At 43.0% G+C, this 144179-nt stretch overlaps 2 protein-coding genes across 2 annotated transcripts; one reads left to right on the top strand and one right to left on the bottom strand.

Moving 5' to 3' along the window:
• Positions 1-18245: 18245 nt before the first annotated feature.
• LOC106573352 (inactive serine protease PAMR1) lies at positions 18246-87647 on the bottom strand. Its single transcript, XM_014148328.3, has 14 exons — positions 87360-87647; positions 64658-64834; positions 60584-60709; positions 56911-57025; positions 29191-29408; positions 28424-28531; positions 25268-25438; positions 24326-24517; positions 23056-24063; positions 22697-22873; positions 22414-22480; positions 21449-21681; positions 20768-21144; positions 18246-20011 (listed from the first exon to the last, which is right to left on the bottom strand). Exons 1-14 carry the CDS (start codon positions 87493-87495, stop codon positions 19442-19444), a joined length of 3675 nt encoding a protein of 1224 aa, XP_014003803.1. The 5' UTR covers positions 87496-87647; the 3' UTR covers positions 18246-19441.
• A 38033-nt stretch (positions 87648-125680) lies between these two features.
• On the top strand, positions 125681-130136 carry LOC106573353 (four-jointed box protein 1-like). Its single transcript, XM_014148329.3, has one exon. It carries the CDS (start codon positions 126122-126124, stop codon positions 127403-127405), a length of 1284 nt encoding a protein of 427 aa, XP_014003804.1. The 5' UTR covers positions 125681-126121; the 3' UTR covers positions 127406-130136.
• Positions 130137-144179: the final 14043 nt, after the last annotated feature.

Below are 144179 nucleotides of genomic sequence, written 5' to 3' on the forward strand. Positions count from 1 at the left end.
CAGAAGTATATGAGTTTCCTAAAACCCTGTGTAAATCCCATTGTTGGCATACAATAAATTGGTATACCTTATTAGGCAATAAGGCGGTGTACATTATTATAATATGTATTTGGGGGTGTCAGGTAGCTTGGTGGTTGAAATCTGCCCTTCTTCCCTTTAGCAAGGCAGTTAACCCCCAACAACAACTGTTCCCTGGGCGCAGATGACATTGATTAAGGCAGCCTGCACAACTATCTGATTCAGAGGGGTTGAGTTAAAGGCTGAATACACATTTCGGTTGAATGCATTCAGTTGGGCAACTGACTAGGTAATCTTAATATTATAGAAGAATGTGTAATAAAAAAACGCAGAATGTAAACTTAACATGATGAACAGGGATTACATTTACTCTCACTGGTGGCCAATAAGATCTAGCTGAAAGCCATGCCCCTTACAAGCCACGCCTCCTGAAAATAACCTAAGGATTACATTCAAAAAGACCCAGCTGCTAGGTTAACCCAGCATGAGAGTAAAAAATACCCATGTTTGGGTAATCCCAACCACACAACATTTTGGGTTATTCACACAACCCAACTAGCTGGGTCAAAATATACGAAGGTGTGTTCTGCCTAATGTTTACTCAGCGCTGGGTTACCAAATAAACCAAATGTAGTTGTTTTTAACCCAGCATTTTTTTAGAATGTGTTTGGTCAACCACGCTCATGTAATGAGTAACCTTGCCTGAGACCTGAAAACTCCCCAAGCAAATGTCTAGGCTTTAACTCTGCAGTCTAATTCGACTGAGCGTTCAAATTCAGCTGGTCACCAATTTCAGTCGGTCACATTGGTGCCTTTATCGGGACTCGGTCAGTTAATGTATTAGCTGCTGCGGTCGTTGTGGAGCGATGGAGAAGGTCAAAGGTGACTGCCGTGTAGCAGAGGTGGTTGGGTGAACCACATGCGATGTGTAACCTTGCCTTAAACCTGATGACTCATGCTAGCTCACCTTGTTACTGGCTGAAAGCTTTAGCTCAGTGGATTTACTGTGTCACACTTGTCATTATCATAGCCATATAGTATGGCCAGTAACCGAAAGGTTGCAAGATTGAATCCCCGAGCTGACAAGGTAAAAATCTGTCGTTCTGCCCCTGAACAAGGCAGTTAACCCACTGTTCCTAGGCCGTCATTGAAAATAAGAATTTGTTTTCGTAACGGATAAAATAAATAAATAAATAGTATGACACTTTGGACTAGAAAGCTTTGGCTATTTGGTGGGTCCTCACACAGACATACAGTGCTGATTCCTGGCAGGTGGATTTCATTGGTACTTTACCACGTGGATTCAATTACAGTAGTAGCACAACAACGTCCACATGGTCTACTACGACACTGTTCTGGCACATCCTCCGTCTCTGACCCATGACCATAGAGGACAACATATGCGCAGGAACCACAACATATTTACCAGACACCCACAATGTGACCTCATGTAGATTATGTAATAACTCAAAGGTGCTACAAGGATTCTGGGGAGACAGTGATGTTTGGTGGTAATGAATATGGACAGAAAGAAGGAAAGGGATGATGACAGTGTGATAGGAACAGACATGTGCAGAAGGGAACTTTCTCAAAGTTGTTTTAGCTATGTGGAGTATGATGAAGGAAACATGATAAATTGATGGGAGAGTGAGTGCTAGGGCCCCAATAGGGTGTTTGGTCGCCCCTAGGTTATAGGTTGGCAAGTAGCCTAGAGGTTAGAGCGTTGGGCCAGTAACAGAAAGGTTGCTAGTTGGAATCCCTGAAAAATCTGTCAATGTGCCCTTGAGCAAGGCTGTTAACCCTAATTGCTCCAGGGTTGCGGTTGATAATGGCAGATCCTTTCTGTGACCCCATTCTCCAAGGGTTTCTCAGGGAGAGTGGGATATGCAAAAATCTCATGTCCAATTAAATACACACCTAATTATGATAACTGTCTTTTCATGCTAGGCAAGGATAATATATTGTAATTGTATTTCCAGGTGCACCATTGAAGCCATGTGTAGACTGTTAGACCATATGACTTCTTATAGCACAAGGGTTCTAACATGTGTTTATGGTACGCTGTAGTATGCAATTTTGGCTGCTGTCCAGGTGTATTTAGCACATGTCCTTTAGTCCATAGGCACCTGTGCAATGGGGCAAATGGAGCAGCTGCACCCCCACTTTCAAAATAGATCTTTCAAAATAGATCATGATCCATTCGGTCATTTGTCATTTTCAATGACTAGTAATGTTTTGAGCTAGTCTGTATTAAAATATATATGTCCATTTTATAGATGATATAATAATTAACAGATTGCATTTTGCACCCCCGTCGCCTCAAGATGAATGGTTTTTGCTTTGCTCCTGCGCGCTGCTGTTATTGTTCCTTGCAGTTAGAAAGCACTAGTTGTACCACTGGTGTTTAAAATGAAAAGGCACCTGCAAAAGAAAATTGTTAATCTATTTTGTTGTGCTGTAGTTATATTTGTATCGTCGTTTCATGTTCGATTGTGTTGGTCCAATGGTGTTGTTACACGTAAGTTGAGCTGCATGCACCACGAGCAAATGAGTTGTATCATTTCACTTTGTCTTTAAGAACCATGATTTCCCTTTGCTCTAGTGCAGACTCTGACTCTGAGTAGCCTACCAAAGGATGCACCTTAGCAGAAAACTGCATGTTCCGTAGCTGGCAGGCTGTCAATGAGTAGCTCACAAGTAGATAGTGAGAAATAATCAGTAGGCCACAGGAGGCTGCTGGGGGAGGATGGCTCGTAATAATGCTGGAATGGCGCGAATGGAATGGCATCAAGCATGCAGTACCAGTCAAAAGTTTGGACACACCTACTTATTCAAGGGTTTTTCTTTATTTTTACTATTTTCTACATTGTATAAAAGTAGTGAAGACATCAAAACTATGAAATAACACGTATGGAATCATGTATTAACCAAACTGTTAAACAAATCAAAATATAATTGAGATTCTGCCTTGATGACAGCTCAAATTCAAATCCTTATTGGGTAAAACTATATTATTTTTGCCATTATTGATTTTTGTGAGAGTCACAGAGATGGAAGGGTTTCAGACCTGTCAATCGATGACAATGGGTGGGATTTTCAGGGAATGCGGCGGTATGTTTGTGAATTTTTCTAAATAGAAAAACAGAAGTACCTTATCTACATTAGTATGCATAACCTTTGCTATGAGACTCAAAATTGAGTTCAGGTGCATCCCGTTTCCATTGATCATCCTTGAGATGTTTCTACAACTTGATTGGAGTCCACCTGTGGTAAATTCAATTGATTGGACATGATTTGGAAAGGCACACACCTGTCTATATATTGTCCCGGAGTTGACAGTACATGTCAGAGCAACAACGAAGCCATGAGGTCGAAGGAATTGTCCGTAGAGCTCAGAGACAGGATTGTGTCGAGGTACACATCTGGGGAAGGGTACCAAAACATTTCTGGAGCATTAAAGGACCAAACACAGTGGCCTCCATTCTTAAATGGAAGAAGTTTGGAACCACCAAGACTCTTCCTAGAAATGGCCACCAGGCCAAACTGAACAATCAGGGGAAAAGGGCCTTGATCAGGCAGGTGACCAAGAACCCAATGGACACTGACAGAGTTCCACTGTGGAGATGGGAGAACCTTCCAGAAGGACAACCATCTCTCCAGCACTCCACCAACCAGGCCTTTATGGTAGAGTGACCAGACGGAAGCCACTCGTCAGTAAAAGGTACATGACAGCTCACTTGGAGTTTGCCAAAATGAACCTCAAGACTCTCAGACCATGAGAAACAAGATTCTCATGTCTAATGAAACTAAGATTGAACTCTTTGGCATGAATGCCAAGCGTCATGTCTGGATGAAACCTGGCACCATCCCTACGGTGAAGCATGGTGATGGCAGCATTAAGCTCTGGGGATGTTATCCAGCGGCAGGGACTGGGAGACTAGTCAACACTCAGCCAATACAACGCAGGAGTGGCTTCAGGACAAGTCTCTGAATATCCTTGAGTGGCCCAGCCAGAGCCCGGACTTAACCCGATCGAACATCTCTGGAGAGACCTGAAAATTACTCTGCAGCGACGTTCCCCATCCAACCTGACAGAGCTTGAGAGGATCTGGAAAGAAGAATGGGAGAAACTCCCCAAATACAGGTGTGCCAAGCTTGTAGCGTCATACCCAAGACTCGAGGCTGAAATCGCTGCCAAAGATGCTTCAACAAGTACTGAGTAAAGGGTCACATGTAAATGTGATATTTCAGTTACATTTTGTATGTACAGGTACATTTGCAAAAATGTAAAAAAAAATAAACAAATAAAAAAACATTTTTGCTTTGTCATTATGGGGTATTGTGTGTAGATTGATGAAAAAAACGATTTAATCAATGTTAGAATAAGGCTGTAACATAACCAAATGTGAAAAAAGTCAAGGGGTCTGAATACTTTCTAAAATCACTGTATTTGCAGTAAAATCACTGTATTTGCAACATAATTCAAACAGCCCTTGCACATCTGAACTTACTTTGTTGCAGGTGCATTGTATCTCTGTTCTTCATTAAGCTTTATGTATCGGCCTCAAGGACGTTGTCAGAGCTTTTGTGAGTATTTTTAATTTGCACCCTTATGAAGACATTGCTCCACCCACATCAAGGAAAAATAAACATGTGTTACCAAATATAACAATGTGCATTTCATAAATATTCTAATAAAGTGTGTACATGAAACGTATCAAACACATTTGTAAAACCACAATGAGGACATCACCCTATCAAATAATTTGGTATAGAGCTGGCTGAAATGATTAATGACAAGACATTAGTTCATGTTCACATTTAGAACATTACATGCATGGGTATCATCATTAAGACCTTTTGGGAATAATGCCTGGAGGGTGAAAAACCCAAAATAATCTCTATTCCTATGTGCTATTTATATCACCTCCCCTGTCTGATATCTTAACTTTCTCTATGCCACAAAATCTAAAGGTAGAAATGTCATGTTTTAGGTCATTAAAATGTACTGCGACAGGACAATCCCTGTCATTTCTCCTAATTTAACTTTTATGTTCACTAATTCTCTGTTTGAGAGAACGAGAGGTTTTTCCTTTATAACACAGCCCACATGGACATTTAATCATGTAGATAACATGGTTGGAGGAGCACGTAATACTGTCATTAATTTGGAACCGTTTTCCTGTATGTGTGTGGCAGAAATATTCCCACTTCATGTTGTTGCACTGTGCCCTCTGCATTTCTAGCTACCGTGCGGAAGAGGGCGTAAAAGAGCCTGGCTCGTGTTCTTTTGTGGCTGGCGGTTAGCTTGGGCCAACGACGCGTAAATTGCGACCTCTCCTATATACTGTAAATTGTAGGTTCTTAAATTCAGCTGGCAAAGCTGCATCAGATGATAAAACACACCAGTGATTCTTGACAGCATCTCCCTCCCACTTTGCTCAAGTTCAAAATATATGTGGTGTTGAACATTACTGAGTGTTCTTTAGCTCTAGTGGGTATTTTTTGCATCAGTTCATCTCGTAATTTCCCTAGTGCCATATTAAGAGCTTCATCTACGCATTTTGTACGGTAGCCTCTTGTTAGAAACCTATTGCGCATCTCCACTGCTTTTTCTAGATAGTCCTCTGTGGAGTGGCATAAACGGCGCAGCCTGAAAAACTGGCTTCTTTGAAGTCATCTTTTTAATGGCTCTGGGTGAAAGCTGTCCCCCTGTAATATAGTATTTCTGTCTGTTTCTTTTCGGTACAGAGTTAGGGTTCCATTTGATTTCTCAATCCACATAGCGAGGTATTGAACACGGTTAGTGTCACATTAAGTAGTGAATTTGAGATTAGAGTAATGTAATAAAGTCTGACAGCTCTTCTACCATTCTTCCCCATATGGAAACAATGTGGTCAATATCGATACCACTTCAGGATTTTATTCAAGAATGGATTTCCATTTTTATTGTTAACCAAACGTTCTTCAAATAGACCCACATAAAGGTTAGCATAGCTTGGACCGAATGGAGCCCATCACTGTTCCATTAGTTTGGATGTAGTATTCATCATCAAACCTGAAATAGTTCAAAGTGAAAACATATTCAGCCAGCTCTAGAGTAAAGCTTGTTGGTGGATATTCGTTGGTATTTCGGTCTCTCAGCTAGTTGAGCTACGGCTAGTACATATTTTGTCCCAAGCCATTGTATTTATCAGGAGTCGACTGTTTCACTCTTTCATGCGCAAGTGCTTTATGGGTGAGGTTGGTGCTGTTCCTTGTGCTGGTTTTATTAATGTATAATAATTGTTGAATATCCTATATGTTTAATGTACTGTATGTCTAAGGGGAGGGGTGTTAAAGGCTACAAAGCTATATACACTGAGTATACCAAACATTAGGAACATCTTCCTGATATTGAGTTGATCTTGCCAATTCACCCTCTGAATGGCACACACACACAATCCATGTCTCAATTGACTGAATGCTTAAAAATCCTTTAACCTGTCTCCTCCCCTTCATCTACACTGATTGAAGTGGATTTGACGTCAATAAGAAATCATATCTTTCACCTGGTCAGTCTGTGTCATAGAAAGAGCTCTTTATGTATTGTATACTCAGTGTAGATGACTCTGTAATGAAAGGAACATTAACCCTAGCCATAATGGGCTTGCACCCCCATGGCCTGTGGCCTCCGAGGGGCAATCACGGAAGTGCGTTAGAGAGTAATAAAGCCATCGTTTCCTGGGGAATGCCTCTGGTAGTGGTTAGGGAGGGAAGATATAGATATTGTGTTGTATGGTGGGAGGTGGGTGTAGCTCAAGACTGAACCATAAGCTTAAGCCTCATCTTTGAATGGGTGATTTAAAACCAATAACAACATCAGGAGTACAGAGTGTATTACTGTTAACCAGTAGAGGGGTAGGCTCTAGGCTACCTCTGGTTTGTTGCTGTGTTTATATTCAAGGTATCCAGGGTCACTCTCGCTCTCTCTCTCTATCCCTCTCTGTGAGCAGCAGTTACCTGCTCCAGAATTCTATACATGGTTTCTGCTGTGGTGGAAGCCAAATAAACTAAGGTATCTATTCAATCTGTAAAGCTGAAGCATTACAGATTCTGCAATAGAAATATGAAGGTCATTTCCGATTGAGCCGACATATGCAGCATTTACCGTGAGTGCAGCCTCTGCTGAAGCGGAAACACTGCCTTTAAATTTCTATCACGATTTAAAGGTGACCTTCTGCGATTTGACTTGAATAGAGCCCTAAGTTACATTGTTGCCTCTGCCTGGGAACCTTCATCAGAGGCCTGCATATGGATGACTGATGGTGAAATCACATCCTGGGCTTAAAACGCACAACAAAACGTGTGTGTGCATGTGTGTGCAGTAATATGTGAATATACGTGTGCTTGTGTGTGCAAATCTATTTGTCTGTGCATGTACAGTATTTGACTGAATAATATACAGCGTACAGTGTTCTGTTTGGTGCCTAAAGTCCCTCACTGCCAAGCAGAGGGTGAAGGTGGAGAAGGAGATGGAGAGGGAGGGGTAGCAGGCAGGGTGAGTAGATCCGGAGCTAGGGTGGTGGTGGTTGAGTGTGGGTGTGTGTGTGTGTGTGTCGTGTGGTAGATATAGCGAGGGGAGGTAAACACATCACAGAACACCTGAGAAGAGATTAAATGTAAATGCATGGTCTCCATGGACACGGCAAAACCCTGAGGACATCACAAGACTACTGCCACAGCTCTCCCGTGTTGGCAGGAAAGAGAGCCATCTCTTTGTTGTGTAATTCCCTGTCCCTGGAGCGCCAATGACTGTGTTGCATGTTTGTATGTGTTGTGTGTGTGTGTTGCGTGTACGCGTACACTTAAAAATAAAGGTGCAAGTTGGAACCAAATAAGGTTCTTGATAGCAATGCCGTAGGGGAACCATTTTAGGGTCTCTGAAGAACCATAAATGGGATGGTTCTTTGAAGAACCATACAGAAATCCCAAACTAGATATTTTTTGGCCCTCCAGGACCGGAATTGAATAGCCATGCTGTATTTGCATATTTCCCAGTGCCTTTTGAGCTAGACTTAGATTTACCAGTACCATCCATGACTGTGTTCACTGGTAACTGTCATGCCCTGATCTGATTCACCTGTCCTTGTGCTTGTCTCACCCGCCCCCCCCCCCCCCCCCCCCTCCAGGTGTCGCCCATCTTCCCCATTATCACCTGTGTACTTATAAATGTGTTTTCTGTTTGTCCGTTGTCAGTTCGTCTTGTTTGTCAAGCTAACCAGTGTTCATCTTGTCTGCTCCTGTCTTTTCCCTGCCTCTCTTTTACTCGTCCTCCTGGTTTTTGACCCTTACCTGCCCTGACCTTGTACCCGCCTGCCTGACCACTCTGCCTGCCCCTGGGCCTGCCTGCCATCCTGTATCTTTGTCCCACCTCTGGATTATTGACCTCTGCCTACCCTGACCCTGAGCCTGCCGTCCTGTACCTCTGTCCCACCTCTGGATTATTGACCTCTGCCTACCCTGACCCTGAGCCTGCCGTCCTGTACCTCTGTCCCACCTCTGGATTATTGACCTCTGCCTACCCTGACCCTGAGCCTGCCTGCCGTCCGGTACCTTTGCTCCACCTCTGGATTACTGAACTCTGCCTGTCCCTGACCCTGAGCCTGCCTGCCTTGACCTGTCATTTGCCTGCCCCTGGTGTTATAATAAAAATGGTTACTTCACACGGTCTGCACTTGAGTCTTACCTTGTATCCTGATAGTACGACCTGGCCATGACTGACCCAGCAGATTCGAGCCAGCTGCGCGACGTCATCTCCTCCCAAGGAGCCGCCATCAGGAGGCACGAGGAATTGCTTCGTGGCCTTATAGAGGTGGTCCAAACGTTGGCTGAATGCCATGACTGGGCATTGAACAGTTTGCTGGAGCAATTCCGCGGGTTGTCTGGGAGGCAGCTTACCACGGTGGTAACCCTGCAGCTCCTCAGCGCCTCAGCTGCTGTCAGCACCGTCTCATCGGCCACTCCACTTTCTTGGGAGACCAGTTTACACCCCCCCCCCCCACCCCCCGGAATTCTTCAATGGAGAGTGGAGCACCTGTTGGGCATTTCTAGCTCAGTGTGCCCTCATTTTCGAGCATCAGCCCTCTTCCTTCCCCTCGGATCGCTCCAAGGTAGCCTATCTCACCACGTTGATGTCTGGGAGGGCTCTCACCTGGGCTACTGTTGTATGGGAACAGCAGCCTGCCATATGCGTTAGTCTGGAGGGGTTCGTGGAAGAGGTGAATGTTTTTTTCCGCCCCATTCTCTGGGAGAGAAGATGCCCGGGAGCTAATCCAGCTTCGGCAGGACTCCTGCAGCGTGGCTGACTACGCGGTGGATTTCCGCACGTTGGCAGTGGAGAGTGCTTGGAACCAGGATGCACTGTTCGATGTGTTCCCGCACGATGTCTCGGAGGAGGTCAAGGATGAGCTTGTTGCTCGTGAGTTACCTACGGATCTCAATTTCCTCATCGCTTTGACCATCCGTATCGATGGGCAACTACGGGAACGACGGAGGGAGAGGAAATTCGACTTTGCTCACACGTCCAGGGATTCCACCGTGCCTCCGAGTCATCCCGGAGGTCCCCGACGATCCCATTGCCGAGAGAACCCGAGGTCTCCCGACCTGCCCCGAGAATCGGCTGAGTCGCCGCTTCCCGAGCCTATGCAAATAGGTAGAGCTGGGCTATCGGCAGTGGAACAGCAATACAGGATCAACACAGTTGTCTGTATTGCGGGACTCTTGTTAATTTTGTGTCCCCTTGTCCTTTAAAGAGATCAGGCTCACTGGTAGGAGCGAGTACTCTGGTGGGTCATATGGAGAACTTTCCTGCTTCCCTTGCTCGCACCCATGTTCCTGCCATTCTGCTGTGGGGTAGCCAGTCTAAATCTCTCTGGGTCCTCATCGACTCTGGGGCCAATAAGAGTTTTTTGGACGCTACCCTGGCTTCTGAGCTAAACATCCCCACTCAGCCCCTCTCCACTCCCATGGAGGTTAGAGCGCTGGGAGGGTACGCTATAGGCCGGGTCACTCATATTGCCACTCCCATCAAGCTACGGGTGTCAGGGAATCTCAGCGAGACTATTCAATTCCTGCTCATCAAGTCTCCTCAGATTCCCGTGGTATTGGGATTCTCCTGGCTCCAGCAACACAATCCCCTCGTTAACTGGTCTACTGGTGTCATCGTGGGCTGGAGCCCATCCTGCCACACTCATTGCCTGAAGCCAGGTCTGCCTGCTCCGGGACCTTTTCCGGGAGGCTTGGAAATTGCCCCGGACCTCTCTGCCAGCCCCGCAGAGTACCAGGACCTCTGGGAAAGGTTCAATAAGGCCCGGGCCACTTCGCTTCCGCTGCACTTACCGGTGTCCAAGAAGGTCAAGCCTGAGGCTCTGGCATGCCGCTATAGTGCCGTGGCTACACCCCCGGAAGCCGAGACCTTCCCCCCTCCGCCCCCCGCTCCAAGATCATTAGCCCCTCTGCGGTTCGTCCTCTGTTGCCCCGTACCCTCCGTATTTTTCCTACCGTTTCTGTCTATAGAGTTAAAACCATGTCTGACTACCCCTTGTCTCCTGTTTCCAAATGAGTGCCTATTGAGTTAGACTTAGATTTACCAGTACCATCCATGACTGTGTTCACTGGTGACTGTCATGCCCTGATCTGTTTCTCCTGTTTTTGTGCTTGTCTCCACCCCCTCCAGGTGTCACCCATCTTCATCATTATCCCTGTGTCCTTATATCTGTGTTTTCTGTTTGTCTGTTGCCAGTTCGTCTTGTTTGTCAAGCTTACCAGCGTTCGTCCTGTCTGCTCCTGTCTTTTCCCTGCCTCTCTTTTTCTCATCCTCCTGCTTTTTGACGCTTGCCTGTCCTTTTGGAATTTTTATTCACCTGCAACTTGCATTCAGAAAGACCGCCGGGGTTGGGAAAACTAACAAATGAGACTACATTAAACATCTAAACTACCACCATTTCAGTAATGGTTGCGATAAGTCCAAGTAACAGATTGGAATAGATTAGAAAAATGTATGCTATTTATAATTGAATAGCATAAGATTAATTAAGCAATCAATGCAAAACATACAGTTGAAGTCAGAAGTTTATATACACTTAGATTGGAGTCATTAAAACTAGTTTTTCAAGCACTCCACAAATTTCTTGTTAACAAACTATAGTTTTGACAAGTTGGTTAGGACATCTACTTTGTGTATAACACAAGTAATTTTTCCAACAATTGTTTACAGACAGATTATTTCACTTATAATTCACTGTATCACAATTCCAGTGGGTCAGACATTTACATACACTAAGTTGACTGTGCCTTTAAACAGCTTGGAATATTCCAGAAAATGTTGTCATAGCTTTAGAAGCTTTTGATAGGCTAATTGACATCCTTTGAGTCAATTGGAGGTGTACCTGTGGATGTATTTCAAGACCTACCTTCAAACTCAGTGCCTCTTTGCTTGACATCATGGGAAAATCAAAAGAAATCCGCCAAGACCTAAAAAAAAATTGTAGACATCCACAAGTGCAGTTAATCCTTGGGAGCAATTTCCAAACGCCTGAAGGTACCACATTCATCTGTACAAACAATAGTGGGACCACGTACTTTGGTGCAAAAAGTGAAAATCAATCCCAGAACAACAGCAAAGGACCCTGTGAAGATGTTGGAGGAAACAGGTACAAAGGTATCTATATCCACAGTAAAACAAGTACTATATCGACATAACCTGAAAGGCCGCTCAGCAAGGAAGAAGCCACTGCTCCAAAACCGCCATAAAAAGCCAGATTTATGTTTACAACTGCACATGGGGACATTTTGGAGAAATGTCTGGTCTGATGAAACAAAAATAGAACTATTTGGCCATAATGACCATCGTTATGTTTGGAAGAAAAAGGGGGAGGCTTGCAAGCCGAAGAACACCATCCCAACCATGAAGCACGGGGGTGGCAGCATCATGTTGTGGGGGTGCTTTGCTGCAGGAGGGACTGGTGCACCTTACAAAATAGATGGCATCATGAGGGAGAAAAATTATGTGGATATATTGAAGCAACATCCCAAGACATCAGTCAGGAAGTTGAAGCTTGGTTGCAAATGGGTCTTCCAAATGGACAATGACCTCAAACATACTTCCAAAGTTGTGGCAAAATGGCTTAAGGACAACAAAGTCAAGGTATTGGAGTGGCCATCATAAAGCACTGACCTCAATCCTATAGAAAATGTTTGCGCAGAACTGAAAAAACATGTGTAAGCAAGGATGCCTACAAACCTGACTCAGTTACACTAGTTCTGTCAGGAGGAATGGGCCAAAATTCACCCAACTTATTGTGGGAACCTTGTGGAAGGCTACCCGAAATGTTTGACCCAAGTTAAACAATTTAAAGGCAATGCTACCAAATACTAATTGAGTGTATGTGAATAAAAGAAATAAAAGCTGAAATAAATCATTCTCTCTATTATTACATTTCACATTCTCTACTATTACATTTCACATTCTTAAAATAAAGTGGTGATCCTAACTGACCTAAGACAGGGAATTTTTGCTAGGATTAAATGTCAGAAATTGTGAAAAACTGAGTTTAAATGTATTTGGCTAAGGTGTATGTAAACTTCTGACTTCAACTGCAGATATTAAAAATGTAAATTCTACCTGCAGCATGCTGGGAAATATGATAGTGATGGGCGTGGTTTCGGTTCAACTCTGGTCATTAACGCCAACATTGGGGTTCTTTAACGCCACTGAGTGTTAATTGTTAACTGAAAAATCAACAATTTGCTGTGTGCTATGAAATTGACACATCTGCAGGAATCTTCCATACATTTAAAGAACATTTTAGAATTTTTAAGAACCTTAACAGCTGAGGAAGAACCATTTAATAACCTTTATTTTATTTTTTGTGTAGCATAGGAGGCTGGTGGGAGGAGCTACAGCATAAGAAGACAGGCTCATTGTAATGGCTGGAATGGAATCAATGGAATGGTACCAAACACATGAATACAATGTGTTTGACTCCGTTCCGTTGATCCCATTTTAGCCATTACAATGAGCCCATAGTCATATAGCTCACATCCTCTGGTGTGTAGAGCCATCAGCGCCGAGCTCTAAAGAACATGCAATGCTAGCGGGATCCACACTACAGCTGGGATTGACTGTGAAACTGGACTGTGAATGGGCATTTAGTGTATGTCAGGTGTCAAGCGCCTTGCCCCTCCGCCTCTTAAGTGCAAACACACTATAGAGCCTTCATTGCATCCCTTTTGTCAGCATCCCTTTTGTCAAGTGCTTTCCACTGGTCTCAGGGTCATTCTCTAGTTCCCAGCAGATGAGTCAGGTTATGGTGAAGTGTTGGCCCACTCTACTGAGGATGGCCAGTGAGTTAACAGGGGCCTGAGAACGTGTCTGCTTCCAGCCTGGGTAGAATAGATCTCTCCTCAGGGGAATTTGAGGCCTAAACGAGGCCCTTGTCCATTTCCAGTAAACAGCCAGAGAAAAGAGACAAAAAAGCTTTCATAAATCTTGTTCCTGTGTACAAGAGAGTAAACTGTCTCTAGGTTGCCGTCCATCCAAAGGTTTTATTGAACTTCGATCTCCCTCCAAGTATTCTTTGTACAGGCTGTTCCTGCCAGGGCAGTGAGGGTCCAAGGGAAGGCTATGGCCAGAATGTCATTGTTGCCAACATTAGGTTTTCTACAATATGATGCAGAGGAGGCAGGTCGCAGGAGATATAGGAGGACAGGGTCATTGTAATGGCTGGAATGGAATAAATGGAATGGAGGCGAACATGTGGTTTCGATATGTTTGATGTGTATGAGAACTTTCCATTTATTCTATTCCAGCCATTACAATGAGCCCTTCCTCCTATGGCTCCTCCCATCAGCCTTCTCTGATGTGCCGTCTCTCAGCATGCATATGCAATATTGCAGGTGTTGTCGAAGCACCTCCAAAGATCCTTCCGTCATATTCCTGTGCAATCAAAGATCTCACTGACATTTCCATTTCACATTGTCATGAGGCCACAATTGTTTTTTAAATCTGAAACAGTATACGCTACTGGTCAAAAGTTTTAGAACACCGACTCATTCAAGGGTTTTTCTTTATTTTTACTACTTTCTACATTGTAGAATAATAGTGAAGACATCAAAACTATGAAATAACATAAATGGAATCATTTAGTAACCAAATAAGTGTAAAACAAATCAAAATATATTTTATATTTGAGATTCTTGAAATAGCCACCCTTTGCCTTGACAACAGCTTTGCAAACTCTTGGCATTCTCTGAACCAGCTTCACCTGGAATGCTTTTCAAACAGTCTTGAAGGAGTTCCCACATATGCTGAGCACTTGTTGGATGCTTTTCCTTCACTCTGTGGTCCGACTCATCCCAAATCATCTCAATTTGGTTAAGGTCGGGTCATCTGATGCAGCACTCCATCACTCTCCTTCTTAGTAAAATAGCCCTTACTTGGAGGTGTGTTGGGTCATTGTCCTGTTGAAAAACAAATCTTAGTCCCACTAAGCGCAAACCAGATGGGATTGCGTATCGTTGCAGAATGCTGTGGTAGCTATGCTGGTTAAGTGTCACCAGCAAAGCACCCCACCCCCTAACACCTCCTCCTCCATGCTTTACGGTGGAGAAAACACATGCAGAGATCATCTGTTCACCCACACTGCGTCTCACAAAGACACGGCGGTTGGAACCAAAAATCTCCAATCTGGACTCCAGACCTAAGGACAAATTTCCACCGGTCTAATGTCCATTGCTCGTGTTTCTTGGCCCAAGCAAGTCTCTTCTTGTTAGTGTCCTTTAGTAGTGGTTTCTTTGCAGCAATTTGAACATGAAGGCCTGATTCACACAGTCTCCTGTGAACAGTTGATGTTGAGATGTGTCTGTTACTCGAACTCTGTGAATGTCACGCCCTGACCATAGAGCGCCTTTTATTCTCTATGTTGGTTAGGTTGGGGTGTGACTAGGGTGCGTAATCTAGGTTGTTTTATTTCTATGTTGGCCTGGTATGGTTCCCAATCAGAGACAGCCGTTTATCGTTGTCTCTGATTGGGGATCATATTTAGGCAGCCATTTCCCCACTGTGTTTTGTGGGATCTTGTTTTGTTTTTGTGTAGTTGCCTGTGAGCACTCCAGAATGCCACGTTTCGTTTGTTCTTTATTGGGTTTTTTTGTACGGTTCACTTCAAATAAAATGTCAAACCGATTTCACGCTGCACTTTGGTCTGAATGTTCTTACGACGATCGTGACAGAAGATCCCATCATAACAGGACCGAGCAGCGTGCCCAGGAGGAGTGAGTATCCTGGACTTGGGAAGAGATTTTGGATGGGAAGGGATCCTGGACTTGGGAGGAAATCCTGGAAGGACAGGATCGCCTTCCTTGGCGGCAGACGCAAGGAGAGAAGGGAGGACAGTGATGACGCCGGGGTTCGCGGCCACAAGGAAAGCCCCCACCCCAAAATTGGGGGGCACACGGGGTGGTCGGTGGAGCCGAGGAGCGAACCAGAGCCAATCTGGGAGAAGAGGGAGAAATTGGAGGAGAGTGAACGGAGAGAGTCAGAGACCGTCAGTGAGTTGATGGAGAAATTGGAGGAGGGGAAATAAGAGAGTTGTTGTGTTGGTGTATGATGCACGACATTCGCCCTAAGGAGCATGTTATCTGTTTGATGCCACCTGAGTCAGCTCTCCGTACTCGTCCTGAGGAGTGTGCTAGCAGTCTGGTAAAAACTGTGTCGGCTCCACGCACCAGATCTCCAGTACGCCACCACAGCCCTGTTGGTCCTGTGACAGCTCTCCGCACTCACCTTGAGGAGCGTATCATTTGTCCGGTACCATGTGTGCCGGCTCGACGCACCAGGTCTCCACTGCGCCTCCACAGCCCAGTACGTCCTGTGCCAGCTCACTGCACTCGCTATGCGAAGTGTGTCATCATTCCGGTACGATTTATGCCGGCCCTATGCACCAGGTCTCCAGTGTGCCTCCACAGCCCAGTACGTCCTGTGCCAGCTCCTCGCACTCGCCCTGAAGAGCATGTCACCAGTCCAGTGCAACCTGTGCCGGTCCCACGCATCAGGCCTCCATTGTGCCTCCCCAGTCCGGCATGTCCTGGCCTGCTCCTCGCACTCGCCCTGAAGAGCGTGTCACCAGTCCGGTGCAATCTGTGCCGGTCCCACGCATCAGGCCTCCAGTGCGCCTCCTCAGTCCGGCATGTCCTGGCCTGCTCCTCGCACTCGCCCTGAAGAGCGTGTCACCAGTCCGACGCAATCTGTGCTGGTCCCACGCATCAGGCCTCCAGTGCGCCTCCCCAGTCCGGCATGTCCTGTGCCTGCTCCCCGCACTCGCCCTGAAGTGCGTGTCACCAGTCCGGTGCCACCTGTACTGGCTCCAGGCACTAGGCCTCCAGTGCGCATCAACAGTCCAGAGCTTCCGGCAACGGTCCCCAGTCCAGAGCTTCCGGCAACGGTCCCCAGTCCAGAGCTTCTGGCGACAGTCCCCAGTCCAGAGCTTCCGGCGACGGTCCCCAGTCCAGAGCTTCCGGCGACGGTTATTGTGTAGTTGCCTGTGCGCACTCCAGAACGTCACGTTTCGTTTGTTCTTTATTGGGTTTTTTGTACGGTTCACTTCAAATAAAATGTCAAACCGATTTCACGCTGCACTTTGGTCTGAATGTTCTTACGACGATCGTGACAGTGAAGCATTTATTTGGGCTGGTTATTTCTGAACCTGGTAACTCTAATGAACTTATCTTCTGCAGCAGAGGTAACTCTGGTCTTCCATTCCTGTGACGGTCCTCATGAGAGTCAGTTTCATCATATTCTTGATGGTTTTTTTGCGACTGCACTTGAAGAAACTTTCAAAGTTCTTCAAATTTTCCGCATTGACTGACCTTCATGTCTTAAAGTAACGATGGACTGTCGTTTCTCTTTGCTTATTTGAGCTGTTCTTGGACTTGGTCTTTTACCAAGTCCAAGAACAGACACACACAAACACATACCTTGTCACAACACAACTGATTGGCTCAAATGCATTAAGAAGGAAATAAATTCCACAAATTAACTTCTTAAAAGTTATTTCCTTCTTAATTGAAATGCATTCCAGGTGACTACCTCATGAAGCTGGATGAGAGAATTTCAACAGTTTGCAAAGCTGTCATCAAGGCAAAAGGTTGATATTTTAAGAATCTCAAATATAAAATATATTTTGATTTGTTTAACACTTTGTTGGTTACTACATGATTCCATATGTGTTATTTCATAGTTTTGAGGTCTTCACTATTTTTCTACATTGTAGAAAATAGTAAATAAGAAAGACAAACCCTAAATAAGAAAGACAAAACTGCAGCGATGGATTGTGTACTTTTCCTAAGCTTTGAAGGGCTATGATAATGATGGCATCCCAGCCTAAGTATCACTAGTAACACTAGCTTATTATCATTCCCAGAATCCTCATGACTCATAACACAAGTACCTATCAGTCAACCACAGACACAGCAGCTCCCCCAACATGATAGAAGTACATCTTCAGACTGTGTGTGTGTGTGTGTGTGTGTGTGTGTGTGTGTGTGTGTGTGTGTGTGTGTGTGTGTGTGTGTGTGTGTCGTGTGTGTGTGTGTGTCTGTGTGTGTGTGTGTGTGTGTGTGTGTGTGTGTGTGTGTGTGTGTGTGTGTGTGTGCGCGTGCGTGCGTGTGTATTTGTGCAAGAGAGAGAGAGAGAGTGTGTGAGAAGAAAGGGCAGGGTCGGGTAAGGTATATGTATTACAGAGAACAATGGACACACACATTATTTCCCCTTGGTGTGTCCTTTGATCTCTGTGTGCATCTTTCCAGACAGGCTTGATCGCTCCGCCCACCTTAGGAGGCTGTGGACTCGGTCTGATGTGGCTATGGCTGGTCCTCCTATAGACGACTAGACTGAGGAGTCACTCACTCTACCATTACATCTCATGGTTCATCAGTTATTACAGTGCGACAGCTCCTTTGTTTTCAGGAGGAGTAAAGCTATCCATATGTGCATACCAAATGGCACTCAATTCCTAGAGTGTACTACTTTTGACCAGGGCACAAGGGGATCTGCTCAAAAGTTGTGTACTATGTAGGGAATAGGGTGACATTTTGGATGTAAGTTGGAACATATATTTTCTGGTTTCTATAGTGATATGTGTGGTTAGTCGTGATTGGGTAAATGTCCGTTTTAATGATCCAGGAGATTTCTATATCAATGTGTTTATTGTGTCCCATTATATGAAAATATATATTACAGAATCAGTCATGAACATAGTCATGATAGATGATCATACAACATGTGCTGGGCTTGTGAGCTTGTTCTGTAGTTGTTTTTGTACATGTGGTGGACATCTATTGTAAGTACACGGGTAATAGAGGAAGTGAAGTGAGCATAACTTTGGTATGTGTGGATCCTCAGTCACTCTGGCCGTGGTTTTTGGCTGAGCCTGTCTCAGAGCATCCCTCCATAGAAATGGATGTTTTGATACATCCACCCTGTGGCTAAATGTTTCTCCGTCAATGACTTCCCTCATTTTCTCTTTAGATACTAGCAGAGGGGTCAACACTTAAGTGATTAACTTCATTATACATACTTTATTAACTGGGTAGGCATGTAAGAGGGAGCTGTTCTAAAAAATATCAGGTTGCTGTTGTTCAATTGAAGCCTTTCATTGTGTATATTTGACCTGGATTAATTCATAGGCTTTCGCTGGAGAATTGGCCCTGGCTGAACGGCTGGCTGATTTACATAGCAAGCGCCAGGTTCTCTCTTTCATCTCTACTTATTACAATCACATGAGTCTCCCTTGAATTTATACTAGATTAAAGCTCACAGAACCACTCTGTGATCAACTCCAATCAGACCACTGTGTCTTCACACACACCCACATATCATTAATTAAAAACATGGCTTTGCTGTCCTTCTATACAATATGTACATCACTTGAGCCATGTGCAGGGCCATAATAATAATACATTACAATATATATACATATCAAAGAATACAATGAAACCAGGTTTTCCCAGAGGCCAGGGGGAACTGATTTTCAAGTCGTTTTCAAGTCTGTAGCACCAGGTTGAAGGTAAAGCCTGAACACTGAAGTACTGTGCTGAGTGGAGGTTATACCTGATCAGGCTGTGTTAGGGCACCCTAACATCAGTGCACCGCACTGTGCAGTCCAGTGTTACTCTGCTCTTTACTAATCACACTCCCTGCCTGTGTATGACAAGAAGAGGGATGGTGGGAGAAGAAAGGAGGGAAAGGGAGAATGGAGAAGACGTTGGCAAATAAAAGAAACAGGGGGAATAATAATGAAGAGAGATATTGGCAAAAAAAAGCGGGTGAAGTTGGTTGGAGGGAGGAAAAGAGAGATACAGGGTGGGTCACATCCTGATGATCTCACTTCATATGGCTCTCTATCCAGTCTTTGAAGTTAGCCACATGTGTGTACACAGTAAACAGGTCCGGGTCACATTCTCCCTGGTCATACCCAAAACTCACCAAACCCAGCAGCCGCCACTCCCCTTTGGACATGTTCTGCCCCCCTGGAGAGGCAAGAGAGGGGTCCTGGGTGGAGCCTGTCTGGGCGGGAAGGATCAGGATACCCCCTGTGTCCGCAGGACAGATGTTAGATGGGCCATAGTCGGGTCGCTGGCGGCCGCAGAGCATGTTGTCTGTAACGCTCACAGGCACGCCATTACGGGCATACTGCTGCTCACAGGGCACCACGTCGGCCAGGTGCTGCACACCCACCCTGGCCCTCTCCTCTTCCCCAATCCGGGGGTCCGGCAGGGGGGCCCAGCCCATCACTAGCCCCTCTCTGGAGGTCACCTCTTCCCCCTGGGTGTCAGGCAGGCAGAGGGGCAGGACCTTCTCGCCGATACGAGCCTTGTCCAGCAGCTTGATCACAGCCAAGTCTGAGTCCAAGACCAGGGGGTCGTAGTTGTGGTGGACAGAGATGGAGGCCACCTGGAGGAGAAAATGCGGGATGGTTAGAGAGACATAAAATAAATGATCACAAGGTAGACAGATAACATAAACTGGTCAGAGTAAGAAACAAGAAAGGAGGTATGGTCACTGAGACAAGGGATGGTCAGAATGAAGAGGGAATGATCAGAGAGAGGGAGGGATGTTTCGAGAAAGAATAGAGAGAGAAAGGGGGTGTGACAAAAAGAAAAGCTGTAGAAAGAAGAGAGAGACTGCCAAACGTAACAGCAGGGTGACAGCTTGGCTCTCTGTGGGACGATGTTAGCTGTGCCTGTTACCTGGCAACTCACACTCCTCACTCATATGCTCATACATTAATTGACTGTCCTTTATAACGTGCAGTATGTACCATAAATCGACTAGCCATGTAGCACAACCAGATTGGAGTTTACTTACAGTCAAAGTAGCTTTCTGCGACCTATTCAATGACTGAACATAAACAGACATGGGGCTGTATGGCTAGATGTGGTATACATGTAAAATGATGCATTATAATTGGACACAGGTTTAAAACCCCTGCCACCCAGCCACTGGTATTATATAGATCCCATAAGACTGGTAAATGTACCTATATAGTGTAGAACCTCATGTGTGATGAACTGTACACCATAGTTGTATTTCAGTGTAATTAGTGCAGTGTGTGGCTAACTGAGTACAGGTGGTCTCCCTAGCCTATATAGTATAAACCCCTTTCATTCCTTACTTACATTCCTCAGCCCTATCCAACCCCTCTCTTACCCTAAGATGCTGCAGGCCCTTGGTCTCCCGGAGGTCACTACGGTAGTGTTTTCCCATCACCACCTTGACCTTGGCTGCATCAAGAGGGTACATCTTCCCCAGCTCAGTCACACAGTGGGCTGCCACCACCACACTCCTCTGGTTCACTAGGGCCCCACTACACACCAGCTGCCAGCCTGAGGCCTCGTCCTGCCCCTGGGACCCAGCCTCTGCTCCTAGTCCAGCTCCAGGCCCCATATTTAGTGACTCATCCAGGCTGGCCTTCTTGTCTAGCTTGGTCCCTGCTCCGTTGGTGGAGCGTCGGTAGATGGCGGCTAGCCAGGGCCAGTGGGACTCTGCTGGGCTCTGAGGGTCAAAGGTGGGGTGCTTCCCACATACTGGGAAAAGAGAAGGATGGGGAGACAAGGGTGGAGAAGAGGAAAGTGTGGCCAGGGAGGAGAAGAGAAAAGAAAGAGAAGGAAGATATTAAACATCATACTTGCCAGAGAGATACAACAACACTTGATATTGTAATGTATGAAAAAATAATTCCATATCATACCCATCCTGGAATATTACTTTTTCAGCCCAATTTCCTTGATTGTTTAGTGTCTGGGTGTGGTTTGAAAGTGCCGTTCTAGCATGCCTAAGTGGCAAGAAGAACCTTTTTTATATCAAGTAATGTGGCTCTGCTGTCCTCACCTGGCGAGCAGGAGACATGACGCCCGCTCCACTTGCCAGTCTTGAGGCAGGTGCGGCGTGCACTGCCTGAGTGGTGATAGAAGGGAGAGGCACACTCGTACGCTACGTGAGTGTAGAGGTGGTGGAAGCCCTGGGGCAGCTGGGATAGCACTGGAGGACCTTTGGTGGGGCCGGCGGACTGGAAGAGCCTCCTGAACCCAGAGGAGGAGTAGAGCTTATGCACAGGGGTCTTCCTGAGAGGGAGAGAGGAGAGGGGTCAGTGGAGATGCCCTTACAGAAACAACTAGTGTATAATTAAGCAATAAGGCCCAAGGAGGTGTGATATATGGCCAATTTACCATGGCTAAGAGCTGTTCTTATGCACGATGCAATGCGGTGCCTGGATACAGCCCTTAGCCGTGGTATATTGGCCTACCTGGTTAAATAAAGGTGAAATAAAAAAATATATACCACAAACCCCCGAGGTGCCTTATTGCTAGTGCCTTAAACTAGTTACAAAGGTATATTAGAATAGTACAAACAAATGTTTTGTCATACCCGTGGTATGATATCCCACGGCCTTCAGCCTATCAGCATTCAGGGCTCGAACTACCCAGTTTATAATGTTCTTTAAGAGGCTAGCAGTGTGTATAAGTAGAGTCCTTTTAGGTTTTTAAATGTCAAACGTTGATGTGGGCTTCACATGGTAAAGTGCCTCTGTCATTAAAAGATAGAGTCACGTCTTCTACTATCCTGTGTGCATTAATGAGCATCATACATAATATTCATGGTCTCTTGTGGTGTGCGTATGATGTTGATATATGATTATGCACATGTTTGTGGTTTTTAGATATGATGATCGCTAAGGTAATGCCGATATCTGTAGTGTTGGAGAATGCTTTTGTCTGTCGTATTTATGTAGACTATATCATGTGCATATTTTTGTCTGCTATGTAACATATGTTAATGTAAATCGTTAGACATACCTGAATGGAACCTGTGGAGGCAGAACTCTCTGTCTGACCAGCTCGGAGACCTTGGGCTCTCTGCAGGCTGCAGAAAAACACACACAGGGTTCCCATTAAAACCTACTGTCAGGCAGGGAGCTGCTCTCATTCTCAATGTTGGGTTGATTAGAGGCTGCTAAAAGTAGCGGCAAACTTGCAGGGGCAACAGCATATTCCTAGATGATAGTCACAAAGTAGAGGCACACGCATGCACACACGCTTGCACGCAATCACACACAAACACACACATTCCAGTACCTACCTCTCACACAAAGAGGTTGAGCGCCCCCCCAGGAGCTGTCAGGCTGGCAGGAGCGTCGGGTGTCACCACTCAGAGCGTACGAGTGGTTACAGAAGAACTCCACCGTCTCTGGCACCATCCCTGGCACCACCTGCTGGTACCCATGGTAGAGCTGTGGGAGAGGAGGACAGCTCTTCTCTGGAAGGAGGGAGTAAGGGAAGATAGAGTGGAAAGAGGGCAGGTGGTGAGAGCAGAAGGTGGAAAGGAGTGAGAAAGATGGAAAGGGAGTGAGAGAGTGTGAAATGAAGATGCTGAGAGTCATTATAATATCTGTTTTAATGGTGCAGTGTATTTTACAACATGCACTTAAGATGTCTTACCATTGATGATTTGGTTCTCTCTCTTCTCATCCTCAGACTCTTCTTTAGTTGGCTTTTCTGAATCTTTTCCTGCATTTTCCTCTTCAGGTTTGCCTGTACTTGACGCTGTGTCTTTGGCTCCTCTTGAATCTTTAGTTGATCCCATGTCTTTAGTCGATCCTATGTCTTTAGTCGATCCTATCTCTTCACGTGGTTTTCCCACAGGCCTTTCGGTTTCCTGACCTCCTGATGAATATGGGGTGAACTGTGTGTTGTTGCTTCTAGTTGGAATAATACTCTTCACAACGTCTTTAGACACTGTTGTATTCATACCCTGCTCTATGTCATTGGTGCCAAACACATCCGTAACAGTATAATCTATGGCAAATGTGTCTCCCCGTGGTTTTATCTCAGTGTAATCTATGGCAAATGTGTCTCCCCTAGGTTTTAAGTCGTTACGATCAACTATGTTTGGATCACTGCTTGTATCTACTGGTTGCTCTTTCTTCTCCTCTTTCTCCTGTCCTTTATCTTCCACCACCACCACTATCTCAGGAATCTCTGTTGTCTTGCCTATCTCCTGTAGCACATCTGTGTCTCCCCCCGTATCTGGACTGCCATCTGTGTCCTCTGTGGTTTTCCCCAAGTCATTTTCTCTGTCTCCCTCCACTGTGTTTAACATGTCATCCGTTTCTTTACTGTCCACTTTATCCTTGCTACCTCCAGTAGGTTTCTCTAGCCCCGTTTCTTTTTCTTTGTCACTCGTTTTATCCTTGCTTCCTCCTGGGATATTCACCAGAGTAATATCTATGTTTTTATCTTTACCATCAGTAATGTCCACTGTCGTGTTCCTCAGGCCTGTGTCTGGATCTTTACCAGCCACGTCCTCCTTGATACCTGTAGTATTGTCTATCTCTTTGTCTTTGGGTTTTTCAATGTCTTTATGTGTGGCTGTGTCAATGTCTTTGTCTGCATCCTTTTCTTTGTTCTTTTCTGTATCTTTGCCTGATTCAGCAAGTGTGTTATTCACTGTAAGAACAAGAATAGAGAAAAAAAAAGTGATTTACTGGATTTAAATTGTTGTAAATAAGTGTTGTTATACAGTTGACTGACGATTCTGAATGGTTGTACACATTTTACTAGTGAAATATTATCAATTTCTTGCAGGCTTGGTCATGAAATACATAGTCATTAATTTACAATAATAACAGGTCAACTATTGATGTCTGTCAAAACCTGTTCCCACTGTCTCCAAACTCTGAATCCTGCCATGCCATGCTCTGACCCTAACCTTTGCCACAGGTGGGAGGTGTTCCGCTCCAGGTGTTGTTGGGAAGACAGGTTCTCTGGTGTGTTCCGCTCAGCTTGTAGGGCTGGTAGCACAGATACTGCAGGGCAAGGATGACGTCATTGGGCCCGTACACCTTGAAGTGGTCTCCATGGACGGGCTTGGCTGGGATGGCACAGAACTTCACCATGGGCACTGCATAGGAACAGAGAGGTCATGTAGGCTCAGTGAGATGGGATTGAGGTAGTCAGACACTATTGCTGTTGTGTTAATAGGTCTCAAATGTTATTGTATAAAACAAACCTACAGCGTTAATGTCACTAAGGTCAATCAGGTTTGATTTTTCACAAAGCACCCAAATATACACTGAGTGTACCAAACATTAGGAACACCTTCCTATATTGAGTTGAACCCCTTCTTCCCTCAGAACAGCCTCAGATCGGCGGGTCATCGACTCTACAAGGTATCAAAAGCGTTCCACAGGGATTCTGGCTCATGTTGACTCCAATTCTTAACATAGTTGTGTCAAGTTAGCTGGATGTCCTTTGGGTGGTGGACCATTCTTGATACACACGGGAAACTGTTGAGTGTGAAAAAGCCAGCAGCATTGCAATTTCTTGACACACTCAATTCGTTGCGCCTGGCACCTACTACCATACACCATTCAAAGGCACTAAATATTTTGTCTAGCTCATTCACACTCTGAATGGCACACATACACGATACAAGTCTCAATTGTCTCAATGCTTAAAAATCCTTCTTGAACCTGTCTCTTTCCCTTCATCTACACTGATTGAAGTGGATTTAACAAGTGACATCAAAAAGGGATCATAGCTTTCACCTGGATTCACCTGGCCAGTGTCATGGAAAGAGCAGGTATTCCTAATGTTTTTTACACTCAGTATACATTGTGCTTTGCCTCACTCTCTCTGATGGGCCTCTTACCACACTGGGGGGCAGGGGCGCTCCAGGTGCCATCCCGGAGGCATACGGCTGTGCGGATCCCCCTCCGCTCGAACCCAGGGTCACAGCTGAATATGACTTGTGCCCCTGAGTGATGGAATACCCCCTCTGTGGTGCCATGGACAGGTACTGGGGGCCTCCGACAACCTACAACTAGAGGGATACACACAAACCCATACACACACATACACAATTACACACAACCCTTCTCATGCTTTCTGAGCGAATTGTGTTTTGTCTTCTGTCCACCAATCTTCTGTCAGCCATAAACACCACTTCAGTGTGTCCACTGCTGTGTGATACAGTATTAGCATTGTGTTGTCTGGTATAACCACAACTCTTTCTGAATAGCCACCTACAGCCTAAGGGCTCTCAGAACCCAGTTCATTATTTACAAACCATTTCTTCCTCCTCAGTATTACCTCTTTGACTAGCTAGAAGTTTATAAATATAGCCTCCACATTGTACTGCCTTATTAATAGGTCACTTCAGCAGGCCTGGAAAAAGTCTGAACAGCTCACAAGGCGACGTACAGAGGAATAAATAGAACAGTCCTAGTAAAAAGAAGCTTTAGTTTCCACAGCAGTAAAGTGTTTTTATGATGTGGGTTGGTAGCGTAGGGCTTGGGTTGGTTGTGTGGAATGGAATTGTGGGTGTAATTGTTTAGACAATTGTGGCTCCTTTGCGTTATTATTGCTGTCTCTACCTTCTTACCCTTTCTGCTGTTGTCTGCGCCCAATAATGTCTGTACCCCGTTTTGTGCTGCTGCCATGTTGTGCTGCTGCCATGTTGTGTTGCCACCATGTTGTTGTCATGTTGTGTTGCTACCATGCTGTGTTGTCATGTGTTGCTGCCATGCGATGTTGTCGTCATAGGTCTCTCTTTATGTAGTGTTGTGTTGTCTCTCTCTTGTCGTGATGTGTGTTTTGTCCTATATTTTTATTTCATTTATTTGTATTTTTAATCCCAGCCCCCGTCCCAGCAGGAGCCCTTTTGCCTTTTTAATAGGCTGTCATTGTAAATAGGAATTTGCTCTTAACTGACTTGCCTAGTTAAATAAAGGTTAAAAAAATAAAAAATAAAGACAATGTCGACTTTGAAACAGAGAACTTGACTGACACAAATAGCACACGTCAACTTATAATTCACTATCGGTTCCCCTCTCTCTGGCCCGGAACAAAGCAAAATACCAAGCACACACATATCTGCACAAACACATGTACACACCTACAACCCTCCCCCCATACACACACGTGAACAAGGGATGTGTATGTGTAGGGCTGTTATTATGTGCATCATATCAGTCTGTAATGGCAAGCATTTCACTACACCTGCAATAACATCTACTAAATATGTGTATGAGACCAATACAATTTGATTTGATTTTTATTTGTTATCCCCTCTTGGGACCATACTGTGTCATAGGACCAGCCCCATGTCTCTCTCCCCCTCTCTGGCTGTGGTCTGACAGCGGTGTGATCCAAAACCATCAGAGGAACCCTCCCTATTATCACTATCTCCCTGACTACCAACATTTCCACCCTCTAGTCGAGCTGCACGTGGGACGGGACAGGGAGCTTTCACTTGGCTTTCCGCATGTGGAAAAGGAAAAGGTGCACCACCCTGTTAAGTCATTTTCTTTCTTAGAAAAACAGATAAAAGGTGTGTGTGGGGGGGGGGGGTTAAAATGAGAGTCTATCATATCCTCTGTGTTTGCCCACACCCCTGTCCTCCCATCACAGTGTCTGTCTGTCTACCCCAGTATAGTCAATCTTCTACTGGGCTGTCTCTACTGGGATGAGTCATATCCATTATTAAGGAATGCTAACAGAGGATGTTATGATTAATGAAGCCTCATTAATCCACCACTAACTCCTGTCAACGCCTCAGAAACTATGTTTCAATAATCATCTAAAATATAGACTGTTGCTTCATCGGAAATATACAGACAGTCAAGAAAGAATCGTGTCTTGAAAGCATGTTATCCTGAAGAAGGTTGTTTGGAATATTATTTAATGATAGGTAAATTATTGCAGACCCGAAGTGCAGCTGCTGCCAAATCCACCATTTCAGTTTTTTTGTCTAACTAACTGGCTCTGGGATAAACTGGGAGTAATGTACACGTGTTTCCACAACATATACCACATTAGTGTTATCCTAAATCTACCTCACAAATGAGCAGGCCAGCTCTCCTCATGGGAATACCAGCTGAACGAACAACGTGTACGGAATTCCATCCCTCCAATTCTCCCGTGCGTTTTATGAGCGCCTCTCATCCAACGGAAAAGCTGGCTTAGATTATAGAGGCAGGTTTGTTTCACCATTAGTTTTATAGACTCAACTGTAGCCCTGAAAATGAAACCACCTGAAAAAATGGATAGGGTTCTTGGCCAACCTGTTTTCTCTGGGTCCGGGGGGAGGAAAGGGGAGTGGTGTGGTGGCGGGTATGGAAACCCAGGCCTGCGTCCAGACACCCATAAAGAAGCAGGGTTGTGGTGGAGATGTGGACAGAAGGAGCTCCAGAAATATAGGGCCCTGTTGGACCTCTATTAGGATGAGGTAGGGGGCTGTCTGGCATTGTGTGGGTGACAGCCCCAGATACAGATGGCCATAGGGAAGCCTAGCTTAGTTTAGCCTTGCTTACTCATTCTCTGTCTGCCAATATCTATCATTATCTGTCTCTCTTCCTCACTGTCTCTCCCTCTCTCTCGTCATTCTCTCTCAGTCAGTCTTTCTCTCCAAGACGTTTATTATCCATATATAAACTCAGATGGTGAGCTGTAGTTTCATGAAGTTTTAATTCCGTCAAGTGGTTATAACGGTTTATGGTCCATCTGTCGACACGTGACAGTTTTTACAAGCAGCTGATTGGCCTGGGCCAGAGAGCGAGATAACCAGTAGGGAAGGCAGCTGGTCTGGAAGCTCTCCACACCACAGAGCCCTTGTGATGGTGACTCACTCGCTGTTGTTAGCACTTATGGGACTCTGAGGATATGGTCAGGGGAGAAGTCCAACATAGATACTCTGCATGCTTGTTGTCTGTGGTCTTTGTTTTAACTATACTACATCTGACGTACATCAGTAACATAAGTCACATCACCTTTGTGAATAGGCTAACCCAATGTTTTGTGTACTCACCATTCTCACACCTCTGTCCAGTGTAGCCAGCCAGACAGCCACAGTGGTAGGAGTAGGACATGTCCAGGATACAGGTTCCATCATGGAGACAGGGGGAGGAGCTGCATGCTGAAAACACACAGGAGCAGGAAGGATGCTTAGACACATAAAATGGACTACATAACAGCAGTAAAAAAAAAAATATATATATATATATATATATAAATAATTGCAGGCTTTCCCTAAAATATTAAGGAGACCAGGAGAGGAACCATTGCTGTGTCCTTAGTATTGCTTTGAACTGGCGCGAAAGTTTGTAGTGGATAGCTTATGTTGGGGATATGGCAAAACATTTAAAGATGGTATAAAAGTGTAAGAATTCATGCCCACTCTCCAACACCCATCCCTAAAAATGTACAGTAGCCTACTACAGTATGTATTTTTGGCATGAGTACAGCTGGCTTGCAGTACTGTGTTACAGTGTGTGTTCATAGTGATTGGGTTTGAATGAGGAACTGAGTGACAGGTTAGGTTGGTAATTATTAAGGGGTTTCTCTGTTAGGCTGCCAAGCAGGGACCCCCAGGCAGGAGTTTGATAAGGGTGTGCCCTGCTTAGTTATCATAACAGTTAACATTCAGGTAGCTTTTTTCAACTTTCTAAACTCATTTCCATCCAAACCACAATTATAATAATATTGAATTAGCATACTTTTGCTACAAAATCCACAGTGATCTACTTAGTTACCATGAGAGTCATAGGTTTCCTTTCAGACATGTACTGTTCCTACCTGAGCTCTCCTGGAAGGTGGCAAAGAAGCCGTCAAAGTTCTTATAGCCATCGGACACAAACAGGACATGTAGGGAGTTGCCGGAGCTCTGGATTGGAGCAGGCCTGTCGTTCCCACAGAACCGACCAATCACACGAGAGTTGATGCTGTCACCATCACGCACCTCTACATAGTCGTAGCGACAGGAGTGGTCGAACTCAAGGCTCAGCATCATGAACCTGTGGGTGGAGATGGAGGGAGGTGGTTAGAAGGGTCTAGGGAGACTGCTCTAAATTATTGTACTGCACCTGTAGCAGAGGTCAGCTGAGTTTATTTAGTGGTATTGACAGTTTACCTCAATGTGAAGTACTAATGGGAGTATGGGGTTTGGGGGCTTGGTTTGCTACACAAATTCACATCAAATAAAATGTTTATTGGTCACATAGCGAAATGCTTGTACTTCAAGCTCCGACAGTGCAGTAATATCTAACAAGTAATATCAAACAAAGTATTCAACATATACCCAATACACACAAATCTAAGTAGGAATGAATTAAGACTATATACATATGGGCGAGCAATGTCAGAGCGGAACGACTAAGATACAGTAGAATAGTATATCTTGTTATGGATAGGGGGCAGTATTTTCACGGCCGGATAAAAAACGTACCCGATTTAATCTGATTATTACTCCTGCCCAGAAACTAGAATATGCATATAATTACTAGCTTTGGATAGAAAACACTCCAAAGTTTCTAAAACTGTTTGAATGGTGTCTGTGAGTATAACAGAACTCATTTGGCAGGCCAAAACCTGAGAAGATTCCTTACAGGAAGTGCCCTCTCTGACCATTTCTTGGCCTTCTACACTCTCTTTATTGAAAACTGAGGATCTCTGCTGTAACGTGACACTTCCTATGGCTCCCATAGGCTCTCAGAAGGCGGCAGAACATTGAATGATGACTTTGCAGGCCATGGCTGAAAAACAGTAGCGCATTTGGATAGTGGTCAATCTGAGAACAATGAGACTGGGGGCGCGTGCACGAGAAGACTCTTTGAACGAAAACAACAAATCCCGGTCGGAATATTTTCGCATTTTTACGAGAAAAATCCCATAAAAATAGATTTTAAACAGCGTTTGACATGCTTTGAAGTACGGTAATGGAATATTTTGAAATGTTTTGTCACGAAACGCGCCGGGCGCGTCACCCTTCGGATAGTGTCTTGAACGCACAACAAAACGCCGCTAATTGGATATAACTATGAATTATTTGGAACCAAACCAACATTTGTTATTGAAGTAGAAGTCCTGGGAGTGCATTCTGACGAAGAACAGCAAAGGTAATCCAATTTTTCTTATAGTAAATCTGAGTTTGGTGAGGGCCAAACTTGGTGGGTGTCAAAATAGCCCGTGATGGCGAGCTATCTACTCAGAATATTGCAAAATGTGCTTTCACCGAAAAGCTATTTTAAAATCGGACATAGCGATTGAATAAAGGAGTTCTGTATCTATAATTCTTAAAATAATTGTTATGTTTTTTGTGAACGTTTATCGTGAGTAATTTAGTAAATTCACCAGAAGTTTCGGTGGGTATGCTAGTTCTGAACGTCACATGCTAATGTAAAAAGCTGTTTTTTGATATAAATATGAACTTGATTGAACAAAACATGCATGTATTGTATAACATAATGTCCTAGGAGTGTCATCTGATGAAGATAATCAAAGGTTAGTGCTGCATTTAGCTGTGGTTTTGTTTTTTGTGACATTATATGCTAGCTTGAAAAATGGGTGTCTGATTATTTCTGGCTGGGAACTCTGCTGACATAATCTAATGTTTTGCATTCGCTGTAAAGCCTTTTTGAAATCGGACAGTGTGGTTAGATAAAGGAGAGTCTTGTCTTTAAAATGGTGTAAAATAGTCATATGTTTGAAAAATTGAAGTTTTCGGATTTTCGAGGACTTTGTATTTCGCGCCACGCCCATCATTGGATATTGGAGCAGGTGTTCCGCGAGCGGAACATCTAGATGTAAGAGGATATACAGTATATACATATGAGATGAGTAATGCAAGATATGTAAACATTATTAAGAGAATGAGATACCGTAGAATAGTATAGAATACAGTATATACATATGAGATGAGTAATGCCAGATATGTAAACATTAAAGTGACTAGTGCTCCATTGCTTAAAGTTTCCAGTGAATTCTCGTCTATGCCTATAGGCAGCAGCCCCTAATGTGCTCGTGATGGCTGTTTAAAACTTCTTGATGACAGGGGGCAGTATTCAGAAATTCAGATGAATACGTGCCCAAATTAAACTGCCTACTTCTCGGGCCCAGAAGGTAGGATATGCATATTAATAGTAGATTTGGATAGAAAACACTATGAAGTTTCTAAAACTGTTTGAATGATGTCTGTGAGTATAACAGAACTCATATGGCAGGCAAAAACCTGAGAAAAAATCCAACCAGGAAGTGACTTGTAGTTCTTCTATCTAATCCCTGTTCAAACTACAGTGTCTGTGGGGTCATTTTGCACTTCCTAAGGCTTCCATTGGCTGTCAACAGCCTTTAGAAACTTGTTTCATCCGTCTACTGTTACTGGGCAGAGAATAGGAGCTCAGTCAATCAGTGGACTGCCTGGTACCAGTGAGTTGTTTACTGCGCCAGCACGTTGGCGCGCCTCTCCTTCTTTTTCCTCTGTAATGAATACGCTATTGTCTGGTTGGAATATTATCGACGTTTTATTTTAAAAAAGACCCTAAGGATTGATTGTAAACATCGTTTGACATGTTTCTATGAACGGTAATGGAACTATTTGACTTTTCGTCTCTCGTTCTGCGCTCTCGTGTTATGGCTTTGGATTAGTGACCTGAACGCACGAACAAAAGGAGGTATTTGGACATTAATATGGAGTATTTCGAACAAAACGAACATTTCTTGTGGAAGTGGGAGTCCTGGGAGTGCATTCTGACGAAGATCAGCAAAGGTAACGGAAGATTTATAATACTAATTCTGAGTTTAGTTGACTCCAGAACTTGGCGGGTAACTGTATAGCTTGCTTTGATGGCTGAGCTCTGTACTCAGAATATTGAAAAATGTGCTTTCGCCGTAAAGCTATTTTAAAATCTGACACAGCGGTTACATTAAGGAGTAGTATATCTATAATTCTTTCAATAACTGTTGTAAAGTTTATCAACGTTTATGATGAGTATTTTTGTAAATTGATGTGCTTATTCATCGGAAGTTTTGGTGGGAATACATTTTCTGAACATCACGCGCCAATGTAAAATGGGGTTTATGGATATAAATATGAACTTTATCGAACAAAACATACATGTATTTTGTAACATTGACTCCTGGGAGTGTCATCTGATGAAGATCATCAAAGGTTAGTGATTCATTTTAGCTGTATTTCTGGTTTTTGTGACGCCTCTCCTTGCTTGGAAAATGGCTGTGTGGTTTTTCTTGTCAAGGTGATGTCCTAACATAATCTAATGTTTTGCTTTCACCGTAAAGCCTTTTTGAAATCGGACACTGTGGTTAGATTAAGGAGAATCGTATCTTTAAAATGGTGTATAATACCTGTATGTTTGAGAAATTTGAATCATGAGATTTTTGTTGTTTTGAATTTGCCCTGCTATTTCACTGGCTGTACCGCGGGTGGGACGCTAGCGTCCCACATGGCCCATACTAGTTAACAGTCTGATGGCCTTGAGATAGAAGCTGTTTTTCAGTCCCTCGGTCCCAGCTTTGATGCACCTGTACTGACCTCGCCTTCTGGATGATAACAGGCTGAATAGGCAGTGGCTCGGGTGGTTGATGTCCTTGATGATCTTTATGGCCTTCCTGTGACATTGGGTGCTGTAGGTGTCCTGGAGGGAGAGTAGTTTGCCACCGGTAATGCGTTGTGCAGACCGCACCACCATCTGGAGAGCCTTGCAGTTGCCGTACCAGGCGGTGATACAGCCCGACAGGATGCTTTCAATTGTGCATCTGTAAAAGTTTGTGAGGGTTTTAGGTGACAAGCCAAATTTCTTTAGCCACCTAAGGTTGAAGAGGCTCTGTTGCGCCTTCTTCACCACACTGTCTGTGTATGTGGTCCATTTCAGTTTGACAGTGATATGTACGCCAAGGAACTTGAAGCTTTCCACCTTCTCCACTGTGGTCCCTTCGATGTAGACAGGGGGTGCACCCTCTGCTGTTTCCTGAAGTCCACGATTATCTCCTTTGTTTTGTTGACGTTGAGTGAGAGTTTTTTCCAGGCACCACACTCCCAAGCCCTCACCTCCTCCGTGTAGGCTGTTTCATCATCGTTGGTAATCAAGACTACTACTGTTGTGTCGTTTGCAAACTTGATGATTGAGTTGGAGGAGTGCTTGGCCATGCAGTCATGGGTGAACAGGGAGTACAGGAGGGGGCTGAGCACACACTCTTGTGGAGCCCCAGTGTTCAGCGGAGTGCAGGATCAGTTGAGTGCAGGTGATGTTTCCTACCTTCACCACCTGGGGCCGGCCCATCAGGAAGTCCAGGACCCAATTGCACAGGGTGGGGTTCAGACCCAGGGCCTCGAGCTTAATGATGAGCTTGTAGGGTACTATGGTGTTGAATGCTGAGCTATAGTCAATAAACAGCATTCTTACATAGGTATTCCTCTTGTCCAGATGGGATAGGGCAGTGTGCAGAGTGATGGCGATTGCATTGTCTGTGGCTCTATTGGGGCAGTAAGCAAATTGAAGTGGGTCTAGGGTGTCAGGTAAGGTAGCGATATGATTCTTGACTAGTCTCTCAAAGCACTTCATGATGACAGAGGTCAGTGCTACGGAGCGATAGTCATTAACCTGTTGGGGCTCGGGGGCAGTATTGAGAAATTTTGAAAAAAATATGTGCCCATTTTTAACTGCCTCCTACACCAACTCAGAAGCTAGGATATGCATATTATTAACACATTCGGATAGAAAACACTCTGAATTTTCTAAAACAGTTTGAATGGTGTCTGTAAGTATAACAAAACTCATATTGCAGGCAAAAACCTGTGAAAAATAGATCAAAAAAATTTTTGAATTTTGTGACTGTACTATTTAGTGTCATTGTTTTATAGATACCATAGTGAGAAAGGATTCATTTCGCAACTCCTACGGCTTCCACTAGATGTCAACGATCTTTATAAAGTTGTTTGAAGCGTCTATGATGAACAGAGACCGGATGGCAAGGAAGAGAAGTTGACCTCCCTGGGATGTCGTCACTTCATTATTGGCTGCACCTGCGCAATCATGTGATGCGATACATTTTTCAAAGACGTTTTTCAAGACACAGGAGAGGTCGGGTTGAAACATTACTGATGTTTCACGTTAAAAATGGCTCTAAAGATTGATGCTAAACAACGTTTGACATGTTTGAACAATGTAAATAGATTATTTTTTTTTACTTTTCGCCGTGACTCCCCCCCCCCCCCGCTACTTTTTAGTAGCCTACCGAAGCGCTAACAACATGGAACAACTTGGAGTTATTTGGACATCAATTATGAACTTTGTTGAAAGAAACCACATTTGCAGTGGACCTGGGATGCGTGGAATTTCCAATGGATGAAGAGAATCAAAGGTAAGGGAATATTGACAATAGTAATTTTGATTTTACATGGTTACAAGATGGTGCTAACCTGTATAGCCTAGCCTATTGTTCTTAGCACAGCACCCGGTTTATTGCAAATTGTGATTTCCCAGTAAAGTTATTTTGAAATCTGGCATTGCAGTAGCATTTACGAAATGTTAAACTATGAATATTTGAATGACAATAATATAATTTACCAATGTTATCGAATAGTAATTTTGTGATTTGTAACGTTGTTCACCGGAAGCATTTGAGAGAAAAAAAAAAACTGATTTTCACCGCTTCGGTAAAATGCTGTTTTTGGATATAAATATGAACTTGATGGAACAAAAAATGCATGTATTGTGTAACATAATGTCTTAGGAGTGTCATCTGAGGAAGATTGTCAAAGGTTGGTGCATAATTCTAGCTGGTTATCCGCTTATGGTGACGCCTGTCTTTGAATTGACAAAACATTACACACAGCTATTTTCAATGTACTCTCCTAACATAACCTAACTTTATGCTTTCGCCGTAAAGCCTCTTTGAAATCGGACAATGTGGTTGGATTTAGGAGATGTTTATCTTTCAAATTGTGAGAAATAGTTGATTGTTTGAGAAATTGAAATTATTAGATTCTTGCAGTTTTTGAATTTCCCGCCATGGTCTCTTGACAATGAATCCCGATATCGGGATAAGATCCCCAACAGGTTTTAATGCAATATTTGTTTTAGCAGTATCCACAGCTTTTTCAAAGTTAGCGTGGAAGAGGACAGAGTAAGTTTCCTGGGGTTTGGAAGGTGTGGTGTGCGTGATGGCTTCTCAGCCTAGCGTGGAGGAGATGCTGTTGATACGACATGGATTCAGGTGTGTTCCTGAGAATGGAGTTAAGGTGGAGGAGGTTCTGCTCGCGGTCGGTGAACAGGTAGGAGCTGAATTTATACATTCTGCTTCTAGAATGAACAAAGCTGTGGTTGTGTTCATGAAAAGAGCAAATTTGGTTGGTAGGCTAATTGCTAGCGGAATATTTGTAAGGGATGTGTTGGTGACAGTTTCACCTCTCTCTACCCCTTCGACAAGAGTGGTTGTTGCAAATTTGCCTCAGTTTATTACGGATGATCAAATCAGGAAAGAGCTGAGTCATTTTGATAAGTTTGCTAGCGGTTCTCGTGTACTGTTGGCAGGTTTTCAGGCAGATGCCGTTAAGCACGTTGTTTCGTTCCAGAGGCAAGTGTTTACAGTGGGGGAAAAAAGTATTTGATCCCCTGCTGATTTTGTATGTTTGCCCACTGACAAAGAAAGGATCAGTCTATAATTTTAATGTTAGGTTTATTTGAACAGTGAGAGACAGAATAACAACAAACATATCCAGAAAAACGCATGTCAACAATGTTATAAGTTGATTTGCATTTTAATGAGGGAAATAAGTATTTGACCCCCTCTCAATCAGAAAGATTTCTGGCTCCCAGGTGTCTTTTATACAGGAACGAGCTGAGATTAGGAGCACACTCTTTAAGGGAGTGCTCCTAACCGCAGCTTGTTACCTGTAAAAAAGACGCCTGTCCACAGAAGCAATCAATCAATCTGATTCCAAACTCTCCACCATGGCCAAGACCAAAGAGCTCTCCAAGGATGTCAGGGACAAGATTGTAGACCTACACAAGGCTGGAATGGGCTACAAGACCATCGCCAAGCAGCTTGGTGAGAAGGTGACAACATTAGGTGCGATTATTCGCAAATGGAAGGAACACAAAAGAACTGTCAATATCCCTCGGCCTGGGGCTCCATGCAAGATCTCACCTCGTGGAGTTGCGATGATCATGAGAACGGTGAGGAATCAGCCCAGAACTACACGGGAGGATCTTGTCAATGATCTCAAGGCAGCTGGGACCATACACCAAGAAAACAATTGGTAACACACTACGCCGTGAAGGACTGAAATCCTGCAGCGCCCGCAAGGTCCCCCTGCTCAAGAATACATATACATGCCCGTCTGAAGTTTGCCAATGAACATCTGAATGACTCAGAGGACAACTGGTGAAAGTGTTGTGGTCAGATGAGACCAAAATGGATCTCTTTGACATCAACTCAACTCGTCGTGTTTGGAGGAGGAGGAATGCTGCCTATGACCCCAAGAACACCATCTCTACCGTCAAACATGGAGGTGGAAACATTATGCTTTGGGGGTGTTTTTCTGCTAAGGGGACAGGACAACTTCACCGCATCAAAGGGACGATGGGTCGTGGATGGGAATTCCAGCATGACAATGACCCAAAACACACGGCCAAGGCTACAAAGGAGTGGCTCAAGAAGAAGCACATTAACCTGTTAGGGCTAGGGGGCAGTATTTGCACGGCTGGATAAAAAAATGTACCCGATTTAATCTGGTTACTAATCCTACCCAGTAACTAGAATATGCATATACTTATTATATATGGATAGAAAACACTCTAAAGTTTCTAAAACTGTTTGAATGGTGTCTGTGAGTATAACAGAACTCATTTGGCAGGCAAAACCCTGAGACATTTTCTGACAGGAAGTGGATACCTGATGTGTTGTATTACCTTTAAACCTATGCCATTGAAAAACACAGGGGCTGAGGAATATTTTGGCACTTCCTATTGCTTCCACTAGATGTCACCAGCCTTTACAAAGTGTTTTGAGTCTTCTGGAGGGAGATCTGACCGAACAAGAGCCATGGAACGATGATGGCCCATTAGACACCTGGCGCGCGAGTTCATGTTGGGTACCCTCGTTCCAATACGTTATAAAAGAGAATGCATTCGTCCACCTTGAATATTATTCATGTTCTGGTTAAAAAAGGCCATAATGATTTATGCTATACAACGTTTGACATGTTTGAACGAACGGAAATATATTTTTTCCCCTCGTTCATGAAGTGAAGTCCGGCGGGCTTAGATCATGTGCTAACAAGACGGAGATTTTTGGACATAAATGATGAGCTTTTTTGAACAAAACTACATTCGTTATGGACCTGTGATACCTGGAAGTGACATCTGATGAAGAGAATCAAAGGTAATGGATTATTTACATAGTATTTTCGATTTTAGATCTCCCCAACATGACGGCTTGTCTGTATCGCAACGCGTATTTTTCTGGGCGCAGTGCTCAGATTATTGCAAAGTGTGATTTCCCAGTAAGGTTATTTTTAAATCTGGCAAGTTGATTGCGTTCAAGAGATGTAAATCTATAATTCTTTAAAAGTCTTTGTCTTCTTGGGTACAGGAACAATGGTGGCCATGTTGAAGCATGTGGGGATAGCAGACTGGGATAGGGAGAGATTGAATATGCCCGTAAACACACCAGCCAGCTGGTCTGCACATGCTCTGAGGACGCGGCTAGGGATGCTGTCTGGGCCGGCAGCCATGCAAAGCTTAACATGTTTAAATGTTTTACTCACGTCGGCCACGGAGAAGGAGAGCCAACAGACTATGGTAGCGGGCCATGTCGGTGGCACTGTGTTATCCTCAAAGCATGCAAAGAATGTCTTTAGCCTGTCCAGAAGCAAGACATCGGTCTCGGCGATGTGGCTGGTTTTCCTTTTGTAGTCCGTGATTGTCTATAGTCCCTGCCACATAAGTCTTGTGTCTGAGACGTTGAATTGCGACTCCCCTTTATCTCTATACTGACGTTTAGCTTGTTTGATTGCCTTGCGGAGTGAATAACTACACTTTTTATATTCTGCCATATTACCAGTCACCTTGACATGGTTAAATGCAGTGGTTCGCGCTTTCAGTTTCACGCGAATGCTACCATCTATCCACGGTTTCTGGTTAGGGTAGGTTTTAATAGTCACAGTGGGTAGTACATCTCCTATACACTTCCTTGTAAATTCAGTCACCGTATCAGTGTATGTGTCTAGATTATTTTCGCAAGCTACCTGGAACATATCCCAGTCCTTTGATATCAAAACAATCCTGAAGTGTGGATTCCGATTGGTCAGACCAGCGTTGAATAGTTCAAAGCATGGGTCCTTCCTGTTTGAGTTTCTGCCTATAGGACGGGAGGTGCAAGATGGAATTGTGGTCAGATTTGCCAAAAGGGTGGGGGAGGGCCTGGTAAGCATTCTGGAAGATTAAATGGCAATGGTCGAGAGTCTTATCAGCGCACGTAGTATAGTCGATATGTTGATAGAACTTCGGCAGCCTAGTCCTCAGATTTGCTTTGTTGAAATCCCCAGCTACAATAAATGCAGCCTCAGGATATGTGGTTTCTAGTTTGCATAAATTCCAGTGAAGTTCTTTGAGGGCCGTCGATGTAACGGCTTGAGGTGGGATGTAAACGGCCGTGGCGATGATGGAGGATAATTCTCTTGGGAGATAATATGGTTGGCATTTAATTGTGAGGTATTCTAGGTCGGGTGAACAAAAGGACTTGAGTTCCTGTAGGTTTCTATAATTACACCATAAGTTGTTAATCATGAAACAAACCCCTTCGCCCTTCTGCTTCCCGGAGAGATATTTATTCCTGTCTGCGCCATGTACTGAGAATCCTGCTGGCTTTACCGACTCCGACAGAGTATCCAAAGAGAGCCATGATTCTGTTAAGTAAAGTACGTTACAGGCCCCGATGTCTCTCTGGAAAGAAATCCTTGCTCTAAGCTCATCGGAAAAAAAAAAATGTATGAAATGTATGCATTCACTACTGTAAGTCGCTCTGGATAAGAGCGTCTGCTTAATGACAAAAATGTAAAAATTTAATGTAAATGTTATCTTCTTTGGGAACGGGGGGCAATATTGAGTAGCTTGAATGAATAAGGTGCCCAGAGTAAACTGCCTGCTATTCAGGTCCAGAAGCTAGAATATACATATATTAGTATTAGAAGATGTGGATAGAAAACACTCTAATGATTCCAACACTGTTAAAATAATGTCTGTGAGTAAAACAGAACTCATATGGCAGACAAAAACCTGAGACAAATCCAACCAGGAAGTGTGAAATCTGAGGTTTGTAGTTTTTTTAAGTGATTGCCTATCCAATATACTGTGTCTATGGATAGGCACTTCCTAAGGCCTCCACTAGATGTCAACAGTCTTTAGAACGTTGTTTCAGGCTTCTACTGTGAAAGGGGAGCGAATAAGAGCTGTTTGAACCAGGGGTCTGGCTGAAAGCCTTGAGTTGTTTATCGCGCGTGGCCGTGAGCGCGAGCTCCGTTCCCTTTCCTTTCTAAAGACAAAGGAATTGTCCGGTTGGAATATTATTGAAGATTTATGATAAAAACATCCTAAAGATTGATGATATACATCGTTTGACATGTTTCTACGAACTATAATGGAACTTATTTGACTTTTCGTCTGGACTTTGTGAGTGCGCCTTGTGCATTTGGATTACTGGACTAAACACGCGAACAAAAAGGAGGTATTTGGACATAAAGATTACATTTATCGAACAAAACAAACATTTATTGTCTAACATGGAGACCTGGGAGTGCCATCAGATGAAGATCATCAAAGGTAAGTGATTCATTTTAATGCTATTTCTGACTTTTGTGACACCTCTGGTTGGAAAATGGCTGTATGGTTTTCTGTGGCTAGGTGCTGACCTAACATAATCGCATGGTGTGCTTTTGCCGTAAAGCCTTTTTGAAATCTGACACAGCGGTTGCATTAAGGAGAAGTTTATCTTTAATCGTATGTTAAACACTTGTATCTTTTATCAATGTTTATGATGAGTATTTCTGTAATTTGATGTGGCTCTCTGCACTTTCACCGGATGTTTGTTTGTGAAAATACCTTTCTGAACATAACGCGCCAATTTCAAATGAGGTTTTTGGACATAAAGATGAACTTTATCGAACAAAACACACATTTATGGTCTAACATGGAGGCCTGGGAGTGCCATCCGGTGAAGATCATCAAAGGTTAGTGATTAATTTTAACGCTATTTCTATCTTTTGTGACACCTCTCCTTCTTTGGAAAATGGCTGTATGGTTTTCTGTGGCTAGGCGCTGACCTAACATAATCGCATGGTGTGCTTTTGCTGTAAAGCCTTTTTGAAATCAGACACTGTGGCTGGATTAACAAGAAGTTTATCTTTAAAATGGTGTGTAATACTTGTATGTTTGAGGAATTTTAATTATGAGATTTCTATTGTTTGAATTTGGCGCCCTGCAATTTCACTGCCTGTTGGCGATATCCCAGAGATGTTAACCAAAGACTGAACATTAGCGAGTAATATACTCGGAAGCGAAGGGTGGCGTGCGAGCCTACTTAGTCGAACCAGCAGGTCGCCTCGAGTGCCTCTCCTTGTTTTGGGGCGCACTCTAGAAGAGTGAACAAAGTATCTGCTCCAGGGAAGTCGTAGTCCTGGTCATAATGCTGGTAGTTCTTGTGAGTTACCACAACTCTAATATCCAATTGTTCTTCCTGGCTGTATGTAATGACACAAAACATTTCCTGAGCTAATAGTGTAAAAAATAGTGCATAAAAAAAAGCCATCTTTCTAAATCCACCTCAGACTGGGGCCAAGTTTCACCTTCCAGCAGGACAACGACCCGAAGCACACAGCCAAGACAAGGCAGGAATGGCTTCAGGACAAGTCTCTGAATGTCCTTGAGTGGACCAGCCTGGGAGTGGACTTGAACCCGATCTAACATCTCTTGAGAGACCTGAAAATAGCTGTTTCACAACGCTCCCCATCCAACCTGACAGAGCTTGATAGGATCTGCAGAGAAGAATGGGAGAAACTCCCCAAATACAGGTGTGCCAAGCTTGTAGCGTCATACCCAAGAAGACTCTAGGCTGGAATCGCTGGCTACAAAGTACTGAGTAAAGGGTCTGAATACTTATGTAATTGTTATGTTTTTTTAATACATTTACAAACATTTCTACTAACCTGTTCTTGCTTTGTTAAGTGTGTGTAGATTGATGAGGGAAAATCTATTTAATACATTTTAGAATAAGGCTGTAACATAACAAAATGTGGGAAAAAGTCAAGGGGTCTGAATACTTTCTGAATGCACTGTATATTCTGTCGAACTCCACACCTTGAATAAACTTGGAAACAGATATTTGTCTACAGCCAAAGTATTGCTAGTGAAAAAATGTCTGTTGACAAAGTATCTGTTCACTTGCAATGCCATTAAAAAGGTGGATATCTTCAGAAGCCAATTTTCACGGTTTGTTTTAGCTAGTCACTTAAACCATTCAGTCATCCAGTTATTCTTCTGTTTAGTCCAGCCAGAGTTTTCATTGCAGTAGCCAGGCCTGGATTTTCCATATCAAACTAGTCAACAGGTTTCTCACTTGGCTCCACTCAAAAGTAATGGGACGTAAACATCATGTAAATTGCTCATTACTGCACCACCCCACTTTACTCTGAGTTTTCCTGCTAGAGCCTTTGTTTTCCTGGAGCAGCCGTGAGAGGGAGTGCCTGCCTGGCTTTCCTGGCTCTGCCACCCTGGCTGGCATCATCTCACACCCCTGACTCTTTTACTACAGCCAGCAGGCGAGCAATGAACAGCAATCAGAGCCGTTGAGGATGTTAACGGCGCCAACGTGTGATTCCCTCACTTTGCACGACTCACTTCCTTTTAATGAAGGTGAGAATGGAATGTTTAGTTCCCTCTGGTTGCGGTGGAGGTCAAATCTGTTATGTCTTTTCACCAAGGCAACAGTGATCAGCGCTTTTTCATACTGTCATCTTTTTTCTGCTTCCTCGCCTGCGAACGAGATCAATGAAAAAAAGTAGACTCAGAGTCATTATAAAAAATGTATCTGCAATGCTTTCAGCTGAGATCATAGCTGAGTCTAATGATGTCCAATTTGAGGCAACAACGCAACAATTGTTACTGCATGGAACTAATGGGACATTTGCAGGAGCTAAGAGGAAAAATGGAAGATATAATGCCACAAGTGTTAGTAACACAGGCTACAAAAACAGAACATATTTTAGCCTTCAATTTCAACAAGGACAGATGTTTGAGTTAACATATGTCGAGCTATAGAAAAACAGATATATTAATAGTCAAGGTTTAGCACTATTAGAAATATTTTAAGGATATCTGTTCACCCCAACTTTAAGAGTCAATTTGCACTTAACACTCTCCCATTGCTTTCCATGAAGCAGATATCCAAACAGTTTAAGTACCTCGTATATTTTGAACCCAGCGAGAAGTATATGGTACCATACAATACAATTTATACATCTATGTTGTGATGCCCGTAAACATCTCATCTCATTCTTTATAATCAGTGATCATCTGCAAACTTCCATGTGTGACTGACTGTATTAACACTGGTCTGATTGAAAGTCATTGACTGTAACTTGTTGATGTGTCGTTGATGTATGATTACTTATTAACTCAAACAGTCACATTGCCAAGCTAAATAGTATGATTGGTGAATATACTACTGTCAACTCCTAGCGTTCCTTGTGAATTCTCAGTGAATTTACACTATAAGGTCGTCCAGAAACCAGAGGTCTGTGTGGCTTCAGGGCCTCTTTTAAGGAGAGTTAAAGTGAATAGCATAATTGGTGAGAGACACATTGGTATACAGTGCCTTCGGAAAGTATTCACACCCCTTGACCTTTTCCACATTTTGTTAGGTTACAGCCTTATTCTAAAATTGATCAACTAATTTTTTCCCCCTACACACAAAACCCCACAAGGTTTTTAGAAAAGTGTGCTAATTTATAAAAAATAATACTTTACTCAGTGCTTTGTTGATGCACCTTTGACAGCGATTACAGTCTTGAGTCTTCTTGGGTATGATGCTACATACTTGGCACACCTGTATTTGGGTAGTTTTTCCCATTCTTCTCTGCAGATCCTCTCAAGCTCTGTCAGGTTGGATGGGGAATATCGCTGCACAGCTTTTTTCAGGACTCTTCAGAGATGTTCAATCAGGTTTAAGTCTGTGCCACTCAAGGACATTCAGAGACTTGTCCCGAAGCCGCTCATGCATTGTCTTGGCTGTGTGCTTAGGGTTGTTGTACTGTTGGAAGGTGAACCTTCGCCACCAGTCTGAGGTCCTGAGAGCTCTGGAGCAGGTTTTAATCAAGGATCTCTCCCTACTTTGCTCAGTTCATCTTTGCCTCAATCCTTATTAGTCTCCCAGTCTCTGCCGCTGAAAAGAGATGGTGCCAGGTTTCCTCCAGACGTGACGCTTGGCATTCAGGCCAAAGAGTTCAATCTTGGTTTCATCAGACCAGACTATCTTGTTTCTCATGGTCTGAGAGACTTTACGTGCCTTTTGGAAAACTCGAAGCGAGCTGTCATGTGTCATTTACTGAGGAATGTCTTCTGATGGCCACTCTACCATAAAGGCCTTATTTGTGGAGTGCTGCAGAGATTGTTGTTCTTCTGGAAGGTTCTCCCATCTCCACAGAGGAACTCTAGAGCGCTGTCAGAGTGACCATCGGGTTCTTGGTCACCTTCCTGACCAAGGTCCTTCTCCCCCAATTGCTCAGATCTAGGAAGAGTCTTGGTGGTTCCAAACTTCCTCAAGAATGATGGAGGCCACTGTGTTCTTGGGGACCTTCAATGCTGCAGAAATGTTTTGGTACCTTTTCCCAGATCTGTGCCTCGACACAATCATGTCTTGGAGCTCTACGGACAATTCCTTCGACCTCATGGCTTCATTTTAGCTCTGACATGCACTGTCAACTGTGGGACCTTACAGTATATAGACAGGTGTGTGCCTTTCCAATAATGTCCAATCACTTTAGTTTACCACAGGTGAACTCCAATCAAGTTGTAGAAACAGCTCAAGGATGATCAATGAAAACATGATGCACCTGGGCTCTATTTCGAGTCTCATAGCAAAGGGTCTGAATACTTATGTAAATAAGATATTTCTGTTTTTATTTATTTTTAATTTGCAAACATTTCTGAAAACCTGTCGTTGTGGGGTATTGTGTGTAGATTGTTGAAGAATTTGTTTTAATTCATTTTAAAATAAGGCTGTAATGTCACAAAATGTGGGAAAAGTCAAGGAGTCTGAATATTTTCCAAAGGCACTGTATATATCCCTTTAATGAATGAGCTGCTTGGTTTAATGGTATGACAGCACTGTGACTGACTCCAGCTGGAACCTGGACAGGGAATTACAGAAAACAAGGGTTTGGATGGAGGAGTGTAAGTTAACATTCAGCTCTAACAGAATAAGATGAAAAAGTATCTCTTGGCTCTTCTCTATATTGGTAGATTTAACCCTTATACTACCAACATATTTCATACAGATGGATTACCATTGAGGTAATTTTGACCCTAAGAAGAAACTATTGGAAAAAGCAACAATCAAAATATCAACTTGATTCTCATCAAAACATCATTAGACATGTTGTGTTATCAAAAATATATAAAAAAGACCAAAACAGACATATTCTTAACATTCCTTCAATAATGTGCAGTTTTTTCCTAAAGTACATTCCACATAAGTACTAAAAAGCTGATTTAAAATCATACTAATTGTCATATTTTATGTGATAAAAATGTCTGCCATTTAAAGGGGCAGTACACCAACATATGAAATATACTTCATTTTAGTGACAAAAAGTGATTAATCCATTTAGCCTGGGAGGCAATGGAGAAAAATATGGCTTAGTTGTATTTATTTTCTTACCCCACAACCAGCAGTAGCATCGCTGCTAATGAAACAATGGGAATGGTAGGGCTTGTATGGCAGGATGTGTAAGGCTCTGCTTTTCTTTTCTTAGTCAACCTTGTGTTCTTTTTCTTTGTGTTCTTGAACGTAGCCCTGTTTCTTTGTGTTCTTGAACGTAGCCCTGTTTCTTTGTGTTCTGGAACGTAGCCCTGTCTTTCATTTTTGTTCATTGATTTCACCTGTGGTCGTTTCTCACCTGGTCTCATCAGCTCCCTATTTAGTTCAGTTCTTTCTGTTTGTATAGTTGTGAGGTATTGTTTTGTTTTTGACTGCCTACCTGTGTTTGACCATTGCCTGCGACCACAATTCCTGCCTTCTGCAAAGGCGTAATAAACATCTGCCGCGCTCTGCGCAAGAATCTACATCTTTTTCTCCCTGAGTATTCATTACAGAATACCGCACCTAAAAACAGAATGGATTCAGCGGAGCTACAGCAGTGCCTAACCCAGCAAGAGGAGCTTATGGAGGAAATGTTCCATCTTCTCCACCAGCCTATCCCTACTCCTCCGATGCCAGGTATCGTAACCCATAGCACTCCTTCGTTCACACCCATACCTGGGAAATGCCAGGGATTTCTGATGCAATGCAGCAAATACATTGAGCACAACCCCACTAACTTCGCCACCGACAACAGCAGGGTGGATTTTGTGTCTCTACTCACAGGCAAAGCCCTGGATTGGGCCACTGCCATATGGACTGCCAACAGCACAGAACTCGGATCCGAGACCCATTTTTACACCCTCTTCAAAGATGTATTCGATCACTCTCCCTCCGGTCGTCCTATAGGAGACCTCATAGAACTTCAACAAGGTTGCAATTCAGCTGCTGAGTATGCCCTCGAGTTCTGCACCACGGCTGCAGGGAGTTGATGGAATGAGGCTGCTTTACTTACCGTCTACCGAAGAGGGCTCAACCGGGAACTTCAGGCGGAGCTGGCCTGTAGAGGTCACCTTCAGGATTTAAATCAATACATTCATATCTCCATCGACCACCTCATCGCCGACTGCCGAAGAACTCTGCCACCCAGGAACCCGAAACCTTCTCTTTCCATGATTACGTCATCCTGTCTGAGTCTTCCAGAGCCCATGCAGTTGGGCCATGCTCCTCTCCCGTGTATCGAATGTCAAAACCGGATACAAGAAGGGCTCTGCCTATACTGTGGCGGGAAAGATCATCTACTCAGCCATTACCCTGTTCGCCCCCCACAGAGAGATAAGGGTCCCTCCACTGCCATGCAGGTAGGCGTGTCCTTATTTCTAAATATCTCCCAGAAGCAATTCTCCATCACAGTACATCACAGAGTATTGATAACCTTGAAGGGGGTTACCAAGGACATAGAAGGCTGACAGATTCAGGAGCAGCAAGTAATTTTATCGATCACCAGCTAGTAAAAGAGCTTGACATCGATCTAACACCTGTGACCCCTCCCTTAAGGATTAACACCCTGGACAGGCAGCCATTGGGCATGCACCTGACACAGAGCGTCACCCTCCAGATTGGAATCTTCCACACGGAAACCATTCAACTCTCATCCTTGGACACCCTCATTGTCGTCACGACCCTGCAATGTCTTAAAACCTGTTAGGGCTAGGGGGCAGTATTTGCACGGCTGGATAAAAAAATGTACCCGATTTAATCTGGTTACTAATCCTACCCAGTAACTAGAATATGCATATACTTATTATATATGGATAGAAAACACTCTAAAGTTTCTAAAACTGTTTGAATGGTGTCTGTGAGTATAACAGAACTCATTTGGCAGGCAAAACCCTGAGACATTTTCTGACAGGAAGTGGATACCTGATGTGTTGTATTACCTTTAAACCTATGCCATTGAAAAACACAGGGGCTGAGGAATATTTTGGCACTTCCTATTGCTTCCACTAGATGTCACCAGCCTTTACAAAGTGTTTTGAGTCTTCTGGAGGGAGATCTGACCGAACATGAGCCATGGAACGATGATGGCCCATTAGACACCTGGCGCGCGAGTTCATGTTGGGTACCCTCGTTCCAATACGTTATAAAAGAGTATGCATTCGTCCACCTTGAATATTATTCATGTTCTGGTTAAAAAAGGCCCTAATGATTTATGCTATACAACGTTTGACATGTTTGAACGAACGTAAATATATTTTTTCCCCTCGTTCATGAAGTGAAGTCCGGCGGGCTTAGATCATGTGCTAACAAGACGGAGATTTTTGGACATAAATGATGAGCTTTTTTGAACAAAACTACATTCGTTATGGACCTGTGATACCTGGAAGTGACATCTGATGAAGAGAATCAAAGGTAATGGATTATTTACATAGTATTTTCGATTTTAGATCTCCCCAACATGACGACTAGTCTGTATCGCAACGCGTATTTTTCTGGGCGCAGTGCTCAGATTATTGCAAAGTGTGATTTCCCAGTAAGGTTATTTTTAAATCTGGCAAGTTGATTGCGTTCAAGAGATGTAAATCTATAATTCTTTAAATGACAATATAATATTTTACCAATGTTTTCTAATTTTAATTATTTAATTTGTGATGCTGACTTGACTGCCTGTTATTGGAGGGAAACGATTTCCTCAACATCAATGCCATAGTAAAATGCTGTTTTTGGATATAAATATGAACTTGATAGAACTAAAAATGCGTGCATTGTCTAACATAATGTCCTAGGAGTGTCATCTGATGGAGATTGTAAAAGGTTAGTGCATCATTTTAGCTGGTTTTATGGTTTTGGTGACCCTGTCTTTGAATTGACAAAACATTACACACAACTCTTGTAAATGTACTGTCCTAACATACTCTAAATTTATGCTTTCGCCGTAAAACCTTTTTGACATCGTAAAACGTGGTTAGATTAAGGAGATGTTTATCTTTCAAAGGGTGTAAGATAGTTGTATGTTTGAAAAATTTGAATTTTGACATTTATTTGGATTCAAATTTGCCGCTCTTGAAATGCACCTGCTGTTGATGGAGTGCACCACGGGTGGGACGCCTGCGTCCCACCTAGCCCATAGAGGGTAACCTGTTTAGGATAGGGGGCAGTATTGACACGGCTGGATAAAAAACGTACCCGATTTTAATCTGGTTACCACTCCTACCCAGTAACTAGAATATGCATATACTTATTACATATGGATAGAAAACACCCTAAAGTTTCTAAAACTGTTTAAATGGTGTCTGTGAGTATAACAGAACTCATTTGGCAGGCAAAAACCTGACAAGGTTTCAGGCAGGAAGTGGCCTGTCTGACAAGGTGTCGTTCTTCTTGTCTCTGTTTATTGAAGAGTGAGGATCTTAGCTGTCCCGTGACACTTCCTACGGCTGCCATAGGGTCTCAGAAGGCGGCAAAAAGCTGAATCGTGGCTTTGCAGGCTCTGGCTGAAACGCAATGCCCTGATTTACCATTTCAGATAGTGTCTGGGACGCACAAACAAAACGCCGCTATTCGGATATAACGATGGATTATTTTGGACCAAACCAACATTTGTTATTGAAGTAGCAGTCCTGGGAGTGCATTCTGACGAAGACAACAAAAGGTAATCAAACTTTTATAATAGTAAATATGATTATGGTGAGTGCTAAACTTGCCGGGTGTCTAAATAGCTAGCCCGTGATGCCTGGGCTATGTACTTAGAATATTGCAAAATGTGCTTTCACCAAAAAGCTATTTTAAAATCGGACATATCGAGTGCATAGAGGAGGTCTGTATCTATAATTCTTAAAATAATTGTTATGCTTTTTGTGAACGTTTTATCGTGAGTAATTTAGTAAAATGTTAGCGAATTCCTCCGGAAGTTTGCGGGGGGTATGCTAGTTCTGAACGTCACATGCTAATGTAAAAAGCTGGTTTTTGATATAAATATGAACTTGATTGAACAAAACATGCATGTATTGTATAACATAATGTCCTAGGGTTGTCATCTGATGAAGATCATCAAAGGTTAGTACTGCATTTAGCTGTCTTCTGGGTTTATGTGACATTATATGCTAGCTTGAAAAATGGGTGTCTAATTATTTCTGGCTTGGTACTCTGCTGACATAATCTAATGTTTTGGTTTCGTTGTAAAGCCTTTTTTAAATCGGACAGTGTGGTTAGATTAACGAGAGTCTTGTCTTTAAATAGCTGTAAAATAGTCATATGTTTGAGAAATTGAAGTAATAGGATTTTTAAGGTTTTGAAAATCGCGCCACAGGCTTCAAGTGGCTGTTACGTAGGTGGGACGAATTCGTCCCGCCTAGCCCATAGAGGTTAAGCAAAACCAAGGCCCCCACTCTTCTACCACATCGCCCAGGAGACTGTGCTATTGACTTACTCCCTGGAGTGTCCCCACCGATGGGCCGTGTTTACCCCCATCTATCCCGGAAAATGAGGCAATGGAGAACTACATTGATGTTTCATTCGTCCTTCTTCCCCGGCTGCGTCCAGCTTCTTTTTTTGGAAAAAAGGACTGGTCTCCGTCCATGTATTGAATGACGTCATGGCCAAGAACCGTTTCCCTCTTCCTCTGATCCCAGTGTCCCTTGAACAAGTGGGCCGCGCCAACATCTATACTAAACTCGACCTGTGGATATAACCTTGTCCGTATATGTGGAGGCGACGAATGGAAGACAGCCTTCATCACCGCTCAAGGGCACCACGAATACCTGGTCATGCCTTACGAACGCTCCCACCGTCTTCTAATCCTTTCTGAATTAGGTTTTATAGGATATGATCAACTGCTTTCTCATCATCTAGATTGATGACATCCTGATTTACTCCTACTCCCTGAAGGAGCACACACAGCATGTGTAAAATGTTCTTCAACGGCTCCTTGATCATAACCTTTTATGTGAAGACTGAAAAGAGCACCTTCCATGTAACCTCGGTAAACTTCCTCGGCCTCGAACTGACACCTGGAGGGGTCAGCATGGATGAGAACAAAGTCACCGCTGTCAGTAATTGGCCCAAACCCACCACCATTAACCTCACGAGGGCAATTTCACCTGGCCAACATCCAGTGAAATTGCAGAGCGCCAAATTCAAAAACAGAAATACTCATTATAAAAATTCATGAAACATACAAGTGTTATACATGGGTTTAAAGATTAACTTCTTGTTAATCCAACCACGGTGTCAGATTTCAAAAAGGCTTTACGGCGAAAGCATACCATGCGATTATCTGAGAAAAGCGCCCAGCAGACAAATCATTACAAACAGTTAGCAGCCAAAGAGAGGAGTAACAAAAGTCAGAAAGAGCGATAGAATGTATCACTTACCTTTGATGATCTTCATATGTTTGCACTCACAAGACTCCCATTTACTCAATAAATGTTCGTTTTGTTTGATCAAGTCCCTCTTTATATAAAAAAAACTCAGTTTTGTTAGCGCGTTTTGTTCTGTAAAACACTCTCAAACAGCCGGTGAAATTGCAGAGCGTGAAACTCAACAAAACAGAAATTCTCATAATAAACATACATAAAAGACAAATGTTATACACCAGCTTTAAGATAAACTAATTGTTAATCCAGACTTCAAAAAGGCTTTACGGCAAAAGCAAACCATGCGATTATGTTAGGACAGCACCTAGCCACAAAACACCATACAGACATTTTCCAGCCACGGAGAGGACTCACAAAAGTCAGAAATAGCGATTTAAATTAATCACTTACCTTTGATCTTCATCTGGTGGCACTCCCAGGACTCCATGTTAGACAATAAATGTTCGTTTAGATCGATAATGTCCCTCTTTATGTCCAAAAACCTCAATTTTGTTGGTGCGTTTAGTTCAGTAATCCAAAGGCACAAAGCGTGCTCTCAACATCCAAAGTCAAAAAAGTACAATAAAAGTTTGTAGAAACATATCAAACGATGTTTAAAATCAATCCTCAGATTGTTTTTGTCATAAATAATCAATATTTCAACTGGACCAAAGCTTCGTCAATAGAAAAGGAGAAACAAGAAAGGCGCACTCCCGATTGCGCACTGGACTCATGTCTGGAAATTTTCAATCACTCAATTTTCAATCACTCATTGAAAGTGCTGTATCGCCCTCATTTTTCAGAGTAAAAGCCTGAAACAATGCCTAAAGACTGGTCACATGTAGAAGAAGCCATAGAGATCGTGAACTGGGTCCTAAGTCTTTGTATGGTGGATAGGCTTTCAATGGAAAAACAGCCTTTCAAAATAATAGTACTTCCTGGATGGACTTTCCTCAGGTTTTCGCCTGCCATATCAGTTCTGTTACACTCACAGACATTATTTTAACAGTTTTGGAAACTGTAGTGTTTTCTATCCAAATCAACCAATTATATGCATATCCCAGCTTCTGGGCCTGAGTAGTAGGCAGTTTAATTTGGGCATGCTTTTTCATCCAAAATTCTGAATGCTGCCCCCTACCCTAGTGAAGTTAAGGAACTCCAACGTTTAACCTGTTAGGGCTAGGGGGCAGCATTGACACGGCTGGATAAAAAACATACCCGATTTAATCTGGTTACCACTCCTACTCAGTAACTAGAATATGCATATACTTATTACATATGGATAGAAAACACCCTAAATTTTCTAAAACTGTTTGAATGGTGTCTGTGAGTATAACAGAACTCAAATGGCAGGTCAAAACCTGAGAGATTCCTTTACAGGAAGTGGCCTGTCTGACCATTTCTGGAACTTCTTTGCCATCTCTATCATTTACTAAGGATCTCTGCTCTAACGTGACACTTCCCACGTCGTCCATAGGCTCTCAGAGCCCGGGAAAAAAGAGAATGTCGTCATTCCAGCCCCAGGCTGAAACACATTATCGCCTTTCTCAAGTGGCCCATCAAGAGACACTAGCTTATGCGCGTGACCCCGACCGCCCCCGCCTTTGGGATTTTTTCCTCTGTTTGCCGAAAAGGAGATTCCCTGTCGGAATATTATCGCTTTTCTACGAGAAAAATGACGTAAAAATTGATTTTAAACAGCGGTTGACATGCTTCGACGTACGGCAATGGAATACTTTGAATTTTATTGTCAGGAATTGCGCCAAGCGCGCGACACTTCTTTACTATTTCGGATAGTGTCTGGAACGCACGAACAAAACGCCGCTATTCGGATATAACGATGGATTATTTTGGACCAAACCAACATTTGTTATTGAAGTAGACGTCCTGGGTGTGCATTCTGACGAAGACAACAAAAGGTAATGACATTTTTATAATAGTAAATATGATTATGGTGAGTGCTAAACTTGCCGGGTGTCTAAATAGCGAGCCCGTGATGCCTGGGCTATGTACTTAGAATATTGCAAAATGTGCTTTCACCAAAAAGCTATTTTAAAATCGGACATATCGAGTGCATAGAGGAGGTCTGTATCTATAATTCTTAAAATAATTGTTATGCTTTTTGTGAACGTTTATCGTGAGTAATTTAGTAAAATGTTAGCGAATTCCCCGTAAGTTTGCGGGGGGTATGCTAGTTCTGAACGTCACATGCTAATGTAAAAAGCTGGTTTTTGATATAAATATGAACTTGATTGAACAAAACATGCATGTATTGTATAACATAATGTCCTAGGGTTGTCATCTGATGAAGATCATCAAAGGTGAGTGCTGCATTTAGCTGTCTTCTGGGTTTTGGTGACATTATATGCTGGCTTGAAAAATGGGTGTCTGATTATTTCTGGCTTGGTACTCTGCTGACATAATCTAATGTTTTGCTTTCGTTGTAAAGCCTTTTTGAAATCGGACAGTGTGGTTAGATTAACGAGAGTCTTATCTTTAAATGGCTGTAAAATAGTCATATGTTTGAGAAATTGAAGTAATAGGATTTTGAAGATTTTGAAAATCGCGCCACAGGCTGGCAGTGGCTGTTACGTAGGTGGGACGAATTCGTCCCGCCGGTCCCATAGAGGTTAATTGGGTTCTCCAACTTCTATTGCCGGTTCATTCGGAACTTCAGTTCTATGGCTGCTCCCCTCACTGCCCTTACCAGCCAAAAGACCCGGACCCTTCAATGGACTGGTACCACCTTGACTGCATTCAACAACTTGAAACACCTCTTCACCTCAGCTCCTGTCCTTTGCCAACCTGATCCGAGGTGGATGCCTCCAAAGTAGGAGCCATACTCTCTCAGCGGGTGGGAACACCTCCCAAATCACATCCCTGTACCTTCTTTTCCAGGAAGTTATCCCCCGCTGAGAGGAATTATGATGTGGGGAACAGAGAATTCCTCACCATCAAGCTGGCCCTCGAGGAGTGGCGCCACTGGTTGGAGAGCGCACAACATCCCTTTCTCGTCCTAGCAGATCATCGTAATCTGGACTATATCAGAGAGGCCAAGAGGTTAAACTCCAAACAAGCCCGCTGGGCTCTCTTCACACGCTTCCATTTTCATGTTACTTACATCCCTGGAAAGAAAAACGTAAAAGCTGATGCACTCTCCTGCCAGTTTGACCTTCCGACCAATAACTCAGACCCTACACCCATTCTTCTTTCCTCTTGCATTACGGGACCGGTACAGTAGGAGGTTCCCTCTGCCATACAAGAAGCCATAACCTCAGACCCGGCTCCTCCTGAGACACCAGCTGGGAAGAGTTACATATCAGCAACTGTTAGATCCCAACTGATGCAATGGTGTCACATGTCCTTGGGATCAGGACATCCGGGCATTACACGAAGCACCGAACTTCTAGCCCTGAAGTTCTGGTGGTCTTCACTGGCATCCGACGTAAGGAATTATGCACTCTCCTGTCCAGTCTGCGCCCAAATCAAAATCCCTCGTCATCTCCCTTCCGGGAAGCTTCAACCTTTGCCAATCCCTCACAGACCCTGGTCCCACATAGCTGTTGACTTGTTCACAGACCTTCCTGAATCCTCTAACACCACCATCCTTGACATAGTAGACCATTTTTCAAAAATGTGTTGTCTGGTTCCTCATCTACCTAATGCCACGGAATTGGCGGAGTGTATGTTCCAGCAGGTGTTCCGTCTGTATGGATTCCGGAGGACATCGTCTCTGACCGCGGGCCCCAGTTTGTCTCCCGGGTGTGGCGAGCCTTCTGTGACTGACTGGGGGTCACCCTCAGCCTCTCCTCCGTGTACCAACCCCAGACAAATGGGCAGACGGAACACCTGAACCAAGAAATGGGGAAGTACCTCCGCCAACAATGTTCTGGCTCTCATTTTACATTTAGTCATTTAGCAGACACTCTTATCCAGAGCAACTTACAGTAGTGAATACATACATTTCATGCATTAATCGAACCCACAACCCTGGCGTTGCACACACCATGCTGGCGTTGCAAACACCATGCTCTACCAACTGAGCCACAGGGAAGGCCTAGGCCGAATATGCTCAGAACTCACTCATGCACGCATCCCTCCGCCTTACTCCGTTTCAGTGTGTCCTTGGTTACCAACCCCCCATGTTTCCCTGGGAGGCGGAGCCTGGTACTGTCCCAGCTGTCGACGACTGGTTTCGGCGTGGTGAGCGGGTATGACCGCTCACCGGCATCTGCAGGAAGCCTCTAATACTCAAACACTTTGCCGACAGACGTCGACAACTACGCCACTCTTTCACCCTGGACAGCGTGTTTTTTTGTGTGTTTTTTTAACCTTTATTTAACTAGGCAAGTCAGTGAAGAACAAATTCTTATTTACAATGACGGCCTAGGAGCAGTGGGTTAACTGCATTGTTCAGGGGCAGAATGACAGATTTGTACCTTGTCAGCTCGGGGATCCAGAGAAATCTACATTCAAATTAAATTCCTATCTATCAAATTACTATAGAAGAAATTAGGTGTTTTTGCCTGGGGTGAAAATGACCCCAAAGGACTTGGATTTTAAAGTCCATATTGATACAGCAACACTAAACAATGATTTAGATGTATTAAGAAACAGTTGATTGACAAAGTCATGAACATTTTGAATAATTTAATAAACAGAGCCAGACTATTGCATGTTGCAGTTTTAAAGCTAATTTCCTACAATTCTACACTTTTTTTCCATGGGGCAAAGATTTTTTTGTTGTTGCTGATCTCATGCTTTTGTTCACAATTTGCCATGAGGTTGCGAGATTGCTGTAGTTTTTAAAGCACATTTTCAGCTATACTACACATTTTGTCATGAAGCTGAGAGAAAATGTTGCAGTTTTCAAGTTACTTTCCTGAAATTCTACATCATGTGCTATCTGGGGGCCCCCTGACGGGCACTGCATGCCCGGTCGGTAATCTGGCCCTGTGAATAAACCACCTTTGGGTTATTATCCAAAATATGCCTCCGGGGTCAAAATGACCCCAGTCGGGAGATGAGGGTTAAGATATTTGACTCGACATACAAAGGAGAACAGTGGAATGACGTCATATTTTACATCAGACTTTTTCACAATAGCAAGTTCCCCCATTGTTGTTAAAGTCTCTTATGGGCCGAACATCTCAGGGCTCTAAAGGTATAGCTGTGCAGCGTGTGTTGCTGTGTAACTCGATTGGTGTATTGTCCATGAGGAGTGTGAAGTGAGAGTCAACATTACTGGTATAAATTATAAGGATGTAGCCAAGAGTAGTGAATAATACATGCAAAATGGCTCTGCCAGTAAGGTTTCGCTGGCTGATGCCAAAGCGTATAACTTCATTAGTCCAACTATGAGCGCAGCAACATGAAACAGAGAGGACCACTATTTATTGATGGTCTCTGTGGCTTGTATGTCATAATGGACACAAACAGCAGTATAAGGCCCTATTTCTTCATTTTAGGAGATGATTTATGAATCTCTATCTGTCGATAAACCATATTGCGCAACTGTTTTTTATGCTATGCTTGCAGATCCATTTGTCATCAGATCATGGATTTGGCCTAGCTGTCTGAGCTTGTCACGGTTGTGTAGTTTAACATGGAGCTTTATGTGTAAGGGAAAAATATTATCAATCTTAGAAAAAAGGGTTCTAAAATGGTTCTTCATCTGTCCCCAACCCACAAAGGTAGAACCCTTTTGGGTTCCATGTAGAACCGTTTGTGAAAAGGAAAAGAGTTCTACCTGGAACCAAAAAGGGTTCTCCAAAGGATTCTCCTATGGGGACCCTTATGGGTTCTAGATAGCACCTTTTTTTTCTAAGAGTGTATTGATCTGTTTATTTCAACACACAAAGCTATTAATTGTATGTACTACGTATTGTGCCAACAGACTGAATGCAGCTCAATGTTCAATGCGGCTTTTTTTTATCGTAAAAGCCTTCAAATAAAAGCTGGAGAAAATACAAAGTTATCACATGAGTGAAATGCAATTACTTGTATTCAAGAATAGGAGTGGTTTCCAACCTGTGGTCTAGACTCACATTGGTGCATGACCTACCTCTCAAAGAATTGTGAAAACTGAAATGAAATGGGTCAGGAATTAATAACTATTACAGATGGTCACCAGAGAGGCCAAAGTACAGCCCTTTCATGTCAAGTGAAAATATGACAAAGTGAACATTATAACTAGCTGTCATTCAGTTACACCAGGCTTTGGCTCAGTGGACTAACTCTGTCTTGAGGTTAAGAGACAACTCAGGTCAGATACACCGTTGGTCACACCCACCTGAAGTCGATGGTGAATCGTGGGTCCACCTGAACTGTCCATTCACAACGAGCGTTGGTGGGGTAACTTTCCAGGACTATGTGGCCCTGACGTTTACGGATCACTCCTCCACACTCTATAAACAGGAACAAAACCATTTAGAGCTCACATTTTACATGATTATGCAATGCAATCAGCTTTTTATTTATTTGTGTAATTATATGTTTCATTATAATTAAATCATTGTGTTGTTGTGTAGCTCATACTTTAGTAAATATTGTGTATGTGCACAGCCCTTCAAACTAGTGGATTCAGCTACTTCAGCCACATCCGTTACGGACAAGTGTATAAAATCTAGCACACATCCATGCAATCTCCATAGACAAACATTGGCAGTAGAATTGCCTAAAGGAAGAGCTCAGTGACTTTCAACGTGACACCGTCACAAGTCAGTTCATAAAATGTCTGCCCTGCTGGAGCTTCCCTGGTCAACTGAAAGTGCTGTTATTGTGAAATGAATATGTTTAGGAGCAACAATGGCTCAGCTGCCAAGTGGTAGGCCACACAAGCTCACAGAACGGGACCGCTGAGTGCTGAAGCGCGGAGCGTGTAAAAACCATCTGTCCTCGGTTGCTACACTTACTACCGAGTTCCAAACTGCCTCTGGAAGCAACATCAGCCCAATAACTGTTTGTCAAGAGCTTCATGATATGGGTTTCCATGGCCAAGCAGTTGCACACAAGCCTAAGATTACCGTGCGCAATGCAGGCGTTGGCTGGAGTGTTGTAAAGCTCGCTGCCATTGGACTCTGGAGCAGAGAAACACGTTTTCTGGAGTGATGAATCACGCTTCACCATCTAGAAGTCCGACGGACGAATCTGGGTTTGGTGGATGCCAGGAGAACGCTACTTGCCCCAATGCATAGTGACAACTGTAAAGTTTGATGGAGGAGAAATAATGGTCTGGGGCTGTTTTCCATGGTGCGTGCTAGGCCAATTAGTTCCAGTGAATGGAAACCTTAACGCTACAGCATATAATGACATTCTAGACGATTCTGTGCTTCCAGCTTTGTGGCAAGAGTTTGGGGAAGGCCTTTCCTGTTTCATCATCACAATGCCCCCGTGCACAAAGTGAGGTCCATACAGAATCTTTTTCTTTTGTTGAGATCGGTGTGGAAGAACTTGACTAGCCTTCACAGAGACCTGACCTCAACCCCATTCAACACCTTTGAGATGAATTGGAACGCCGACTGTGAGCCAGGCCTAATCGCCCAACATCAGTGCCCGACCTCACTAATGCTCTTGTGGCTGAATGGAAGCAAGTCCCCGCAGCAATGTTCCAACATCTAGTGGAAAGCCTTCCCAGAAGAGTGGAGGCTGTTATAGCAGCAAATGGGGGACCAACTCCATATTAATGCCCAAGATTTTGGAATGAGATGTTCGATGAGCAGGTGTCCACTCTCCACATACTTGTGGTCATGTCATGGCCAAAAGTTTTGAGAATGACATATATTAATTTTCACAAAGTGTGCTGCTTCAGTGTCTTTAGATATTTTTGTCAGATGTTACTATGGAATACTGAAGTATAATTACAAGCATTTCATAAGTGTCAAAGGCTTTTATTGACAATTACATGAAGTTGATTCAAAGAGTCAATATTTGCAGTGTTGACCCTTCTTTTTCAAGACCTCTGAAATCCACCCTGGCATGCTGTTAATTACCTTCTGGGCCACATCCTGACTGATGGCAGCCCATTCTTGCATAATCGTTACTTGGAGTTTGTCAGAAGTTGTGGGTTTTCGTTTGTCTACCCTCCTCTTGAGGATTGACCACAAGTTCTCAATGGGATTAAGATCTGAGGAGTTTCCTGGCCATGGACCCAGAATATCGATGTTTTGTTCCCCAAGCCACTTAGTTATCACTTTTGCCTTATGGCAAGGGGCTCTATCAAGCTGGAAAAGGCATTGTTCGTCACCAAACTGTTCCTGGATGGTTGGGAGAAGTTGCTCTCGGAGGATGTGTTGGTACCATTCTTTATTCATGGCTGTGTTCTTAGGCAAAAGTGTGAGTGAGCCCACTCCCTTGGCTGAGAAGCAACCCCACACATGAATGGCCTCAGGATGCTTTACTGTTGGCATGACACAGGACTGATGGTAGCACTCACCTTGTCTTCTCCGGACAAGCTTTTTTACGGATGCCCCAAACAATCGCAAAGGGGATTCATCAGAGAAAATTACTTTACCCCAGTCCTCAGCAGTCCAATCCCTGTACCTTTTGCAGAATATCAGTCTGTCCCTGATGTTTTTCCTGGAGAGAAGTGGCTTCTTTGCTGCCTTTCTTGACACCAGGCCATCCTCCAAAAGTCTTCGCCTCACTGTGTGTGTAGATGCACTCACACCTGCCTGCTGTCATTCCTGAGCAAGCACTGTACTGGTGGTGCCCCGATCCCGCAGCTGAATAAACTTTAGGAGACGGTCCTGGTGCTTGCTGGACTTTCATGGGCACCCTGAAGCCTTCTTCACAACAATTGAACCACTCTCCTTGAAGTTCTTGATGATCCGATAAATGGTTGATTTAGGTATAATCTTACTGGCAGCAATATCCCTGCCTGTGAAGCTCTTTTTGTGCAAAGCAATGATGACGGCACGTGTTTCCTTGCAGGTGACCATGTTTGACAGAGGAAGAACAATGATTCCAAGCACCACCCTCCTTTTGAAGCTTCCAGTCTGTTATTCGAACTCAATCAGCATGACAGAGTGATCTCCAGCCTTGTCCTCGTCAACACTCACACCTGTGTTAATGAGAGAATCACTGACATCATGTCAGCTGGTCCTTTTGTGGCAGGGCTGAAATGCAGTGGATATGTTTTTTGGGGATTCAGTTCATTTGCATGGCAAAGAGGTACTTTGCAATTAAATGGAATTAATCTGATCACTCTTCATAACATTCTGGAGTATATCCAAATTGCCATCATACAAACTGAGGCAGCAGACTGTGAAAATTAATATTTGTGTCATTCTCAAAACTTTTGGCCGCAACTGTATATGTAATTGCCATCTAAAGTTGAGTAATAGCATGATAGTAACCAGTTACAGAGTAACAACATGGCATACATTAGGAAAAATACACTTCAAACGGGAGACAAATGAAGAATGCAGGCTGGTAAAAGTAAACAAAATGCACATTAACCACAGGCCTGCAGCCAAGCGCCACAAATACATGGCAAGTTTCTGCTGTTGATGAAAATACATTTTTTTCTGTGCCTGATAGCTTGTTATGCTATTTGCTTATTGTGAAAACTATGCTTTCTCTAGAAATTATATTGTGAGATTCCAGGATGTTGACTAACACTATTTTGACTTTTCAGCTCCTTGAATGGAAAATCTATGAGACAATTAGCTCTCATCCACGCAAAATACTGTTGTGCCAGAATTGTCTCCTATAGTAATTGGTATATACTGCACTGTAGGTACAGTATGATATATGCCTATATAGAGGCATGGAAAGGAAGCGAGTTGAAGTTACTTATAACCCTGATACAAGGTCAGATATTCTTTCATCCCCTTAATGGTTTTGGTTGGAACTGGGGGAATAAAGTAATCTGATCCTAGATCTGTGGTCAAGGGCACATTTTACCCGTAGCGATGGTAGGAGGTTATGTGGGTAGAGGAATATGTGAGAATGAGTGTACTCACTCAAGCAGTCACCGCCTGACCAGCCGGGTCGACACTCAGCACAGTACTTCCCCTTGACATAGAAATCATCTCTGGGGCCCCAAGTCCCGTTGTTACACCGCTTACAGTTCTCAAATATGCTGCATCCTAAGTGAGAGAGAAGAAGAGAGGGGAGTAGAGAGACAAAGACTGAGAGGTTAGATAGAAAGAAAGATGGAGCCGGCACAGCATCAAGTAGAAAGTGCTGACTGAAAACTGAAACGTCTGAAACCTCTTCACCATACAGTACCTTCAGAAGGTATTCATACCCTTGACTTATTCCACATTTTGTTGTTTTACAGCCTGAATGTAAAATATATTAAATATATATATTTCTCACCCATCTACACCCACTATCCCATAATGACAAAATGAAAACGTGTTTTTAGAAACATTTGCTAATTTATTGAAAATTAAATACAGACATATCTCATTTGCATAGGTATTCACACCCCTTTGCTGTGACACTCCAAATTGAGCTCAGGTGCATCCAATTTCCTTTGATCATCCTTGAGACGTTACTACGACTTGGAGTACACCTGTGTCAAATTCAATTGTTTGGACATGATTTAGAAAGAAACACACCTGTCTATATAAAGTCTCATATGTCAGAGCATAAACTATACCAGAGGAATTGTCCTTAGATCTCTGAGATAGAATTGGTGATGAGACATACTACATATGGGGAAGGGTATTAAACACTATCTAGAGTGTTGAAAGGTCCAAGAGTAAAGTGGTGTCCATCATTGGGAAATTGAAAAAATATGGAATTACCCAGACTACCTAGTGCTGGCTGTCCGACCAAACTGAGGAACCGGGCAAGGAGGACCTTGGTCAGGTAGGTGACCAAAAACCCAATGAACACTCTGATAGACCTACAGAGTTCCTTGGCTGAGATGGGATAAACCTGCCAGAAGGACAACAGTTTCTACAGCACTTCATCAATCTGGGATTCATGGGAGTGGCCAGACGGAAGCCATTCCTGAGAAAAAAGGCACATGACAGCACGCCTGGAGTTTGCAAAAAGGCACGTGAAAAACTGTGAGAGTATGTAACGGAAAATGTTATGTTTGTGCTTTTCTAATGACCAATTTCTGTGTTCATGGAAGTGACTGATTGAACTAATCCTTCCTGTCAGTATCTGCAATTTGGCAGTACGCCCAGACCCTTGTTTTGAGAATGAAAGATATCTCAGTTTCAAGGTCTCAGCTTAGAGAGAAGAAGCCTAGTGAGATATTGATCTGTCACATGCTTGAACCAGTATTGGTCGGTCACATAAAGGAAACAAACATTAATGATGAATTAATTATGAATGATGAATAAGCTAAATCATGCAAATATAACTTGTCTGCAGTATACAAGAGAACTTAAGGGACTGCCCTGGTAGAGCTCCTGACAGATGTGTACAATGGTGCAAAAATAGAAAAAAATTGAATAAAACTAATGAAACTAAACATAAAAAGAGAGGTTACCACAAGTCTTAAATCAAGTAATAGCACAAAGTGAATGTGATTGTGAGTTGCATGAGTGTAGTGAATGTGGATGTGAGAGTTGTGTGAGTGTGTAAATTATTAAGATTATTAAAATTGGGATAATAACAGGGTTGACATTTGGCTATTAAGCTGATTGAAATTTGGATCCATCAGTCCTCGTGTGGGTGTGCAAGTTCTATATATATTTTTGTTTTTTCTATTGTTACTTCATCAGATCTCTAGTAACCCATTATACTCTTCTTTACCAATTCCTCCTTCAGACATGTGTTCTATTCATACAGGGGTTTAGATATTTACGCTACTTGTTCTATTTAACAGCATATTCAGGAATAGTACTGTCTCCTTTCATATCTCTCACATACACAGATTCCCTATATAATGTTACAGATCATAAATGCCTACAGACATCCACACCACTCATGTGCAAAGACATCACCATATCTATCTTCAACTGTTCTTTTTCTGCTACTTCCTATACATATAAAATAACACCACATGCTATTGGTAGTGGCTGCAGACACACATAGACACTTCTTAGTTATACGATTATGTGGTCTGAGCACTATGTCGGAAGAAAACAAGGCACAGCTCATCACCCGTCTAACACAGCTCATCACCCGTCAGCGGCAGGGACTGGGAGACTGGTAAGGATAGAGGAAACAATGAATGGAGCCAAATACAGGCAAATCCCCAATGAGAAAGTGCTTCAGAGTGCAAACGACCTTAGACTGGGGGGGCGAAGATTTATGTTCCAACAGGACAATGACCTCAAGCATACAGCCAATGTAACACTCTAATAGTTTCAGAACAAGAATGTGAAAGTCATTGAGTGGCCCAGCCAAAGCCCAGACTTGAATCCCATTGAAAATATGTGGAAAGACTCAAAGATTGCTGTTCACTGCCACTCCCCATCTAACTCAACAGAGCTTGAGATTCTGCAAGGAAGAATGGGAAAGAATCCCCAAATCCAGATGTGCAATGCTGATACTGGTAATCGCCGCCAAAGGTGTTTCTACAAAGTATTGACTCAGGGTTGTGAAATCATGCAAATTAGATATTTCTGTAATTAGTTTTCAATAAATGTGGGTTATGAATACTTTCTGAAGGTACTGTAAGTGTGATGTTTTCAGTCACAGTCTTGGTTTACCCGTTCCCAATTACTATGGACAGTTTCAATCGGCCCCATACACCTATTGCATTCCCCTCAGTGCCTGTTAGCTCTTTACATCAGACCTGCTATACTCATCAGGCTCCTCTTCCACTGTAACAGGGTAACAGAACAGAAAAAACAGCTTCCTGAAATAGAAATGTCCAGAAAACCCCCAGAAGGACTGAGTTTCAGATAGGATATATTTTTACATTGGAGGTTCTATGGTGCTCTGTATTGCAGACATCCTGAGGACAGGCAGGGCGTCAGGGAGACGGACATCAGAGACACAGCAGCAGGACATATAAACACCAACAGGTATCAGTGTAAACATCAAATGACTTTACCATGTCTCCTCCACCGTCTACATGCAGTACACTCAGGATAGAGAGGGATGGAAAAGGGTTTACTGTATGGGATTTACAGGAAAAGTCCTTTATAAGTGCATACTTCAGCCTTTTATTCTAAAAATGCTTGTTCAAGTATGAATTTGTTCATAAGCAGTTGTTATATCTATAGGCTTACAAGAAAATGTGAGGACATTTCCAGGAGATGGAGAACAACAAGATGTGAGGTGTGTGTGTGTGCATACGTGCGATGCGTGCGCGCATGTGCATCTTAGGAATAGGACACCCAGCTGTGATCCCTCATGCCTGTGTTTCAGTGAAATCTGGAGGAGTATGATGTGAAGTAGGAACAGACAAACAGCAGATTTTTGTAAGTGAAAAGTTTAGCATATTCCGATAGGTCAACAAGTCTTGCAACAACTTGTGGTGAAATATAATAACTACGCATTGTGCCTTTTTGAGTAATGTGTTTTCTCTTAGGTTATTTATGCTGTATTAACTTTGTTATTGCCAACACACCTCCCCCTCAGAGTAAATACACAACAGGAGAGCAACATAAAGGGATGCCCTCAATGAAAGCAAATGTAATTCATTGTACAATGTCTCAATAGCTTGCTATTTTCTGGAAAATAATCAGGGTTAAGCATCTCTCTCTAATGTGGTTGGTCTAAATTTACAGCATGTCACTCTACGTGGCCCAACCTCACTGCTATTGTATGTCGGCCAGGCTTATAAGAGAGCCTTGAAGGCAGATGGCATACAGACTAAAACATCAGTCAAGACATGACACTGGATCTAATGGGTACTGTACAAGGCAGATTTTTCAGAAATGTACTGGTAGAATAGCCATCTCCACACTGTGTGTTATTGCAAATTAAACATGTATTAACAAATCCAGCACTAAGGCATAATGGAACTACATGTATCTGACCATGTTGGTTGTTGTTAATAAAATCTAATACAGAGTGTGCATTCAACCAGTCCTCCACAGGTTTACCAGATACAATAACCTAAATAGAGAAGCACTCCCCAAGTTTTGAGCTAGCATGACGGTCTTAGACAGGTTTACCTGGGTGGATGATGCAGGGGTCACACTCGTTGATTGCGTTGCGGCAGCATGGCACAGCGTAGCCAACAGGAGTGCCCTGGAAAGGACACTTACAACGGATGACATCATACTCACAGCAGCCCCGACACATGACGTTCCATTCTGGGCCCGGGCAGTGGTTATACAGGTACCTGTAGTCTGGGAACAAACCAGCACACCTGGGTCAAATACATTTTTTTTATTCACTTTTCTTTATAAATCAGTGGAGCCCAATTGAGACCAGGGTCTCATTTTCAATGGTACCCTGAGACCATGAAGTAAAATAAAATACAAATATATAACAAGATACAATAACAAGTACATTACATTAGAACGTCACTAACATTCAGAATCAATGAATCAATAAATCAACACAATTGCACACCTCAGTGAGCTAATTTATCATCAGAGTTTGAAAATGCCCTAGTGTCACCAGGGAATCAAGGGAATCAAATGTAATGAATTTTGTAAGTGATTCCAAAAATGTGGAACGTGAAAACTAAAAGCCGATTTACCTAATTCCGTGGAGACCCAAGGAATCTGAAGAGCTAACCAACACTGTGAACGGGTTTGATATCTCATTATTTTATACATTAGCAAAGAAGTTAGATAAGTTGGAAGCTTGTGTAGTAGGGCTTTGCAAACAAAAAGGGAGTAATTCATTTATCTATTGGACTTTAATGAGGATCAGCCAACCTGTTGATACAGGATGCAGAGGTGAGTATTAAAACTGTCACCAGTGATAAAACGAATGGTGCTATGGTGGACGGCACCCAAAGGTTTAAGAGTAGTGGCTACTGCAATCTGGCAAATGGTGTCACCATAATGAAGAACTGGCAGGAAAGTCGACTGTTCAATCTACTTTCTGCTATTTAGGGAGAGGCAAGATATATTTATTTTTTCTTTTTTAACCAGGGATAGACATCTATTTCTCAAATGTCTGAAGGACTGCCAATCAGACGTAGAATCAGTTTGTCTTGCAGTCAGACGTAGGATCAGTCCATCTAAATGTCTTTCCTGTAATTTCTTAGACAATTCATGTGTAAAACAAGGATTACAACAGTCTTTTACCCTTAGTTTTTTGTATTTATCTGCAACAGAGTTAAACAGGGAAATAACACAATTAAGGGCCTGATCCGAGTCAGTGATAGATGACACAACCCCCCAGTCACTCAAACTCAGCTCAGACAAAAAGAAATGTGCTCATTAAAATTCCAAATAATTATCTTTGTAATAATGCATGAGCGAGATTTGGGTAGTTTAACATGTCAGGCAACGCGACAATGGCCACTGAACCCATTGGTACATATCCCATTGGCTGTAAACTTATGAAGGGCATTTGTTAGAATAATATCTAATTGAGTACATTTTCCTGTTCAAACAAGCCACGGGTCACCACTGTGAAACGCCTAGATGTTGAATCCATCCATATGGATGCAGCCTTCCTATACACATTTTCCTCGTCTGCCTGCTCATCTGTGTGTGTTTTGTCATATTGTATTACATCAGACATCATTCATTTTGTAATGGCAAATACATTAACAATCAAGTGTTGCAAGATGGCAAACACATTATCGAATCCAATCATTAATCATAAACTATATTAAATTATGTGGCAGTCTGGCAGCACTAATGTTGACCCTCTCGCCATGTGTTAGGTCGGTACTCAATAAATCTGAGGAACATTTAGTCGGATATTGATTTGATCTGAGGTCCTTTTAAACTGAACAGATTTCATTATGTAACTGTGGAGAAGTCTGAGCAGAGACAAGTGGAAATTCATCTGAGATGAATGTGGAAAGAGAGAGAGAGGGGGAGAAAGAGGGAAGAGAGACAGAGAGTGGCCTCAGACATGGCACCGTGTCATCATTACGGAACACTCTTCTCTTCTCAGCATTCTACACATTCCCTCCCACCACCACTTGTCACAACTTCCACCGAAGTCGGTCCCTCTCCTTGTTCGGGCGGTGTTCGGCGGTCGACGTCAACGACCTTCTAGCCATTGCTGATCCATTTTTCATTTTCCATTGGTTTTGTCTTGTCTTCCATCACAGCTGGTACCAATCCAATCAATTACATGTTGTGTATTTAACCCTCTGTTTCCCCTCATGTCCTTGTTGGTGATTGTTTGTTGTATGTATTGGTGCAAGTTATGTTCTGGTGTGCGACGGGTTTTGCACCCTCTTATTTTATTTTGTATATTCATTAAACTGCTCCGTTTATACCAAGTTCACTCTCCTGCGCCTGACTTCCCTGCCACTAGCACGCACCCATTACACCACTCCAATCATAATATCCTTCTTTCCTCTCCCTCTCTCACTCTCTCTCTCTCTTTCTCTCTCACTCTCTCTTCCTAACTTCTCTTTCTTCCCTGCATTTAAGACTTCTACATAAATGTTCCCAGTTTTCATATGTGGCGTAACTGCAGCCAACGAGGCCTGAACTGTTAATCCAAACTCAGCAAAAACAGAAACGTCCTCTCACTGTAAACTGTGTTAATTTTCAGAAAACTTAACATGTGTAAATATTTGGATGAACATAACAAGATTCAACAACTGAGACATACCTGAACAAGTTCCACAGACATGTGACTAACAGAAATGGAATAATGTGTCCCTGAACAAAGGGGGGGGGGGGTCAAAAGTAACAGTCAGTATCTGGTGTGGCCACCAGCTGCATTAAGTATTGCAGTGCATCTTCTCCTCATGGACTGCACCTGATTTGCCAGTTCTTGCTGTGAGATGTTACCCCACTCTTCCACCAAGACACCTCCATTTCTGGGGGGAATGGCCCTAGCCCTCACCCTCCGATCCAACAGGTTCCAGACTTGCTCAATGGGATTGAGATCCGGGCTCTTCGCTGGCCATGGCAGAACACTGATATTCCTGTCTTGCAGGAAATCACGCACAGAATGAGCAGTATGGCTGGTGGCATTCATGCTGGAGGGTCATGTCAAGATGAGCCTGCAGGAAGGGTAGCACATGAGGGAGGAGGATGTCTTCCCTGTAACGCACAGCGTTGAGATTGCCTGCATTTACAACAAGCTCAGTCCGATGATGCTGTGACACACCGCCCCTGACCATGACGGACACTCCACCTCCAAATCGATCCCGCTCCAGAGTACAGGCCTCGGTGTAACACCCATTCCTTTGACGATAAATGGGAATCTGACCATCACCCCTGATGAGACAAAACCGCGACTACAAACCCTCAGTCCAGCCTCTTGCGGACAGTCTGAGCACTGATGGAGGGATTGTGCGTTCCTGGTGTAACTCGGCCAGTTGTTGCTGCCATCCTGTACCTGTCCCGCAGGTGTGATGTTCGGATGTACCGATCCTGTGCAGGTGTTGTTACACGTTGTCTGCCACTGTGAGGACGATCAGCTGTCCATCCTGTCTCCCTGTAGTGCTGTCTTAGGCATCTCACAGTACGGACATTGCAATTTATTACCCTGGCCACATCTGCAGTCCTCATGCCTCCTTGCAGCATGCCTAAGGCACGATCACGCAGATGAACAGGGACCCTGGGCATCTTTCTTTTGATGTTTTTCAGAGTCAGTAGAAAGGCACCTTCGGTGTCCTAAGTTTTCATAGCTGTGACCTTAATTGCCTACCGTCTGTAAGCTGTTAGTGTCTTAACGACCTTTCTACAGGTGCATGTTTATTAATTGTTTATGGTTCATTGAACAAGCATGGGAAACAGTGTTTAAACCCTTTACAATGAAGATCTGCAAAGTCATTTGGATTTTTACTAATTATCTTTGAAAGACAGGGTCCTGAAAAAGGGACAGTTATTTTTTTGCTGAGTTTATTTCGGAGCTCTGTGGCTCTTTCCTCTGACCCAAAGTCCTGTTGCTATGCAGAGCTGTTTCTCCATAGTAACAACCTCAATAGTATGTTACGAAGTTTTAGCCCGCCCACCAATCCAAGCACCACCCAACCTCTCTCACACGCATACACACAGTACACATACAGTAAACGCACATGCACACAAACACATGCATGCATGCATACACACACAGGGAGTTAGTGTTGAGGCTTTGATTCATCTGTGATCGGTTGTTTGTGGACAGTCAGCTGGACAGGAGATGTACAGGCGATGTCCTGGAATGCGGTTAGATATTCCTCCCTACAATCTCCCCATCTCTCTGGCCCTGTAACATTAATCAACTCATGAACGATATCCTACTCCAGGGGAGATCTGCGATTCTCCTTAAGAATCTCAATCTCATCTCTGCCATTCAAGGACAGTTCAGGAATGGCATACTATTTTCATCACTCAGAGAATAGATTGTGTAATAGGCCAGGTCAAATGTATTATCAGTGCGGTATTATAAGTGAAGACAGTCAATTCAACTGCACTGCTGTCGTACTTTGTTTGGAAAGCTCTATGAGTGATTTCGCAATTCAGTTTGTTTTGGATCAGTTCTTCTTTTGCTGACATATTATTGCTGTGGTAACCCTGAAAAGATGGGTTATGTTGAATGTAAAACAACAACCTATAGAAAATGTTTTACTCCAGTGACAACAGGGAAGTTAGTCTTTACAGGGAATCCATCATTGTCATAATGTCTATGACCTGAGGATTCCAGTATAATTCCAGTGTGATGCCATTGAGCTATTGCTTATGTATCCAGCAGTCCCTTGCTCAACAAGCCTGTCCCTCCACTTCAATACCCCCCAGATGGTTTTATGTGTTCAAAGCACATGTAGCCCAGTGCTCTTGTTCTCATCCCTACTCATCTCTTTTGTATTGTATTGTGTCTTCTGCTTTTACTGTGTGTCTGCTTCTTCGGGGGAACATCGAGAGAAACCGAGAGAGAGAGAGAGAGAGAGAGAGAGAGAGAGAGAGAGAGAGAGAGAGAGAGAGAGAGAGAGGGAGGTATGGAGAGTTGTTTACATAGAACATGCAGGGACATTTTACAAAGCTCTACAATACATTCGAACAGCCTCACCAGCATTGTTACTGAAGTCAATTACACATGCATTCAACCAGACAGCATCAGAGGCACGATCACTGTAAATGACCACATAATGAACATAATAACCAACAAGCCCATGGGTTAGCCTCCGACCTGTTTACGTTTATTGTTTAAAGCCAACACTTAACAGCTTTACAGCATTAAGTTTTAAGAATAAAGAAGCTTCCATTTTTCCCCAGCAGTTGCTAAATACCTTCCACATATCCAGTCTGTTTTTCTATTCATGCACCTAAGTTGGACTGTGAGGTGGCAACAATAAATGCATACTTTTATAAAAAGTAGACAGTCTACTTTGTCCTTGTCTCATATTGTTTGTTCAGAGCTCAGCACTAAGTAAACCACCAGCAGCAGTCTGGAGGGGAGCCATGGTGGAGGCGACAGTGACTTAGTGCATCCTGTTATTTGTATGGGATCTGTTAAGTGTCTGGGTAGACTAATCTAGCCCTCGTAGTTATTGGCTTGTACTTCATCCACCCAGACTCACGTCTGCTTACACTCACTGATATACTATACATCAGTGTACAGCAGTACAGACGCTAGGGAAGTAGAAACTGTCAAATAGTCATCCTCTTTGCTATAATTAGAGCACAAAGTGGATTACATAAGAACAAGGCTTGGTGTTATCAAATTAGAGACGCAGTGTGTCATTAAATTGCAATCAATGTTGTCATTATTGCTTAATTGACCGCTGTTGCTGTAGATTCACTACACCATTTGTCAACCAAGTTCTGGTACATATACAATACTAGTCAAAAGTTTGGACACACCTACTCATTCAAGGGTATTTCTTTATTTTTGCTACTTTCTACTCTGTAGAATAATAGTGAACACATTTATATTTGAGATTGTTCAAATAGCCACCCTTTGCCTTGATAACAGCTTGAACAAATTGAAAAAAAGGGGCTAATCCTGAAGAGGTAAACCAGCATGAATACCAAAGCATTCCAGGTGAAGCTGGATGAGAGAATGACAAGAGTGTTCAAAACTGTCATCAAGCCAAAGGGTGGCTACTTTGAATAATCTAAAATATAGTTTGATGTGTTTAAAACTTTTTTGGTTACAACATGATTCCATATGTGTTATTTCATAGTTTTGATGTCTCCACTATTATTCTACAATGTAGAAAATAGTAAAAATAAAGAAAAACCTTGAACGAGTACGTGTCCAAACTTTTGACTGGAACTATATCTCAACCACATTTTATTATGTTACAGCCTTATTCTAAAATGGATTAAATAGAACAAATTCCTAAACAATCTACACAGAATACCTCACAATGACAAAGCAAAAACAGGTTTTTAGATATTTTTGAAAATGTACTAAAATGTAAAAAGAGAAATACCTTATTTACATAAGTATTCAGACCCTTTATTATGAGGCTCGAAGTTGAGCTCAGGTGCATCCTGTTTCCACGTATCACCCTTGAGATATTTCTAAAACTTGGAGTCAATTCTATTGATTGGACACGACTTGGAAAGGCACACACCTGTCTATGTAAGGGAAGACCCCACTGAAATGGACAAAAATGAATGGGATCTTATTGGCACCGTACGAAACATATACATGATGTACAATACCACTCATTTGGACGCCGTTTCATTCAAAACATATTGCAAATGTCATATGGCAAATGCCAAGTGTCACACAGCAAAAATCCAATAGATGGCTAGTGCGCTCCACCGTAAATGTTCTTATTGCAAATGTAACACAAGTCAAGACCCAAGAGTAACATTTTTAAAATATGAAAAAAATATAAAACTTATCACCCCCTTAAAACCTCTTACATCTAGACGTTCCACTAGTGGAACACCTGCTCCAATATCCAATGATAGGCGTGGCGCGAATTACAAATTCCTCAAAAATACAAAAACTTCAATTTTTCAAACATATGACTATTTCACAGCATTTTAAAGATAAGACTCTCCTTTATCTAACCACACTGTCCGATTTCAAAAAGGCTTTACAACGAAAGCAAAACATTAGATTATGTCAGCAGAGTACCAAGCCAGAAATAATCAGACACCCATTTTTCAAGCTAGCATATAATGTCACAAAAACCCAGAAGACAGCTAAATGCAGCACTAACCTTTTATGATCTTCATCAGATGACAACCCTAGGACATTATGTTATACAATACATGCATGTTTTGTTCAATCAAGTTAATATTTATATCAAAAACCAGCTTTTTACATTAGCATGTGACTAGCATCTGACTAGCATTCCCACCGAACACTGCCGGTGAATTTACTAAATTACTCACGATAAACTTTCACAAAAAGCATAACAATTCTTTTAAGAATTATAGATACAGAACTCCTCTATGCACTCGATATGTCCGATTTTAAAATAGCTTTTTGGTGAAAGCACATTTTGCAATATTCTAAGTACATAGCCCAGGCATCACGGGCTAGCTATTTAGACACCCGGCAAGTTTAGCACTCACCAATATCAGATTTACTATTATAAAAGATTGATTACCTTTTGTTGTCTTCATCAGAATGCACTCCCAGGACTGCTACTTCAATAACAAATGTTGGTTTGGTCCAAAATAATCCATCGTTATATCCGAATAGCGGCGTTTTGTTCGTGCGTCCCAGACACTATCTGAAATGGTAAATCAGGGTCGCGCGCATGGCGCAATTCGTGACAAAAAAAATCTAAATATTCCATTACCGTACTTTGAAGCATGTCAACCGCTGTTTAAAATCCATTTTTATGCCATTTTTCTCGTAAAAAAGCGATAATATTCCGACCGGGAATCTCCTTTTAGCTAAACAGAGGAAAGTAAACAAAGCTTTCGGTCGACGCAGGCACGAGCCTGAGTCTCACAGTACTGTAACCAGCCACTACCCAAACGCGCTACTTTTTTTCAGCCAGAGCCTGCAAAGCCACGATTCAGCTTTTTACCGCCTTCTGAGACCCTATGGCAGCCGTAGGAAGTGTCACGGGACAGCTAAGATCCTCACTCTTCAATAAACAGAGACAAGAAGAACGACACCTTGTCAGACAGGCCACTTCCTGCATGAAACCTTGTCAGGTTTTTGCCTGTCAAATGAGTTCTGTTATACTCACAGACACCATTCAAACAGTTTTAGAAACTTTAGGGTGTTTTCTATCGATATGTAATAAGTATATGCATATTCTAGTTACTGGGTAGGAGTGGTAACCAGATTAAATCGGGTACGTTTTTTATCCAGCCGTGAAAATACTGCCCCCTAGCCATAACAGGTTAAAAAAGTGCTTTCTGGACCATTTTTCGAAATTCTTTAGATTTTTTTTGTCAATTATACATGTATAAGAACTGTATGAACATACTTTTGTCATATTTTATTGTCATCATTTTTTTTTCTTTTACTTGTCCATAAGGCATATGTTTTGTCCATTTGCAATATGATTTCATAGGAAGTCAAAAGTCCAAGTCAAAAGTCACTTATTTTTGCCAAATGCCATAAGAAATGTCCAAATGCAATATGAAAGTATTTAATGTGACAAATCAGGATGTTTTGTCCATTTGCCATGTACAATCATAGGAAGTCGGTTTCCAAACCCCAAAGTCAGTGAACCATGTCCACATGGCATTTATACTGCCCAAATGATATATAGCCCTGTGTTAAGTCATGAATCAACCTAGATGGTCTATTTGTCATGTATGATGAGGGAGAAGTGGGACTCTTCTCTCTCATCATACAGTTTTTTAAAACCTCTTCAGCGTCTCGTCCCGTCAGCGGGATCAAAATCCAGCAAAAAATCATATCGCCATTAGCATAACAAAATTTAAATATTTTTTTATTTTTTTATTTTTTTCAAATTATATCGTTTTATAGATACACCTCTCCTGAATCGACCCACGTCGTCCGATTTCAAAAAGGTTTTACAGGAAAAGCAAATCATTAGATTATGTTAGAGGAGTCCATCGTAAAAAGCAGCAACATAGCCATTTTCCGACCAACCACATGCATGACAAATAACCAAAAAACAGCTAAATGCAGCACTAACCTTTTACAAACTTCATCAGATGACACACCTAGGACATCATGTTACACAATGCATGCATTCTTTTGTTCAATAAAGTTCATATTTAAATATGAAAACAGCATTTTACATCGGTGCGTAACGTTGACTAACTATTTTCCCGTCATATGCAATCCGGGGAAACAGAGCTACAATTTACTGAATTACTATTCGAAAACATGTTTAAAATGTAATATTGTCATTCTAAGATTTATATATGAATATCTCTTGAAAGCACCTGTCATACCAGATATAAAAATAACTTTACTGGGTAATCACACTTAGCGATAAAAGGGGATGCGATACTCAGAAAATGAGCTATTAAATACAGCTCGGCGCCATCTTGGAACAATCGCATATCACATCTAATGTTGTATAATATTGTCAATAATCCCTTACCTTTAGTTGTCTTCATCAGAAAGCACTTCCAGGAATCCCAGGTCCACAACAGATTTATTTTCGATCGAAAAAGTCCATCCTTTATGTTCCATTAGCTTGCTGTTGTTAGCGCGTCCGAAGGGTGTATCCAACTACTCTGCCGAGCGCGCCACAGCAGTTTCGAAATAAAACTTTTTTTTTCCAATTTAGGTTCGTTCAAACATGTCAAACGTTGTATAACATAAATCTTCAGGGCCTGTTTCAACAAGAGAGCCAATAAGATTCGAGGGGGATGATTTCATTGTGTTTCAAAACGTTTCCAAAGGTGGGGGTAGACAGGGCCGCCGGCGTCATAATGGTGATGGCCCTCCCCCTGTGACCAATTTCCAACGCGTCTCATTCACTGAGTTTCGACAGTAGAAGGCTCAAAACACTTTGTAAAGACTGGCGACATCTTGTGGAAGCAATAGGAAGTGCTCAATGAACGATATCTCACCGTGTGAATAATAGGCGACGACGTGAAGTTGAGTCCACAATTCAGAATTCCACTTCCTGGTTCAATCGGTCTCGGGGTTTTGACCTGCCATATGAGTTCTGTTATACTCACAGACACCATTCAAACAGTTTTAGAAACTTTAGGGTGTTTTCTATCCACAGGTATTAATTATATGCATATCCTAGCTTCTGAGTCTGATTAGTAGGCCGTTGAAAATGGGCACGAATTTTTTCCAAAATGCGCTGTGGCGCCCCCTATCGTAGGGTAACGTCAAGAGGCTAACAGTTCTTTTAAGATTTTTTGAAAAACGTCCAAAATGACTGGCCCCCTATTGGATGGGCATGGGAACGGGGTGCTCCCTACCCAACCGTAGACCCCTTGCTCCCCCTAAAGGCATTAAAAAAAAACATTTTAAAAATGTGCTTCTAATAACCCATTCCAATCACCAGGTGCACGACTGCCCATTTGCAATATGTTCCAATGGGCATTTACCATCATGAATTTGAAATTGACTGGCCCGATGAACTTGGGATGGCCGGGCAGTGATAGTGGTTCCTCTCCATCGCTCGTTGTGTTGATTTCAACATGTCCATTTGGTGATGTTTTTCACTGTTGAATCATATTGCAAATGTACTGTCCATTTGCAATATGTTTCAATGGGCATTTACCATCACGAATTTGACATGCTCAAAAATACTGCAGAAAGGCATAATTGACTGGCCCGATGAACTCGAGATGGCCGGGCAGTACTAGTGGTTCCTCGCCATCGCTCGATTGTGACATGAGAGAAGTGGGACGTTTTTTAACAATCTTCTGAAAAAAGTCCAAAATGACTAGGGGCGCACCCTATTGGATGGGCACGGATGGGGGGTGCTCCCTACACCCCCCTAAAGGCATTTAAAACCATTATAAAAATCACGAATTTGGCATGCTCAAAAAAACTGCAGGAATGCGAAATTGACTGGCCCAATGAACTCAGGATGGCCGGGCAGTGATTCTGGTTCCTCTCCATCGCTCGTTGGTGTTGATTTCAGAATGTCATTTTGGTGATGGTCTATCACTGTTTAAACATATTGCAAATGGACAAAAGTCAGCCAGAAAGTCACCGTCCATCAGTCAATTAGATATCATTCTGACACCAAACTGATACAAACTGACACCAGCCCCACTTTTTCCAACTTGATTATAAGCCAACTGTCACATATTTCAGAGCAGGCCCATAATTCACAGCGGCTAACTGTTTAAAGCATAATAAAAACATAAAACACGTAGTTACGCTCTAGCTGCGGGTCCAGTTCTGACATTATGTGTAGGCCTAGATGAGGCAAACCCGAATCCCAAGTTTCGGCTCGATAGGTCATTTGGAGCCCGAGCAGCGACCTTAATTGGTGCTGAAAATCCAAATATTCCGGGCGTTGCTACGGGGTCCATGAATGAGCTATCGGACAGAAACATTGGGGTCCGTCTCTATGGGCCAAGGTGGTTTCAATGCACCTAGTCTTGCGACTCTGGGACTTTCCTAAATGTCATCATTTTCATAATGGTCAAAATGCAAATGTACGAGGCTGTTTCTCGGTCTGAGAACCTTCTAGAGCCACATAACTCACCGTGCACTATCGACTTGAGCTCTAGAACAGGTTTCTAAAGTTTCAGAGCTCTAGGTCTGACAGTTCTTTGACAGGTCGAACAAAGGTAACTATTGCAGGCTCTGTGCGTCTCTAAGCCCCACACTGTGTCACGCCATCCTTGCTGTGTGTGTGTGTGTGTGTGTGTGTGTGTGTGTGTGTGTGTGTGTGTGTGTGTGTGTGTGTGTGTGTGTGTGTGTGTGTGTGTGTGTGTGTGTGTGTGTGTGTGTGTGTGTGTGTGTGTGTGTGTGTTTGTGAGAGAGAGAGAGCTTTTTCTTTGACATCTGTTGGGAGAAATGACTGATTTACAGTTCATGAGGGTTGCCTAATCACACATATGAAGTTGTGGAAAGATCTGACCTTTTTAACCCTTCAAAACAGCCCAGGGGGCAGTATTTTCACGGCCGGATAAAAAACGTACCCGATTTAATTTGGTTACTACTCCTGCCCAGAAACTAGAATATGCATATAATTAGTAGATTTGGATAGAAAACACCCTAAAGTTTCTAAAACTGTTTGAATGGTGTCTGTGAGTATAACAGAACTCATATGGCAGGCCAAAACCTGAGAAGATTCCATACAGGAAGTGCCCTGTCTGACAATTTATTGTCCTTCTGTAGCATTTCTATTGAAAATACAGCATCTGTGCTGTAACGTGACATTTTCTAAGGCTTCCATTGGCTCTCAGAAGGGGCCAGAAAGTGTAATGGGGTGTCTGCAGTCTCTGGGCTAAGAACAGCAGGAGTATTTGTTAGTGGTCAGGCAGGGAACAGTGACACTGGAGATGCGTGTCCACGAGACTACTCCATTTTTTTCTTTCAGCCTATGAATGAATACAACATCGCCCGGTTGGAATATTATCGCTATTTTACGAGAAAACTAGCATAAAAATTGATTTTAAACAGCGTTTGACATGCTTCGAAGTACGGTAATGGAATATTTTGAATTTTTTGTCACGAAATGCGCTCGCGCGTCACCATTCGGATAGTGACCTCAACGCATGAACAAAACGAAGCTATTTCAATATAACTATGGATTATTTGGAACCAAAACAACATTTGTTGTTGAAGTAGAAGTCCTGGGAGTGCAATCTGGCGAAGAACAGCAAAGGTAATCCAATTTTTCTTATAGTAAATCTGAGTTTGGTGAGGGCCAAACTTGGTGGGTGTCAAAGTAGCTAGCCATGATGGCCGGGCTATCTACTCAGAATATTGCAAAATGTGCTTTCGTCGAAAAGCTATTTTAAAAGCTGACACCGCGATTGTTATACTCACAGACACCATTCAAACAGTTTTAGAAACTTTGGAGTGTTTTCTATCCAAAGCTAATAATTATATGCATATTCTAGTTTATGGGCAGGAGTAATAATCAGATTAAATCGAGTACGTTTTTTATCCGGCCGTGAAAATACTGCCCCCTAGCCATAACAGGTTAACAAACTATAGTGTTGGCAAGTCGGTTAGGACATCTACTTTGTGCATGACATAAGTAATTTTTCCAACAATTGTTTACAGACAGATTATTTCAATTATAATTCATTGTATCATAATTCCAGTGGGCCAGAAGTTTACATACACTAAGTTGACTGTACCTTTTAACAGCTTGTAAAATTCCATAAAATGATGTCATGGCTTTAGAAACTTATGATAGGCTAATTGACATAATTTCAGTCAATTGGAGTTGTACCTATGGATGCATTTCAAGGCCTACCTTCAAACTCAGTGCCTCTTTGCTTGACATCATGGGAAAATCAAAAGGAATCCGCCAAGACCTCAGAAAAACAATTGTAGACCTCCACAAGTCTGGTTCATCCTTGGGAGCAATTTCCAAACGCCTGAAGGTACCATGTTCATCTGTACAAACAATAGTACGCAAGTATAAACACCATAAGACCACGCAGCTGTCAAACCGCTCAGGAAGGAGATGCGTTCTGTCTCCTAGAGATGAACGTACTTTGGTGCGAGAAGTGAAAATCAATCCCAGAACAACAGCAAAGGACCTTGTGAAGATGCTGGAGGAAACAGGTACAAAAGTATCTATATCGACAGTAAAACGAGTCCTGTATCAACATAACCTGAAAGGCCGCTCAGCAAGGAAGAAGACTGCTCCAAAACCGCCATAGAAAAGCCAGACGGTTTGCAACTGCCCATGGGGACAAAGATCATACTTTTTGGAGAAATGTCCTCTGGTCTGATGAAACAAAAATAGAACTGTTTGGCCATAATGACCATCGTTATGTTTGGAGGAAAAAAGGGGAATGCTTGCAAGCCGAAGAACACCATCCCAACCGTGAAGCACAGGGGTGGCAGAATCATGTTGTGGGGGTGCTTTGCTGCAGGAGGGACTGGTGAACTTCACATAATAGATGTCATCATGAGGATGGAAAATTATGTGGATATATTGAAGCAACATCTCAAGACATCAGTCAGCAAGCTAAATCTTGGTGGCAAATGGGTCTTCCAAATGGACAATGACCCCAAGCATAATTACAAAGTTGTGGCAAAATGGCTTAAGGACAACAAAGTCAAGGTATTGGAGTGGCCATCACAAAGCCCTGACCTCAATCCTACAGAACATTTGTGGGCAGAAGTGATAAAAGCGTGTGCGAGCAAGGAGGCCTACATACTTGACTCAGTTACACCAGCTCTGTCAGGAGGAATGGGCCAAAATTCACCCAACTTATTGTGGGAAGCTTGTGGAAGGCTACCCGAAACGTTTGACCCAAGTTAAACAATTTAAAGGCAATGCTACCAAATACTAATTGAGTGTATGTAAACTTCTGACCCACTGGGAATGTGATGAAAGAAATAAAAGCTGAAATAAATCATTCTCTCTACTATTATTCTGACATTTCGCATTCTTAAAATAAAGCGGTGATCCTAACTGACCTAAGACAGGGCATAAAATGTCAAGTATAGTGAAAAACTGAGTTTAAATGTATTTGGCTAAGGTGTATGTAAACTTACGACTTCAAATGTATCACAGTCCATACGTGAACAGGACACTCCTCCACAGTCTTTTACAGTACCCCCAACACATACCATCCCCACATACACCACAACACCCAGATGAGTTTCCTGTTCCACGGCCCTAAATTGCTCAGGCCCCAAAATACCAGACAGCTGCTGCAGACAGTCAGCTCTCACACACACACACACACACACACACACACACACACACACACACACACACACACACACACACACACACACACACACACACACACACACACACACACACACAGTCGGACTTCTGGTTCCCACAAGTACTAGTTAAACACGTCCACACACACACACACTGAAAGCATTTGGATGTGAAATCAGAGCTGAAAGGAATGGAAGGCATTGTGGCTCCACAGATGTGAGCCTGGAACGGGTCAACATTGATGTTTTATACACAACAAATAAAGAGGCTGCGAAGCAACCTTGAGATTGACCCAAAATGGACACCTATAGGGAGACTCCAGTGGATTGATATGTGATGGCATGCTGCCAGGGGTGGTGTGCATGCTGGTTTATGGGTAATATTTGGTTTTTGGCCAACCATATTCTGCACAATAAGTACATTCCGAGCCCAGTGTGTATCACAGAGCAGCCACATATTGGATGTGGGGTATCAGTCAATATTGTTTTGTCTTTTACAGGCCCCTTGTGTTTCAATGGTAGTGTATTACCTCTCCCAAGGTCTTGTTACTGTGTGTGACCTGTGAATGGAGGGGGCAGTAAGGCAACGGGGTAGCAGGGCAATAGGACAGGGGTCAGAGATAGTCATACCAGCACCTCTGTAGGAGGAGTTCCCAGCTCCCATGACTGATCTAATCTGCCCTGAATAACAATGATGTCAGCATCTGGATCCACATCAATGCTGCATATACAACATGTGCCTAAACCCCATACACGTTAGTTTCATGTTGGAGCACATCTCACGGCAGCACAACATCAGGGATGGAAAAACCAGATACCAATTACATAATACCATAGAAACCACGCAAACCACACTGAAATCCGCATGCCCAGCCAAAAGCTTGGAAAAATTACTTACGTGGGGAGTTTACTGTCCCAGGCTGTAGACCAAGGAGACCACCAGGCTGTAGTTTCAAGGAAAGCACCATTGTCCCAGTGCCCAAGAAAACCACGTGACATGCCTAAATGACTATTGCCCTGTTGCACTCACCCCAGTCATCATGAAGTGCTTCGAGAGACTGGTAATGGCCCTCATCAAGGCCAGCACGTCATACACACAAGTTGTCTACCGCTCCAACAGATCCATGGACGATGCCATTTCCATTGCGCGGGATGTGGGGGGGGGGGGGGGGGGGTGGAGACGTGAGCTCCCCTAAATGCAACAAAAGTCTACCTTTCGGGGGTCTCTAATGTAACCATTCACCTATAGAGGATTGCGAAAGTATTCACCCCCTTGGCATTTTTCCTATTTTGCAGGATTACAACCTGGATTTAAAATAGATTTTTGGGGAGTTTGTATCATTTCATGTACACAACATGCCTACCACTTTGAAGATGCAAAATATTTTTTATTGAGAAACAAACGAGAAATAAGAAAAAAAAACGGAAATATTGAACGTGCATAACTATTCACTCCCCGCCCCCCCAGGGTCAAAACTTTGTAGAGCCACCTTTTGCAGCAATTACTATTGGGGTATTTCTCAAAATCTTGGCACATCTAGCCACTGGGAATTTTGCCCATTCTTCAAGGCCAAACTGCTCCAGCTCTTTTAAGTTGGATGGGTTCTTTAAGTCATACCACAGATTCTCAATTGGATTGAGGTCTGGGCTTTGACTAGGCCATTCCAAGACATTTAAAAGTTTCTCCTTAAACCAGCTAAGTGTTGCTTTAGCAATATGCTTAGGGTCATTGTCCTGCTGGAAGGTGAACCTCCATCCCAGTCTCAAATCTCTGGAAGACTGAAACAGATTTACCTCAAGAATTTCCCTATATTTAGCGCCATCCATCATTCCTTCAATTCTGACCAGTTTCCCAGTCCCTGACGATGAAAAACATCCCCACAGCATGATGCTGCCACCACCATGCTTCACTGTGAGGATGGTATTTTCGGGGTGATGAGAGGTGTTGGGTTTGCGCCAGACATAGCATTTCCCTTGATGGCCAAAAGCTCAATTTTAGTCTCATCTGACCAGAGTACCTTCTTCCTTATGTTTGGGGAGTCTTCCACATGCCTTTTGGCGAACACCAAATGTGTTTGCTTATTCTTTTCTTTAACCTGTTAAGGAAAGACGTTCCGCCTGCGGAACTCCTAGCCAACAGCCAATGGCATCGCACGGCCCGAAATACAAAACCAACTAAAATACCACAATTCATTTTTCTCAAACAATCAACTATTTTAAACCATTTTAAAGACAAGACTCTCGTTAATCTAACCACATTGCCCAATTTCAAAAAAGGCTTTACAGCAAAAGCAAAACATTAGATTATGTCAGGAGAGTACCCTGCCAAAAATAACCACACAGCCATTTTCAAAGCAAGCATATATGTCACAAAAACAGAAACCACAGCTAAATGCAGCACTAACCTTTGATGATCTTCATCAGATGACACTTCTAGGACATTATGTTATACAATACATGCATGTTTTATTCAATCAAGTTCATATTTATATCAAAAAACAGATTTTTACATTAGCATGTGATGTTCAGAACTAGCATACCCACTGCAAACTTCCGGTGAATTTACTAAATTACTCATGAATAACGTTCACAAAAAACATAACAATTATTTTAACCTGTTATGGCTAGGGGGCAGTATTTTCACGGCCGGATAAAAAACGTACCCGATTTAATCTGATTATTACTCCTGCCCAGAAACTAGAATATGCATATAATTATTAGCTTTGGATAGAAAACACTCCAAAGTTTCTAAAACTGTTTGAATGGTGTCTGTGAGTATAACAGAACTCATTTGGCAGGCCAAAACCTGAGAAGATTCCTTACAGGAAGTGCCCTGTCTGACCATTTCTTGCCCTTCTTGATTATCTCTATAGTGCTTGGTCACAGTACTGTGAGACTCAGGCTCGTGCACGAGGGGATCCCATGCTTTTATTTTCTCTCTCTTTGTACGTATACACGCTTTCCCGGTCGGAATATTATCGCTTTTTTACGAGAAAAATGGCATAAAAATTGATTTTAAACAGCGGTTGACATGCTTCGAAGTACGGTAATGGAATATTTAGAAATCTTTTGTCACGAAATGTGTCGTGCTCGTGACCCTTATTTACACTTCGGATAGTGTCTTGAACGCACGAACAAAACGCCGCTATTTGGATATAACAATGGATTATTTTGAACCAAACCAACATTTGTTATTAACCTCTATGGGCTAGGTGGGACGCAAGCGTCCCACCCGTGGTGCACTCCATCAACAGCAGGTGCATTTCAAGAGCGGCAAATTTGAATCCAAATAAATGTCAAAATTCAAATTTTTCAAACATACAACTATTTTACACCCTTTGAAAGATAAACATCTCCTTAATCTAACCACGTTTTACGATTTCAAAAAGGTTTTACGGCGAAAGCATAAATTTAGAGTATGTTAGGACAGTACATTTACAAGAGTTGTGTGTAATGTTGTGCCATTGTGTTAGACAATGCATGCATTTTTAGTTCTATCAAGTTCATATTTATATCCAAAAACAGCGTTTTACTGTGGCGTTGATGTTCAGGAAATCGTTTCCCTCCAATAACCGGCATTCAAGTCAGCACCACAAATTAAATAATTAAAATTAGAAAACATTGGTAAAATATTATATTGTCATTTAAAGAATTATAGATTTACATCTCTTGAACGCAATCAACTTGCCAGATTTAAAAATAACCTTACTGGGAAATCACACTTTGCAATAATCTGAGCACTGCGCCCAGAAAAATACGCGTTGCGATACAGACTAGCCGCCATGTTGGGGAGATCTAAAATCGAAAATACTATGTAAATAATCCATTACCTTTGATTCTCTTCATCAGATGTCACTTCCAGGTATCACAGGTCCATAACGAATGTAGTTTTGTTCAAAAAAGCTCATCTTCTTCCTGTATGGAATCTTCTCAGGTTTTGGCCTGCCATATGAGTTCTGTTATACTCACAGACACCATTCAAACAGTTTTAGAAACTGTCGGGTGTTTTCTATCCAAATCTACTAATTATATGCATATTATAGTTTCTGGGCAGGAGTAGTAACCAAATTAAATCGGGTACGTTTTTTATCCGGCCGTGAAAATACTGCCCCCTGGGCTGTTTTGAAGGGTTAAAAAGGTCAGATCTTTCCACAACTTCATATGTGTGATTAGGCAACCCTCATGAACTGTAAATCAGACATTTCTCCCAACAGATATCAAAGAAAAAGCTCTCTCTCTCTCACACACACACACACACACACACACACACACACACACACACACACACACACACACACAAAGCAAGGATGGCGTGACACAGTGTGGGGCTTAGAGACACACAGAGCCTGCAATAGTTACCTTTGTTCGAACTGTCAAAGAACCGTCAGACCTTGAGCTCTGAAACTTTAGAAACCTGTTCTAGAGCTCAAGTCAATAGTGCACGGTGAGTTATGTGGCTCTAGAAGGTTCTCAGACCGAGAAACAGCCTTGTACATTTGCAATAACTTCAATTCATTTTGACATCACGAAAATGACGACATTTAGAAATGTCCCTGAGTCGCAAGACTAGGTGCATTGAAACCGCCTCGGCCCATAAAGACTTACCCCAATGTTTCTGTCCGATAGTTAATTCAAGGACCCCGTAGCAACGCCCGGAATATTTTTGAGGAATTTGTAATTCGCACCACGCCTATCATTGGATATTGGAGCAGGTGTTCCGCTAGCGGAACGTCTAAATGTAAGAGGTTAACTAGAAATTTGTGGAGTGTGCCACGTCCTGACCATAGTAAGATGTTATTTTCTATGATCGACTAGGTCAGGGCGTGACAGGGGGTGTTTATTCTATGTTTTCTATTTCTATGTTGTTAGGTTCTAGTTTTGTATTTCTATGTTGGTTTGTTTGGGATGATCTCCAATTAGAGGCAGCTGGTCCTCATTGTCTCTAATTGGAGATCATACTTAAGTAGGGTTTTTTTCCACCTGGGTTTGTGGGAGATTATCTTTGAGTCAGTGTATGTTTCACCGCTGCGTCACGGTTTGTTGTTTTTGTCTTTCTGTTTATTTATGTATTGCATAGTTTCACAGTGTAAATAAAATGTGGAACGACACACGCTGCACTTTGGTCCGCTCCTCCTTTCGACAACCGTGACAGAGTGCTTGAAAAACGAGTTTAAATGACTCCAACCTAAGTGTATGTAAACTTCCGACTTCAACTGTACCAAACATAGATCTCAATGGACAACCTCTGCCATGCTTTAACTAAATCTCAATTCGATAGGAAATCACCAGTCAGTTTCAATACACACCCCCGTTTCTCTATTATACACTTTAGTTATATGGTGTGTGTAAATGTATACTGAAATCTTGGTCAAACAGGAGTCTGAAATATGCACATTTGTTTGAGATATTTGGTCCGAGATTTGGACTGAACCCTTTCAGACAATACAATATTATATTTTCCAAACTCTCAATTTTCTCGTCAATGGCAAACTCTCCATATCCTTTCTCCCATCATTCACTCTTCTCCTCTGCCGTCTTGCCTCTCCCACCTCTACTCTGCCCTTCCCCTCATCATCTCCCCTCATCCTTCACCTTTTTCTGCTCTCCCATCTTCACTCTTATTTATCCTCTCTTCTTTCTCCGTTCATCCCTCTCCACTCTCCCTCTCTTCTATCTGCTAGTGACCGTGGTCTCTATTTCTGATTGTTAACTACCCATTAGCCTAAACCAGCCTCCTGGGGATCTTAGCCAAATAAGCTGTGAGGAGACACATCATTGACTGACTGTGTAGGAAGAGCAGAGGTCCTCAGGGAGCACAGTGGAGGGAGAACACCACATTCAACAGAAAATACTGTCCAGACAGCTTGCTGACTGAACTCAGCTTGAGCCTCAGAGTGTAAGGGATTCTCTCTTTGTTTTTATCTCTTTCTCCGTTTGTATCTCTCTCTCTCTCTCTGTCTTGCATTTTTGCTCTTTCTCTCTCACTTTTTCTCTCTTGTGCTTTCCTTAAAGACTTGGCTCTAGTGTGTAAGCACCTCTTCTCTTTAAAAACTTCTACAGTCCAACCGTGGTGCTGGCACATTATGGACTTCTATACCAACCATTAGTCTGTGTGATTAATAACAGGAGCTGAGCTAGAGCAGTGTTTATGAGACAAGGGCAGATCACAAATGGTTTGAACTATGAAAAGCTGACACACTCACGAACACGTACATGTAATCTGTTTTGCTCTATGATGCTCACAAGACACAAGAGTCGTTAGAAGGTGAGGGGTTCTTCTACATAGAAGATCATAGGAAATCCCAGGACATAGTCTATAATACTGTAATAAATTCACATAGTTGCTATCACAAACTCCCAACCCCACACAGTTATCACTGACTACTTACAGCTTTCATTTAAATTCATTTTTATCATATTTTTGCTTGGCAGACATTATTTGTCAATAAAACTCATGAATGCAACTGTTTCGGAAAGAACTGTTTGTGTTATACTTGTTGCCCTGGTTGTCCTGAAAAGAACATGGTAAAACACTTCATTGTAAGGCTAAATATGATGGCTGGAGATGCAGATAAATCAAAGTAGTGAAAAAACACATCTTTTTGCTGGGCTCCTCCTGATGAGGTTGAGGAAAAGCTCCAAAGCCAAACTCTTCACTCTAGGCACAGTTGCATAGTGTTTGCTCTGTTGCTCAACCAATTTTGTCCTTCAACTAATTGCATGACGATTATAAAGTGACTGGTGCATAAATAGTCTGAGTCAGCCTCACTGACGAATTGCTGTTTAAGATCAGGTAGGTAGTCAACTCTGGTACAGCTCTCATTGCCGAAGGGAGGTGTCTTCACAACATTCGTTTTAAACAGCTGTAGTCTACCTCATACTTTTTCCCCCCATTATGCTTTATTTTACTGCTATAACACCTATTGAAGGTGTTAGTTATATTGTCTGTGTCTGCTAAGGGTTCAGGAGGTCAGACCTGTCTTTGGACAGGTCTGGCAGACACTGTATGGTAGACACATCAGCAGAGACTGCACCATTTACTCCCTGCAGTGCTTCAAATGGTCACAGAGGGCCAATGGGCAGATGCTTCTGAGCAAACCTCATCAACAAGTTTCTGTCAATAGACACCGACTGCCAAACTTTTAACAGTATGATTAGCAGGCTCGGAACAGCTCTGTCTATTTTCACCAGCTGTCAGAGCAGCTCACAGATCACTGCACCTGTACATAGCCCATCTATAATTTAGCATAAACAGCTACCTCTTCCCCTGCTGTATTTATTTATTTTGCTCCTTTGCACCCCATATTTCTATTTCTACTTTGCGCTTTCTTCCACTACAAATCTACCATTCCAGTGTTTTACTTACTTTATTGTATTTACTTTGCCACCATGGCCTTTTTTGCCTTTACCTCCCTTATCTCACCTCATTTGCTCACATTGTACATAGACTTATTTTTCTACTGTATTATTGATTGTATGTTTGTTTTACTCCATGTGTAACTCTGTGTTGTTGTATGGCCAGGTCGCAATTGTAAATGAGAACTTGTTCTCAACTTGCCTACCTGGTTAAATAAAGGTGAAATAAATAAATAACTAAAAAAGGAATGTGTGTCTTTGTTTGGGATCCAGCACATATCTCAGATAAGAGATGATCAGTTGAAATAAAATAATGTAACGCTCTCAGCAGATGTGAGATCATGTTGCACAATACGTCAAAAGGGTGGTAAGAAAGAGAGTGACAATAACAAGTTGAAAACACAGAGAGGTTGATCCATGCAGGATCCCATAGCAGTATCCCATAGCAGGGTTTTTAAGACAAACTAACAACAAACTCTCTTTCTTTCCTCTTCAAAACCTCACTCTGAAATCTGTAAGAGTAGAGCGAGGGAGAGAGCGAGAGAGGGGGGGCAGAGTAAATAAAGACTGGACGGAGAGTGCTGATGCTGGCTTTTTGAGAACAAAGAGCACAGACGAGAGACTCAGAGAGAGCAGAAAGATAAAGACAGGGAGAGTGGATAGATAGATGTCTGGTATTCCCGGGGCTCTTACCGTAAGGCCATGCTGTCCCCTGGGGCAGTGAGATGAGGATGAGGAGGGTGTTGAAGAGGAGAGAGCCGGGGGTCCCGGGGGAGCGGTGGGTGCCGGTGTGAGGGAGCATAGGCAGTCCCTGTCCCGCTGAAAGCATGCTGCAGTCTGGAGCTCTGTTTACTTTCTGAGCTCAGCTGGTTTGACATCACCCTCTCTCACTTACTCTCTCCCCCTCCCTTCGCTGATTTCTCTTTCACCCCCCTCTCTTTCACCCTCCTCTCTTTCCTTCTCTCTCTCTCTCTCTCTCTCTCTCTCTCTCACTCTCTGTCTCTCTCTCTCTGTCTCTCTCTCTCTCTCTCTCTCTCTCTCTCTCTCTCTGTCCCTCCCTCTCCCATTGGCTTCAGGTTACAGCCCAGCCTGGTAAGGAGATTCCAACAAGCAGACGACGTCACTGCTCTTGAATGAAACCCAGCTCCCACTGAGCAAAGCCCCATTTTAACCCGTTATTCTCTCGCCCAGCTGTAAAAACACACACACGCACACACACACACACACACACACACACACACACACACACACACACACACACACACACAGTCTTTGCAGAAACAGAACTAACTTACTCCAAGAGTTGTAGTAAGGTTAGTGCCTGAGGTAATCTTCAGTAAAAGTTTTCATCCAAAAGTTTGCCGGCAGATATATTGTTATACAGTATATTGTCATTTTCCATGCAGTTCTATTCATGAGTTCTCCTTGGTGTTTTATTGAGACTGAACACAGGTTTGGAATCAATTAAATTAGTATACTTTACCTGCATGGGACCTCGGACTGCATTCAATAGCTAACAGGCAACGCAGATCAAACGCCTCAAAATAAAGGCATCAAATATCAGTGGCTGGTTCCTAAAAGAACATGATTTAGACCTAAGACCATAGCAGGAACACGAGCGGTCGGCCAGGGAGAGAGAGAGAGATAGAAAGAAAGATAAATATACACCTTCCCTTCTCTGCACCTTCCACCACCTCCTGACTGTTTGTTCAGATGCCTAATGTTTTATTATGAGTAAGCCTAGGCTTCGGGGGCTGGACCAACACACCCCACACAGAGACCACATCTGCACATAGAGCCTACACCCCAGGAGGAGATGAACTACATTGCCCAGTGACAACAGAGGTTGGATTCAATATTTAGATTGTAGATTATGTTTATACCAGCAGTTTAAAGGGAACATCCACTCAAAAGCTCTTATGGTATTTTTTCATTAGTCCATGCAGTGTTGATAGTCAGAGATTTTGAAATAATGACGAGATACCTGTGTCTCCACCCTAACAATGGGATGTGTTGTCCACAGAACGGAACGGTGGTCTGTCAAGCTCCCGCCTATTCCTCTCTTTGGATTGGTGGATACATCACATTTTTTAAATACTTTTTGGAATATTCAATGAGGGGTGTTGACGTCAACCGCCTGTATTCAATGGAGAATATGTATTCATGAATATGCATAGAGCATCTAGAATTTCAACAGGGACAACTCTGATATAAAGTGTTTTTTCTCAAAGGTGCCAGGATGTCACGTGCATTACACGTATATCAGTACACTCGTAACAACAAGCATTACAAAACGTATATTAGATTAAATAAGGCTGACGTATCAAAATAGCAGTTCATGTTTCTCTTGACTAAATTTAACACTCTCTCTTTGCCCCCAGACAAAAACTCCTCACCTGCTTAATATTGAAAGATCTGCTTAACGTGGAAAGATCTGGTGCAGAGATAGGGCTTTCACTGCAGTTTGAAAACTGCAATCTTTTTTGTAAAGGTAGTCCCCATGATGATGTGGCCGGTGACACTTTGCTTCTTGAAAGTCCAATATCTTGAAAACGTGACTGCTGACATGGAAAACATTGTGGGTCTGTATTAATAGTGGACTACCCTTACAAAAAAGACTGCAGTTTTCAAACTGCAGTAACTGCAGTCAACTGTGGTATTTTGGACACAGTAATTGCAGAATAACTGCAGTTACACTGCAAAATTACTGCATGAAAAAAGATGTTATTTTGGATGCAGTATTTGCTGCATACTGCAGTTATACTGCACTCTAACTGCAGTTATACTGCATTCTGACTGCAATCTTTTTCCTTAAGGGTAATGAAAAAATACCCAAATATAGTTTGAGTAGATTTTCCCTTTAATACTAAAAGTGTCACTTCATATCTTCTAAATCCCTATTCAGTGGTGGATGCAAGTTACCCAGTCTGTCGACTTAGTGCATCAGTGCTTTTACAGTTGTATTGTGTTTTGTGTCTAGGTGTCTTTCTTTCTGTTGTTTTCCTCACTGGCCAACATTGGGTTTGTGCTCTGTGCTTGGCCTCCCTCACACAGGCAGGGGGTGAGAAGTACAGTTAGAGGCTGATGGTAGCTCCAGCCATCAGCCATCCACCATGCTGATTCAGTTCATTACAGTTTTGTGAAGAAAATATTAAAATGGAGTTAGCTGAGGTCACTAGGGCTATTGCTTTGGTCGTGGCGCTAGCTAGCAGCACAGTGGCTGTGGTCTGCCAAAGATAAGTGGGATGCCGTAATGCGCCCAATCTCACTATGAAGTCTCATTACCAAGTTAGCAAAGGACTTTACAGCAGGGGTGTAGCAAACTAACAAAGTCATAAAACATATGTGAGCTGTATAGTCTTTCATATTGTTTGGGATGTCAAATTAAAGTCAGTGATACTGGGGAAAATCATGTGTTGAGGAGAGCGCTCCAGAGGCCTCATTAGTTGCTGTAATTTAGTCAGTTGCTTGGTTCAATGACCATCTTTAAGTGAACACAGGCTGAAAGTATAATTCAAACAATGTTTGCACAGTCTCCTTGGTGGTAGTAGTAGGTTTTCAGTACCCTAAGCACATACAGCAATGCCTATTTGATTGCATTGAGCCCATACACACATAAGGAACTATAAGGAAGTTACGTCGAAAACCCATGGATGCTGGAGAATATTATGGTGTGGGCAGGGAGCTCTTGAGGTTTAATTAGTAGTTGGGGTTTTGTCAGTAGCTTGGTTCAATGTCTGGGATTCGTCTAAGGGAGCACAGAATCAGAGGAGGCTAAAGCAGGGACATAATTGCCTGTTAATTGGCCAAAGAGATTCTTCGAGAGGTTAAAGGCCCAGCGCAGTCCAAAATATATTTTTTATGTGTTTTATAATATATATCATATTGTACAACATTTGATGAAACTATCACTGTAAAAGTGTGATATTTATTTATCAATGTTATTTCCTGATAGTTGCTGGTTGAAAATACAATCTACAAAGGACTTTCTAATCAGCAGGTTTGCATGGGCGGGAGTTTCGGCTTTCCATGTAGGAAATCAACATGTGGTAAATTGGTTAATAGACCAATAACAAAGAGAGTTCCAAACCTCTCTGACAATAACAGTTTTTAGTTTTCCCCTCCTACTCAGACCACTCCCAGACAGTCCGAGCGAAATTCTTGCTTGAGAAATAGTTTTTAGCTAAAAAGCTATTTTTGTCCATTTTAATGTGAATTTATTACAGTAAGGTACTTAATTGTTACCCACAAATTATTTGATATTAATACAAAGACAGCTGCATTGAGCTTTTAATGTTCAGGATCAAGTAAAACAGGTATGTGGAACCCATGTGATTTTAATATCAAGAAATCTAATCATAGAGTCATGTGACTGAGGGCATGTCCTATTTCCATGGTTACAGGATATACAGGAGGATGATGCATGACTCATCTGTGTCATACTGTCTCGAATCAATTCCAACTGTATTTGAAGTGTACTCAAACACCAATCAATCTTATAGTGAACTAGACAATAAAATTCATTAAAATCAAGTATTGAAAACAGATGGGCAACAATACAACATGGCAGGTCACATGTGGCATGGAAACCTGGCGGTCTGCTCCACAGGTGAGATGATGCACCGACTGGGCCAGTCATTAGGCAACCTGGCCACAACTGTTGCCAAGGGGCCTTGTGCCATGACAAGGTGCAGACAGCCTCACAGAGACTAGTAACACCGTCAAAATGGACGCCAAGTCTGCACTCACTTAACCACTGTGCCTGAAGGCAGAATGTTCCCCTTCTGAAGGCAGCATTAGCTCATTTTATAGATGTTGCGGTAACTACTCTTTTTCTTTCTGCCCAGCCACTGTATTTACACATAATCAGCTGTCCCGGGAGAGGGAAGAGAGGGAAGGGGGGGGGGGGGGGGGGTTGTGTCTGTCTTTGTGTCTAGTTTGTCTAGACAGTATTTTCTCTTTCTCACACATCTAGAGAGAGAAAGACAGAGAGGTGAGGGAAGCTGAGATAGGAGGTCCTATTTACACATGAAGTGAGTGAAGTGAGTCCAAACTTATTAAGAATATTAAGCTCTCACTAGTATGAAATGTTTAATGGAATTATGTTTTTCAGCATTATCACTGTTGACAGGTCATCTGATACACGTTGAGGTTAAGTCAGTGTTTGAAACATCACACATGTACACACAATCTAGAGGAATTAAAAAATGGAAATGAACAACGTTGCCTGCTGACACCACATTTCTACAATACAATATACAGTGTTATATATGGCCTGGTTTGAATTTATCCCTGTCGGACTAACAGGTCAACTATTCCCACAGAGCCTTTGTATGGAGCTTTGTGTCGTACGCCTTGCCACTCTACCTAAATCAGCTATGCAGCCATGGCTGAGGGTTGGGGACGACACACAATTCACCTCCCATTTCACAGACGGCAGCCACAGCAAAGGTCCATCTTTAGTGGATTGGGGCGGTACGGGACCCCATCATGGGAAATATTATTATAGTACATCCAACATATAGCACATACAACATAGCAGACAGACACACACACTACGGAGTGTGCCAAATGAGAACGTCCACAATGTAGTGTGAATTGTTCCATAAGAGGCTAATAGAACAGGCAGTGCTGTTCCGTTACAGCCTTTCTCTGTTTCATGGAGACACAGTGGGAGCATGATATGAACAGCCTGAACCATTCCAATCAAGATGCACGATGCACACTTCCTTCCTTACTCCCCATTTGACAGACCATTTGACAACGATTCATGATAGCCCAATTTAATATACTGTATTCACACGGTGTGCAATTCCATTCAACTGAAAATGAATGGTGACTCTCTTCATGCCGTGTCCGGAAGCTCACATTTGCCTTCTAAGTAGTGGGCATTTTGGGTATGCGAAAATAACGTTTTATATCATGTGAAATTTTGAAAATGTAGTATGCTTTAAATGCCAGGATATCATACTCATTTCGGCTTTTCATCCTAGTAGCACTCGCTGCACACTAGTGAGGAAGAGAATCGTCTTTCAAGGCCCATGTGTGTTTGACAGCAGCTGATAATCAGGTGATGCACTGTACCAAAACGAACAAATGGAGCGAATCAACGCAATTGCGCACTAGATGGCACATTCTCAGTATGGATGAGCCTAGTATGTTAATATTTGTTGCTTACTACATCCATTTTAACTAAACAGTGCATTCTAAACAGTATGTCGTTTTAGTAAGTAGTAGGCAGAACACCTCTATAGAGCTGAATGGAGCAGTGTGTACAGCACATCTGGATTAAGATCAAGACTGAGTAGGTCAGAACTGACAGAAATACTGATCTTTCCTTCGACATAGTAGGCAGTTAGTAGGTAGTTCCACTGACTTGTACTACAATAAACCTGTTCTGAGGTCAACCCCCAGGGAATACTGTATCTTTCTGGGAGGAGAGAGGGGGACCTGGGAAGAGACAGAGGGGGGGGATTACGAAGAGAAAAAGACAGAGGTTACTTTGGGATTTCCTCCAGCAGTAGGTCTATTTCTAAACTTCCAAAGATCCAATCAACCATGGACGAATGATATTATACCTAGCTTCATGTTGAAAATATGGTGTCAGTTGGGCAAATCAGATGTCAGCGTAACCTATGTAAACCCAAGCTCACTCCGAATGTACTTCACATGCAGCTTGTGTAAGAAAAGTTAGTTACTTTCAACTATTCAATGTTATTTAGATAGTCTATGCAAATGAGTACAGAAGCTAATCAACATTTAAATGAGTTGATATGATAGCTCAGCTGACTTGAACACAGCTTCTTTCTAAAACTAAGAAGGGTGCATAAAGATAGGCAGCTGGATGGTAGACCTGCTCTTACTGAAGTGCATTGCCACTCACATACCAGTAGGAGGCACTGTTCAGGCAGAAATTGTTAGACAGGGCTTTACATTTGATTTCAACATACCTCTTTATTTAGGTTGATGGCATGATGTTGAAACAATGACGTTGATTCAAACATACCATTTATCTATCAACATCGAAACAATGTCAAATAGCATATATCTAAATAAATATGATATTCAACATAGTTTCAACCATCAAATATAAGTTGAATATTGGATGAAATGTTTCTCTGTGGGATTTTCAACACAATTTCAACGTATGCATAGTTCTGATGATTATGTTGAAGTTAGATTGATGTAACAACATGTTAGTCAGGTTAAGTTAATGTATTAAAGTTGATGTTTTACAATCATTTCAATATTTACAATGCTGGTTGAAATTAGTTGAAAACCATATTGGTTGATGACATTTTTCAAATCCACTGTATTCCACATCGCAATATGTTGACAAATTACGTTGAAACAATATTGATTCAACCAGTGTGTGCCCAGTGGGTGCTGACCAAGCCTCTGGCTTGGAAGACAGGAGCACATTGGGATACGCTGTTAGTCATGTAATAGAGAGCTCAGAGTAGCGAGGGATCAAGACACAGAGAGAAAGAGGTGGAGAAGGAGGAGGGATACTTTCCGTCTGGCCCGGCCAAACGTTCCAACCGGGAGCCACAAGGTCTCTGACACACGCCACTGCCTGCTCTGGTCCCTCAGTGCTCGGCAGTTGGGTGGTTTTTCCTGGTCAGTTCACATGGTCAGTGTAAACTCTTGACCTTACTCATCAGTCTCACACCACCCACTATGCACAGATGTCAATTCATTATCTGTTCCACATTGGTTCAGCGTAATTTCATGGAAATGACGTGGGAACAACGTTGATTCAACCAGTGTGTCCCCGGTGGGCAGGCACTAATACATGCTCTGTGCTGTACACAAAAATGTTGTTTACTTTCTTTCCCCTGATCCTTGTTTTGATCTAGATACCAAGAGGAACCTTGAGCATGTCTGTGTATTTTGAAGGCCTGTACTGGAAAACAGCCAGAGGCAACGGAGCAGACAGACGGTTCACACTCAACAGTTGTTTTTGGTTTGCCATAGCAACAAAGTTTCCATGTTGTAGGTCCCAATAAAATGTCAGTCTCTGCATCCAGTCATGTACCAACCCTGTGCAATTACTATGGAAAATTGGTCAGATGTATGGAAGTGTGGGACTGTGCATGTACATGTGTGGAGGGTGGAAGTATTGTGGGCGTGTGCATGCATGCGTGTGCATCTACAGAGAAGTGAGAAAATTGAATTGAATCAAACCGTTCATTTAAAATGGAAAATGACGGGAACACCACCCAAACAGACCATTAACAGAAACCCCAAGACATTACAGCAGAGACATAATTTCTTGTTTCAGTTTAAAGTCTCTTTATTCTGGACTTTTACAGCAAATCCCCCGTCCTGATCTCACCACAGCTTTGTTTTGTTATTGGTTTCTATTGGCAAAAATGTCCTGTGAGTCTATGCAGGCAACAGGCAATGATCTCACCCTGTTGGTGGTAACACGCACAGTCAGTGGTATCTGTGTGGGTGAGAAACTGTTGGCAGGAAGGAACCTCGGTTTCACTGAAACAGTTAACAAGCCTTAACAAACTGAAAAAACAGAACTAAAACAAAAAGAGGAGGATCGGCCTCGTTGTGCTGGATGTTGGGACAGGGGGTGTCCCAACATACTGTGTGTGTGTGTGTGTGTGTGTGTGTGTGTGTGTGTGTGTGTGTGTGTGTGTGTGTGTGTGTGTGTGTGTGTGTGTGTGTGTGTGTGTGTGTTTTTCCACTTGCTTTAATTTAGGATCTTGTTTCAGGGTGAGTTAGGCTCTAGAGACACCTTCACAATAAGAGTCGGGGTGGTGTCCCTGTAGCCTCGTATTGCCAAACTGATTACCGCTGCGCAGAATGTAAGCTTGTGAGACTTCCAGATGGTTGTACGAGGTTAGTATCCCTGTGTAGTGGCCAACTATCAAAGGGTTACAGTATGCCTCAGTGCATTGCAATGGGCTATGGTTGCATAGAAAGACGTCAATCTCTGAGGTCATTCTTATCATTTACCCATGTTCAACGGCTTTATTGTCCACTATGGAATAGATGTGTTTTGTCTTCCATTTCCCAGCCTCAATCAAACATGTCATCACAATAACACAAAGTATACATGATCTAGCATGTACATCAGTATCGCTCTGCTTTTACCTTCTGCATCTCCTTGATTCTCATGGAAGAGAAGAAGAAAAAAGCGAATTACTACCGCTCATTCCTCAGCCTGAGCCTCTGGCACCAGAGCGCCCTCTTGTGGCCAATAGTGGGACTTTGTGAACTGTTGCTTGTCTCAGTGTGTGGGCCAAGGTCCTGAACACAATGCAAGCTGTAGCCACGCCAGGACCAGCATGGTACTCCCAGTGTAGTCAGTCAGTTTAACACTCGCCTGTAGACAGCCAGGATTGGTACACCCAAAACCACCAGGGTCTGGTAACTTGCGCCAATTTGCCAATGGTGGTGCACTAGCAAGATTTGCGTACACTATCTACAATTAGGCATTCGAGACAGTTCTGCATTACTGAATCCCTCTTAATAACCTTTGGGTTTTGAAGGACCTTGGCTAAGCAAATGCCCGCTGTACTTATTCACTCTGTTAATTATGGGCAATGAGTCTCTATAGACTCATTCAGGCCACAGAGCTGTTTTCTGACATGCTGACCAGTATGATATGAATGTTACGTAGACAAATGCTAGTAGGAGGCTTCAGTGTCTCTTTGTCAGACCTAGAGGGAATGGATATTTCCCAAATGAGTCCATAGATGTCAATGTAGATCATTTCTACTTTTTAATATATTTTATTGGACACTTGAAATGTATAGGGGTATCTGGGCAGTTGGAGAAGACAGAGCAAAAAGGTTATTTTGATATTCAATTTCAACTAAATTCAGTGGGTGGAGACATCTTTGGTACTCCTCCGCCAAGGCAATATTACTGTGTGGATATTGAATGACTGTATGTGTAATGGTGGTCACTTGTGAAATCGGAAGAGTGTATATCCTATGTTGGGGTAGGAATTGGACTTCTTTGCTGGGGGGTGGACTGGTTAGGTGTCTGCTGTGGCTCATAGCTGAGACAGCAAAGCACTGCTCTGATCATCATCAACCCACAAGGAGGGAGCACATCATTTTACTCTCCCCTGAGAGAGAGAGAGAGAGAGAGAGAGAGAGAGAGAGAGAGAGAGGAGGTGGAGGGCTAGGGAGAGGGATAGAGAGAGAGTGTGAGAGAGAGAGAGGGAGAGAGAGAGAGAGAGAGAGAGAGAGAGAGAGAGAGAGGAGGTGGAGGGCTAGGGAGAGGGATAGAGAGAGAGTGTGTGAGAGAGTGTGAGAGAGAGAGTGTGTGGAGAGAGAGAGAGAGAGAGAGAGAGAGGAGGTGGAGGGCTAGGGAGAGGGATAGAGAGAGAGTGTGTGAGAGAGTGTGAGAGAGAGAGGAGGTGGAGGGCTAGGGAGAGGGATAGAGAGAGAGTGTGTAAGAGAGTGTGTGTGAGAGAGAGAGTGTGAGAGAGAGAGAGGAGGTGGAGGGCTAGGGAGAGGGATAGAGAGAGAGTGTGTGAGAGAGTGTGAGAGAGAGAGAGGAGGTGGAGGGCTAGGGAGAGAGATAGAGAGAGTGTGAGAGAGTGTGAGAGAGAGAGAGGAGGTGGAGGGCTAGGGAGAGGGATAGAGAGAGTGTGTGAGAGAGTGTGAGAGAGAGAGAGGAGGTGGAGGGCTAGGGAGAGGGATAGAGAGAGAGAGTGTGAGAGTGTGTGTGTGAGAGAGTGTGAGAGAGAGAGAGAGAGAGGAGGTGGAGGGCTAGGGAGAGGGATAGAGAGAGAGTGTGTGAGAGAGTGTGAGAGAGAGAGAGGTGGAGGGCTAGGGAGAGGGATAGAGAGAGAGAGTGTGTGAGAGAGAGTTTGAGAGAGAGTGTGGAGAGAGAGAGAGAGAGAGAGAGAGAGAGAGAGAGAGAGAGAGAGGAGGTGGAGGGCTAGGGAGAGGGATAGAGGGTGTGTGTGAGAGAGTGTGTGGTGAGAGAGAGAGAGAGAGAGAGAGAGAGAGGAGGTGGAGGGCTAGGGAGAGGGATAGAGAGAGATTGTGTGAGAGAGAGAGGGAGAGAGAGAGAGAGAGAGAGAGAGAGGAGGTGGAGGGCTAGGGAGAGGGATAGAGAGAGAGTGTGTGAGAGAGTGTGAGAGAGAGAGTGTGTGAGAGAGAGAGAGAGAGAGAGAGAGAGAGGAGGTGGAGGGCTAGGGAGAGGGATAGAGAGAGTGTGTGGGAGAGAGAGAGGTGGAGGGCTAGGGAGAGGGATAGAGAGAGAGTGTGTGAGAGAGTGTGTGAGAGAGAGAGGAGGTGGGGGGCTAGGGAGAGGGATAGAGAGAGTGTGTGAGAGAGTGTGAGAGAGAGAGAGGAGGTGGAGGGCTAGGAAGAGGGATAGAGAGAGAGTGTGTGAGAGAGTGTGAGAGAGAGAGAGAGAGAGGTGGAGGGCTAGGGAGAGTGATAGAGAGAGAGAGAGTGTTAGAGAGAGTGTGAGAGAGAGAGTGTGAGAGAGAGAGTGTGGGAGAGAGAGAGAGAGGAGGTGGAGGGCTAGGGAGAGGGATAGAGAGTGTGTGTGGAGAGAGAGAGAGAGAGAGAGAGAGAGAGAGAGAGAGAGAGAGAGAGAGAGAGGAGGTGGAGGGCTAGGGAGAGGGATAGAGAGAGAGTGTGTGAGCAAGTGAGAGAGAGTGGTGGAGGGCTAGGGAGAGGGATAGAGAGAGTGTGTGAGAGAGAGTGAGAGAGAGTGGTGGAGGGCTAGGGAGAGGGATAGAGAGAGTGTGTGAGAGAGAGAGGAGGTGGGGGGGCTAGGGAGAGGGATAGAGAGAGTGTGTGAGAGAGTGTGAGAGAGAGAGAGGAGGTGGAGGGCTAGGGAGAGAGATAGAGAGAGTGTATGAGAGAGCATGAGAGAGAGAGAGGAGGTGGAGGGCTAGGGAGAGGGATAGAGAGAGAGAGAGTGTGTGAGAGAGTGTGTGAGAGAGAGAGGAGGTGGAGGGCTAGGGAGAGGGATGGGGGGAGGAGAGAGAGAGAGAGAGAGAGGAGGAGAGAGAGAGAGAGAGAGAGAGAGAGAGAGAGAGAGAGTGTGTGAGAGAGTGTGTGAGAGAGTGTGTGAGAGAGAGTGTGAGAGAGAGAGGAGGTGGAGGGCTAGGGAGAGGGATAGAGAGTGTGTGTGAGAGAGTGTGTGAGAGATAGAGGAGGTGGAGGGCTAGGGAGAGGGATAGAGAGAGAGAGAGAGAGAGAGAGAGAGAGAGAGAGGACGTGGAGGGCTAGGGAGAGGGATAGAGAGAGAGTGTGTGAGAGAGTGTGTGTGAGAGAGTGTGAGAGAGAGAGAGAGAGGAGGTGGAGGGCTAGGGAGAGGGATAGAGAGAGAGTGTGTGAGAGAGTGTGTGGGAGAGAGAGGAGGTGGAGGGCTAGGGAGAGGGATAGAGAGAGTGTGTGTGAGAGAGTGTGAGAGAGAGAGAGGAGGTGGAGGGCTAGGGAGAGGGATAGAGAGAGTGTGTTTGAGAGAGAGGAGGTGGAGGGCTAGGGAGAGGTATAGAGAGAGAGTGTGTGAGAGAGTGTGTGTGAGAGAGTGTGAGAGAGAGAGAGAGGAGGTGGAGGGCTAGGGAGAGGGATAGAGAGAGAGTGTGTGAGAGAGTGTGTGTGAGAGAGTGTGAGAGAGAGAGAGGAGGTGGAGGGCTAGGGAGAGGGATAGAGAGAGAGTGTGTGAGAGAGTGTGTGTGAGAGAGTGTGAGAGAGAGAGAGGAGGTGGAGGGCTAGGGAGAGGGATAGAGAGAGTGTGTGTGAGAGAGTGTGAGTGAGAGAGGAGGTGGAGGGCTAGGGAGAGGGATAGAGAGAGAGTGTGAGAGAGAGAGAGGAGGTGGAGGGCTAGGGAGAGGGATAGAGAGAGAGTGTGGGAGAGAGAGGAGGTGGGGGTGTCTAGACTTCAATTCTGCTCTGATTCAACCATGTTCAGTGATATATATGGAATTATATGCAATTAGGTTTATGACAATGGATGAGAATAATCCATGTATGACTGGAACTATCCTTTAATCTTGCACTACTGTCTTTGGAAGATTCTAACATTTCAATTACGTGTGCAGATTTTTAAATAAGGACTCAAGCCCTAAGAACACCAAGAAAATTCCCACAATTGACATGCTAAACCCTTTATCGATCCAAAGCTATTTCTAACTGTGGAAATCAGATAGGAGGAAGATCGAGTTGATGAAAATGCATTGCAACATTGAATAATAAACCATGCTTCACCTCTTCAGAAAACATAAAGGTCAACAGGTCAAAACTAGATCATGATGAGACACGTAGCAGTTCTTTGCCTAAATTAAAGTGTGTTAGAAAGGCAAGTCATTATCAGTAGAAATGTCCATTGTTATTTATGAGGATGAGTTATCAGTAGTCAGGATTAATGTGCTATTTAAACAAAGGCTGGGAGAGGAGATTAATGTTGGGTCTGTCTGCTACTACAACCATCCTCTAGGGGGCACCATAACCTCAGAGTTACTCAGAGCTACACAAGGAAGGCAGGAATCTAAAGGGGCTTCCTCTCCTTGTCGTCTCTTCTCAGTCATATCTGCAGAACTTAGATGCCAGGAGAGGATGTAATATAAGTTTGTAAGGTATTTGCTTTCACCATGTCCATTTCTCTTGCATCAGTCCGGATGAAGGTTAGAAGAGTGTCTACAGACATAGCTTTCTATGTGCTTGACTTCTTCCAATGTTGCATTTTAATCTACTGTATATTGATTTTCAATGTGCCAGCTAAGAGCAAGATGTCCTCTCCCGAGTAGGAGCAGTGGACTGGAGCAGTGTGTGTGTGTGTGTGTGTGTGTGTGTGTGTGTGTGTGTGTGTGTGTGTGTGTGTGTGTGTGTGTGTGTGTGTGTGTGTGTGTGTGTGTGTGTGTGTGTGTGTGTGTGTGTGTGTGTCGTGTGCGTGCGTGCGTGAGTGAGTGCGTGAGTGTGCGTGTCCTACCACCACTACCCATCACACTAAATAATTCAATTGGTGCTCCTTTGTTGTTATTTTTGCTGATCATTCTCACTTAAACTGTGTAATGTATGCAACGACAGCCAACAACAGGGATACAAGCCAGTCCCAGGGGACACAAATCTATCAGTGGTGATAGACTATCCACCACATTAGAGCTCACAGGCACAAGTAAAGCTGGGGGAGGCAAAAAACGCACCCAACACCAAGGCCATGGAGATGCATGCTTTGGCAATGTCGAGGTCGTAAATTATCTGGCCTCCCATTTCATGGCAGACATGGAATGAAATACAGTCAATTATATCAGGCGCTGGTGTTGTGCATCCTCTTCGGCTCAAATAGATGGCTCCACTCTTTCATGTAGCCCTTTGTCATTGAAGTAGGATATAAAAAAAACAGGACTGCATGATTAATGCATAGCACAGTTCAGTAAAATGGAAAGAGATTATGAGACAAGAATAAGAGCTTACTCCCAGTTTGGGAGAAAAAACTGTTTTCAATATTTTTCAAGTTTGGATGCAATGTGCCAAGCATAAACAATAAACTCAAACAATGAATGTATATATTTGTCCAAGCAAGCACTCTGGCTACACTACATGGGCTGAACGCTAATTTAAGATCAAGCACTAAACATGTTCTTGAAACCACTTCTCTCAGAACGTAGGGTGTGTGGATGAAAATACTAGCATCAAATGCTGTGTGGGGGATCAGCACTCAAAAAGAGATTTAAAGGTGTATTTCTTCTCATGAGAGTCATGACAAAAGCACCAAAAAACAAGAATGATTAAAGCATGAGGTATTGAAAAATGTTTGAACATCTTTTTGGAGTGTGAATCCCCCACACAGCATAGCTTTAAGCATAGCATGACATGAATGTATGATTTACACAGATATTCCAGTCACGGGCAATTGAGCATGGACCCCAAGTTAAGAAGTGGCCCTACAGCATGTGTCTGGTTACATGTGGACCATTTGATCAGCCATGTCTGATCCAGTCCTCCATGGCTGTTTGGGTCCTTGCCTAGCTGGTTTGCATGCCTTACTGCCCCTGTGACCAGCATGTTTAACCCTCCCCCACCAAGGCGCTGTCAACAACCATGTCCCAGTACACAAGGGGGTCGACAGGTCAAGGGTGAGTCTTGTGTCCAGGCCCCTGACCCTTTAGCCCCTCCCCCAGTTCTGTTGTTGCAGTATAGCCAGGGGTCAATCCATTGACTAGGAACACAGTGGGGCAGAGGTGGAGTTCCATTACTTTTAGAATACTGCCACAACCTTGCTGACCAACCGAGGTGAATAAATCAACACTAGGTGCTAAAACATAAGCTTGTTCACCATCATTCTTTATTTTTCTAAACAAACATGTCGAAGAGATTTTTAGTCACTCATGGTGGAAAATGGGAAGAGGCCTACAAGTGTTATTTTTAATTTAAAAAGGAATGTGTTTTGCATTAAATAATGGAAATCGTATAAACACTGCAAGGAAAGTGAATATAAAACTGTCCTTTAAAACTGTGTGGGACGGCTAACCTAGTTCTACTGCCCCCAAAATCTGAATGTACCCTACGAGTGTAGCCAGTTGGAGAGCAGAGAGAGAGTATGAGACATGAGCTGCCATAACCCAGGGTCCAGTGGTAAACCCTGGTAAAGTCTGAACACACCGCTCACAACACAGTTACCCTGGCAGAGGGAGGGGTGGGGGATAGAGAGAGAGAGGAGGGAGAGGATAGGATAGGATTAGTGAATCTGGAAGGCTTAGCAGATGAGTCTTTGCTCTAGAGAGATGCGATTTTCACTTTAAAAACAGCAAGGCCTTTGGAGGCAGGATATGCACAGCTGGACAAACGTCTCCAGTTAGAGACGCAGCCAAGTTCTGTCTGGTCTATGCTCATATGCCTCACAGTGCACATTTTCAATTAGAGGTTGGTTGACTTGGTTTGAAAGATCTGGGTTAGTTGGGTTGGAAGAGGAGTGTTGGAGTGTGTGTGTGTGTGTGTGTGTGTGTGTGTGTGTGTGTGTGTGTGTGTGTGTGTGTGTGTGTGTGTGTGTGTGTGTGTGTGTGTGTGTGTGTGTGTGTGTGTGTGTGTGAGTGTGCGCGTGTGTGTGTGTGTGTGCGCGTGTGTGCGTGTGCGTGTGTGTGTGCGTGTGCGTGTGCGTGTGCGTGTGCGTGTGCGTGTGTGTGTGTGTGTGTGTAAGAGCGGTTACGAAGGGGTATGTTAGCCACAACCCCTTGTAAAACCATTCCAATGTGATGTGATGAGAACAAGCATTTCAGGCTGGCAAGCACGTGCCCATTAAACTCAGGCCTTTTATTGCTCTCGTTTAGCAGAGTAAATCTTCATATGAAACATGACGAGCCTACCGTTTGAGCCCCAACTCTAATCCTAACCAACCATGTGACCCATATAAGAGACCTGGACACGATCATAACCCATGGTGCATTTCACCAGAACAATACATTTGATTCTGTGGCTGAGTCTACTAACAACAATCAGATGCAGTTAAGCTCCTCTTTAGCCAATTGAAACCCTGTAAAAGTCTAAGCCCTTAGATCTCAATATCTACTAAGCTAACAGGAATAGTTTTAGTTTTAAGATGGTCATAAACTGTATAATTTAGCCATTTGATTTTAGTATCCCTGTAGGTATAACATTTTGTTTTAAGTTTGGGATAGGGGGCAGTATTTTCACGGCCGGATAAAAAACGTACCCGATTTAATCTGGTTACTACTCCTGCCCAGAAACTAGAATATGCATATAATTAGTAGATTTGGATAGAAAACACTCTAAAGTTTCTAAAACTGTTTGAATGGTGTCTGTGAGTATAACAGAACTCATATGGCAGGCCAAAACCTGAGAAAATTCCATACAGGAAGTGCCCTGTGTGACAATTTGTTGTCCTTCTAGGGCATCTCTATCAAAAATACAGCATCTCTGCTGTAACGTGACATTTTCTAAGGCTTCCATTGGCTCTCAGAAGGCGCCAGAAAGTGGAATGACGTTTCTGCAGTCTCTGGGCGAAAAACAACAGGAGTTTTTGTGAGTTTTCAGGCAGGGAACAATGACACTGGAGTGTGCGTGCATGAGATGACTCCATGTTTTTCTTTCAGTCTATGAATGAATATAACGTCGCCCGGTTGGAATATTATCGCTATTTTACGAGACAAATACCATAAAAATTGATTTTAAACAGCGTTTGACATGCTTCGAAATACGGTAATGGAATATTTTGCATTTTTTTGTCACGAAATGCGCCTGTACATCACCCTTTGGATAGTGACCTCAATGCGCGAACAAAACGGAGCTATTTCAATATAACTATGGATTATTTCGAACCAAAACAACATTTGTTGTTGAAGTAGAAGTCCTGGGATTGCATTCTGACGAAGAACAGGAAAGGTAATCCAATTTTTCTTATAGTAATTCTGAGTTTAGTGAGCACCAAACTTGGTGGGTGTCAAATTAGCTAGCCTGTGATGGCCGAGCTATCTACTCAGAATATTGCAAAATGTGCTTTCGCCGAAAAGCTATTTTAAAATCTGACACTGCGATTGCATAAAGGAGTTCTGTATCTATAATTCTTAAAATAACTGTTATGTTTTTTGTAAACGTTTATCGTGAGTAATTTAGTAAATTCACCGGAAGTTTGCGGTGGGTATGCTAGTTCTGAACATCACATGCTAATGTAAAAAGCTGTTTTTTGATATAAATATGAACTTGATTGAACAAAACATGCATGTATTGTATAACATAATGTCCTAGGAGTGTCATCTGATGAAGATCATCAAAGGTTAGTGCTGCATTTAGCTGTGGTTTTGGTTTTGTGACATATATGCTTGCTTTGAAAATGGCTGTGTGATTATTTTTGGTAGGGTACTCTCCTGACATAATCTAATGTTTTTCTTTCGCTATAAAGCCTTTTTGAAATCGGACAATGTGGTTAGATTAACAAGAGTCTTGTCTTTAAAATGGTGTAAAATAGTCATATGTTTGAGAAATTGAAGTTATAGCATTTGTAAGGTATTTGTATTTCGCGCCACGCTCTACCATTGGATATTGGTGAGGCGTTCCACTAGCGGACCGTCTGTCCCCTAAGAAAATAATTTGATGAAACATTGGATTTGGCATTTACTGCTATAGCCCATAGAAACACATTGAATAACATGTTTGTACATGGCAGTGTCTGCCATGTTTTTGCCATTTTTCCAGCCTGGAACTGTCACTTTCGTCGAAAGGAGAGGACCAAGGCGCAGCGTGCGTAGAGTTCCACATACTTTATTACATAGTTAAACTTAATAAAAACAACAAAGAATAAACAAATGTCCAGTACAGAGCGCACTTAGGCACTAACTGAAAACATTATCCCCAACACAGGTGGGAACAATGGGCAACTTAAGTATGATCCCCAATTAGAGACAACAATAATCAGCTGCCTCTAATTGGGAACCATACAAATACCAACATAGAAATAGAAACGCTAGAAACCCCCCTAGTCACGCTCTGACCTATACACCATAGGGAACCCAGAGGGCTCTCTATGGTTAGGGCGTGACAGTAACCCCCCCCCCCCCCCCCCAAAGGTGCGGACTCCGACCACAAAAACCTGAACCTAGATGGGGAGGGTTAGGGTGGGCAACTAGCATCTGTGGCAGCTCCGGTGCGGGACGTAGCCCCCGCTCAGACAGCGGATCTGGCCCTGAAGCTGGGCTGAACACCGTGCCCGGACTGAGCACCGGAGCAGAGGAAGGATCCGGCCATGGAGCAGGATTGGACGCCGTGCCCGGACTGGGCACCGGTGCAGAGGAAGGCTCCGGCCATGGAGCAGGATGGACGCCGTGCCTGGACTGGGCACCGGCGCAGAGAAAGGCTCCGGCCATGGAGCAGGACTGGACGCCGTGCCTGGACTGGGCACCGGCGCAGAGAAAGGCTCCAGCCATGGCACCGGCGCAGGAAGCTCCGGGCTGTGGACCATCCCTGGAAGCTCCGGGCTGTTGACCGTCACTGGAGGCTCTGGACCATTGACCGTCACCAGAGGCTCCGGACCGTTGACCCTCAGTGGAGGCTCCGGACCGTTGACCGTCACTGGAAGATCCGGACCGTTGACCGTCACTGGAAGCTCCGGACCGTTGACCGTCACTTGAAGCTCTGGACTGTGAACCGTCGCTGGAAGCTCTGGACTGTGAACCGTCGCTGGAAGCTCTGGACTGTGAACCGTCGCTGGAAGCTCTGGACTGTGAAGCGTCGCTGGAGGTTCTGGGTTGTAGACCGTCACTGGAGTCTCCGGACTGTGGACCGTCGCTGGAAGCTCTGGACTGTGAACCATCGCTGGAGGTTCCGGGCTGTAGACTGTCGCTGGAGACTCCGGACTGTACACACGCACTAGTGGATGAGTGCGGGGGGCCGGCAAAGGACGTACAGGGCTAGGAAGGCGCACTGGAGGCCTGCTGCGTGGAGCCGGCACAGGTTGAACCGGACTGATGACACGCTCCTCAGGGCGAGTGCGGGGAGCCGGCACCGGACGTACCGGGCTGGGAAGGCGCACTGGAGGCCTGGTGCGTGGAGCCGGCACAGGTGGCACCGGAGTGATGACACACTCCTCAGGGCGAGTGCGGGGAGCCGGCACAGGACGTACTGGACTGGGAAGGCGCACTGGAGGCCTGCTGCGTGGAGCCGGCACAGGTGGCACCGGACTGATGACACACTCCTCAGGACGAGTGCGGGGAGCCAGCACAGGATGTACCGGACTGGGAAGGCGCACTGGAGGCCTGGTGCGTGGAGCCGGCACAGATGGCACCGGACTGATGACACGCTCTTTAGCACGCCTGCGCTTCAGCATACTCCTCGCCAACACCTCTCTCCAGTATCCCTCCTCAAACGCCTCCATCGACTGCCAGACAGTCTCTGGCTCTCTCCTCTGCTCAGCAGACCGCAACTTGTGCCCCCCCTTAAACAATCATGGGGTTTCTGTGGCCGCGGACCCCGGCATCATCACTGTCCTTCCAGATTCCTTGGCGACACCCTCCAAAGAAGGGTCTCGCATCCACCCATTATTTCCTCCCATGTCCAGCTCTCCTTTACCTCCATGGTACGCTGCTTGGTCCTGTAGTTGTGGGATATTCTGTCACGTTCGTCGAAAGGAGCGGACCAAGGCGCAGCATGCGTAGAGTTCCACATACTTTATTACAAAGTGAAACTTAACAAAAACAACAAAGAATAAACGAACGTCCAGTACAGAGCGCACTTAGGCACTAACTGAAAACAATATCCCACAACACAGATGGGAACAATGGGCAACTTAAGTATGATCCCCAATTAGAGACAACGATAATCAGCTGCCTCTAATTGGGAACCATACAAATACCAACATAGAAATAGAAACGCTAGAAACCCCCCTAGTCACGCTCTGACCTATACACCATAGAGAACCCAGAGGGCTCTCTATGGTTAGGGCGTGACAGGTACTGGGTTACCTTCAGGCAACTCCTCTGAAGCTTGTGTTCATGAGAGTCTCCTCTTTCAATATTATTGACCTATTAGTTTTTAGGTCACAGAGTTCAGGTTTAACATATGATTTCTTGACGATTTCCTTGTCCAGATCTTCTCATGTATAAAAAGGAAGTTTTCACAAGCCCCATGTTATGGAATTGGCACAAACTTTATATCGGCGAAAAGAGGGGATTGAGATGCAGCCACTAGGCCTACAAGAAAGGGTAAGTCTCCAGCATAAACACACAGGAGCTATTTAATTAAAAAAATGACATCACCGTGTGACGCACGTGTGCGTCAATGGACTTTACTTAAAGGCAGGGCTTCCCACAATGCACTAAGCAGGCCAGAGTCAATAAGCCAGTTAATGTTTTTCAATTGTTTAATTATTTAATAGGGGATTTGGTGTAGCAGGTCAGTGGGTGCAATCTGGGAGATTGGACACTGCTTCCTTAATGGAGTTGCTAGACAGTGCACCAGTCTTCCACCCTCCCTCACATAGTGTAGCATAGCTCTGCATCTCAGTGCTCCTCCGTTTCTGTAAAAGAGCAGTGAGGGAGGAGCGGAGAGCAGAGAACCACCTTTCTCTCTCACTGTGTATATTTTCTTTCTCGCTCCCCTTTTGTCTTTCTATCTCCTTTCCCCAGATGAAGATGAGTAGAGTGCAGTACGTCAAATGGGCCAGTATTTCCTCACAGTCTTTCCTTCATGGCTGTCAGAGCAATAACCCAGGGTGAGTAAGGAGGAGAGTAGAGGAGGGAAAGGGGGCCATGGTGCCATGCCAGGACTGAGCTGCATTAATCATCTCTGAAAACCATGGGCCCACTTATCGGCCACCACCAAGAGGGGCTCAGGAGATTGTCAAATGCAAGCTAATAAATTCTTATTGGATATTAAAAAGTCAGAGCTTTGGGGAGGCTGTGTAGTAGTGTGTGGTGCTGTGAAGGTCCCAGGCCAGCAGCGGATTTCCAGCCTCTGCTTTATCTGCCGCTCGCTTCAGCAAAGGCTGGGTTTTATGCTTCATATACCCACTGGGCCAAGCCTGTGTTTAGACGGCAGAGGAGGAGAAAGGGCTCTCGCCTTTTATGGTGCATCGAGTCTGAATGGAAAATTGGCAAATAAGACCCATGCATGTGAGTTATTTTGTTGAGAGAGAAACGCAGCGTTCAAAGCAACTGTGTGATCCTCAGCCAAGATTAAAAGCATATCCTCTGTACCTTTCTGAAGTGAAGCAAGACGTGGCAGTACAGCACATCACCTTTCAGGCAGCCAGCACAATGTGGCGCATACATGTATCAAATAAAACTGTTTACAATGTCTGCCCTGTGTAATAAATGCATTATTAAAATGTTCAGTGGTGGGGAGATGACACAGTAGTGACAGCCTGTCATCTTTCCTCTCAGCATCACCCCAAAAAAACAACAAAAGCTCCACAGTGCCTTCAGAAAGTATTCATACCCCTTGACTTATTCCACATTTTGTTTTGTTATAGCCTGAATTCAAAATTCCTTAAATAGTGTTTTTTCCTAACCCATCTAATCACAATAATACCCCATAATGACAAAGTGAAAACATGTTTGAAGAAATATTTGCACATTTATTGAAAAGGAAATATGGAAATGTCTTATTTACATAAGTATTCACACCTTTGAGTCAATGCTTCATAGAAGCACCTTTGGCAGTGATATTAGCTGTGAGTCTTTCTGGGTAAGTCTGTAAGTGCTTTCCACACCTGGATTGTGCCACATTTGCCCATTATTCCTTTTAAAATTCTTCAAGCTTAGTCAAATTGGTTGTTGATCATTGCTAGACAACTATTTTCAGGTCTTGCCATAGATTTTCAAGTAGATTTAAGTCAAAACTGTAACTCGGCCACTCAGGAACATTCACTGTCTTCTTGATAAGCAACTCCAGTGTGGATTTGGACTTGTGTTTTACGTGAGTGTCCTGCTGAAAGATGAATTCATCTCCCAGTGTCTGGTGGAAAGCATACAGAACCAGGTTTTCCTCTAGCATTTTGCCTCTGCTTAGTTTCATTCCATTTCTTTTTTATCCTGAAAAACTCCCATACCCATAACATGATGCGTCCACCACAATACTTGAAAATATCGAGAGTGTTGTATTGGATTTGCCCCAAACATAACACTTTGTATTCAGGACAAAAAGTGGACTGCTTTATCATATATTTTGCAGTATTACTTTAGTGTCTTGTTAAAAACAGGATGCATGTTTTGGAATATTTTTATTCTGTACAAGCTTCCTTCTTTTCACTCTGTCAATTAGGTTAGCATTGTGGAGGAACTACAATGTTGTTGATCCATCCTCAGTTTCTTGTATGACCGCCGTTAAACTCTGTAACTGTTTTAAAGTCACCATTGGCCTCATGGTGAAATCTCTGAGTGGTTACCTTCCTCTCTGGCAACTGTGTTAGGAAGGATGCCTGTATCTTTGTAGTGATTGGGTGTATTGATTCACAACAAAATGAGGAAAAAGTCAAGGGATGTGAATACTTTCTGAAGGCACTGTACATGTCACTTTACTAATTCAGTCTGTGTAGCTGTTTGGGTGTATTTAAAGATGCATCCTTGTCTCTACTGCCAGTAGGTTTGCTCCAGCCTGAATGATTCTATCATTCTCCGTTGAAGAAACAGAACCACTAAAGGAAGCAGGAACGGATGCTAACAGTTTGATTCCCAGAATGCATGGCAGATAGAAACACCTTGGAGAGAGTCAGGATTCACCATTAAAATAATTAGTCCATCAAACTATGACATGACCCATCCACCCATCTGGCTAACATGTTCTAATCTTACTCTTTCCATTATCCTATCTCACACGTATGCAGTCGCACAGACAATCGCGCAGCATGTCATGTCTTGTCTGCACATCCCATGTAGAGTAATGAGTCAGGTAAAATAGTTCCTCTCTCCATGTTCTTAATCCATTTTTTTTGTCTTACTGTATCTGCATAATTTCTCTCAAACACAAAGCCTACACATAAATTCCTCCTTCTCATGCACACACAGACACTCACACTTAAACTATAGGTATCATCACACCAGATATCAGCAGACCGATCATTGAATTCCTTCCAGAGGATATGAACCCAACATGTCCCCAACGCCCAGTGAAATGATGGCAGCTCTCAGTGGTAATGGAAGACCTGTCCATTTATTTTTCAGCCCTGCAACCAGACTCCTGGGCCGTATCAGGGGGAGCACGAGTTATGGCTCAGCATGGGCTAACATTAAACAGGAAATGACAGCAGCCTGGTTGGTGTGCTTTCTCCTTTTCTCGTTTGTTTGTCTCCCTCCCTCAGGCAGGCAGACACCACAGAGAACCTGAGCTCTCACAGCTGTGGTGTGGCCAGACGGGCGGGCAGGCCAGGCAGGGTGTACTGTGTCTCGGGAGTCACGCTGCGGACGGAATGATAGAAAGCATGGGCTCTCTTGTCGCCGCAGCAGCCACCACCGAGGGAGGTGATTGGAGGAGAGTGGCCGGGGCCGGTGTTATACAACCCTCTAGGGGTTTGCCGTTTTTTTTACGAGGAAGACTGTAGTCTTACGAGGAAAGAATGAAGAAAGAATGCAGTAGGGAGGCGGGGGCTCAGAGGCACTGTGACCTGGAGATAACACATGGCAGGAAATGGATAGGCTTGATATCCTAACACGCAGGCCCGAACTTGTGCTTCTGGGAGAAAGGGACACCGCACACTGCTGCAGAGTGGAGCAGGGCCAGTCAACACAATAGGGTCAAACCAGACTCTTAAAAGCCTGCACAGCGCACACCCACTAGACGGAATGCCAATACTGCAGTTTAAACCGTCTTCATTTCCTATGTCTAAGCCTTGCCTTGTTGTCACTGATATGCCAGGGCTGGAGAGGTGAAAGTTATACGGGCAACTAGCTGTCTGGCCCACACATCCTGTCCTCTCAGTATAACAGAGGGACAATCTCATCTCCATGTTAAAGTGGCCTCATTCTTATGACAGAAGGCCATTTCAGAACACTGTTGTTCATGAACCTCTGGCTATTTTAGTCCTGGTAATTGAGCATTCAGTCTGGAGCTGTGTTATTCTGGACTCAGGAAATGTGGTATGTCAGCATGCTACTGTAAAAATGACCCAATTAATCTGATTAAGAATTTCAATGCAGAGTTCACTGGCTGTGAGGGTCAGGGGCATCCGTTGGGTATGGCACCCTAGCTCAAGACCAAAAATAAAGTAGGCCCTTTTTTTTTTTTACAGAAATCACTCCAATCCTGATTAAAATGCAACAGCTGTTTAGCATACTAGAGGCTGGCTTTAGGACCATGTGGAGCATTGCTTGGAGAGCAGCTGTCAGCCTGCAGGCCTTTTGTCTCACTTTTAGAAAGCAGAGAGCAGAGACAGTGCCAGTTTTCTTTGCCGGTCAGCCATTTAGGCAGTGCACAGATTACTTTGAATTTGATGTCAGCATTTGAACCCTGCCTTGTAGGCCCTGTTGTAATCTGATATCCAGGGGTTAATTACATTGGGAGTTGGGAGGTGGAGGAGCCCTCCTTTTTGGTGATCATTCGACACCAAAACCTATTTTATTACTAATAAAATATCGGTTGTCATAGCTGTATGCCTAATTGATATTTTAATTGATTCGCCCAGTAAGCTCGTGCAATTTTGGTTTCATGTATCGGTATGAAAATAAACAACTGAACAACTTCTCCTGTTTTTGGCTTCAAAGACAATAACAACTGTAGGCTATAAGAAATGTGCATTGTCATGCAGTGACAGAATGATAATTGAGATAATGCAAATAATGAATACTTAGAAAGGGCAAACTTTTTTTTCCTTCTTGCTGTAAGCCTACTATTCATCCTCTACCTGCTCCCTACCTGTAGCCTACCTGCCTCTGATAATGAATTCCCACCTCTCACTCTATCAGTCTTGCTTGTCCATCTTCCTGAATTAAAATGATATATTCTAACAGATCAATCTTGCTGGTAAAACATCATTAAACATTGCTAAGTTATTTAGCTATAGTGTGGATGTTGGGATGTTTTTTTTGCATATAATGAGCACCCAGATGCTGTGTAGGCAACACAATAAGACAGCGACAAGCTAAAAATGTGCACAAGCCGCCTCCTCGTTGGCTACTATGATACAATTAATATTCTCAGAGCAGCCTTGAGATATACAAAATGTTTCAACTTTCTCCGAGCTGCCTCCTTCATTGATACAATGTTTCAATATTCTCAGAGCCACCTTGTTGATACAATGCGTCAATATTTCGCAGAATGTTTCCCTTCCCTGGCAAATAATGCAGACAGGCAATGCAAAAATGAGCAGGAAGCGCACAGGACAATGTTGATTTGAAGCACACGAGACAATGACACTGTCATAGTACAGTTTATGAGCCGTTCCACAAGGGCATCAGACACCTTTTTCCATGTGGAATGCAAATTTACAATTGATCCTACCATTTGTAAAGGTCTGCGTGCCAGTTATGATTTTCATATACGTATTGTAGGCTATCTAACTGTGCCCAGAAGATTTAAAACTGCCCACAAATGAAATAATTCTATAGCTGGCTACAAGACAGAGGCGCTGTCCATTCAGCACCACGCCACGGAGCTCCACTATGATTACCAGTATGTAGGCACTGTTGATTCAGCAGTGCTGAATCAAGGGTGGGGCGTTAGCTCCCTTTAAAAAGGCATGTGTAGGTTTTCCATTTTTATTTTGTGATTTTCATCATTTTTTTGGTTGAGTTTGTTTGTCTCATGCATCCCTGTCAATTGTAGGCCTAAGTAAGTCCTTTGATGTATGCATTTTATTTCAACGCATGTGTAGTATTTATCTGACATACTGTAGTTTGCATTCGCAGTCAGCTGTTTTACGCACCGGTTACTTTCACATTCATGTCGTCATTTGAAGCCGGCCTTGTTGTGACAAAATAGTGTGTATTATGCATCTATTTCATTTTCTGGACACTGGACAAAGTCAGACAAAATATTTTGGTTTCATTTTGTTAAGACACTCCAAGACTGGACTTGTCCAAAGCAGATTGTAGATAAAACTTTTTTAATTTTTTATCTTTCATCTGTAAAATACTAAAGACATGTAGGCCTAAGTTAAATGTATTTTTGGCACATTTTTCCAAGCAAAATGTTATCTAGAAAAAAATAATTGACAACATATCAACAATTCCCTCTGGGGAAGTCTGGAGAATATATGTAAGGGTAACCACCCACTATTTGGTGAATGCAGATACTTCTGAAGTGTGCAAAGCTGTCATCAAGGCAAAGGGTGGCTACTTTGAAGAATATCAAATATCAAATATATTTTGATTTGTTTAACACTTTTTTGGTTACCACATGATTCCATACGTGTTATGTCATAGTTTTGATGTATTCACTATTATTCTACAATGTAGAAAATAGTAAAATAAGGAAAAACCCTTGAATGAGTAGGTGTGTCCAAACTTTTGACTGGTACTGTAGATGAAAACTCTCTTGATAAATAGTGTGGTCCAGCTGTTATTGACAAATAGACACAGGCCACTACCCCGTGTCTTACTGGAGGTAGCTGTTCTGTCTTGCCAATGCACGGAAAACCAGCCAGCAAGGCACCCTGATCTGTGTCCCGTCTATCGACGAATCCTCTTCATGCGAATGACGGGGATTTGGGCCGTGTCCGGTAGCAGCAGTAAATCTTTTGCGTCCGAATCATTAAAGAAAAAAATCTTTGTCCAGTTTGAGATGAGTAATCACTGTTCTGTTATCCAGAAGCTCTTTTTGGTCAAAAGAGACGGTGGCAGAAACATTGTGTACAAAATAAGTTACAAACAACGCGAAAAACACACAAAATAGCACAATTGGTTAGGAGCCCATAATATGGCAGCCATCCCCTCCTGGGCAATTCTAGCTGTTAGGCCCCAGTATTTCTACTTTGCACACTCATCTACTGTCAAATCTACCATTCCAGTGTTTTAATTGCTATATTGTATTTACTTCGCCACCATGGCCTATTTATTGCCTTTACCTCCCTTATCTCACCTCATTTTCTCACATTGTATATAGACTTATTTTTCTACTATATTATTGACTGTATGTTTGTTTTACTCCATGTGTAACTCTGTGTTGTTATATGTGTCGAACTGCTTTGCTTTATCTTGGCCAGGTCGCAGTTGTAAATGAGAACTTGTTCTCAACTTGCCTACCTGGTTAAATAAAGGTGAAATGAAAAAATTTATAAGAAATGTTACCTCAGTTTTACATATGAAACGCTCATATTTGATACAGAAATTCTACATTTTTATGAAACATATGATATGACAATGACATATTAATGGACATATACAGTAAAATAAAGCAGCGTTGAAATTTGCCTTTAAACCTAATATTGTTGTAATAATTAAAACAATTCCATATAGCTTAGTAGGGTTAAAGGTCATTTGTGTTATTTGTTGCTGTTCTCCAAATACCATTTCAGAGTTTTTAAATTGGGTACAAACGCAGTAAATGAGCTTCAACTTCTACACACCCTACTTTGCCATACCTTAGGTTTAGCTGAACTGACACCACTGATATTGGTACAGTATGTTAGAGGATTGTTAATTTCAGCAATAGCCCATGGATTCTAAAAATAAAGCATCGTGGGAACAGGCTCAAAGAGTAGAAATAAATCAAGTCCTTTTCGTTGTGTGGCCCTGTTAATCCTAATTAGGTATGTGAGATAGGCCTGCGCTTCAGTGTTATCCCAGACAAGTACATTCTTATCCACTCAAATGAGCTGCATTCAGCAGAAGTACTAATCACGCAGACGTAATGAAAATCGTACATGAACCGTATAACCCACAGTCATTGATAAATGATGAAATTAAGTGCAGTAATTATTTAAAATGACTTTAAGAGACTGCACACAGAAGTCAATGTTTATGTAATTATTTGAGTGCAATGAGTAGCCTAGGCCTAATACCAATCCACAATGTTGCAAAGCCATATTCGGAAAAAACTGTCTCTGAGAAGTTAGAGCATGGGGCTTTGAGGCAAGAACCATACTTAATTGAGGTCACAGCAAGGACAGAACATTTTTGGTCATATTCATAAATTAACTAATGAATAGATGTTAAGCGTTACATTATGTTTTAGTTTAGGTTATTTAAGTGGACTCAGTGGCTCAAATCTCGAAAACTGGTTTCAGGAGCACTCTCTTTCGCAATCATAAACTCTTAGAAAAAAAGGTTCTTTATATAGGATATAGGATTTATATAGAACCTTTTGGTTCTTTGGATGAGATTAAAGAACCCTTTACTAAAAAAGGTTCAACGTACACTGAGTATATAAAACATTAACACCTGTTCTTTCCATAACATAGACTGACCAGGTGAATCCAGGTGATCCCTTATTGATGTCATTTGTTAAATCAACATTCAAATCAGTGTAGATGAAGGGGAGGAGACAGATTAAATTAGGATTTTTAAGCCTGGAGACAAATGAGACGTGGATTGTGTACATGTGCCATTCAGAGGGTCAATGGGCAAGACAAAAGATTTAAGTGCCTTTGAACTGGGTATAGTAGTAGGTGCCAGGCTCACCAGTTTGTGTCAAGAACTGCAACACTGCTGGGTTTTTCATGCTCAACAGTTTCCCGTGTGTATAAAGAATGGTCCATCACCCAAAGGACATCCAGCCGACTTGACTGTGGAACTGTGGAAATCATTGGAATCAACATGGGCCAGCATCCCTGTGGAACGCTTTGACACCTTGTAGAGTCCATGCCCCGATGAATTGAGGCTGTTCTGAGGGCTAAAGCAGGCAATTGTGGGCAACTCAATATTAGGAAGGTGTTCCTAGTGTTTGATATACTCAGTGTATATACCCAGTGAAGACAAAGAACCTTGAGGGTTCTATCCCTACTCCAGAGTGTACTGGGGATTTTAAAAAGCAAGAACTAACAAATGCTAACCCAGTCACACCAACTCTGAAATGACAGCTAACATTCCCTTTAATTTGTTTCAGCTGTTTTGCATTGCCATTTATATTCATATCAATGATGCTGCTGCATGATTTCGCCTGGTCAGAAAAATGGCTAGCTGAGGTCCAACACGTTAGCTCTCTAAGGCAGGGGGAAGATCGAATTCATATTTTGCAACTATGTTGCCAAGGTCTGTGTGGCAAACAGCCAGGTTCTTACAAATGTGTGCTGTTGCAAACTAAATGTTAGCTAGAAGCAAGAGGAAATAATGTGTTTAATTAAAGCATACACTCTTATATCAAAAAAGGGGTTCTATATAGAACCTTTTGATCAATTCATAATGTAACTACCATTCTGATTCAATAACCAACTGCCATTCCAGCATGACCATGCAGAGGATGGTGGTTGAACCAACTTGCAAGTAGCCTAGGGACAGATAGTACATTTCTAGGGAGGGGTGGTCCAAAATAGCCTCACAAGTACTCAACTGGCAGCTTCATTAAAACACCAGTCTCAACGTCAACAGTAAAGAGGTGCCTCCGGATGCTTGCCTTCTAGAAAGAGTTGCTCTATCCAGTGTCTGTGTTCTTTTGCCCATCTTAATCATTTATTTTTATTGGTCAGTCTGAGATATGTCTTTTTCTTTGCAACTCTGCCTAGAAGGCCAGCATCCCGGAGTCGCCAATTCACTGTTGACGTTGAGACTGGTGTTTTGCGGGTACTATTTCATGAAGCTGCCAGTTGAGGACTTGTGAGGTGTCTGCTTCTCAAACTAGACACTCTAATGTACTTGTCCTCTTGCTCAGTTGTGCACCGGGGCCTCCCACTCCTCTTTCTATTCTGGTTAGCGCTGTTCCCTGTGAAGGGAGTAGTACACAGCGTTGTACGAGATCTTCAGTTTCTTGGCAATGTCTTGCATGGAATAGCCTTCATTTCTCAGAACAAGAATAGACTGATGAGTTTCAGAAGAAAGTGCTTTGTTTCTGGCCATTTTGAGCCTGTAATCGAACCCACAAATGCTGATGCTCCAGATACTCAACTAGTCTAAAGAAGGCCAGTTTTATTGCTTCATTAATCAGGTCAACAGTTTTCAGCAGTGCTAACATAATTGCAAAAGGGTTTTCTAATGATCAATTAGCCTTTAAAATGATAAACTTGGATTATCTAACACAACGTGCCATTGGAACACAGGAATGATGGTTGCTGATAATGGGCCTTTGTACGCCTATGTAGATATTCCATAAAAATTCAGCCGTTTCCAGCTACAATAGTCATTTACAACATTAACCATGTCTACAATGTCTACACATTTCTGATCAACTTGATGTTATGTTAATGGAGGAAAAAAATAGCTTTTCTTTAAAAAACAAGGACATTTCAAAGTGACCCCAAACTTTTGAGTGGTAGTGTATATTACATAATTATGAAAATGGCATCACAACGTTAAAAATCAGATTTCTCCCTAGCTGATCATTTTCTGCAGTATAGCCATGCTTGGCATTCTATGTGCCACAAAAACATGCTGAAGTGGCAAAGTTGATATCCACTTTTATAAACACAGGGTCGCTACAGTTATTTTCTATGTTTTTTGTTGTAACACCTTGAGTTGGTCAAGCCCCTCACCCCCAGTAAATGTTGATCTGTCTCCTACCAATAAGCATGTTATTTCCCAATGTACTAAGGAAAGCAAAGTTGAATATTTCATTTCTATATATGAAGCAAAAGTCATATGATAACTATCCACCTCATTTTCGAACCCTTCTAAAACACAGAAGCCAAACACGGAAAGCATTGATACAACTTCCTCTGCGCTCATGCATTATCCTAATTAATTTGTGTGCCACTAGAAATCCCTACATTAGCATGTTTCTGTTAACAGATACATGCTGAAAAAAACACCATATTACCAATGATGTGTATAAACCCTGGATGACTGACAGGGTGCGCTGTACTGAAGCCGCCATGCAGCCATCTTGGTACTCTTCAACTATAAAAAAAATGGGAAGCTACAGAAATGCATTTATTAATGTCTACATTAGTTTTTGACACATTTATTCTATTACAGACACCTTAAGGAATACTTTTAAATTATATTATGTGAGATAAGCATACACCTTTAAAAAATATATAAAAACATTTCCTAAAAGTATTTTTTTAGAGTACAAATGTTACTGTAACTTAAATACATCATGTAATTTAGTCCTTAAAACATTTCATTTAAATACTGTAGAATTCCATTAATTCCTATGGAGGACTGCTTCTACTAGGGAGTGCCAATATCGCCGAATTGTTGCTTCAAAGCTTCTCAATGGCCAATACATAGTATCAACAATCCAGGGTTTATATAGGTCATTGCATATTACTGGCCTGGTAATGTGCCTGGACCTTGTGGGCAAAAGTGCTGAGAAAAAAAATATAACTGATCAAAATGGTTGCCCAATCAGGCAGGCTAGATGCAATTACACTATATGACCAAAAGTATGTGGACTCCTGCTCGTCGAACATCTCATTCTAAAATCAATAGGCATTGATATGGAGTTGGTCCCCCCCTTCGCTGCTATAACAGCCTCCACTCTTCTGGGAAGGCTTTCCACTAGATGTTGGAACATTTCTGCAGGGACTTGCTTCCATTCAGCCACAAGAGCATTAGCGAGATCGGGCACTGATGTTGGGCGATTAGGCCTGGCTTGCAGTCAGTGTTCCAATTCATCCCAAAGATGTTCGATGAGATTGGGGTGGCAGATAGCCTAGTGGTTAGAGCGTTGAGCCAGTAATTGAAAGGTTGCTAGATCGAATCTCCGAGCTGACAAGGTAAAAACCTCTTGTTCTGCCCCTGAACAAGGCTGTTCCTAGGCTGTCATTGTAAAGAAGAATTTGTTCTTAACTGACTTGCCTAGTTAAATAACAAAAGATTGAGGTCAGTCCTCTGTGCAGGCCAGTCAAGTTCTTCCACACTGATCTCGACAAACCATTTCTGTATGGACCTCTTTGTGCATGGGGGCATTGTCATGCTGAAACAAGAAAGGGTCTTCCCCAAACTCTTGGATATCAACTTTGCCACCAGCATGCTTTTGTGGCACAGTCAATGCCACACAGGGCTACAGGCCAGAAGGTTGAGGGTTCACCAACCACAGAAGGTTGAGGGTTCGCCGACCACTGATCAGCTAGGGGGAATCAGATTTTCAACATTTTGATGCAATATTTATAATTACGTAAAATATACGCAACAAATGTTTCATCAACAGGTTTCTGTGCCAATGCAACACACAACCAATAAACATAACATACCGACTTCAGGCACCTCAATATCATGGTTTGAGTTTTCAACACCAAAATAAACAGACTATGACAATCTCAACAAACAGAAAACACATCCCTCCCTACTTTAGGCTGACAGAGTATTGAAGGATTGGCTTGGCAAATTGCCGCTGCACAGTTTTGATGGTTTGATTGATTTTATTTGTCAGTAGATTTTTTGTTTTGTTGCACCATTAAATATTATTGTAAATAACATCTACCAACATTAAACCAGGAATTAAATTCCACTTATTTAAGTTTATCTAAGTGTTAAGGAACTATATTGAGCCATTACATCACTTCCTTTTTCACTAGGGTATAAAAATGAGGTAACAGGAATGCAATATCCCTTTGTCATCCAACACCATGAAGAAAAGAAAATAACTGTCAGTTCAAAAGGGACAGATGGTCGTAGAACCTTCATAAATCTGGTAATGGCTACAAGAAGATCCACAAACAATTGAATATACCACTGAGCACTGTCAGGGCAATTATTAAACAATTCAAAAGATATGGAACAGTTGAAAACCTCACAGGTAGAGGACGCAAATGCATTTTGCCCCCCAGGATAAGGAGGAGGATCGTGGGAGAAGCAACAAAATCCCCAAGAATCACTGTGAAAGAATTGCAGGCCTTGGTGGTGTCTTGGGGTCACCAGGTTTCAAAAATCACCATCAGACGCCACCTCCACAACCACAGGCTCTTTGGAAGGGTTGCCAGAAGAAAGCCCTTTCTGACCCCAAAACACAGATGCAAGCGCTTGGAGTTTGCCAAACGTCATTTAAATTATGATTGGAAGAAGGTGCTCTGGTCAGATGAGACCAAAATTGAACGTTTTGGTCAGATACAGCATCGGCATGTTTGGCATCGAAACAGAGATGCATACAAGGAGAGGCACCTCATACCCACGGTGAAATATGGTGGTGGGTCAGTGATGTTTTGGGACTGTTTTAATTCCAGAGATCCAGAGGCACTGGTTAAGTGGATAATGAATTCCACCAAGTACCAGGCAATTTTGGCTAACAATCTGGTTGCCTCTGCCAGAAGTCTGGGACTTGGCCGTATGTGGACTTTCCAACAAGACAATGACCCAAACATACCTCAAGATCCACACAGAAATGGTCCTGTGACAACAAAATCAATGTTCTGCCATGGCCATCTCAGTCGCCGGACCTCAATCCAATCGAAAACCTGTGTGCTGAGTTGAAGAGGGCAGTTGATAAGCGCAAACCCAAGAATGTGAAGGATCTTCAAAGGATCTGCATAGAGGAACGGTCCAAAATCCCTCCAAATGTGTTCCTTAACCTTGTCAAACATTACAGGAAAAGACTCCATGCTGTTATCCTTGCCAGAGGTGGTGGCACTAAGTGCTAAATGAGGAGTGCCAATAATTATGAAACCTTGATTTTGGTGAAATGTATTTTGTATTAAATAATAGTATGATTTTGGTGGGTTTCATTGAAACATTAATAAAGTACAGCATTTCTCACATGTTGGTATTTTGAGTTTATCGCTATAATTATATTGTTTATATTATTAAAGTATTAAAGTATTGTTTGTGCATTACCAGTCAGGGGTGCCAATAATTTTGGAGCCCACTGTGTATATATATATATATATATATATATATATATACATACACACACACCAAAGTATGTGAACAGTGAACACCCCTTCATACACCCGTTGCTGACAAGTGTATAAAATTGAGCATACAGGCATGCATTCTCCATAGACAAACATTGTCAGCAGAATGGCCTTACTGAGGAGCTCAGTGACTTTCAAAATGGCATCATCATAGGATGCCACCTTTCCAACAAGTCAGTTTGTCAAATGCTATAGTTGCCCAGTCAACTGTAAGTGCTATTATTGTGAAGTGGTGATGTACCGGAGCAGCAACGGCTCAGCCAGGAAGTGGTAGGCCACACAAGCTCACAGAACTGGACCATCGAGTGTTGAAGCATGTAGCAATAAAAAAATAGTCTGTTCTCGGTCGCAACACTCCAAGCTGTCTCTGGAAGCAACGTCAGCACAAGAACTGCTTGTCGGGAGCTTCATGAAATGGGTTTCCATGGCCGAGCAGCCGCACTCAAGCTCACTTAAGATCACCATGCATAATGACAAGCATCGGCTGGAGTGGTGTAAAGCTCGGCCTCATCGCCCATTATCAATGCACGACCTCACTAATGCTTTTGTGGCTGAATCGAAGTCCCCGCTGCAATGTTCCAACAGCTATTGGAAAGTCTTCCCAGAAGATTGGAGGCAGTTATAGTCGCAAGGGGGGGCAAGCTCCATATCAGTGCCCATTACTTTGGAATGAGGTGTTCCACAAGCAGATGTCCAAATACTTTTGGTAATGTAGTGTATATATCCTTGCCTACCTCTTTCAGGTAATAATTTCAGGTAATAAATTCAATTAACCCTTGTGTTGTCTTAAGGGTCAAAAATGACCCGCCACTATGTTTAACAGCAGAGAAAACCTCCTAAATTATATTTTTTCAACTTGAAATTAGATGACTTTTCCTAGGTTGACCCCAACATTAGAAAAAGTGAAACATCGCCTTTGGTCATATTTCCATGAAAGATGTACACCACCAGGGTACAAAGATTGTCTTAGGGTCATTTTTGATCAGGCAGTTATAAAATAATTTACACACCACAAAAACCACACACACACACACACAATCAATGAGACATTGAGATTATGTATGCTACTGATTGAACTCAGCCAGCAGCTCCTGAAGAGGAAGGTCACCATGGTTGGAACAGTTAGAAAGAACAAGCCGGAGCTCCCCCTGTACTCCTCACAACAAGGGGGAGAGAGGCCTTCTCATCAAAGTTTGCCTTCACCCCCACCACCACTCCGGTATCTTACCCCCCAAAGAGGATCAAGAATGTGGTCCTCCTGAGCACACTGCACAAAACGGCTGAGATCATTGATAGTGAGGACAGGAAGCCAGCCATCATCCTGGACTACAACCACAACAAAGGAGGTGTGGACAACCTGGACAAGGTGATTGGAACTTACAGCTGCAGGAGGATAACTGCCTGCTGGCCCCTGGTCATCTTCCATAACATCATTGATGTGTCCTCATACAATGCCTTCGTGATATGGAACAAGATCAATCCTACCTGGATGCCTGATAAGCAGAACAAGAGGAGGGTGTTCCTGGAGCAGCTGGGAAAGGCACTTGTAACCCCACACATTCAAAGAAGGGAGCACCTCCCCTGCACAGCAGCCTCTGCAGTGCTTGTGGAAGCTGTTCAGGGGGCTGAATCTTGTCCTGATCCACCTGAGGCTGCAGCTGGGGCAGGCAAGAGGAGGAGATGCCAATTCTGCCCCCCAAAGAAGGACTGTAAAACAAATACTATGTGCTGCACATGTGAGAAATACATCTGCAAAGTCCGTGCACACACACTTGCATACTGTCCGACGTGCTAATTAGAGTTGATTTATTTATGTTCTTCACATTTTTGTCTTATTATCTTATTTTATTCTTATTTATTGTTGTTGTTTATACACCTTGTGGGTGGGGGCAGTGGTTAAAAAAATGGGAGAAGACTAGTATTTTGGAGTTGAATTCCTCATTGTACAGTATATAAGAATATATCATTATGTTGCCAAAAAGTTTCAAGACTGTTATTGTTTCCCTTCAATAAAATGCATTCAAAACTACTTTCTGCACATTTCTGCTACTTTCTTAGGTTATACAAGTGCTATCTCTTGCTATAAATTGTATGTTTACACCTATGCAGTACCTTTAGCTATAATAATAATAAACCTCTACTTTAGTAAAGAAAACAATTATGACAGGTGTGTTGTAATAAAAACGAGTGGTGTCCACTGATTAAATGCAGTCTTTCTGCATTGTGATGAGGGAAAACACAGATATTCACAACGTTTGGGATGAATGACAGGTTGTTTGTTTATTCAAAATAGATTTGGGGTTTAAAATTCAATTAAGCTGCTTTATTTTAGGGGTTTAGTGAAGGTGGGTCTTTTTTTTACCCTTAGGACAAGGGGAGTATACAGAATGTTAACACTACACAAGGGTTAAGTTATTAGCCTTATATTTAGCTAAAGAATAATCAGCTAGAAATAACCTTCTAATTTATAGCCTCTGTCTCTTGTGCAATACGCACCATGAGCTCTGCTGATCTCTTTCCTTAAAAAACCCTCCTTAGCTCTTGGAGTCCCAGGAAAAGCTAGACTAGAATAGTTTGTGGAAGAATATATATTTTTGTATTTCTTATACTAATAGACTGACTATTGGAAGAGTGATGCAAGCTTTTGTTTGCTGAAGGTTAAATACAGCAGCGAATAGAACTCCCAGCCACTGGCCGGGGAGTTTGAAAGAAGAGAGAATGCAGGAAGGCGGTAGGCTGTAGCAGTTATTTGTTTATTCAATCTTCCTGAAGAGAAAATTAAGCCATCTGCATCTGTTTCTAGTCCTATATTATTCGAGCATGTCGTTACAATGATGAAGATCAAGACAACGAAACATTTCATTTAGGGTGAGTATTGGTTAAGTGGGACACCTGGCAAAGTGGGACACAAGCTTTGTAATGGCCTATTATATTTCAACATTTAAATCAAATTCGCTAGCCTATAATTGTAACTTTGTAGGCTGCATGTCCTGTACCAGCATCACATGTTCTCTCCCAGGTTCATGGTTTGAAAGAGGTGTGTAATTGCAGTCCATATAATACAGCATAATACAATACAGTAATACAGTCCACACTCAAACAAAGTTGCTTATTGGAGCTTGTTTCATTGACTTACAAAAGAGAGCATAGCTACATATATGTGCTTTTAAGTTTTTCTGTTGTGCTTAATGTATTAATGTATTGGTAAAAAATATAAATAATAATAAGATAATGGCACAATCATTTCAGCTTTGATGGGCTTGGGCTCATAAAATGTCTTTACATGTATCTTTACTTTACTTTTATACTCTATAAATTGACTCCTTCAAATAATTCCCTCTGGCATTTGCCATCGGCACGCTGCAGGAGGGAAGCAAAGTTAAGTCGAATCCATCACTTCAATTGTTTGGATGTGCCCATAGTAATGTAAAAAAATTAGGTGGATAGGATAGATAAATAAAGTTGAAACAAAATAAATAATAATTAATAGAATGGGTGTCTCCCTTCAACTCAATGATGGCAAAATGGGTGGACTTAGCTAGCTAAACAGAAATAGCTAGGCTACTTTGATTTCTCTACTTTACAAGCTAGCCAGCTAACTCTTTCAAATAAACATGATGTGTTATTATGGGATATACCAAACAGAGCTACAGACCTAGCCTGACATTGGTAATTAGCTAATTATTACTTTTATTTCAGTATTTCAGTGTGGAGTCAATTGAGGGGACTATGTTTCATGAAGCCATTTGAAGACTGTTGCTGACAGAGGTATGTATAAATTATTTATACTGTAATACATTATGTATAATAAGTATTGGTGATTCAATAGCCTAGTTAATCATTACATTACTTGTAAGACTATGTTTTGCTCAGTCTGGCAGTTACCAGAACCATCCGAGGCAGAGGATCTCTCTTTTGGCTGCTGCTGATAACTGAGAATGGAGCAGAAGACACATTTTTGTCATGCACTGTAACTAATGGACCAAGTTGTATTGTAAAAAGTCAGCCAGAGTTGACATGGGCTATCATTCAAACAAAGAGATGCCTCCCTGGCCACCAGTGCATATTTCCAAACTATGTTTGCATATAATTACAAAATCTAAAACCATGCAGGTATTTTGAACATCATATATTTATTTATTTATAAAATTATATTCTTAGCACAAAAAAATCTTGCTATTTAATAATGAATTTATTACACCATGTAGGGTTCTATATGGAACCATTTTGAGGGTTCCATATATGATGCATGCGATTGAACCATTTTTTGAACCCTTTTGACTGGTACTATATATATATACAGTACCAGTCAAAAGTTTGAACACACCTACTCATTCAAGGGTTTTTCTTCATTTTACTTTTGTTTTTACATTGTAGAATAATAGTGAAGACATCAAAACTATGAAATAACACATATGGAATCATCTAGTAAGCCAACAAGTGTTAAACAAATCAAAATATATAGTCCAATGGTGTAAAAATGTATTTTTTACAAAACTGAAAAAATGGAATAAAGTGCCGGTTTGATTCAGATAGAACCGTGCACCTTAAGGTAGCCCCGCGAGTCGCCGTTGCGTGCACTTGCTCTGGATGTGTAGCTCTCCAAAGTACGCTTCCATATGACCCACCACTTCCGACGATAAGCCTACCCAGCTCGCAGCCCGAGTCACGTGCCCCCCACCCCCCCGTCTCTGTGGAGCAGAAGCTACACAAATCAAACTCAACCAGCACCCAGTGGAGATCGGAGAGATGGAGACGCGGAGAGAAAAAGCACTTTGCTGTCCGGAACGAGAGACGCTGAAAAAAAAGATGATCCGTTAAATAAAAGACTGCGTCATGACTCATATCCTATCGACGGAGAAGGATTTTAGTTCACCCAACGGGAACAGAGATGCGAACCTCGTTGATTATTAACGGGCGGTTCCTTGATCCAAACAGTCCAACTCCGCCCGTGAACTGGGCACGGGACGCAGCGCCTGTGCTAGGCATCGCACTCAGGCTAGGTGTGGTTTCACAACACTTGGATTAGCCTACCTAGTTCTTATTCCAAACACTCGTTCATAATTGAAGCTGAAGCCGTCGGGGATGTGCTAGTCATCTCGTCGCAACAAAGGGAAGGGCGGCTTTCAGTAACCATGAGGGCTGTATCGGCGAATTTACTTGCACTTCTCTTGCTCTGCACTTGTGCCAGTGTATTCTACGTCTGGAGCAGATTGGAGAGAGACAACACGGGACTACAGTTAACGAGTAGGGGGTCCGCTCACATTGGGCCATCCCCGGACCTCTCTGCTAAAACTTTCCGGGCTTTGCTCGCCGTTCCAGTAGCACAGAGACTGCATTTGGGGGGCATCCTGGATGCCCACAATCTCACTGGTGTTGCGGATCAAACTGGCTCTTTAGGAATCAGAGATTACCATATGAATGTAGATAACAAGGGGTCAGCACAGAGGGGGGTCCCGGCCAAATTGGGCTCTCCGGTTGAGGGGATTTTTTGGAGTGAATGGCTTGAGGATAAGTTTCCCGTCAGCTTCAGTGAGGAACATGCCCGGGCATGGAGAGGGAGAGCCCGGGGACACCGGATTGTCAGACTGGAGCCGGGCTGTGGTAGAATATCCAATCAACTTGCCACTTTTTCGGACCGATCCAAAGCATGCGTGCGTTATGGAATAAACGCGGACCAGGTGCAGGGGGAAACTTTGACTTATTACCTGGCTAGTTTGCTGGGTATTACAAATCTGCCGCCTCTCATCCTCGCCCAGTTGAACGTTGACAGTGAACAATGGGCTTCTGTGAGAAGAAGAATAGGAGGTTTACAGTGGAGTGAGCGGGCCGTGGTCTCACTCACCCAGTGGGTCGCCAACCTGACAGGGGTAATTATACCTGCGCCGCTGCGCCAAGAGAGCAAGGGGCTGCGTCCTCTACGGGGGGAGCTGGGGAACAAGACGACGGCGGAGCTGCTCGAGCTAATGCAGTGGACGGACCTGATAATATTGGACTACCTGTCTGCTAACTTCGACAGGCTCGTTAGCAACCTCTTTAGCCTGCAGTGGGACTCGCGCGTGATGGAGAGGGAGACCAACAACCTGCTCAGAACACCCCGCGGCGACCTGGTTTTCATCGACAACGAGGCAGGGCTTGTGCACGGTTACCGGGTACTGGATATGTGGGAGAAGTACCACAGCACCGTCTTAGACTCAGTGTGTGTGTTCAGAAAGAGGACAGTACAGCGTGTTATAGAACTGCACCGGCGCAGGGACACCAGGACTCGGCTGCTCGAGCTATACAGAGACAGCGAACCTTTGTCTCCGGAATTAGGGTTTCTCTCTGATGAACATGCGGGAGTACTACAGAGTCGAATAAACAGATTATACAAACACATATTGCATTGCAAGGTGAAGTACCACCAGCTGGGCGTTTAGTTTTGATTCCTCTCATTTAGAGGTTCTGTATCTGGCATCTGCTCCACAGAATGACGTGTGCTGCAAATCAGTAACCACACACCTGTACTAGATTAATGCGCGTCAGTTGAAACAGTTTTTTAAATATATTGATGAACTACCTCTTGTGAAAACAACGTTTTGCCTACTTTATATGTCTGCATAAATATAAACATTGACGTTGATTTTTGGCTTCGTGCAGGATGGGTCATAATTTATTTTCAGCCAGCCTCAAAACATAGCTGCAGGAATAATGTGATATGAGCCAATGCATCTTTGTAGCTATTTAGGAGCCAATGCATCTTTGTAGCTATTTAGGTTGAATGGTCAGCCTTCAACCTCAGGAGTTTGATAGGCTACACATTTGTGTTTATTAATAGGAACAAACTATTGTGGTGTAAGGGGGATAATGGATAATCACTTCATATCATCTGTATGCACAAGGTGCATTGTGTTCAATAATCTCCATAAGAAACTGGACTGCTTGATAATGAGAGCCAGGCCTTAATAGGTTACTCCTAAAAAGTTTTGTATTTGTTGCCACAAAAATGTATAATGTAGACTTTGTCACCTGTCTCACTCCTTTTATAGAAGCTCTGGCCTACTGTACAATCAATTGTCATTGCAAACACTTTCATGTATTTGGTTGTCTTGTGATTGTATCTTCTGCCTTATTGTCAGTGGTGTAGTGGGGGATATATGCAGGTAGCAGATATACGCCATTTACCCACTTTTCCCCCGTGGGCATTGCTTATACTCACTACTTAATCCCCACTGATGCGTAACAAAGTAGTATAGTGAAGGTATATGCCATATAAATTATGTAGTACAATAGATACTTTATTCACAAAGTAGCCTACACAATTGTAATAAAGCATGTGAAATATATGCACATGCGCACCGCACACATAGCTACACTGAACAAGAATATAAATGCAACATGTGAAGTGTTGGTCCCATGTTTCATAAGCTGAAATAGAAGATCCCAGAAATGTTCCATACGCATAACATTTGTTGTGCACAAATTTGTTTACATCCCTGTTTGTGAACATTTCTCCTTTTGCCAAGATAATCCATCCACCTGACAGGTGTGGCATATCAAGAAGCTGATTAAACAGCATCATCATTACACATGGCCTCATTAAAAAGCCACTCTAAAATGTGCAGTTTTGTCACACAACACAATTCCAAAGATGTCTCAAGTTTTGAGGGAGCGTGAAATTGGCATGCTGACTACAGGAATGTCCACCAAAACTGTTGCCAGAGAATTTAATGTTAATTTCTCTACCATAAGCCACTTCCAACATCATTTTAGGGAATTTGGCAGTAGGTCGAACCGGCCTCACAACCGCAGACCACATGTAAGGCGTTGTGTGGACTTGCAGTTTGCTGATGTCAATGTTGTGAGCCTAGTGCCCCATGGTGTTGGTGGTGGGGTTATGGTATGGGCAGGCTACAGACAACAAACACAATTGCATTTTATCGATGGCAATTTGAATGCACAGAAATACCACTTTGTTTTAGGTATCTGTGACCAACAGATGCATATCTGTATTCCCAGATGTGAAATCCATAGATTAGGGCCTAATGAATTTATTTCAGTTGACTGATTTCCTCAATTGAACAGTAACTTGGTAAAAGTCTTTGAAATTGTTGCATGTTGCGTTTATATTTTTGTTCAGTATAGTTTCAGCTGAATATCAGGCAGTCAAAGTGCGCAGCTCTCATGATTGTCGCAGGGAGAAGCTCATAGAAATGAATGGCATCAGTAGCCGGTAGGGTTGGAAGATATTTAAACTTATTGAAAAAGTCTTTGTTGAATCTTTGCGATTTCATAATTCAGTGCTATTTGAATGAACATTTTTAAGGCTTTCCCCAAAAAACTTCCCAATTAAATGTTGACTGCAACAACAAAAAAACTCCCCAAAATATTTTGACTGATTTTACACAGGCCTCAAAAATGGTCTCCTGATGTGGTTTAAAGTTGCACTATGCAGAAACCACTCTGCCATTTCTTGGTTGCTAAAATTCTAATAGTTCCCTAATTTTGGTTAATGTGACAAAACAAGCAAGTATAGTATAAATAATCAGTGTACCATCTAAACCTAAGAAATATATTTTCCATAAGCAAACATTTTCAGCTGTTTGAACCTGGGGTACAAAAGTAAAAGATGCAAAAATAAAACATAAGAACAGGATGCATAGATATAGCGCACATAGAACAGATCTACTGCCTCTTAGACTTGCTTTCAATGAGAATGACAGATCTATAACTCACATTTCTATGTGAATTTGTTTGGGTCGCCCAAATAGTTACATATTACAGCTTTAAGCATTGTTGTGGACTTAGAACATCCAATTTTTGTAGATTTTCTATTAAAAACGTTAGATTTTGATAGTGAGAACCTGAAAAAACTATAGGGAAACCTAGCATTTTTCACACAGGGCGCCTTTCCTTCGTTGGGTAGGCCGTTTTGGATTTTTTTTTGTGCAAAATTAGAGTATACCCACTTTTCCAAGAACCACTACACCACTGCTTAATGTCATGACCCAGTCATATTTGTTGTACATGCTACACTGTGAATACTGTATATGTTAACCTGTTTTTGACATTCACAATTGCAATCCACTTTCACCAATTCAATGTGCATTGTAACATTCCAATCTTCCTGTCTTTTTTGCTAAATATATTGTAATTTCAAGTGTCAGACCACATGTTTGGTATTCAACCCTTCTTTAGCGGAGTACAATGGCAGGTCCAATATTTGCCTGTTCTGTGTGTTCAGTCCTCAGGTTTTAATATAAAGGGCTTTGTCCCATCCCTGTCCACTACAGTGTACCCATTGTGCTGTTGAAATGCAGTGCCCTCAGAGCCTGTTACCCTGGGACTCAGAGTCTCTCTCTCTCTCTCTCTCTCTCTCTCTCTCTCTCTCTCTCTCTCTCTCTCTCTCTCTCTCTCTCTCTCTCTCTCTCTCTCTCTCTCTCACACTAATATGGGTATTTGGACACAGCCACTGTCTGAGACAATTACAGGGCTCAGCTCGCCCTCCTGTCTACTGAGAACACTCTCACATTAACCAAACACAAGAGAGGGGAAAGTAGGGACCATTTCCTGTAGAAAGATACATTTGTAGCTTGAGTTTACACTCTGCATAACTCTCACACTTCTACAAAAACTGTTAAAGAAAGGGAAACCTGTAAATTGAACACTCTGTAGGCCACATTAGCGGGAGAGGGAGGGATTGAAGAGACAGGGTCTCTGTCATTCTCTCTCTCTATATCAGGCAGGGCCTAAATCAAATCTCTAACCCCCTGCCCCATATCCAAGCTCTTCTTAAAGGCACAATCTGGGACATTTCATTGTTACGTTACAGCCTTTTTCTAAAATGGATTTAAAAAAAAAAATCCTCATCAATCTACACACGATACCCCATAATGACAATGCGAAAACAGGTTTTTAGACATTTTAGCAGTTAGGCTGTAATGTAACAAATAATGTGGAAAAAGTCAAGTGGTCTGAATACTTCCCAAATGCACTGTAAATGTGTCATAAGCTTATTGTAACTATCTTACCATATCATAACATCATGTACAAATATCAATGGTTTGTGTTGGTGATGCTAATGTAACAGTTCAGTTATTGATGGTAAATCTATTACTTTGCAACAAAACTAATAATAGTCCTGACTTCACAATTTGAGTTCAGCCTCATGTAAAAGTTATTAAAAGGGTTGTTAAAGGCCCAGTGTAGTCAAAAATGTGATTTTTCTATTTTATATATATGTCCACACTATGAGGTTGGAATAATGCTGTGAAATTGTGAAAATTATTATATGCCATTTTAGTGTAAGACAACCTGAAATTTCATCCTGGTGGGATGGAGTTTTAGCCTGCCGGGTGACATCACCAGGCAGTAAATTAGTTAATAGACCAATAAGAAAGAGAGTTCCAAACCTCTCTGCCAATAAGAGCTAGTTTTCAGTTTTCCCCTCCACGTTCAGACCACTCCCAGACAGTCAGAACAACATTTTTGCTTGAGAAATTGCTTTTTGCTAAGAAGCTATTTTTGTTTGGACCTTTACATTTTTAATTTTAATGTATGACAAAGCATTTGTCCACACTGTTCACAACCCATTTCTTTCCCTGAGGTCTTTTTGTTATTGTTCCCTAGACCGTTACATCATGGAGTTACAGCATTTATTTGACAATTAAATAGCCTTCTTCTCATTAACTTATCTGAATAGTTAATTGTATTGTCAGACAAAGTCAAGGCATCGAGCCAAATCCATCTGCTAACCTAAGGCCCCTTTTTCTTATAGTTATATTAACTGTCACATCTTGGAAGCACAGCATTTATTTGATTTCACAAACTAAATAAAGTCTCTTTCTCATTAGTTCCACAGCGACCTTTCCGGTGCCTGTGATCTCCTGTTTCCAGACCTGCTGGAGGCACATTGTAGGGATGTCAGTGATAAACATTTGAAGGCCTAATGGTTTCCAGCCCTTCCTCCATCCTGCTGTCCCTCCATCCCCTCCCTCTATCCCTCATCTCATCTGGTTCATTTTACACCTTTTGTTGATAGCTAGCTGCAGGGCGCTCCAGTACACTTAATCCTGTTCCAGGCAGAAGTGAGGTTGGGGAGGGAAGGGAAGGGGGCCAGAGGAAAGAGCCTCACTTTAACAATGAGAGGGGTTTAGGCACTATGAGGTGTCTTATCATGACTTCTATGAGGACACAACTCTGTGGTGTCCACTACGCGTGCCAGTGTCATCTATCTGTGTTTCTCAGGGAGCGATTAGCAGCCTAAGACTCGGCTGGAGTTTGAGCAGGTGGAGCTGGAGGCTTTAGTAGGGCTAGCTGCCTGCCTGGTTTCTGCCTTTCTGCCTGCTTGTAGGTCCTGTAATAGGGACTTGGGGATCAATACGTGCACTGACTGCTGTGGAGGGGGAAAGCAGGTCATTTTCTAAGTGGTCTGGGGAGGGGGAGGCAGAATGGTAAAAGGGAGAAAGGGGGGTTAGGGCTATGTTTGCAGCTGGGCGTCTTGCTTTAAGGCACATCTGTCGAGGGCCAACCCTCCAAGAGATTTACGACGGCGGGCCACAGACACCAGGGATGCTAAGCCTAGGTCTGTATGCCTTAACCAGACTCGCACCCCTCCCTCCATCCCTCTATCCCCCTCTCCCTTTCTCCAACCACATTCCTGCCTATAGCATCTGTCTACAGTGGTTAGCTAAATGGAAAACAACATTTTTATTTTCTTAAGTAGTTGTTTTATGTATTTTCTTTGCACAAGAAACCCCTCTTGTTTTTTACTGGAGCTCATGTTACTTCTGATTACGCTACCGGCGGATATCAAAGCCTTTAGTCACAACCGCTCCTAACAGATTGCAGGTGTTCACCCTCTTACTCTCTGTCTGGCTTGTGTCGACTGGCCACAAACCTCACAAAATGTACCGCCCCCTCCCATCCATCCCACCACCCTCCCACTGTCCACCCTGAGGCAGTAAACTCTCTAAGCCCCCTTATTTGACATGGCCTCCTTATGGCAACTCCTCATTGGCCACTGCTAAGGGCAGTGGTTTTTATTTAGTCCATCTGGACGTGTGAGCTAGTTAGCCATGCAGGGTGTAGGGGCCAGGCTTCTATGGCCGTCCTCTGGGCTTATTCATGCTCTGTTTGTTTTCAATGTCAGAGGGTGGCCAGGGAGGCAGGCAGCTACAGGCAGCTATGTACTATGTAAGCAGGCAGAGGCTCTCTGCAGGCCTGAGGCTCCGTCCAAAAACAACCCTTAGCCCCTACCTCCTACACTTGGATTTCAAAGTATTGGATTGGTAGCTTCCATAAGCAATATGACAACAATTAATCCTAACCTACCAGAGGGCAAGCTTCTTATACCTACCTATATCTAATATTTTCAGATCTACATGAAGTGCCTTGGGGATAGGTGCTAGGGTTGTATCTGGATGGGGTCTGAACCTACAGACCCTATAGGTAAAAACACAGATCCTCTCTCTATGGTCTGCAATCCAGAGGCTCCTACATTGTAGACATTCCTGAGGAGGCCAGGGTGGATCTCCACACACACAGCCCAGATTCCTGCGAGCGGGGAGACAGGCAGCTGTGTATTTAAGCTCAGCTGTCGGCGGTGAGGTTTTCACTTATTTCTTTGATGATCTATTGGTTCAAGGGCACTAGTTCAGATAATGTTCTTTGTTTTCAACAGGTCAGGTTGTCTTTAGAAAATAAAAAACTATGATACTCATTGCTTTGATATGTAATTAGAGTAGAAACTATTTTATATTCACTTAGTACACAAAGCAAGTTCTTAAATAAAGAACATTGCTTTCTATTAGCTTCAATAAAGATACAGTTGTGAATGTCAACTGAGTGTAAATAGCCTTCACAAAAATCAACAAAACAACACAGGGCAACAACTGGACCTGAGTTGCCAGATTCCACGGGACTATCCAGCCGGGCTCAGCTTTAAAAAGGTGGTCATGTGCACAGCGTGGGCCAGTGGATGGCCATAACTGGCATTCCTTCGTGGCTGTGCAGTGCAGGGTGCTTCCTGTCCTGATTGAGTGACTTCATTATAATACTGGGTGCATACTAGGGGAGGGGAGAGTCACTCAGTCACAGTTGACTGAATGCAGGGGAGTGGACGCAGGAGTCGTGAGGGGCTGGAGAGCACAGACTGGGGGGCTGGAGGGAGAGGGGACTGGGGTACTCAGACTGTGAGGTAGGAGAGAATGTGCTAGGGTACTGGAGAGAGAAAGGACCGGAGGACATCAAGGGGCTTGGACTGCAGTGCCAGAGGTAGGCGACTGGGATGGAGGACAGGGAATAAGGGCACAGATCAAGGCAGGGCTACTATAGGGGTTGAGGGGATGACACGTCGGAGGCCAGTGGTTGGGGAGCTAGAGAAGTGTAAAAGATATTAGGGAACTGGTGGTCTAGAGGAGGGTTGCGATTGGGACTGGGCAGCACAGCCAAGGCCGAGGGACAAAGATAACTGAGGAGCAGGGAGTAGGGGGCTGGAGAGCAGAACCTGGGATGGCGCAGGCTGGCACGGGGGCTGCGGGGTGGCTGGGAAAGTTGCATGGTGGAGGGGAGTGGAGTGGGGGAATTGGTTTGTGCAGGCTCTGTCAGAGTAAATCATGCACTGGGGAACACTCATACATCTCTCCAGCTGCTGTCCATCCTTTCACTGCCTGGCCTGCCTGCTGTACTCTGTGATTATGGAAAAGATTACATCCGCCCTCTCCTCTTCCATCACACAGATCTGCTGCTCTCATTATACCCCAGCATGATCTCATTCAATCATTGCTGAAACTACTAGGCTATATCCTCCTACAATTTAATGCAAGAGCATTCTTTCATTCAATCGTCCTGGACCAAGTGTCTCTCGAAAAAAAGATTGTATCTAATGAGAATAACTTATATAGGAAATATGCATTCAAGAGGGACTGATTTTGGTGGTGATATGTATAATGGAAAATGTGTCAAACGTTATTTTCTCACATGGCATATAACATGGGACCTATCCTGTTTTTAAACCAATGTTTTCCGTGTTTTTACTTTATATGGCAGATTGTACAGTAAAGAAGAAACACATTACTGTTGGACATATTCCCTGCTATATATCACTGAGATAATGGGCCTATGTTACATATGAAACATCCATCCTTTCACATGCAGATTCAAGTCTATTTGTTAAGTAATATGCTACAGGATAATGCATTGTTTTGATGACATTAAGTCTAATACACAGGCCTACAGACAGTAGTACAAGGCTACAGAGAAATGACAAAACAGTAAACAGCCTGCAGAAAATCCTGACCTTTACTTTGACTAATCATTTACAGTTGAATAGCATTTGGCTATTATACATTATTTGGATAATAGGCAATACATTAAGTGGTTATAATTGGACAGGTAGTGAGCTTTATAATGGACTATTGTCTATGTGTGGGAAGTAGTGTATAAAAGATAAATATCTTCTGTTCCCCTCTGTAGGCTCTCTCTACTTTATGTGCTGTTGTTCTCTCTCTCCCTCTCTCTCTCTCTCTCTCTCTCTCTCTCTCTCTCTCTCTCTCGCTTTCTCTGAAATTACCACTGGTTCCAATTGCTGGGTGGCTTTGTGTACAAACTCCTTTCTCTCACTTAAAAGAGAGAGAGAGAAAGTTAGAGAAAGGCCACGCATTAATTTCACATTTGCAAGTCTTGCAATTACAAATCTCTTGTGTATTAACATCCTGTCCCGTTTATCTGCTTCCCTGAGCTAGCCAAGCATGACATTAGCTCCTCCATGTCAGGACTAGGTGCTGTTCCAGCATTTCCCTGTTTCTTTTCTCTCCTTTTTCTTCTCTTTGAGAGAAAACCCACAACGGCTCTTGATTGACGTGGCTGACAGATTTGTGTAACCTTCTGGGTGAAGCTTGTTGAAGCCTCCGTGCTGCAGCCTCTACGGAGGCCCGTTTCAAGCACACCGAGTTTGGCTCATTAGCATAAGTCTTCATCTCTATGTAAATGTGAATTAGTACGCTTTTGGAAATGACAGTTTGTTGAAAGGGGGAAGAATAACTGATCGCATTCATAGAGATCATCTATAATTTGACTTTCGAGTGAGGCTCATTCAGACCCACCTGGGCTGTGCTGTGGCCATGTGTTCTTAATGAAGATATTTCTATGCTAATGCAGTGCAGTGTGAGTTTAGGATTCGTATGGTTCAAGGCGAGGCAGCATGGGAGATGTGGCCAGTCTAAATGAGCTGGACGGACCTACAGTATGGTTCCGCTTGCGTAACACCGGAGAGGCTGTGACCTTTCTAAATACAGCAGGCAGCGCATCTGCAGCCACAGCTCCACACTACAAACCTGGACTCTCCTCATCCCTGACGAATTCTAAATACATAAACACAACCACATCAGCCATAGTCAGACCATGGATGTGGATGGCACTCAGAGTAAATAGCAATCGTTCATGTCAGGGACAATTGAGTATGATTGGAGAGGACTTGCGTTTATGTGTGCCATGACTTTGACATCAGAGCTTTGTCCACATCACCGCCAAGCACTGAGAGAATCGATACAGAGAAGGGAATATGTGGCACTTGATGACAAAATACCATCATATCTCTGATTCAGTTCTTTCACCGTCTTCCTTCCATAGCTGACCATGGCCTTTCTGAATGTTAGTGTTAGCTCACGGGTTTTAGCGTATTAGAGGTGCATGTGTGGTTACTCTTTTCCAGTCACTTTGAACGATGGCACCATTTGCTAGTGCCTGTGCTTGGTAATTTGGCCATTTCTATGTAAATTGGGCTTCGTGCCGTAGGGGAGAGACATTTTTTTATATTCAGCATCACTACGTCAAGGGAAATATAGCATTCCTCCTAACAAAGATATCTACATATATTTCAGGATGTTATGTATTCCTGGAAATAATCAGAATTCATGCAAACACAACAGTTTTGAAAACATAGCTTGCCCCCAAAAAAGTGGTCTCTTGGCACAACTTATCCCGGGTATAAGGTAAGTTGAGCATAGGGACAGGGTACTGTAAGTTGAACCGCCTTGGGATACAGTAAGTAGGTGTCCGGTGCCAAGGGGGTGATGGTGCTGGTAGGTCCAAGTTGAATTCATGGAATGGGGTGTGGTATTTATATTTTAAATGTATGCTGGCCCATGTTGATTCCAATGTTTCCCACAGTTGTCTCAAGTTGGCTGGATGTCCTTTCTGTGGTGGACCATTGATGCACATGGGAAACTGTTGAGCGTGAAAAACCCAGCAGCATTGCAGTTCCTGACACACTCAAACCAGTGGGCCTGGCACCTACTACCATACCCCATTCAAAGGCACTTCAATATTTTGTCTTGCCCATTCACCCTCTGAATGGCACTCATGCACAATCCATGTCTCAATTGTTTCCAGGCTTAAAAATCCTTCTTTAACCTCTCTTCTCACCTTCATCTAGACTGATTGAAGTGGATTTAACAGGTGAAATAATAAGGGATCATAGCTTTCACCTGGGTTCACCTGGTCAGTACAGTGAGGGACAAAAGTATTTGATCCCCTGCTGATTTTGTATGTTTGCCCACTGACAAAGAAATGATCAGTCTATAATTTTAATGGTAGGTTTATTTGAACAGTGAGAGACAGAAGAACAACAAAAAAATCCAGCAAAACGCATGTCAAAAATGTTATAAATTGATTTGCATTTTAATGAGGGAAATAAGTATTTCACTCCCTCTCAATCAGAAAGATTTCTGGCTACAAGGTGTCTTTTATACAGGTAACGAGCTGAGATTAGGAGCACACTCTTAAATGGAGTGCTCCTAATCTCAGTTTGTTACCTATATAAAAGATCATCTGTCCACAGAAGCAATCAATCAATCAGATTCCAAACTCTCCACCATGGCCAAGACCAAAGAGCTCTCCAAGGATGTCAGGGATAAGATTGTAGACCTACACAAGGCTGGAATGGGCTACAAGACCATCGCCAAGCAGCTTGGTGAGAAGGTGACAACAGTTGATGCGACTATTCGCAAATGGAAGAAACACAAAATAACTGTCAATCTCCCTCGGCCTGGGGCTCCATGCAAACCTTAATGACTTGGAGAAGATCTGCAAAGAGGAGTGGGACAAAATCCCTCCTGAGATGTGTGCAAACCTGGTGGCCAACCACAAGAAACGTCTGACCTCTGTGATTGCCAACAAGGGTTTTGCCACCAAATACTAACTCATGTTTTGCAGAGGGGTCAAATACTTATTTCCCTCATTAAAATGCAAATCATTTTCTAACATTTTTGACATGCGTTTTTCTGAATTTTTCTTGTTGTTATTCTGTCTGTCACTGTTCAAATAAACCCTCCATTAAAATTATAGACTGATAATTTCTTTGTCAGTGGGCAAACGTACAAAATCAGCAGGGGATCAAATACTTTTTTCCCTCACTGTATATGTCATGGAAAGAGCAGGTGTTCCTAATGTTTTGTACACTCAGTGTTCAATATCACTTAGCCTTCCATTTCTTGACCAGTTGTCTGGGACATGGATGTTGTTTCGATGTGCCAATTTGTAGGCAAGTTCTCTGCATTTGAGGCTGCTAAGCCCATGAAACTGGTCCGTGAGATTCTTGATATGTTTAGCAAGCTCAGACTCCATGTCATCAGATAAGACTCTGTCAAAACCTCTCTTTCGAACAGGTACATGTTTGTCTTCTTTTTTGTCAGTGTACCTCTTCAGTGTCATTAAATCTATTGTTTTAATCCCTTGCTGCTGCTCAAATGGACTTCTTCCCTTCTCTCACTTCCTTGGATGGTCTCTCAAGAACCTCAAGAGGGCTAGACCCCTGCTTGTTTTACGTTTGAATACACTGGATATGATGATGTCTGCTCTGTAACAATAAAAATGCACTATCTTGAGTTTAGATGCATGACACACTGCAAAAATACTATGCATATTATGCATAAAACTGACAAAATGCAATCATCGTTTGTTTGGGGTATGGTGGCTATTGGCTTAACTTATCCCAAGGAAAACATTGACTATATTAGCCCACAGAGCTACAAGGATGCACTTTCATGCTAGGTTTAGGACCTCACATTGTAGCTTATAGAGACCCCAACTGATGTAAAAAACTTGTTTAGTACTTTTTTCATGTGGTTTTTTCCTTCACAAACTCCATGAAATTATCACCTCTTCAAAAATATTTGGTCACATGATACATTTTTTGTACAGTTTTCCTAGAAAAAAGGGGAGGCTCAACTAACCATTTGGCTCAACTTACCCCACTCTCCTCTACAGGCTGTTGCAGCCAACACGTGCTCCATCCTGCCTTGGCCAGTTACATCTAAATGATTACAGCTCTGCGTAGCTGCCGTGTCAGTCAGTCAGTCTGGTTGAGATTCAGGTGCCTTTTGGAAGGGAACCAAGGGGATCAGCTTATTGTAGACAGACAGGAGTGAAGCATAATGGGCTGAGCCTGAATCAGTATCAGTGTCTTAGAGCAAGCGAGAACATGTCATAGTGAAAAAGAGGTACATACATAAGCAGCTATTGAAATAAAGGGAAAGAGTAAACCATAAAGGTGAGGGAAATAGGTTTGTATATTTCAAGATTATCCAGGAGGAACAGTATGTTCTTCCATGGCTCCTAAACATTCACATATATTTCCATAGCTCTTCCATAACATAATTTCTACCTCTACAACAGAAGATCTCTTTATATGGCTTTGGCGCTAGTCAACGGTTGGCCAGGTATGTAAGGTAAACCCCCAACATCATCATGTTTCTCTCTGCATGCATTCCAACCCCTGCACACCTGAGATCTACAATTAACCCTGATCCCTGACTCACCTCAAATCACATGTCTGACATCCAGGCTGAGGTCTCCCACACCGTGTGGAGGGCCAACCCATTATTGCAACCTAAATAGTAAGCTGTTTGAGTATGCAAATAAAATAAAGTTTAATAGTATTCGACATTTCGAAAATCAAGTATACACTGCTTGCACAATTATTAGGCAAATTGTATTCCTCAGGATTAATTTTATTGTTCAACAAACACAATGCTCTGTCAATCCAAAATGTTATTGAACCTCAACACTGAATGTTTAACAAAGGAAAAGTGAGTTTTGTCTTTCTCAGGGGAATATATACGTGTGCAGAATTATTAGGCAACTATTAGTGTGCAACATTATTAGGCAACTAAATTACAAAAAGAATCTCCCATCTCACTTGTTTATTCTCAATTTTTAGAGTAAGTGTAACAATTAAGTAACACAAAATGACAATTAAATAAAAATGTTGGCCTTTCAAAAATATTCAGTGACCAATATAGCCACCCTTCTTTTCAATAACTGCCATGAGCCTTTCATCAGTTTCTTGATCTGTTCACGATCAATTTTCACTGGAGCAGCAACCACAGCCTCCCAAATGCTCTTCAAAGAGGTGTATTGTCTTACCTCACTGTAAATCTCACATTTCAGAAGGGCCCACAAGTTCTCAATAGGATTTAAGTCAGGTGAGGAAGGGGGCCAGGTCACTATTCAGGCATCTTTGAGGCCCTTGCTGGCTAGCCAAGCAGTGGAGTACTTGGATGCATGTGATGGAGCATTGTCCTGCATAAAGATCATTGCCTTCTTGAATGCTGAGGACTTCTTCCTATACCACTGCTTGAAGAAAGAATCTTCCAGAAACTGGCAGTAGGTTTGGGAGTTGAGTTTCAGTCCATCTTCAACCCGAAAAGGTCCAACTACCTCATTCTTAATGATAGCAGCCCATACCAGTACCCCTCCTCCACCTTGCTGGCGCCTGACTCAAAGTGGTGCCCTTTGTCCATTACTGATCCAGCCACTGGCCCATCCATCTGGTCCATCAAGAGTCAATCATTTCATCTGTCCATAAAATCTGTCTTCAGGTAGGTCTTTGCCCAATCTTGACGCTTGATGCTCATATTCAGTGGTGGTCGTGTTTCAGCCTTCTTGACCTTGGCCATGTCTCTGAGTACTTGACACCTTGTACTTCTGAACACTCCAGGTAGGTTGCAGATCTGGAATATGGTAGCACTGGAGGATAAAGGGTTCCCGGTAGCTTGATGTTTAATTCTTCTCAAGTCTTTTGCAGTTCATTTGCGCCTTTTCTTCTCCATGCGTTTTTTTGCGCCCCAGTTGACTATTCGCAACAAAACGTTTGACTGTCCGGTTGTCACTCCACAAAATTTTAGCTATTTGAAGAGTGTTGCATCCGTCTGAAAGGCATTTTACAATTTTGGACTTCTCAGTGTCAGTTAAATCTCTTTTTTGGCCAATTTTACCTGAGGTAATGAAGCTGCCTAATAATTATGCACAACTTGATATAAGGTGTTATACACTTTCGCCACACCCTCCCTCATTATTCAAATAAATATCACCTGAAAATGATTAAATCCAATAAGCATTGAAGTTTATATGTTTTGGAGTTGGAAAATGTGCATAGAAATAATGATAAGATCAAAATACTCACTTGCCTAATAATTGTGCACGCAATGTATTTTAAATGCCCGAATGTCAACACTTCCTTTGGCCGCCTTTCCTTCCAGATCTCTGCTGCCAATGACTGGAATGAATTGCAAAAAGTCTTATATCTCCCTCTCTAACTTTAATCATCAGCTGCCAGAGCAGCTTACCGATCGCTGTACCTGTACATAGCCAGTCTGTAAATAGCACACCCAACTACCTCATCCCCATATTATTACTTACCCTCTTGCTCTTTTGCACCCCAGTATCTCTACTTGCATATCATCATCTGCACACCTATCACTCCAGTATTAATGCTAAATTGTATTTATTTTTGCCTCTATGGCCTATTTACTGCCTACCTCCCTACTCTTCTACATTTGCACACACTGTACTGTACATAGATTTTAATATTTTTCTTTTCTTTTGTGTTATTGACTCTACGTTTGTTTATGTGTAACTCTGTGTTGTTGTTTTTGTCACACTGCTTTGTTTTATCTTGGCCAGGTACAGATGTAAATGAGAAAGTCTTCTCTTCTGGCCTACCTGGTTCAATAAAGGTGAAATAAAATAAATGATTTAGAAGACAGGGCCAGATAGTCTTGCCCAGCTGATTTGTAGGGATCCAGATTTTGCAGCTGTCTGGATATGTGTGAAGGAGAAGTGGGGGCTGCAGGGGGTGCTGAGATGTTGGCCAGTGGTAGCCAGGTGGAAAGCATGGCCAGCTGTAGATAAATGCTTATTGACATTTTCGATTATCGTAGATTTATCGGTGGTAACAGTGTTTCCTAGCCTCAGTGCAGTGGGCAGCTGGGAGGAGGTGCTCTTATTCTCCATGGACTTTACAGTGTCCCAGAACTTTTTTGAGTTTGTGCTACAGGATGCAAATTTCTGCTTGAAAATGCTAGCCTTAGCTTTCCTAACTGCCTGTGTATATTTGTTCCTAACTTTCCTGAAGTTTCCTTATCACGGGGGCTGTTCGATGCTATTGCAAAACGCCACAGGATGTTTATAAGGCTGGTCAAGGGCAGTCAGGTCTGGAGAGAACCAAGGGCTATATCTGTTCCTGGTTCTACATTTTTTGAATGGGGCATGCTTATTTAAGATGGGGAGAAAGGCACTTTTAAAGAATAACCAGGCATCCTCTACTGACGGGATGAGGTCAATATCCTTCCAGGATACCCGGGTCAGGTCGATTAGAAAGGCCAGCCCGCTGAAGTGTTTTAGGGAGCGTTTGACAGTGATAAGGGGTGGTTGTTTGACCGCAGACCCATTACAGATGCAGGCAATGAGGCAGTGATTGCTGAGATCTTGGTTGAAAACAGCAGAGGTGTATTTGGAGGGCAAGTTGGTTAGGATGATATCTATGAGGGTGCCTGTGTTTACGGATTTGAGGATGTACCTGGTGGGTTCATTGATAATTTGTGTGAGATTGAGTGCATCAAGCTTAGATTGTAGGATGGCCAGGGTGTTAATCATGTCACAGTTTAGGTCACCTAGCAGCACGAGCTCTGAAAATGTAAGATCGATGGGGGGCAATCAATTCACATATGGTGTCCAGGGCACAGCTGGGGGCAGAGGGTGGTCTATAGCAAGCGGCAACTGTGAGAGACTTGTTTCTGGAAAGATGGATAAAAGTAGAAGTTCGAATTGTTTGGGTACAGACCTGGATCGTAAGACACAACTCTGTAGGCTAACACTGCCCCCTTTGGCAGTTCTATCTTGTCGGAAAATGTTATAGTTAGGAATGGAAATTTCAGGGTTTTAGGTGGACTTCATAAGCCAGGATTCAGACACAGCTAGGACATCCGGGTTGTCAGAGTGTGCTAAAGCAGTGAATAAAACAAACTTAGGGAGGAGGCTTCTAATGTTAACATGCATGAAACCAAGGTTTTTACGGTTACAGAAGTCAACAAATGAGAGCGCTTGGGGAATGGGAGTTAATGCTGGGCACTGCAGGGCCTGGATTAACCTCTACATCAGCGGCTTGCCGATGGGCATTCAGGGGTGGTTGTGATGTAGAGGCCAGTTGAGTGCCCCCTCAAGCAGATTAAGTCGTAGTCCAGTCGTGAAGGATCGGCGGGGTTCCGTGCCACGTATCGGCAGTAGAAGGGGTCCAGGTATTGTAGCCCAGGAGTGGTTGATGGGCCTCTTTAGCAAGCCGGGAGAAAGGGCCTAGCATGGGCTAGCTCCAGGCTAGGTGCTTGTTCCGGGACCGACGTTAGCCAGTACTCGGATAGCAGCTAGCTAGCTGCGATTTAAGCCAGGTGAGGTCACCGCATGTGTGCGGGGTGGAACAAAAGGGCTAGCTAAGGCCTATTGAGCAGGACTGGAGGCTCTTCAGTGAAATAAGACAAACATTACTAACCAAAACAGCAATAGACAAGTCATATTGACATTAGGGAGAGGCATGTGTAGTCGAGTGATCATATGGTCCAGTGAGTAGCTAGGCGAGCTGGAGGCATGGCGATTCAGACAGCTAGCAGGCCGGGGCTAGCAGGCTAGCAGATGGGCCTCAGGGGGACGTCCCAATGGGAGAGCCTGTTGAAACCCCCTCGGATGGTTACATCGGCAGACCAGTCGTGATGGATTGGCGGGGCACCGTGTCGGCAGCAAAGGGTCCAGGCCAATTGGCAAAAGAGGTATTGAAGCCCAGGAATTATCTGATGGATCTCTTCGGTTAGCCGGGAGATGGGCCTAGCTCAAGGCTAGCTCCAGGCTAACTGGTGCTTGCTTCGGGACAGAAACTCCCTCGGA

The sequence above is a fragment of the Salmo salar genome, chromosome 16 (assembly GCF_965601325.2).
Source record: "Salmo salar chromosome 16, fSalSal1, whole genome shotgun sequence".
Taxonomy (NCBI): Eukaryota; Metazoa; Chordata; class Actinopteri; order Salmoniformes; family Salmonidae; genus Salmo; species Salmo salar.

Bases quoted from the DNA above. Each gene is read 5' to 3' on its own strand.
- LOC106573352 (XM_014148328.3), bottom strand. From the start codon at position 87,495: ATGCTTTCAGCGGGACAGGGACTGCCTATGCTCCCTCACACCGGCACC. The intron at 22,481-22,696 runs GTAGGTACTGGA...GTTTTTCTGCAG, and splicing joins TCAACCTCTTTGTGTGAGAG to CCTGCAGAGAGCCCAAGGTC. The intron at 20,012-20,767 runs GTAAGAGAGGGG...TTTCTCCTCCAG, and splicing joins AGGGCCTGCAGCATCTTAGG to GTGGCCTCCATCTCTGTCCA.
- LOC106573353 (XM_014148329.3), top strand. From the start codon at position 126,122: ATGAGGGCTGTATCGGCGAATTTACTTGCACTTCTCTTGCTCTGCACT.